Source organism: Nannobrachium achirus (assembly GCF_963921795.1).
Source record: "Nannobrachium achirus genome assembly, chromosome: 11".
NCBI classification, from domain to species: Eukaryota; Metazoa; Chordata; class Actinopteri; order Myctophiformes; family Myctophidae; genus Nannobrachium; species Nannobrachium achirus.
This window is the reverse complement of record NC_137820.1, coordinates 7935469-8045160: the sequence shown is the minus strand read 5'-3', so window position 1 is coordinate 8045160 and position 109692 is coordinate 7935469. Positions and strand designations below refer to the sequence as shown.

At 41.8% G+C, this 109692-nt stretch overlaps 4 protein-coding genes across 4 annotated transcripts; all 4 read left to right on the top strand.

Moving 5' to 3' along the window:
* Window positions 1–2944: 2944 nt before the first annotated feature.
* Window positions 2945–19633, top strand: LOC308293696 (mixed lineage kinase domain-like protein; the record flags this gene model as incomplete). The annotated part of the gene is made up of 9 exons (XM_080736291.1): window positions 2945–3004; window positions 8473–8931; window positions 10227–10404; window positions 11073–11173; window positions 11725–11845; window positions 15474–15558; window positions 15693–15819; window positions 16250–16396; window positions 19584–19633. Exons 2-9 carry the CDS (start codon window positions 8475–8477, stop codon window positions 19631–19633), a joined length of 1266 nt encoding a protein of 421 aa, XP_080592417.1. The 5' UTR covers window positions 2945–3004; window positions 8473–8474.
* Window positions 19634–25927: 6294 nt separating this feature from the next.
* On the top strand, window positions 25928–42723 carry LOC308293695 (mixed lineage kinase domain-like protein). Its single transcript, XM_080736290.1, has 11 exons — window positions 25928–25966; window positions 32408–32863; window positions 34584–34685; window positions 35973–36150; window positions 38423–38523; window positions 38975–39098; window positions 39204–39288; window positions 39517–39656; window positions 40424–40473; window positions 41059–41205; window positions 42530–42723. Exons 2-11 carry the CDS (start codon window positions 32410–32412, stop codon window positions 42577–42579), a joined length of 1431 nt encoding a protein of 476 aa, XP_080592416.1. The 5' UTR covers window positions 25928–25966; window positions 32408–32409; the 3' UTR covers window positions 42580–42723.
* Window positions 42724–54184: 11461 nt separating this feature from the next.
* Window positions 54185–64599, top strand: LOC308293694 (mixed lineage kinase domain-like protein; the record flags this gene model as incomplete). Its single annotated transcript, XM_080736289.1, has 11 exons — window positions 54185–54247; window positions 56860–57315; window positions 57525–57629; window positions 58612–58789; window positions 59256–59356; window positions 60104–60230; window positions 61246–61330; window positions 61558–61697; window positions 62603–62652; window positions 62759–62905; window positions 64550–64599. The coding sequence occupies exons 2-11, from the start codon at window positions 56862–56864 to the stop codon at window positions 64597–64599; spliced, it is 1437 nt and encodes a 478-aa protein (XP_080592415.1). The 5' UTR covers window positions 54185–54247; window positions 56860–56861.
* A 5145-nt stretch (window positions 64600–69744) lies between these two features.
* On the top strand, window positions 69745–108181 carry rfwd3 (ring finger and WD repeat domain 3). Its single transcript, XM_080736288.1, has 13 exons — window positions 69745–69859; window positions 70763–71064; window positions 73305–73624; window positions 78780–78829; window positions 79067–79312; window positions 85649–85740; window positions 88448–88562; window positions 90258–90498; window positions 92830–92980; window positions 97200–97376; window positions 100270–100484; window positions 101777–101994; window positions 107719–108181. Exons 2-13 carry the CDS (start codon window positions 70766–70768, stop codon window positions 107860–107862), a joined length of 2268 nt encoding a protein of 755 aa, XP_080592414.1. The 5' UTR covers window positions 69745–69859; window positions 70763–70765; the 3' UTR covers window positions 107863–108181.
* The last annotated feature ends 1511 nt before the right edge of the window (window positions 108182–109692 follow it).

Here is a 109692-nt window from a genome sequence, read left to right as displayed (position 1 = left end):
AACTTGCCTTCCCTGTGTATTGTTGGTTACTTCCTGAGAGCTGAAAGCCTCTGAGTCAAAAGGCCCAACTGAAAAACACTGAGTTAATGACGTCATAAAGTCAACCCCTCCCCTTTTACCATACACCCAACACTGTGGGTGTGGATAACTTCAGCTGGGTCACCACCCACCATGACAACCGGGCATACTTAATGATCTGATGGGTGTGGTCACATAAAAACATAATTTTAACACTTTCTGTACACCTTTTTGGAAAACAGTCTTCCTCCAATACCTGATCATCATGTTTTAGGGGGTAAAGCATGGCATGGCACCCCATCTTTAACGTTGGGTCCGTGTGGTCCACCTCACTGGGGGCAAGCATTTTGGGGGCGAGTGTGTTCTGGTTACCCATCAACGATTAACCACATGAACCCTAGCGTCCCCATTCTGGAATGAACATTCAGCAAACATATACAGATCTGCAAGCTCATGACGCGTTATGGTAGCCTCACTTAGCTACACCGTGTGGATATGAGTCTGGTACTTCTATATGGAAAAAATAATGGCTCTGGACACAATTGAGTCCCAGTAGTGCTGGTCTACAGCAGCTCCTGGACATAATTATGTTCTTAGTATAGTGTACATCATGACATAAAATACAATGCCAGCAAAAGTGCTGTTTTAATAAGTAGAACTAAAGAGGACAAGCGTCTTAATGTTCCTGTATTTAAATTATCAGACAATAATCTGGAAGTCTGGAATAGAATCAAATACCTATACCTTGGTCACTTTATTACTGATCAAATGACTGATGATGATGATATCTTCAGACAGTGTAGAAAATTGTATCCTCAAGCAAACACTATTGCTCGTAAGTTCAGTCAGTGTTCTGCTAAAGTGAAAGTGTCATTGCTTAAGACATATTGCACATTGCTCTATACTGCTCATCCATATGCTCAGTATGCATAGGCTGCAAGTTGCATATGATGATGCTATGAGAATACTCCTTAAAAACCCAGAGGGGGCAATGCTAGTGAGATGTTTGTCACTGCTGGAGTGAGGACTTTTAAAGCACTTTTAAGAAACTTAATGTTCAAATTCATGAAACGGTTGGATGTATCTACTAACGGCATCATTGTGGCGCTTTCGGAGCAGTTCACGCTATACATCCAGACTAAGGGTACACTGGCTAAAATGCCTGTGTGTGTTCCTGTGGGCTAAGTTATGTACTATTTATTTTACATTTTCTTATAGATTTGTATTGCCTGTCGTGTTTCTTTTATGTCTTGTACGCTGTTTTATGTCTTGTACCCTGTTTTATGGACCTGAGTCCGCTAATAAAGATTGATTGATTGATTGATTGATTGATTGAATTGGTTAGACCAGACCAATACTGATGATGATGATGATCTGTATAGGCAGCGACGAGCATTATATGCTCAAGCTAACATGTTGGGGAGGAAATTTCATTTCTGCTCTGTTAATGTGAAAGCTAACCTCTTTAGAGCATATTGTACTCCTTTGTATACCGCCCCCCTGTGGGTTAAGTTCAAGAAGGCAAGCATGCATAAACTTCAGGTTGCCTATAATGACTGTTTACGTATACTTCTGAGAAAACCTAGGTGGAGCAGTGCTAGTGAGCTGTTCTGTAACCTGGGTATAAGCACTTTTCAAGCTCTTCGGAGGAATTTAATGTATAGATTTATGTGTCGTTTGAATGAGTCGCAAAACTCTATTATTGGGTTGTTGATCAACCCCTGCCTCAGTACTACCAGGTACCAGTCTCCTTTCTGGGAACACTGGTACGATTGTCTTGTGTATAGATGATGTTTTATTTATGATTCTGTACAGTTTTTATTTTTATTTTATTTTATGTGTTTTTATGTGTCTTGTTATTAATGGACCCTGTGTCTTCTAAATAAAGTTGATTGATTGATTGATTGACTGGGCCCTGACTGGTCACCCGACTCTTCGGGGTGAGGAAATGGATTCACAATTGAGCGGGGCCAGACCCACATCTACCGAGGACAAAGTGTGTTGGTGTGGAAGGGTAAAAAGGAGCAGATCAAGTACAGGTTTAAGTGTTTTAAAGAGTATTTCAGAACACCTGCGCTGGTCCCTCTCTGTTCATTCATTATTTAATTGAACAAATCATAATAGTAAGTCAGCAATCTGTGCTTTATGGGTGTGTCAGACATGGAGCCATTGATTCCAACAGCAACAGTGGTGGGAAAAGTACTCCTTAGTAAAAGTATCAGTGCTGCAATGTAGAAATACTCTCTTGCAAGTCAAAGTCCGGAATTCAGAATGCACTTGACAGACGTATTGTCATCAAAAATGTGGTTAAAGTACGGAAAGTAGAAAGTACTCATTATGCAGAATGTCCCATTTAAAGTTTTCAAATGTATACAAATCTTGCAGATCAGCTATTTTCAAATGGGGAGGGCTGGACATAGGGCTGGTTAATGTATGTTTTGTAATAATAATCAACATGTAAAATTAACTACTAAAGTGTTCAAATAAATGTAGTGAAGTAAAAGTGGCACAACATTTGCCTTTGTAATTGTATTTGAGATGTAATGGAGTAGTATTAAAAGTACTGAAACTGGAAGTAGCCTACTCCAGCAAGGTAAAAAGTACCTCAAAATTGTACTTAAGTACAGTATGTACTTGAGTAAATGTACTTAGTTACTTTCCACCACTGAACAGCAGAGGCATGTCATGTCAGTCTTGTCAGACAGAGAGAGGAAGCAGAGAAAATAGGAGGAGCAGAGATTGCACAGAAAACCAGCTGTAGTTTGCTTTCACTTTTGCATCCACACACTGCAGGTAAATGAGCTCCTTATACGTTCTTTGTTGTGTTGTATTTAAATCACTTGTAGTTGCTGAACCGTTGTTGCTTAAGTTCACGTGTAATGCTACTGTATAATTTCCTTTTCTTACTTCCTGTTTATTGTGTCCACAGTTCTCTCTCCAGGACAGAGCAGACTGTAGGCCTGCTACAGAGCTGAGTCTGACTGAAGTAAGTATTAAACTGCTTTGTTTGTATCAATACAAATGAACTCAGATGATCCATTCTCAGTGTTCATTTAACAGGGAGAGAGGAGAGGATTTAGTTTTGTGTGATTGTCAGAGTTACGTTAACATTATGTTTCAGTCAGGGGTGGGTCATACATCTGTGTCTGTGTGGCATTCAACATCCATATCCAGAGTATTGCTGGTATAGTCATATGGATGAAAAGTGTAGTACTGTATACAGTAGACTGTTCAAATGACCTGCTTTACTACTAGAGGCACATGGACTTATGATCCAGTTTTCTTTTTGAGCGGTGGTCACAACGCTCCTATACGTGGCCGTGTGTGTGGGTCTGTCTGTCTGTCTGTCTGTCTGTCTGTCTGCGTGTCTGTCTGTCTGTCTGTCTGTAGCCTGCAGTAACCTTTTCTGACCACACATGTTAAGGGAGGGGCGCTGTTGTTCAGGCCAGGCCAGACCAGGCACACACACACACACACACACGCACGCACACACACACACACACACACACACACACACACACAGGGGGGAAGGGGGGGGAACCACCGCTCAGTTCACACGGGTGTGATTTTTTTTTCACTTTCGCTTCAACTGGAAAGGCACTTTGACATGATGATTTCGTCTAAGGTTGCACTGGAAAGGCTGATAAGGTTGAGCATGGATCTTGGCCCTTTAGTAGTGACAGTGACTTGAGGAACAATATGACACTGATTTCACCATAAGCTTTCAGTTCCTTTGTGTGTTTTTTTTTAAAGAAGTGAATTTTGAAATAGTTTGACATGCAGCAGGGAGACAGCTGACAACTGGACCAGTTTTTCTTGTCTAGATGTCTAAGGTTCATTTATGTTGTTACACTGCATGGCCCCGGGGTGCAGTCCCAAGAAGGAGAGAAAGAGAAGAAAACAAAAACAAAACACATTGTAGGACAACACAGACTTGTTGTGCTGAGTATGACCTATAAACCTATAACCCTTAAAGGGACAGATCAACCACAAAAGGACTTTTTTTCCTATCGATTACTCATCCCATGGAGACTTGAATTCATGGATATATATTTTTGTTTTTGTCACGTTCCTAAGCCAGAAATCTTTGTGTTTCCATAGGGAACAAAGCAGGCATGTTAGTGTCTCCATAGGGAACCACTGCTGGTCATCACATTTTTGGGCCTAGGAATGTGACAAAAAAAAAGAAAATAGCTCACAACACGTTGCAGCGTGCAATGTGTTGTGAGCTTGTCGCCACTGGTGCACAAGTAAACCAGCCTTCAGTGCTTGAATGTGAAATGGCTAAAGTAATGCACAACAGAATAGAGTCCTTTGAAAGTATGTTTGTCAAAAAAAAAGTGGACCCGCCCGTGTCAGGAGCTGTCGCATTAAACCAACGGTTTCACCATTTCATTGTTCTATACAACATTTCATTGCATGCATAGACATCAAAGGGGGCTTGAGCCCCTGTCCTTTTATCCGTATGTAAAAAGTACCCTCTCCAGACCATGAATGCAGTTTTTACTATGATGAATGAAATGCAAATGCCCCCTTTCCATGCCATACCTGAAGCATTCAAGAAGATGACCATTTCCAAACTCCTGTGTTGAAATAATTTCCCTCTCTGTGTAGATTCTGTAGAAATCCATGCCGTTAGCCACATTTCCAGTATTGACTTGATTATGCTTAATTCAGTGGTATCAAGCACTGAAAATAGCCGACCTCAAATCTCACAACTCGTCACTGTGATACATTGTGAGCTTGGAGATCTGCTATTTTCGATATTTTCACCAAATGGCCCCTTTAGAAAGTTCAGCCCCTGACTCTCTAACATTCTCTGCACATCCCTGAATGTTGTACATCTGCACACTCGTCTTCGGTCCTTGTCCTTTGAACACCACTACCACCACTACCACCACTACCACCACTACCACCACCACCACTACCACCACTACCACTACCACCAACACCACTACCAGTGACGTCCTTGTCCTTTGAACACCACTACCAGTGGTCCTTGTCCTTTGAACACCACTACCAGTGGTCCTTGTCCTTTGAACACCACTACCAGTGACGTTCTTGTCCTTTGAACACCACTACCAGTGGTCCTTGTCCTTTGAACACCACTACCAGTGACGTTCTTGTCCTTTGAACACCACTACCAGTGGTCCTTGTCCTTTGAACACCACTACCAGTGGTCCTTGTCCTTTGAACACCACTACCAGTGACGTTCTTGTCCTTTGAACACCACTACCAGTGGTCCTTGTCCTTTGAACACCACTACCAGTAACGTTCTTGTCCTTTGAACACCACTACCAGTAACGTTCTTGTCCTTTGAACACCACTACCAGTGGTCCTTGTCCTTTGAACACCACTACCAGTGGTCCTTGTCCTTTGAACACCACTACCAGTGGTCCTTGTCCTTTGAACACCACTACCAGTGACGTTCTTGTCCTTGTCCTTTGAACACCACTACCAGTGACGTTCTTGTCCTTGTCCTTTGAACACCACTACCAGTGACGTTCTTGTCCTTGTCCTTTGAACACCACTACCAGTGACGTTCTTGTCCTTGTCCTTTGAACACCACTACCAGTGACGTTCTTGTCCTTGTCCTTTGAACACCACTACCAGTGACGTTCTTGGAAGCCATAGATACCATATTGTACTGTCTGATGATGCCCATGCATTGCCTGGATTTGTTAGTGCGGCAGTTCTCAACCTTTTCAGGCCGTGACCCCCCAACATATTCGTATTTGAACTGGGGACCCACCCTGATAAGCAGTTGGAAAGGAGTTGAGGCCTGATATATATTGTGAAAATAGCCGATCTACAAGCACACTACGCCTCGCAACCGTGAGATGTTGTGATCTTGTAAATTGGCTATTTTCAAATTATTTGGGGGTCATGGCCCGAAAGGATTGAGAACCACTGCTGTCGATGACAATCATAGGCGATTCTAGCCTCTTCCAGCAGGGGGTGCACGACCTCTATTACCTCATGCACGAAAAAATTGCGGATATTAGCGGTTTTGTAATGTTGTTTTAGCGGAATTCTGCAGTTAATTTTGTACCCAAATGTAACACAATATAAACAAAAAAAAGTGTAAAACAGGTGCTTCTTTTTCTAGACACCATATGTCTATCTATAGGATTTATTTACTTATTTTGCAGACAGAGGCAGCACAGCCAGGACATATAAAGCCAAACATCAAGTTAATCATCATTCATCAAGCAATCAAGCAGTCATTTACAGTGTCAAATAAGTATTTCACAAAAACAAATAGTAGACACATCCTTATTACACAATGAACTGCAGCCTCCGGGTTTTGGCACTTGCAAACCTTTCAATTATTTTCTGCACTTTAATTTCGTGTATTTTCTCAATCTGTAAAATGCCTATATCTGACACTCTTTTATCAGTCATGGTTGTCCGTAAATACGTTTTTAGTTGTCTCAAAGTAGAGAAACTGCGCTCATAACATAATAGACTATGCACTTGGAGGGAGTACAACAGCATTGTGTAAACAGAGATGTGTCTTTATGTACCTGTCCTCCTGAAAGCTTGCTCGGCGTTCTCAGAACCAAAGGCCCGACATGGAAAGCAGAACGCCCGGTCATGGCGCACGCTATACTCCAGCCAGGCAAAATCTTTAAACCACTCCTTTCTGAATTTGCGTTGTTTTTCGCCAGCGGCCTTTAATGGACATTCTACATCTTCTGGCTGATATGGACCCAAAGCCAAAAACTGCTTGGCTTTATCCGGGCCATGGCAAGGGTCTCTTTCATGAACAAAGTTGGCTTCATTTGGCTCCTCTGGGTCTGGGCCTGGGGTAACAACAGTTGAGTCTGGAGTGGGGCTTGCTTGCTGTGGAGGAACCGGGGCCTCGGTCTCCGGCAACGGCGAGCCTTCCACAGTGATGTCGGTGGCTGGATCACTGCTGCTGCAAGCTCCGTCCACCTCCTCTGGTTCACGTTCATTAGCATTACTGTCAGTGTCGAGTGAACCCGTGTTCACATTTCCTGATGATGAATTATCGGTTGTGGCACTGGGTTTGCTCTTTTTTATAAAGAATTGGTCAATTGTCTTTGTATTTATAGTTCGTTTCGCCATTATTGCTGCTCTGCTGCTGTATCCATATTGTTTTAGGCGGGCGGAAACAGATAAGGAAATCACGGAATTGTGGGTCATCATATCAGAGAGTCACACAGCCGGCCAGCACAGGTGTCAATCTCACAGCCCACCCACAGTGCCTGCCAAGTCTGCCAACAGCGCCGTCGCCAAGCAAGCTGATAGGTCTTACATTGCAAACAAGCAAGCTGAAATACTTGCCCCTCCACCTCTATTTTTGCGCACATTTTACAAATCACGATCACTGTTTTATTTAATAATTATAAAATAAAGCTAATCAAAATGGCCGCCTGGCGGCCAGGGGGTGCACGTGCACCCTAGGACACCCCTTAAAATCGCCTATGATGACAATGTTTGTGACAGTTATGTTGTTGTGTACATATATATATATTTTTAAGATTTGCTTTTGGGCTTTTTATGATAGGATAGTAGACTGACAGGAAATGGGGAGAGAGATGGGGAATGACATGTGGCAAAGGTCGTCAGGATCGGGAATCGAACCGGCGACGTCAGCAGGCATCATAGTGTGGTATGCGCCTTGACCATTAGGCCAGCAGGCACCCCTATTGTGTACTTTTTGAATGACAATGATGTAAGTGTAGTGGCTACAATGCAGAACGTTATGGGGGGAAGTGACCTGTGGCTGTTTCCAATGTTTGACTGTTGGCTCATACTCAGTCCTGTGCTCAGCTAGAAGTGAAGGTATTTGCTATTGTAATTACTTACAGACTGTACACATGCAACAACGTGCATTTGATAATGGCATTGTTGTATTCATGCAGCAAATATGGTATTGTAGGGGATACAAGGCATTACATGGGGAAAAAAAACATGAGTAGTTTCCTGCATGTGTCCTCCTCTTCCCCTGTTGACTGTCTTCATTCACAGCAGAAGTGCACCTAGTTGTAATGTATGCATGCTTAATATTTGTTAAGTAGGCTACAACAACTGATGAAATCTGCACAATATGTTATGTGTGACAGTGGTGTCTTTGGATTCAGTGCGGTAAAGTATGTGTCATGACTCATGAGCACAATGCTTTACAGGGTTAATAGGATATAACATGTTCCATGCATAGTTACCTGTGTGTGGCCTGAGGCTCCTTGGACCTGGTGTGCCTCGAATTCTGTGGCAATCTTTGTCACAGCTGAGTTAGAAAAGTTAGATGGCATGTGTATCCTTAATAGTGTAGGCCAGTGATACTCTAACAGTTTTGACACTATGACATGATAATACTGTACATAGGCTACACGAAGACAATGTTTAAACATGGCAAAAATGTTGTTTGTGCCTGCAAAATCTTCATTCAGTCTATTGCCATCTTTCCCTCTTTCTCCCTCCCAGTCATGGAGGCATTAATAGGCCCCATCCTGCTCATAGCGAAAAAGCTCTACGCTCTCTGCAAAGAGGTGAAGGCCAACAAGAAACGATGGCAGCGTGTGGAGCACCGTGTGAAGGGCCTGGAGCAGCTGCTGAGGGCCACCCAGCAGAAGGGGGCCCCCCAGGACTCCCCCGAGGTGAACGCGGCCCTCGAGGAGCTCAAGCTCACGCTCGAGTCCGCCACGGATGTCATCGAGAAGTACACCTCCGACAGGGAGGACCTCATCAAGCGCTTCTTGAAAACCAACAACCACGGGGAAGAGTTCGAGAGCTTGAACGACCGCCTCAACGACGCCTTCCAGACGCTGTCGCTGAACCTGCAGGTGGAGATGGATCATAACCTGCGCAAGCTGTTCAAGGCGTCTTCTCAACGGGGGGAGGATGAGGCAGACAGCAGGGAGGATCGAGCAGAGATCACGAAAAGTGAGAATTGGGGGGGGGTCTTGTCTTTTCTGTGAGATGTCTATCATTGTTCTTTGAGACAGATGTATACAGGACTTTCTTTTTCTTTTTTTTAAGATTTTTCTGCCTTTTATTTATAGATGTATAGTAGACTGACAGGAAGCGGGGAGGGTGACACGCAGCAAAGGTCGTCAGCATTGGCACTCGAACCTGCAATGCTGCAAGGCTGGTCTGGATTGCCAGCCTAGGTGCCTGGACCACTACTCTGTGGCCCAGGCCCAGGACTTTCCTTGTCAATTTGCACAGGAGAGCGTATCATGTCAAACTCCAAAACCTGAAATCCAGCAATTTCATATAACATTGCTTATTTACCAAATGTACGTAGGCCAATATAGACTTCATATGGTTCCCAAACGTTTTAGCTCAAGAAATTAGACATTTGCCCGGGACCCAAATTAATGACAACAGTAGATCTACAAGGGCACAGTTGTGAGCTTGTAGATCTGCCAAGATCTACAAGGCACTTAACCCCTAATCCCCACCTAGACTCATCCAGTCAGTTTGAAATAGGTCTAGTTTTTATTACTAGAATTTCAGTTTGAAATAGGTCTAGTTTTTATTACTAGAATTTCAGTTTGAAATAGGTCTAGTTTTTATTACTAGAATTTCAGTTTGAAATAGGTCTAGTTTTTATTACTAGAATTTCAGTTTGAAATAGGTCTAGTTTTTATTACTAGAATTTCAGTTTGAAATAGGTCTAGTTTTTATTATTAGAATTTCTATTTGAAATAGGTCTAATTTATAATTAAGTGGAAAAGTGCATCGCATTTGTCTTATTATAAAAGCTGTACAGAGGCAAGCTTTATGAAGTTAATCTTGATTGTGTTATTGAGGCTTTAATATCAGATGTATTTCACAGTGCTAAATACTGTGATGGAGAAACTGGATGCTCTGAAATTGGACATGGATGCGATGAAAGTGGAACGAAATATTGAAATGCGTAAGTAAACAACTTTAAAGTCCCATCCAATACAGTGCATGGTTTGCACTTTAGACAGATGTTTCAACAAAACGTTATACTTGATGTTTAACACCTGAACCCCAAGTGGTTAAACATAATTGGTGAAGAGAGTCGGTGTAGATGAAATAAAAAATAAAAAACTCAGTGCAACTCAGTGCAGACTAACCCCTTTAGACTGTGCTATTTGTGTTTATTCAATGTTTTTTATTCCAGAAAGGGATTTAGTTCCACTGACAGTGAAACTAATGTTCTGATGTTTGTGTTTTCTTCTCATTGATGGTTTGGCCGTCACCAGTTCAGAAGTCTGAGAACATCCCCAAAGACATCCGACAGATCATCCCTGAGGACCTGATCTTCGATCACCCCAAAAAGCCCATCATAACGACCGACATCTCAGAGGTCTACAAGGGAGAATACAGGAAATACCCTGTGGCCATCAAAAAATACCGCTGCCAAAAGGGCGTCATATCAAGGTCTGTGGCACATGTTTTAATTGATCAAATGTGTATTCTCTAATAGACTAGGCTAGTACACTATTATACACCAGTGGTTCTCAAACATTTTTGTCTCAGGGCACCCCTGTAAATAACTTTTCCATCCACGGCACCCCTGACTTGCATTGTTACTTTACAGAACCTTACATTTATGTCAAATATGTAAATATTTCCCCTTAAAGGAGTAGTATTTCTTTTTTCTTTTTTTTAAGATACAGTTTATGTTATCGGTTTCCATTTAATAGCACAGATCGAAAATAACCAATTAAACCCCAGCATCCCTATTCTGGGGGGACATTCACCAAGGGGGTCCCCATGCAGCAAAAGTAGTTAACAGAGCATCACAACCACTTTACCCATTTATATGTTGGGCAGAATAGCAGATCTACAAAGGAAATAACGAAAAGGTTTGGAAAGGTTTGAGGTCTGGGGGTCCCTGGCCCAAAGTATTTGAGAACCACCTCTGTAATTGAACAATAGTTTAACATTTCAATAGGCAATCAGGTACAGTGTGGGGAGAGAGCGGGCCTGACTGGGTGCAGCATGTGGCCCCCGGGTCGCCAGTGGCCCATGTATGATTCTAGGGTACTGTGTTATTTCCCTAAGAGCTGAGTGTTAATCTATGAACTGTCTTGTTTCCCTAAAAGCGAGGTGGTGAAGGTGTTCGAAAAGGAGATCAAAGACATGATTTGTTATGAATCACCGTACATACTGAGGATGTTCGGCGTCTGTTTCCAGGGTGCTGAAGGTGAGTCCTTTTGTCTATAATTGTGCTTGTTTAGAAGCATTATTGAAATCACGATATCGTCTGCTTTCATCTTACTACTCTCTATGTCTCCAATCAGTGTTAATTCCGTAGACTAAAACTATGACGAAAATTATAATGTTGACTACCTTTTAGACTGACGAGAACTAAATAAAAACTCGATAAAGGCTAAGCTATGATGACTAAAATGTTAGATAGGGATCCAGTAGAACTAACGAATTAGTAATTTTATGTCAGGTGTGTCACTTTGAAAATAGCAGATCTGCAGCACATGCTCACAACATTGTGATCTGCTGCTCTCAGCATGCAACCAAGTATAAACTCTTACTCAGCCATTACGACGCCTTCAAGGCCTGCCAAAATTCATTTTGTAGATTTAGTCGACTAAAATCATATGATATTTAGTCAACAAAAACTAGACTAAAACTAAAACATTTCAGATGACTCAAATATGATAAAGACTATGACTATAACTACATCAAAGGTTGCTGTCAAAATGAAATAATATGAGATGTCCTTTTCGCTGCCAGCAGGACTCATCGTCATGGAGTACTGCGAGAAGGGAAGTCTGAGAGAGGTTTTGGACAACCCCAAACATCTGTCTTGGAGCAGGAAGGCTCGCATGTGCTTCGATGCTGCGCAGGGCATCTACAGGTGAGTTCCCAGTGGAGAGTCTTTGACAGAGAAAGACAAACCAATAAGATTCAAAATAAGTTCAACCAGTAAGAATCATGCTCTTCCTTTGATTGTCTACAGTATGTGTGTGTGTGTGTGTGTGTGTGTGTGTGTGTGTGTGTGTGTGTGTGTGTGTGTGTGTGTGTGTGTGTGTGTGTGTGTGTGTGTGTGTGTGTGTGTGTGTGTGTGTGTGTGTGTGTGTGTGTGTGTGTATATATATATATATATATATATATATATATACATATATTAAGGCTGGGGAAGTTAAAGCTATACTGTGTAAGTTGCTAAACTAGTGGTCAGCGGTATTGCTTTTTTCGGCCGTTTTCCGCCCAGAGTCGTCACGGACCACCGCCCCGGACCACCGGAGCGGCGCCGCAAACCACCGCGACTGATACAAATACGTGGAGGGGTAGAACGCATGGTAGAACGTAATTTTCTGGCCAGGATTTGGGGATTAAGAGGTTAAGAATCCTTCACCATGGTAAACCGTGGTAAACACTGTAGCTGAGCGAGGCTACTTCCTGAAGACACGGCAGATAAGCTGTGATTGGCCGGTAGTGTATCATGTGTGTATGATCCGCGATGTGATTGGCCAACGTATACACAACGTATACAGATGATGCAGATGACGTCATTTTGCCGCGAAATTCTCCCCCCCCCCCCCCCCACGGCTCATAGAAAACATATAAAGAGAAGGCTTTAGAAGCTGAAAATAACGGAGTGGGTGTTCTAAAACTTTAGCGATTTAACAGTTAGGACAATTTTAAGATTTGTTTTATAAAAAAAGTTACATGGTATAACTTTAACGCGATATTATCTAATTAATGCAAAATCCTTTTAACGGCACTGATTGGAGACTATTGGACTTCACTCAGTAATCACAGTTCCCTCGAGAACACAGCGCATTATTTTGACGGGGAGTGGAGGATTCTGTTGCATGCGCTGACTGTTATGAAGACGTTACGTAGCCTACTAGCCCTGGAACTGGTCTGTACCTGTCTGCACCAAAGCCTCTGCCATGCGTGTAGCCGGAGAGTGTATCATAGAAAATAAAGTCAGCAAACTGCTGACCACCGACAGTGCACACAACATGATCGCAGCGGCCAGGGAACTGGACGGGCATAATGCCTTGTGCCACACATCTTCAACGAGCTAGCCTACATTTAATCTCCTAGCGAAACCTCTGCAATTTGTGTCGTCGTCACGTTAATGTAAATGTATTGTTAATCTAAGGCTACCAATGAGCCATCACAGTGTCTACATCATAACATAACAGAAGGTTTTCCTTTTTTTTTTTTTTTTTTTTTTTTATCCCACGATTTTGCAACCCATTTTTCACCCAGTGCCAATTGCCTATGTAATCCTGGGCTCTGCTCTCCCTCTGCCGCACCTGGGGAGACAACGGACTGACCTTATGCTTCCTTCAATGCATGAGTAGTCCAAGTTGTTTCTTTTCACCTGACGGGGGATTTTCCCCAGGATGGACGTAGCGCGTGGGAGGAACACGTTATTCCAACCAGTTCCTTTCCCCTCCATCAAGCGCCCCTTTTTATATGAGATACTTCAATGGTTTCCAGTGGAAATAAGCTTAGTCTTTTCATGGATCTCCTTTTAGTAGACCTTGTACCAGTGAACTGTACCGTCATGAAACTGTACCTTTTCCTATGCAAACTTCTAATAAAGTCTTCAATCAATCAATCAATCTTCAATCAAAAAAACCCCGGCTGGCCAGGGGGAGGCATTATTGAGACCAGGATTACTGCATGTTTTGTGAGGGTATCAACCCTAGGAGACACGGGGAGAACATGGAAACTCCACACAGAAAGGCCCTATCGCCGACCCCACAGAAGATTTTCTCAAAGTGAACTAGCCGGGGTGTCATAATCGTAACACCAGTCCAGGGTGCCTCAGAATACTTTGATAATATTTCAAATGTAGCCCATCAATATTACTTCAGTTAAACCTAGAGCCTAGATGCTTTGTAAAACGCTGCACTGTACTTGAGTAATTTTTCCATACACAAACTCTTCACAAAATAAAAGATTACAAGCTCACAACGCATCTTATTGTGAGCTTGTAGATCGGCGATTTTTGGTGAATTCTCCCCCCAGAATAGGGATGCTGTGGTTGATTAAATGCCAAGTATAAAAGTTAATTTAAATCTGTCCTGATGGAAACACATATTTTCTCGAAGATTCTGGACAGTAAGCCTATTTGTCATATAGAATTTGAATAAATCAAGTATTTTTCTACCTCCCATGTTGATATGAGTATTACATATCTGTTTAAGGTAATTTTAGGACAGATACAAAATGTGCGATTAATTTGCGATTAATTGTGATTAACTATGGACAATCATGCGATGAATCAGATTAAATATTTTAATCGATCCCCAGCTCTAATATATATATATATATATATATATATATATATATATATATATATATATATATATATATATATATTAAGGCTGGGACTTTAACTGATTAATTGCGATTAATTAACTACAGAAAATTAACGCGATTAAAAAAATTAACGCATTTTAATCGCACTGAATCGGGCATACTGATCATAGCGATGCACCAACCAAGAAGAGACAACAAACGCAAAGGGAGAAGTAGCCAATCAGAGCGCTTTGCTTGGCCCAGTGGATGCGAAATTTACATTTAAAAAACTCACTCGTTGATTCACTCGTACAACAAAATGTGATTTACTTGAAAAAAAATGCTTCTCGGGTCAAAGATTGATGTGCGATTAAAATGCGATTAATTGTGATTAATTAATCACAGAGCCTGTAATTAATTAGATTAAAAATTTTAATCGCATCCCAGCCCTAATATATGTAAGCAATTTACCCCGAGTGAGAGGACATTATGCTCTCATAATGTCCTGAGTGCGGGTGTTATCGGACGAGGCGCAGCCGAGTCCGATAACACCCGCACTCAGGACATTATGAGAGCATAATGTCCGACCCCGAGTGGTAAATAACTTTTCTACCACTTTTTCCCGTATACATGAAAGAAAACACATAGTTGTAACTTGCAAGGATCTTAAGTTACAATCATTATTGCCTATAAAACCTCCGCGACGACAGCAAATAGTTCCACAAACATCTTCTACTCACCACCAGATGACGCCAACTCCATGCAGAGAAAGATGTCTAGCATACAGCTAAGCTAACGTCAGTTAGAAGGACCGTTCCGGCCGTAAATAGAGGCTGTTCGCTTCCAGAAAGGCATAGGTTCAGAGAAAAGGGGCTTTAAAGTTGGCGGATTGCATTGGATCCAAATAAATCGACGATAGTACGCACGTTAGTAAACATAGGACCGCTGCGACCTTCATTTGTTGGTTGGGGGAAAGTCCCCGGATGTACACTGAGGCGCATTGATCTCGGACACACAACTTTGCGGCAGTAGTCCTCTCATAACCTCCGGAATTTAGCCAATCAGAATCCAGTATTTGAACACGTGACTCGAAAAAGTGGTAGAAATATATATATATATATATATATATATATATATATATATATATATATATTTGATATATAGTTGATTTGGATAAGTAACACACTGACAACTAACTGCTGGTATTGTTTCCTCTATAGGCTACATCAGTCAGAGAAAAAATCCAAAGTCCATGCGGCCATCAGCAGCGACAAGTTCATGGTAGACGAAGGCTACAGAGTTAAGGTATGCAGGAGTTAAATATAAAGCATATTTTGTATATGAAATCATTAATTTGGTCTTTTAATTTTGTTCACATTTCACAGCTTCTGTATTTTTATACTGTATTATCCTTTATTGGCTGTCTTTTTTGTGACTAGCTGGGTGGTCTGGAGCTGGCACAAACAGAGACGTCCTTGAGAAGGAATTGCAAGGACCCAGAGTGCGCTCTGCGCTACCGCTCACCAGAGCAGCTGGATAGTGTCAACCATCCATACTGCAAGATCTGTGAGATGTACAGGTCAGTCCTCTACATTAATAGGTTGGCAGAGGGAGTTCAGCACCCAGGATTACATTAGTCAATTGACACCGGGTGGAAAAAAAGGGTTACAAAAAACGTGGGATAACGCCTAACGGTTTTAGATAAGAAAACAGAAAAAGATCTATATATTTTTTATAAACAAACAAATAAAATGCATAAAAACAGTAAGATTCAGAGGATAATCAATTAACTGAAACAAATGAATGAACCAAACCACACTGTATTTTTCTTTTCTTTTTCCCAGTCTTGGAATGGTCCTGTGGGAAATCGCAACCTGCCAGAAACCTCTCGACGGTGTGTATGTCCTGAAAACTGTGGTTAACGCACTTACTGTGCGTTTTCTTGCACACTTTATGTACGGTACGTATTATAATAACAATTTCTCTCACATAACAGATTGTACCACAGATGTCGACATCTTTCAGAGAGTGTGTGAGGAGAAGCGAGTGCTGGAACCCTTTCCTGACGACTGTCCTAAAAAGCTGGGGGAACTGATCAACACCTGTCGTGCTTTCGACGCCTTCCAAAGGCCAACAGCTGGAGGTAACGGTGTTTATCGTCTATAATTATATATATATATATTATATATATATATATATATATACTGTAGGTAAATATCTTACAATAAATGCGAGAAATCTCTGTGAGTGTGTATGTACAGTATGCAGACCTGCCAAACTGTACGCATTTTGCGTACAAAGCACGCATTTTAAGTGTCAATACCCAGATACGATATTTCCCCTCATTGCTACGCAACTTCGGGGGATGGGCGCGCCGTGGTATAACAACATGCTGCAGCACACTAGGCGAAACATTTTTTATCCCTGCCGTGTAGTTCCTCCCAGGCACCACTTGAATGGTATGCTCGTTTTTTCGGCAGAAGAAGAATTGAACCGGATGCCATGGAGGAGTTCGTTTGTTTTGGTTTTCACTTTTCAGAGTGTACACTCAACTCTATGTGTACACTACTCATCTCATAGCTATCGCCAGCTATCGCCGCTCGGTTTGTACAACGGCGATATTAATCTGATTAATTTATAAAGAAGATAAACGGAGAATGGCCGTGTTGTGCGAGTCGTCCGAGTCGCCCCCACAATGCTGCCGTGCAACGAGTAGTAGTCTTAACAGGTAATATATTAAGATAAACTTTTAAAACACTCCTCTGAAGTGAATTCACATGTCATAGCAGCCACGATGGTGAGAATGAAATGATTGTTATGTTGTTGTCGCTCCTCTCCACGACGCGACCGCGGTTTTAATCAAGTGAATCAATAATATTATACTATTATACTATTAAACTGCGGTCGCGAAAGCTTGTTTTGTATGAAGCCTGTGTTATACTTCGTCATACGACGGTGTTGCACGTGAGCAAAGTCGGGAAATGTCAAAACTTGTAACCAGGTCAATGAACTGAAGTATACATTGACCATGATTGGGCTTTAGAGTAAAGATCCAAAATAATGAAAATAAAATACTGGGCTGCCTGTTCCACTCTATCTCTAAATGAGTATGAATGAATTAGGAGGACTATGTGTATTGTCAAAAACATTAAAGGTGAACGAGTTATGTATCACCTGTGAATATATGAAGACATTAATGGTTTATTAACAATGAGTAGCCTGTAGCCTCTATGAATGAATACACAGACTAGACGGTATGTGATCTATACACAATGTAGGCCAATATATCAATTCATGAATGCAATAGAAACCTACATGAGTTGAATACTTTCAACTTCATGCAAATCATGCACAGAAAGGTGGTTTTATTTAGGCTGCTCAATTAACAATGTTTAACAAAGACACAGGTAAATATTTACAGGTAAATAGCCTACCTGACAATGTAAAGCTATTTTTCAATTTGAATAACATGATTATATTGATGTATGTTAATTCATAAAGTCACTGGTGATAGACTGTTTTGCTAGTCTATTGTTAATTAACTGTGAGCAAGTGCAGTTAGTATATTTTATTAAAGATTTGTCAACAATATTGCCAATGCAACATTACTGTATTGCCTGGTAATACTACCTTTTCTCCTGACCAAATGGCATTTTTATTTAACATTTATATAACATCTTGCCTCCATTATTAGTGTAAGTCAAGACATGCAATGTGCTACCTTTCTGGTGTGAATTTTTAACATAACTGTAAAGATCCCACCCAAAAAGGCGTGTGGGATCCCCCAAAATATACACTGTGCGTGTTTCGTGCACCTGCGGGGAAACAGCAAAATTTGCGGCACGGGCACTGGGCGGGCGCTGCGGGCGCGCGCCCGCGCATGAGTACTAAAAAATAAAATCCCAAGGTTGGCGAAAGGTTCGGAATCTCCGTATGCGGAACTGATGTCTGACATCAGGCTGTTAATAAAGTGGTATTTACTTGCGGCCCATAAGAACTGTCAAACTTCCCAAACTTGTTTGGGAAACATTGAAGTAGACAAAATGTGAAAAAAGAGACCTAGGTGCCTTTAATCCCAGGCATGATCTGAATGTGCTGCTACAAGCAGTCACTCATGCAACATTATGGCCAGTTGATTTGATTTTATAGTGAATTACTATGACTTGTTACTTTATATGATGTATTTTGATTATTGTTAGTTTTTTCTTTTCTTTAATGTATATGTATTTCTTTTACGGTATTATTATTATTACTATTGCATAACATTTTGTAACATATTTAGTTTTATAATATTTTTACTTTTATCATTGTATGATGGGGGCCGGACAAAATAAGCGTTTGCTTCTCCCTCCCTTCTTGAACACAATCGTTGTTTTTGAAATTGTGCTGATGTTGATGTATAGTTTTCTGTACTGTTTTATTTGTTCAAGATACATAAAGATCAAATCAAATCAAATGTGCACTTCTAACTCACCCCCATGGGCAAACTATTCCAACGGGGTCGAGACGAGAGCTAGACTGTTGCCTTCCACAATGAATGTAATTCATTGAGGACATTTTTATTTTTGCCTAATAAGTAGCTCCTCATGACACTGGCTACCCCTGTTAAAATATGGCCTCCTAATCTCCTAATTGAAAAGGATCATGCTGTTCCTGCCCCTTTAAGTATAATGGCGCATCTCTTGGCCAAAATAGGCAATTTGCTATTTTATCTTTGGCCTAAGACAGGCCTAAGTTTTGTGCCTTAGACAAAGAAAATGGCTGGGGGGTAAGTCAGTAAATATTTTGGCCTAAATCAGGTTTAATCCTATTTAATCACATTTAATCCGCCAATGTCACATAACTGACAGACAGTGTTATTGTTATGTCACTAGTCATATATTGTTATAAACCTTTTGGTTGAAATGATTAAGAAATATCCTATAGTTTGGTTTTGAATGTTTATTTCTTGTTCTGTTTTCTGAAAACAAAAAAGACTTCGGTCATTAGTTTAACTGGAATTAGTTTAACAGGAATAACTTGAGAAACTCGGGATATGGAAGTAATGAGTTAAGGTGACAAACTGCATTCGGAGATTGTGGAATATAGTTATCTGGCTACGATGATGGGACTACAGTCCCGGTAGAACTCATCCCGGCTTGTCTGTATTCTCTGTCTGTACTCACTGTCTGTACTGTCTATACTCACTCTAGGCCGGAAATGCAAGTGGCAAAATGCATTAAATGTCAATTTTCTTTATTGCTTCACCTCAATAACACAGTTGTTTACCTCTCTAACCCCATAACCATAAACATCCCCAAAAATAAATGCTATTTATCTCTATTCTACAGTGCTGGTGGACAAGCTGCGCATGTTGGTGGAGTATTTGGATGAGGAGTAAGCTGACGGGTGTTCTCAGAAGAATAGCATTTATGGATCTATGTTGTACCATGTGTTACGGTTCAGGACATAAAAGTCTTGTCACTGTTTGACCAACACTCAAATGCGTATGATTTAAATTAAAAAATATATATTACGGCTTAATGTTAGTGTAAGTTTACAATTCGTTTTTTGTTAACGGGAGATTTTTTCGACAGTTTCCTATGAAAAGAAATCAAGCCTTTTCTCTCAATGGATGCAGCCCATCAAAATAAATGCTTGGTTGTGGCTTAGCATCAATTTAATAATAGGATTTTAATGGAGAACAATGATTATGTTCAGGACATGATTATTGATTTGTTTGATTGAATACTTCAATTGTCAAAGCACAGCACAGTACAGTTACAGTTAAAGTCATTAAGGCTAAAAGGATAACACAAACAAAAGTCCTGGGGACTTGTTTCCATTGCGGTCCTATTCAGTTCATCAACACTAAATTCTTTTCATTAATAAAGTTGTTTATTTTGTTCCTTTTTTGCCCCATGTAAAGCGTCTTTGGGTACTCAGAAAAGCGCTATATAAATTTGAGATATTATTATTATTATTATTAAATTAACACAATAATACATATCATCCACAAATACAAAACATTATACTGAATGTACAAAGGAGATGGGAAATTACATGGACCTCCCGTTGTGGTCTCCTGTTAGTTTTGTTTGCCAGTTTTGAAAGAAACCAGTGTTACAACTCCTGGATGGGGTGCCATGATTCCCCCCGGCCGCGGGGAAAGATTTTTTTTCAAAAAAAGTGTTAAAATTATGTTTTTATGTGGCCACACCGACCTGTTCTGCCTGGTGGTCAGGTGGGTGGCCGACCCAGCTGAAGTTAGACACTCCTACAGATGTTGTTGGATGGTGAAAAGGGGAGAGGATGCTATTATGATGTCATTATATCTGTGTATTTCAATTGGGTGTTTTGACTCAGAGGCTTTCATCTTTCAAAGTAACCAAAAATACACAGGGAAGACAGGGAATATTATAACCACACCAGGGGGTCTATTAGGGTAATGTTAACTCCATACTAAACAGAAAAAGTACAAAACTATGGCACCACCTTTTTAATGGATGGGTCAGGGCATTCCACATGTTGGTGGCAGATTAGTAGAATGAGAAATGTCCCCATGTTTGTTCTGTTCTAAATGTGGGAGGTACCAAGAGTGTGGTTGCTCCCTCCAGTGTTGTGGCTGTGTGGGTGTCACTCACTTTAGAGATGTAGTTTGACAGGTATGAGGGGTATCTTAAATACCAATCCAATTGATATGCTTAACCCTGTCTTCTACCCTGAGCCATCGCAAACTAGCAAAGTGTGTTGGAATTGGGTGGATCATGAATTAGGTGGGTCATGGACTTAAAGGGGTAGTTCACTCCCAAAATAAAATAAAATATTTTCTATCAATTACACACCACAATGAAGCCTTGAATTCATGGAGATGTTTTAGTTTTTGTTGCATTCCAGAGCCAATAATTATATTAGATGACCGGTGGAGTTATGCCTCATTCACACTACAGATATATAGTTGAACGTTTTGCTTGGTAATTCAATGTAATCTCAATGGAAACCAGCTTTAAAGGCTGGGCGTGTCGGCTGTCCTTGGAATCCAGCCTTTAAAGCTGGTTTCCATTGAGATTACATTGAATTACCAAGCAAAACGTTCAACTATATATCTGTAGTGTGAATGAGGCATCAGAGACTCAAAATTTGTTTTAGGAATACGACAAAAACAAAAACATCACCATGACATTCCTAAATTGTTAATTTTGAGTAATCGATAGGGGGGAAAAGTCTTTTTGGGGGTGAACTATCTCTTTGAGGCTGAGAAGTATTGGTATCAGTTTGTTTTGTGAGGTACTGTATGAGTATACTGTATGATAATATGACTCTTCTCTGTATATCTGTTGTTATATCATTGTGTAAATAAAAGTGGTTATTAAACAATGGTGCCATCATGCCTGTGTACGAGTGATCTTTGACAGCTTTACCATTAAAAACATTTCTACCATCCCCACCTGGGTCTCAAATGGAACCAAATGGACCTGTACGGGTACATTTGGTTTCATGTGTACACCCTCAGAGTCAATTAGGCAATCTGGTACACTTCCCCTTCTTCAGAGTGTTCTCAAGAAGGGGAAGTGTACCAGATTGCCAGATTCAGCCATCATTATTAGGAAATGTGCCCATATAATCACCGCTTAACACTACATAAACTTGGGGTGGCTTACATAGCTGACAGAGTACAGCATCTTGCAATGGGCCTGTTGTACAAGACACACTACACCTCCAAGATACCCATGTACCTGACAAACTACTTCCTAAATGCCAAGGATGTCCACAATCACAACACCAGAGGCAGCTCCACTAATCATGTTCAACCCCGATTTAACACTATAAAAGGCTCTAATTCGTTCTCCAGCTATACCACCAACATGTGGAACGTGGAACGTCCTCCCGCAGGCCTTAAAGGTGTGCAAATCCCTAGCCTCCTTCAAAACCGGTCTGAAAGGTCACCCAGGTGGCTGCTACTAGTGATGTGTAAATAGACTAAGCCCCCATCTATTGTTTTTATCGCTTGTATTCGCTTTTGTAATTGATGTTATCCTATATGCAAAGTACTCTGTTCTATCCGTCTGTCTTTCAATGTTATATGAGATACAAGAAGTGGTTCCTGTGTAAATAAGCCGTAAAGCTTACTAGGATCTCCTTTTAGTTGACCTTGTACCAGTGATTTGTGCTGTCATGAAATGGTACTCTTTTCTATTGCAAACTGCTAATAAACTCTTCAATCAATCAATCAATCAATCAATCAATCAATCAATGTGTTACTCTATAAGATACAATCAGTTAACATGAGTGTAATGGAAGTAAGTTACTTTAAATTGGAATAATTATTGAAATTACTATAATGCTACAGAGCAATGCTTTGTGCAAAGAATAAAAACTCCCTACTCTGATTGTTTCAACACTGCTTACTTTGGCAATTTGAAACCACTAGAGGGCGGGCTAAACCCACAGCAGGGTAGAATATGATGTTGATGATGATGATGATGATGATGATGATGATGATGATGATGATGGTTGACATTCTTTATTAGTAACAAAAAAAATCTTGAGATGTAGCATCTCAATTTCGAGGGGTGCTGCTAACGATACAAAGCTAGGCATTTATAAAAAAAAAAAAAAAAAACAATATCAAACTTAAGTAAACAAACAAGAGAAATGATATAATAAAAACACATTAAAAAGTAGTGGTGTAAAGTAACTAAGTACATTTGCTCAACATTTCCTTCTTTTCCTTTTTTCTTTTATTAATGAGCCTACTGTACTTTCTACATTTTGCATTTGGTACTGTACTTTAAAGAGGTGGTGCCATAGTTTTGTACTTTTTCTGTTTTGTACAGTATGTGTCTATGAAGTTAACTTTACTCTAATAGACCACAGGGTGTGGTTACAATGAGCAAATTTGCCTTCCCTGTGTATTGTTGGTTACTTCCTGAGAGCTGAAAGCCTCTGAGTCAAAAGGCCCAACTGAAAAACACTGAGTTAATGACGTCATAAAGTCAACCCCTCCCCTTTTACCATACACCCAACACTGTGGGTGTGGATAACTTCTGGGTCACCACCCACCATGACAACCGGGCATACTTAATGATCTGGTGGGTGTGGTCGCATAAAAACATAATTTTAACTCTTTCTGTAGACCGTTTTGGAAAACAGTCTTCCTCCAATACCTGATCATCATGTTTTAGGGGGTAAAAAAAAGCATGGCACCCCATCTTTAACGTTGGGTCCGTGTGTTCCACCTCACTGGGGGCAAGCATTTTGGGGGCGAGTGTGTTCTGGTTACCCATCAACTGATTAACCACATGAACCCTAGTGTCCCCATTCTGGCATGAACATTCAGCAAACATACAGATCTGCAAGCTCATGACGAGTTATGGTAGCCTCGCTTAGCTACACTGCGTGTATATGAGTCTGGTACTTCTATATGGAAAATATAATGGCTCTGGACACAATTGAGTCCCAGTAGTGCTGGTTTACAGCAGCTCCTGGATACAGTATGTTCTCTGTATGGTGTACATCATGACATAAAATACAATGCCAGCAAAAGTGCTGTTGGACAAGCGTCTTAATTTTCCTGTATTTAAATTATCAGACAATAATCTGGAAGTCTGGAATAGAATCAAATACCTTGGTCACTTTATTACTGATCAAATGACTGATGATGATGATATCTTCAGACAGTGTAGAAAATTGTATGCTCAAGCAAACACTATTGCTTGTAAGTCAATGTTCTACTAAAGTGAAAGTGTCATTGTTTAAGACATATTCCACACCGCTCTATACTGCTCATCTATGGTCATCTTATAAGAAATCTAGTATGCATAGGCTGCAAGTTGCATATAATGATGCTATGAGAATACTCCTTAAAAAACCCAGAGGGGGCAGTGCTAGTGAGAGGTTTGTCACTGCTGGAGTGAGGACTTTTAAAGCACTTTTAAGGAACGTAATGTTCAAATTCATGAAACGTTTGGATGTATCTACTAACGGCATCATTGTGGCGCTCTCAAGACCCCTTATGAGCAGTTCACGCTATACATCTAAAATGCCTGTGTGTGTTCCTGTAGTTATGTACTATTTATTTTACATTTTCTTATAGATTTTTATTGCCTGTCGTGTTTCTTTTATGTCTTGTACTATGTTTTATGTCTTGTAGGCTACCCTCTTTTATGGACCTGAGTCCGCTAATAAAGATTGATTGATTGATTGAATTGGTCTGACTGGTCACCCAACTCTTCGGGGTGAGGAAATGGTTTCACAATTAACCCTAACCTAACCCTAACCCAAAACCTGATCAACCCCTACACCCCCACCCGTTCACTTAGATCAGCCAACACAGGGATGCTGACAGAACCCTCGCTAAAAACTCCAGGGCAAAAATCCACTCGTCCGAGACAGTTTGCCCTTCTGGCCCCCAAGTTGTGGAATGAACTCCCTGTCGCACTTAGAACAACGGACTCACTCGCTAGCTTTCGCCGTGGACTGAAGACTCACCTTTTCAGACTCCACCTAAACCCTTAGCACTACAGAAAAAATCAATGACCACACATGAAGCTAGTTAGCATTTGTTTTGTTTTTGTTTTTTTAGGTTTTTAGAACTTTGATTATATTGTGTTTTTTCTAGATAGATATCCATTTGTTATATTGTTGATGATGTACTGACATATTATCTTGTTTATTATTGTGATGTTATCTGCTTATTGTAAGTCGCTTTGGATTAAAAGCGTCTGCTAAATGCCTAAACTGTAAACTGTAAGAAGGAGCAGTCCAAGTACAGGGTTTGAGTGTTTTAAAGAGTATTTCAGAACACCTGCGCTGGTCCCTCTCTGTTCATTCATTATTTAATTGAACAAATCATAATAGTAAGTCAGCAATCTGTGCTTTATGGGTGTGTCAGACATGGAGCCATTGATTCCAACAGCAACAGTGGTGGGAAAAAGTACTCCTTAGTAAAAGTATCAGTACTTGCAAGTCCGGAATAAAGAATGCACTTGACAGACGTATTGTCATCAAAATGTGGTTAAAGTACGGAAAGTAGAAAGTACTCATTATGCAGAATGTCCCATTTAAAGTTTTCAAATGTATACAAATCTTGCAGATCAGCTATTTTCAAATGGGTAGGGCTGGATATAGGGCTGGTTAATGTATGTTTTGTAATAATAATCAAAATGTAAAATGAACTACTAAAGTGTTCAAATAAATGTAGTGAAGTAAAAGAGGCACAACATTTGCCTTTGTAATTGTATTTGAGATGTAATGGAGTAGTATTAAAAGTACTGAAACTGGAAGTAGCCTACAGTACTCCAGCAAGGTAAAAAGTACCTCAAAATTGTACTTAAGTACAGTAGTACTTGAGTCAATGTACTTAGTTACTTTCCACCACTGAACAGCAGAGGCATGTCATGTCAAACTTGTCTGACAGAGAGAGGAAGCAGAGAAAATAGGAGGAGCAGAGATTGCACAGAAAACCAGCTGTAGTTTGCTTTCACTTCAGTGTCCTGCGTGTGTCAACAGGCTGGAGTTCTGCATCCACACACACTGCAGGTAAATGAGCTCCTTATACGTTCTTTATTGTGTTTTATTGATATCACTTTTAGTCGCTGAACCGTAGTTGCTAAAGTTCACGTGTAATGCTACTGTATAATTTCCTTTTCTTACTTCCTGTTTATTGTGTTCACAGTTCTCTCTCCAGGACAGAGCAGACTGTAGGCCTGCTGCAGAGCTGAGTCTGACTGCAGTAAGTATTAAACTGTGTTTGTTTCAATACAAATGAACTCAGATGATCCATTCTCAGTGTTCATTTAACAGTGAGAGAGGAGAGGATTTAGTTTTGTGTGATTGTCAGAGTTACATTAACATTATGTTTCAGTCAGGGGTGGGTCATACATCTGTGTCTGTGTGGCATTCAACTATGCAAGATACCCAGAGCCGGTATTGCTGGTATAGTCATATGGATGAAAAGTGTAGTACTGTATACAGTAGACTGTTCAAATGACCTGCTTTACTACTAGAGGCACATGGACTTATGATCCAGTTTTCTTTTTATCTCTTTCGCTAGAAAGGCACTTTTACATGATGATTTCGTCTAAGGTTGCACTGGAAAGGCTGATAAGGTTGATTACCAAATTGTGTTGCATGGATCTGGCCTTTTAATAGTGACAGTGACTTGAGGAACAATATGACACTGATTTCACCATAAGCTTTCAGTTCCTTTGTGTTTTTTAAAGAAGTGAATTTTGAAATAGTTTGACAATCAGCAGGGAGACAGCTACTGGACCAGTTTTTCTCGTCTAGGTTTCTAAGGTTCATTTATGTAGGTATTTATGTAGGGCCGGTCTTTACACTGGCCCCGGGGTGTGCAGTCCCAAGAAGGAGAGAAAGAGTAGAAAACAAAAATAAAACATACTGCTGTAGTACTACTACTGTAACATGACAATAAATACTGTAATATTAAAGCAATCTCTTCTAGAAGTGTTCTCACAGTAAGCAATATTACTTACTCATGTGTCACAGACTTGTTGCGCTAATTATAAACTATAAAGCTATAACCCTTAAAGGGACGGATCTCCCCAAATCTTTATTTTGTCTTTTTATTACTTTGACTTGAATGTATAGATATCTTTGTCACATTCCTCAGCCAATATTTTGAGGAGACTCTTTGTGTCTCCAAAGGAAACAAAGCAGGCACTTTGTGTCTCCATAGGGAACCACTGCTGGTCATCAAATATTTGGAATGTGACAAAAAAAGAAAATAGCTCACAACACGTTGCAGCGTGCAATGTGTTGTGAGCTTGTCGTCACTGGTGCACAAGAACCAAGTAAAAAAACAGCCTTCATTGCTTGAATGTGAAATGGCTAAAGTAATGTGGACCTGTCGCTCTAAACCAAAGCTTTCAGAATTTCCTTGTTCTTTATGCACTAGGAATAAAACACCCTTCGGACTTGATGATAGAAACCAGGTAGCATTTGGTGTTAGAGTAGACCAGTGGTTCTCGATCAGTCTCGATTAGTCGGCTCTACGGTGCTGCCAAAATGTTGTGACCTCCCGACTTAATTTCGGTACTTAGCGGTGTCTTCTCATTCATTCAGCCCGGCTTCAAGTGCATATTCTCGGCTGTGAATCCAAGGAAACAGCGTTCGTTTCTGGGAGGGAGACACGCCGACTTCCAAATGATTGTGGACGCCGTGTATTGAGTGTTTCATAGCGAATACAGACAGCAGCTGGGTCTGAGTGATGGCAGGCAGGCGCGCGCGTGACACACACACACACACACACACACACACACACACACACACACACACACACACACACACACACACACACACAGAGCTTTGGTCGCTTAGTTCTCGCCGACCGTTTTAAAGAGAAAAGAAAAGCATAGACACAACTCTGCTAATGTTCCGTGTTGATAGGTTTTCCACGACGAGTTGTGACTGCGTGATGATATGTATGCAGCAAATGAGGCGGCCGCGGCACGTCTATAATGTGAGCTTGTAGATTAAATGTTGAGCGTTTGTGAGAGTGAGTGAGAGAGAGAGAAGAGACCCCGTGTCCCCGTCACTGGTGCTGCTGCCTGCTGGAGCTGCCTGCTACTTAATGGACTTCCAGTCATTCAGCTTGCACTGCAGCGCGAGGGTCAGTCAGATATATATATCCGCCCTGGCTGCAACGCTCATGTATCGGCCACAAACGTCGTCATGCCATGGACCTCCAATATTTACAAGCGACTATGCACTAGCCGTTAAGAAAGTATGGATGAACTCCCCCCGAACCTAAATAATTTCGGGTCGGGGAGCACTCCCGAACCGAAATTAGTTAGGCTCCTTATAACGGTATGAAACGACCCTAACTCAGATTTTGCTTCTGGGTGGTCCCTGGAACTAGATATTTTGAGATTGGGGTCCGTGGCCAAATACATATCATTTTGGGGGTCCTTCACATGAAAAGGTTTGAGAACCACTGACATAGTAGTCTCTCAAGAACAGACTAACTGAGCTCCAGTTAAGTGAAAAGTTCCTTTTCTTTGACAATGGCTAGCCAGATTGCTGACATAAAAACAAGGATTCAAAAGACACTATAGAATCGGGTCGAAATTCAAATTTTCAAGATAAAAAAATAAAATAGCAGATCTACAAGCTCGCAGCACGGCACTCGGTGCCGCGCTGTGAGCTTGTATATCTGCTATTTTTCAATAGTTAAAGCATAAAATAATGATACACAAAGTAGTGTACACGTTCTGAATGGGTTGATTTACGAGAAGTCTGCACAATTACAGATTGGAAGAATTGTTATTTTGATTGACCTGTTATCAGTCCTATGGCACCACATCAATAAAGTATGGTATTGTATTGTGGGTAAAATCCTATCCAACGATAACAAAACATTCTAGGTAATGGGTCTGAGAGGCTACTTCTCATCAAATGATGGTCCGTCGTGGCTCAAATACCAAATAAATGATGGACCTTCATATCAAAAGGGTTGAAAACCACTGGAGTAGCCGGTTTATTGTCATGTTGCAGAGGGAGTTATGTGGTACTGTACATCTGCTCACTCGTACTTTGAACTCCACCATTGACATTCTTAGAAGCCATATAAATACCATAATGGTATTGACACTAAGGCTTGCCCACCTGCCCCCGGCAGGTAAATAAAACTTTTGGGTAGGTGAAGTTTGCTTTCAGGTTGCCCGACTGGCAAGTGCTCATTTGAGAGGGAACGCAACCGTCTATAAATACAACACAAGATATCTGTCTAAACACCTGAACGTGGCCAGAGCGCTCTGTTTTCTGGTCTGTGGAATGTAAAATAAGAGCACTGTTTACCTATAATGTGCTGTTTCTACTGTTGCTACACGTAAACATATAACATAACAAGTGTGAATCCTAGACATATTCAATCATAGCTATGTAGGTATTTGGTATTTGGATTTGGAGGTATTGAGGTATGACATTTTCGCACAGCCCAGAAAGTAAAGAAAATGTTAAATTGAGCGATGATCAAAATCTTTACTATCCTTTTATAATGGACGATTTACTTTTCGGGCAAGTGGGCATGACATTTGGGCAAGTAGAAGATGACCTGTACTTGCCCGACTTGCAAGTGCCTCTGAGACCTTAGTGTCAACCCGTTTATGCCATTGTACTGATGATGTCCATGCATTGCCTGGATTTGTTAGCACGGCCGTTCTTAATCTTTTCAGGCCGCGACCCCCCAAATATTGTTGAGGCATTACGTATAGTTTGACTGATAAATATTGTGAATATAGCCAATTCTACAAGCTCACAACGCTGGCGCAGCAGACCCGCGACGTGTGGTGGTCTTGTAGATCGGCTATTTTCAAATTATTTTGGGGGTCACAGCAGTGGCGTCAGTTCAGAAAAGGCTAAGGTATGGCATACCTTATAGCAACAGGCATGATACATTTAGTTCAAGAAGTACATTCTATTTTCCCCCCGTTTCTACGTTTTTTTGGGCTGGATATGGCAGCCTGGAATGGTTGTTCAAGTGCAGCTAAACTTGGCATGTTAGTAAACATGCCACAATTAACAATAATGCATTGCACCTGTGCAGCTGACCTGCGGAACCTGGGAATATACCATTTTGTCAAGATGGGGAGAATATAATTATAATACCTTGTTAAAGTGACCATTTTGTAAAATTTTGCATTTGTAGTTATACTGTAATTTAACAACATAATAACAAACAAAGAGACATTCATGGATTTATATTTAAAAGTAACTTTTATTTTCCCCCCTGGACCCAGGGTATGGCAGCTGCTGCATACCCCTGCCATACCCAATTGACGCCCCTGGCTCACGGCCTGAAAAGGTTGAGAACCACTGCTGTCGATGACAATGTTTGTGACAGTTATGTTGTTGTGTACATGTTGAATGACAATGATGTAAGTGTAGTGGCTACAATGCAGAACAGGGTTATGGGGGAAGTGACCTGTGGCTGTTTCCAATGATTGCGTCTGACTGTTGGCTCATTCTCAGTCCTCCCTGTGCTCAGCTGAGAAGTGAAGGTCGTTTTTATTGTAATTAGTTACAGACTGCAACAACGTGCATTTGATAGTGGCCGGGTTTCCAAAAGCGATTTTAGCCCATCGTAGCTCACGCATGGTCGTAGAGACCAAGCCCCGACCGTCACGTTCCCGGGTTACATGGGTTCGGGCAGAGCGACATAATTAGCCCCTACACCATCATTCAGATCTCACAAACAAATGCTTAATAAAGTCTCACTCCTGTCTAAATACGGTACGGCATTCTATAATTACCCGTATCCTCCGTGTTCTTTAATAAGAAGCCTTTTTATCCGATCGATGTCTGTTTATCTCAATGGGGTTGGTGCGCATGGGGAACTGATTGATTGATTGATTGAAGAATTTATTAGAAGTTTGCAATAGAAAAAAGTACAGTTTCATGACAGTACAAATCACTGGTACAAGGTCAACTAAAAGGAGATCCTAGAAAGCTCTACGGCCTATTTCCGCAGGAACCACACTTTACGTATCTCATATAACATTGAAAGACAGACGGATAGAACATAGTACTTTATCTGGGATAACATCAATTTCAAAAGCAGAAAAAGCATAACATCAAATACAAAGGCAGAAAAAAGGAGGGGGTGGAACGCCAAGGAAATATTATTGGAAAACAGAAAGCGATTGGATAAAAAGGCTTCTTATTAAAGAACACGGAGGATACGGGTAATTATAGAATGCCGTACCGTATTTAGATAGGTGTGAGACTTTATTAAGAACTTTGTTTGTGAAATCTGAATGATGGTGTAGTTGTAGGGGGCTAATTAAGTCGCTCTGCCCCAACCCATGTAAACCCGGGAACATGACAGTCAGGGCTAGGTCTCTATGACCATGCGTGAGCTACGAAGGGCTAAAATCGCTTTGGGAATCCCGGCCAATGGCATTGTTGTAATCATGCAGCAAAACAAAGTATGGCATTGTAGGGGATACAAGGCATTACATGGGAAAACACGAGTAGTTACCTGCATGTGTCCTCCTCTTCCCCTGTTGGCTGTCTTCACAGCAGTATTAGCTGAGATTGAGAAGTGAAGATAGATGTAATGTACGCTTTATATTTGAATTCTAAGTACAACAACTGATGAAATCTGCACAATATACGTTATGTGTGACAGTGGTGTCTTTGTATTCAATGCGGTAAAGTAAAGTATGTGTCATGAGCACATTGCTTTACAGGGTTAATAGGATATTGTTCCGTGCATAGTTGCATACCTGTGGCCTGAGGCTCCTTGGACCTGGTGTGCCTCTGTGGCAATCCTTGTCACGGCTGTGTTCGAAAAGTTAGATGGATTTGTATCAGGGGCGTCAATTGGGTATGGCAGGGGTATGCAGCTGGGGGGGAATACAAGTTACTTTACAATATAAATCCATGAACGTCTCTTTGTCTATCTGTGCTGGTTATTATGTTGTTAAATTACAGTAAAATAACTACAAATGCAAAATTTAACAAGGTATTATAATTATATTCTCCACGCTTTTATTCTCCCCATCTTGACAGAATAGTATATTTCCAGGTTCCGCAGGTCAGCTGCACAGGTGCAATTCATTATTGTTAATTGTGGCACGTTTTTTGGCCTACTATATTATGCCCAGTTTAGCCGCACTTGAACAACTTTTCCATACTTTTGCCATATCCAGCCCAAGAAACCATAGACATTTTTGGGGAAAAAAATAGAATGTACTTCTTAAAATAAATGTATCATGCCTGTTGCTAAGGTATGGCAACATGACTGGTGTCTTGCGCGCGTGCAAGACACCAGTCATGTTGCCATACCTAACCTTTTTCTGAACTGACGCCACTGATTTGTATCCTTATTAGTGTCGGAAGTGATACTCAAACTCAGGCCCGCGGGCCACTTCCAGCCTGTGACGCAATTTTGACTGGCATACCAATCAATTAAACATATTTTCAAAACAGAATGAAGTTATTATCTGATCTTTAGCCTAATAATTACATGAATAATCATCCAGGAAGGGAAAACGGCATGCACTCATTCGGAGCAGCAGCAAAGATGAGCCTCAGCATAAGCGCCGAAAAGCTGATGCCGGGAACCGGCACCTTAACCCAAAATGGACGAATGCTTTCGCTTTGTTTGTGCATGCAACATTCTCATTCAGTCCCTCTTTCTCCCTCCCAGTCATGGAGATAATAGAGCCCATCCTGTGCATAGCGACTACCCTCTACACTCTCTGCGAGGAGGTGAAAGCCAACAAGAAACGATGCCAGCGCGTGAAGGACCGCGTGAGGGGCCTGGATCAGGTGCTGAGGGCCACCAAGCAGAAGGGGGCCCCCCAGGACTCCCCCCAGGTCAAAAGGGCCCTCAAGGAGCTCAAGCTCACGCTTGAGTCCGCCACGGAGGTCATCAAGAAGTACACCGCCGACAAGGAAAATGTCATCATGCGCATCGTGAACACCTACAACCACGGGGACGAGTTCGAGAGCTTGAACGACCGCCTCAACGACGCCTTCCAGACGCTGTCTCTGAACCTGCAGGTGGAGATGGATCGTAACCTTCACAAGCTGTTTGAATCGACTTCTCAGCGGGAGGAGGACGAGGCGGACAGGAAGGACGATTGTGCAGAGATCCAGAAAAGTGAGAATAGGGGAGGGGGGGCGTCTTGTCTTTTGTATGAAAGACGTTTGTGCAAGACGTCTATCATTGTTCTTTGAGCCAGATGTGTACAGAACTTTCTTTTGCAATTTGCACAGGAGAGCGTATCATGTCAAACTCCACAACCTGAAATCCAGCATAACTGTGCGGATTTACCAAATATACTGTAGGCCTACAGTATATGCTTCATATGGTTCCCATACTTTTTAGCTCAAGAAATTAGACTCTTGTCACCCAAACTAATGACAAGAGTAGATCTACAAGGGCACAGTTGTGAGCTTAAAAGAAGAAAAAAAATTGTGCATTTATATAGCGATTTTATCCAAAGCGCTTTACGATGTGCATTACATTTACCCATTCACGCACACATTCATACTCCGGTGGCGGTGGAAACCATGCAAGGCACCAACCAGCTCACTGGGGAGCTGGTTGTCTTGCCCAAGGACACTTTGACATGATGTTTCTGGTTGACATTGGCACATTTCACTCAGGTTTTTTCATCTCACTCATGTCACCTTGTCTGCTGACCTCACTCAGCAACGAAATAAAAAGAAAAAAAATATATAAATAAAACAATTCACAGGAGGTAGTGTAGTGATCACCCCTAGCCCCATAGTAGTGATCACCCCTAGCCCCATATAGAACCTCACCCGTCGCTGCATTCGAACAGACATTCGACCAGAGGGGCCGCTAATGCTGCCATTCCGGCTGCAACTTCCAGGCTTGTAAACATTACCGGATGACAAAACTAGCGATTTTAACGGATTGTTTCGTGCCCTGGTTCATGTTTTATTGACCCTGGTTAGGTTATCACAGTCTGGGAGCTCGGAACTACCTTTACTTTGTGGATACAATTTCGGGAAGAGTGTTTTCTACCTCAACGTTGGAGGCGTTCGACCCCCCCACGGGGAAACCTTTATAGGACCTCGTCTCGGAGCACAACGGTATGCAGCGACGGGTGAGGTTCTATATGGGGCTAGATCACCCCATGATGTGCACTGCAATGTAGTTTCAAATGCACTTCACTGCAGGTGCTTTTTGAGAGTAAAAAAATAAAAAAGAAGAAGAAGACGTGTGGCATGCATGATCTGGGCAGATTGCCCCATGAAATGTGCCAATGTGAACCAGAAACATCGGTAGACAGGAGGAGCCGGGATTTGAACCACCGACCCATGGATCATTGGCCAACTTGGCTCTACCTCTTGAGCTACAGCCGCCCTAGCCTCGGGTTGCCAGGCTTACTCATCTCCGAAGAGAAAAGCCTGGTGAAAATATAAGGCAGAGACCTTTCTAGGTGGTGGGGGGAATTTTCCCGGAAGTGTGGGTGTCCCTGCAAACGTATTCCCCGCTGGATAAAATCTGGTCTACGTCTCCTGAACCATATACAAACAAAAACATTGATTCATTTATTTGTAATATATATATATATATTTTTTTGTATTTCATTTTTACCATTTTCCCAAATAATTATAAAAAATAAATGAAAAAGGTTATGGTAAAAACACGGCCTGCTCACGTATTAGGATGGTATTATGAGTCACCAGAAAAGATAATGGGTGTTTTTAATGAATCTATCATGGTTAAAATGGAGTTTGAACCCTTCCACTGTTTCCCTGTTGAAAGTGAAATACCCCTTTAATGCATTTAATGGTTAATTTAATGATTGTGTGAGTGTGGCTTTAATATCAGATGTATTTCACAGTGCTACAACGTATCGTGGACCAAAATGATACCGTGGTGGAGAAACTGGAGGCTCTGGCATTGAACGTGGATGCCATGAAAGTGGGACGAAATATTGAATTGCGTAAGTAAACAACGTTAAAGTCCACATAGAATATAGTGCATTGTTATGGTTCGCAAACGAATAAACTACAGCACTTAAAACGGGTGTTTCACCCATAATATGTCGGGATGATATTTTGTCCCAGACTTAAGTGGAATGGTTCCTAATACAGCTGTGTATTTGTTAGACATTTTAGATAACTTTTTTTTTCAATTTGAATAAAACAATTAAGAAAGAAAATAAATCCCCAGTCACTGTGGTGACAAATATAGAATACAGTTTGAAAGTCATATGTTCACAGCCATATCCCTCAGTGCCTTTAGACCAGGGGTTTTCAAAGTGGGTGACGGGGCACCCTGGGTTGCCGCGACGGCAGTCCAGGGATGCCGCGAGATCATTTGATAATATTGGAATCTATTTGGAAACTTGAAAAAAAATGTAGTATCATTTTAAACTTGAAGTACTAAGTTATTTTCAGTCAGTTCTAACCAAAATGGCTATTATCTCAACGTTTTCCTCGCAACATAATCACTAAAATATCTTCACTGTCGGGCAGAAACCCCGTATCTCCAAGTTTCAAATGTGTACGTCTTTTGGTAAAGCAAGGCCCTGCTTCATCATACAAGACTGCCACACAAAACTAGTGAAAACAGCAGATCTACAAGCACACAATGCCTCGCATCTGTGCTTGTAGATCTGCTGTTTTCACTAGTTTAGTTAATTTTTTAGACGATAAATACAAAACGAACGGTTTTGGACATACAAGGTTTCCACCCGACAACGACGATATGCTATAAATATAAGGTGCTGGGAGTGAAAATTATAATGTAGGGATGCCTCGGATTAAAACAAATATTCATAGGGTGCAATGAGACATAAAAGTTTGGGAACCCCTGCTTTAGACCAGTGGTCCTCAGAATAGTTTTTCTCTCACGTCTGTAAATAAGGTTTTCACCACAGCACACCTGAATTACACTGTACATGTTTTAAATCTTATGCACATAACTATGCAAATCTTTCCCTCTATGTCACAGAGGTAAACTTGAGAGAATATCCGTTTCCATAGATTAGAACAAACTTATTGAATTCCAAATATTATCAAAGTATTCTGAGGCACCCCTGGACTTGTGTCAACGACACGGTATGACACCCACTTTAAAACACTGCTTTAGACTGTGCTATTTGTGGGTTTTCTTTTATTACAGAAAGGGATTTAGTTCCACAGACAGTGGAACTAATGCAGTGGAACTAATGTTCTGATGTCTGATGTTTGTGTTTTCTTCTCATTGATGGTTTTGCCGTCACCAGTTAAGAAGTCTGAGATCGTTCCCAAAGACATCCGACAGATCATCCCTGGGGACCTGTCCTTCGATATCCCCACAACACCCATCATGAAGACCGACATCTCAGAGGTCTACAAGGGAGAATACAAGAAATACCCTGTGGCCATCAAAAAATACCTCTGCCAAAAGGGCGTCATATCAAGGTTTGTGGCACATATCTTAACCTAGAATTATTGAATGCTTTAACCAGTGAAAAATAGCAGATATACAAGCTCGCAGCGCGGCACTCGAGCTTGTAGATCTGCTATTGTTGAAAAAAGGTCGTGAAAATGTGTGCAAATCTTTGAATATATGTATTTTCAAAGCGAACGTTTGTAACTCAAATTTTTTTAATCAAAAAACATAGAAGGATTCAAAAGACACTTCGGGTCAAAATTTTAATTTTCAAGATTTTTCAAAAATAGCAGATCTACAGTGCCGCGCTGTGAGCTTGTATATCTGCTATTTTTCAATAGTTAAAGGAGCTATAGTCAACTTTTTCTTGAAAAACGGATACTAAAATAAAAATAATGTTTCGAAAATATTTTATAAAAAAATAAGCTTCATATATGCGTTTCAATTAAAAAATGACCACAAAAAGCGGAAAAATAATGATAAAATAATCATTTTGGCCCTTTGTTTACATTTACGGGCCCTGTAAATGTAAACAAAGGACCAAAATGATTATTTTATCATTATTTTTCCGCTTTTTGTGGTCATTTTTTAATTGAAACACATATATGAAGCTTATTTTTTTATAAAATATTTTCGAAACATTATTTTTATTTTAGCATCCGTTTTTCAAGAAAAAGTTGACTATAGCTCCTTTAAAGCATAAAATAATGATACACAATAATGTGTACCCATTCTTAATCAAATGTTTATTCTCTAATAGCCTAGTACAATATAGATCAGAGGATCTCAATCATCACGTGTAAATAACTTTTTCGTCCGCGGCACCCCTGAATTGCATTGTTACTTTACAGTATCTTACATTTATGTCAAATATGTAAATCTTTCCCCTTAATAATTAGAACGGGTATTGAAAAATAGATCTGCTATTTTTGAAAAATTGTGAAACATTGAATTTTGACCCAATTCTATAAGTGTCTTTTGAATCCTTCTAAGATTTTTTGAAAAACCTGTGTTTCTATGTCAGCAAACTGGCCAGCCATCGTCAAAGAAAAGGTCCGTTTCACTTAAATGGAGCTCAGTTAGTCTGTTCTTGAGAGACTACTATGTCAGTGGTTCTCAAACCTTTTCATGTGAAGGACCCCCAAACTGATATTTATTTGGCCACGGACCCCCATCTCAAAATATCTTGTTCCAGGGACCACCCAGAAGCTACAAACGTTCGCTTTGAAAATACATATATTCAAAGATTTGCACACATTTTCACGACTTTTTTCAAAAATAGCAGATCTACAAGCTCGCAGTGCAGCACTCGGTGGCGCGCTGTGAGCTTGTATATCTGCTATTTTTCACTGGTTAAAGCATTCAATAATTCTAGGCCTAAATGGGTTAAGATACAGTTTATGTCAGAAGGAAAACTTCTGAGTTTAACTGTTTCCATTATGACAGATCGAAAATAACTTTTATACTTGGTGTTTAACCACTTGAACCCCAGCATCCCTATGGGGGGGACATTCACCAAACATATCCGATCTACGAGCTGTGACGCTTTGAGAGCTTGTAGATCTACTATTTTGGTGAAGAGGCTTGGTGTACTGTAGGCTTAAAAATAATGTACCAAGTACCAGGTCTGTTTTACTAAGTACTAGTAAGACAAGCGACCTCGCCCTAAAAGGCAACGTCGCGCCATGTCTTGGCCATCTGGCCAGTGATGTATATCGGACCAGTTACCCATATATGGAGACCCCTGGTACCCATATGGAGATCCATGTACTTACTGTATAATGTGATATGCTCGTTATGTGAAAGTCCTATGACGTCTATGACATTTGACATCATACATACAATCCCTTTTATGCCAATACATGGAGATCCCTGTCTGTAGAACCAGCCACACAGATATGGGCTGTCTTGGCCATTTATGGATTCTGTTAGTGCGGTATGTGGCTGATGTGGCCTCCATATACCATTCCCATATGAAGTCCTGTTAGATATGGGCTTAATATTGATGACACCAGAGAACTCCATATATGGGCATAAAAGGGATTCTGTCAGTGTGGTTCCCCTGACATCACAGTGAAGTCAGAGTGTGATGTCAGAGCGGCAAACCCATTCTGTTAGTGTGGTTCCCCTGACATCACAGTGAAGCCAGAGCATGATTTATTATAATGTATATATTATAATATATATATATCTGTAATTGAACAAATAGATTAACGTTACAATAGGCAATCAGGTACAGTGTGGGGAGAGAGCGGGCCTGCACTGGGTGTTAATCTATGTACTGTGTTATTTCCCTAAAAGCGAGGTGGTGAAGGTGTTCGAAAAGGAGATCCAAGACATGATGCGCTATGAATCACCAAACATACTGCGGATGTTCGGCGTCTGTTTCCAGGGTGCTGAAGGTGAGTCCTTTTTTGTTTAAATAATTGTGCTTGTTGAGAAACATTATTGAAACATCATCTGCTTCATCTCACTACTCTATTATGTCTAATTCCGTCGACTAAAACTATGGTGAAAAATATGATATTGTCGATGATGAAAAACTGGATAAAAGCTAATCGCTGTGATCTGCTGTTCTCCGCATGCAACATAAGTGTAAACTCAGCCATCACGACACCTTCAAGGCCTGGCAAAATACATTTTGTCGACTAAATCAACTGTAGATTTAGTCGACTAAAAATCATTATGATATTTAGTCAACAAAAACTAGACGTCATCAAAAACATTTCAGATGATTAAAATATGTCTAAAGCCAAATTGAATTGTATTCGAAAGACTAAAACTACATCAAAGGTTGGTGTCAAAATGAACTCTGTCTCCAGTGTAATATGAGATACTTTTCGCTGCCAGCAGGACTCATCGTCATGGAGTACTGCGAGAAGGGAAGTCTGAGAGAGGTTTTGGACAACCCCAAGCGTAAACTGCGTTGGGACAGGAAGGCTCGCATGTGCTTGGATGCTGCGCAGGGCATCTACAGGTGAGTCTTTGGCAGAGAAAGACAAACCAATGAGATTCAGGATAAGTTCAATCAACCAGTAAGAATGTGATCTGACAACTAACTACCGGTATTGTTTCCTCTTAGGCTACATCAGTCAGAGGAAAAATCCAAAGTCCATGGGGCCATCAACAGTGACAAGTTCATGGTAGACGAAGGCTACAGAGTTAAGGTATGCAGGAGTTCAAAATAAAGCATATTTTGTATATGAAATCATTAATTTGATCTTTTCATTTTGTTCGACAGCTCAATGCAATATGTGATCTTTAAATATTCCTTAATGGCTTTTGTTTTCTAGACATCAGTCACTGCTACCTACACCCTTTTCTGTATTTCCTAACGGTAGTTATTACATTGTATTGTTACCATTCATTGGCGGTCTGTTTTGTAACTACTGTAGCTGGGCGGTCTGGAGCTGGCTCAAACTGAGACGTCCTTGAGAAGGAATTGCAGGAACCCACAGAGCTCCCTGCGGAACCGCTCACCAGAGCAGCTGGAGAGTGTCAATCATCCATACTGCAAGATCTGTGAGATTTACAGGTCAGTTCTCTATAGCAGGGGTGGGAAACTTTAGTGATGGCGAGGGCCACTATATTTCCACCTTCACTCACATTGCATATTGCTACGTCCTACTTTGTCATATCTCATACAAAAGAAGCAAAAATAGCAGATCTACAATCTCAAAACGCATTGCAGTTGTAGATCGGCTATTTTTGCCTCTTTTGAATTGGAATCCTGAATTATTTTTTGTTATTTTTTAATTGGAATCCTGAAATGTAAACCTTTTGATTCAATTTCAAATACATTTAGTTATATACTCATGTTAACTTCATGAACCTAAATACAAATACATTGGACATAAGAAAATACATTTTAATACTACTATACTAGTCATTAAGCTACTAATATAGATAGGTCATGTTTGGAATTGTAACAGCTGTAATGTATTGACCTGGGGGCCGCATTAAGTGAAGGTGGGGGCCGCATGTGGCCCCCGGGCCGCCAGTTGCCCATACGTATGCTCTATAGTAATAACAATAAATAGTCTTCTTTTGGGGGGTGGGGATAAGGGGGCAGCGCTGTCGTCTCACAGCTAGCTAGGGAGTGTAGCGCCCAGGATTACATTAGATAACTGACACTGTGGGGGGGAGGGTTACAAAAAGGTTTTAGAGAAGAAAAAAAATGTATTTGTACATACAAACAAATAAAATGCATAAAAACAATAAGATTCAGAGGATAATGAATTAACTGAAACCAATGAATGAACCAAACCAAACCACACTGTATTTTTCTTTTCTTTTTCCCAGTCTCGGAATGGTCCTGTGGGAAATTGCAACCCGCAAGAATCCTCTCGACGGTGTGTATGCCTATGTCCTGAAAACAGTGGTTAACGCAGTTACTGTGCCTTTTCTTGCACACATTACACTTTATCGACGTTGTTGGGTGGAAACCTTGTATCTCCAAGTTTCAAATGTGTGCGTTCTTTCGCAAAGTAAAGCCCTGCTTCATCATACAAGGCCGTCGCACAAAAGTAGTGAAAACGGCATATCTGCAAGCACACAACGCCTCGCGGTGCGAGGCGTTGTGTGCTTGTAGATCGGCTGTTTTCACTAGTTTAAATCATTTTAAAAATGATAAATGCAAAATGAACGGTTTTGGACATACAAGGTTTCCACCCGACAACGACGTTAATATGTACGACACGTATTATAACAATCAGGGGCGAAAATATAGGGGGTGCCTGAGAGCTAAAGCACCCAGCTATGAAACCATTGATTTCTCACCAGACAACATTTTTAGCACTCGGCCGAATTCACACCTTTGCTTTGTCCCAAACAGCGTCAAAGCCCTCCCCCACATCCTGGGGGCGGGGTCAAAGACGGGCACCCATTTGAATATTGAAACGTCTCCGCCCCTGATAACAATTTCTCTCGTACAACAGATTGTACCACAGATGTCCAGATCTTTCAGAGAGTGTGCGAGGAGAAGCGGGTGCTGGAACCATTTCCTGACGACTGTCCTAAAAAGCTGAGAGAACTGATCGACGCCTGTCGTTCGTACGACCCCTTCCGAAGGCCAACAGCGGGAGGTAACTGCATGTGTTTATCGTCTTTCGGACGCAAGTTGAGTGTCATCCCAGGGATAACAGATCACATGACGTGATTCACAAACGTAGTGTGGCTCGAGACCCAAAAGAGACGTTTGATGATGTTTCCCCAGGGATCTAAACTAGTGAAAATAGTCCATCTACAACAGTGGTTCTCAACCTGTGGGTCGGGACCCCCAGGGGGGTCGCCAAATTATTTGGGGGGGGGTCCCCAGATGATTAAATTAATGTGCAACATTGTTTTCTCACTCAACAGTAAACAAACCAACATACAGTATAAGAGTATAGAGGGTATCTGCACATTTCTAAAGCGAAATGCCAAATTAATCATTGGACAAATTGTCAAATACTACAGACAGAAATTGTGAAAATAGCAGATCTACATGCTCACAACGCCTCGAAACGCGAGGCGTTGTGAGCATGTAGATCTGCTATTTTCACAACAGAGCCGTGTTATACAAAATGTAATGCCTCAACTCTTAGTGCTCGTCAGGGTGGGGGGGTCCCCAGTTAAAATATGATTATTTTGGGGGTCCCGGCCTGAAAAGGTTGAGAACCACTGATCTACAAGATGCAACATGTTAGATCAGCAATTTTCACTACTTCTTAAAAGTATTGTTTTCCCTCTAATTATATACATATATACTGTACTGTATGTATATATTTTTTTTCAATGAAAATACATTTTATTTTGGGGGATCTTTTTTGAAAATCTTTTGAAATAATAATAATGAAAAAACAATAAATAAAGTGGTATTTACTCGCGGCCCATAAGAATTGTCAAACTTCCCAAACTTGTCTTGTTAGGGAAACATTGGAGTAGAGACAATGTTAAAAGAAAGAGAGTAGAACCTGGGTGTGCCTGTAATCCCAGGCATGTTCTGAATGTGAAAACTCAACACTTCAAACTCACCTCTCTGGGCAAACTATTCCGGAGTGAAGAGTCTCTCAGCTCCACATATAAAAAAAAAAGAAAAAGACTTAGGCCATTAGTTAAGAAGGTGACGAACTGCTTTTGGAGATTGTGGAATATAGCTGTCTGGCTACGATGATGAGACTACACAGTCCCGGTAGAACTCATCCCAGCTTGTCTATACTCACTGTCTGTACTCTCTGGCTAAACTCACTCTAGGCAAAATGCATTAAATTACAGTTTTCGTTATTGTGTTATTCAACTCAATAACACCGTTGTCTAACCCTATAACCTCATTGGTCACTGTTGCTGTATCTATGGTCATTTAAACATAATGCCTTTTAGTGTTGTAAACATCCCCCAAAATAAATGATATTTATCTCTATTCTACAGTGCTGGTGGACAAGCTGCGCATGTTGGTGGAGTATTTGGATGAGGAGTAAGCTGACGGGTGTTCTCAGAAGAATAGCATGGTGTTTATGCATGGATCTACAGTATGTTGTACCATGTGTTACGGTTCAGGGCATAAAAGTCTAGTCACTGTTCGACCACTACTCATATGCATATGATTTGAATTAAAAAAATATTAAGGCTTAATGTTAGTGTACGTTTACAATTCCCTTTGTGTTAACGGGAGATTTTTCGAACATTAACACGTTTTCTATTAAAAAGAATTAAGCCTTTTCTCTCGATAGATACAGCCCATCAAAATAGACGCTTGGATGTGACTTATTATATTTTTTATGGAGAACCATTAACAGAGGATGATTATTTTCAGGACATGATTATTGATTGATTGATTGATTGATTGATTGAATACTTTATTAGTCAAAACAGCACGGTAAAGAAAGTCATTAAGGCTAAAAAGATAACACAAAGTCCTGGGGACTTGTTTCCATTACGGTCCATTTCAATGAACACAAAGTTAACACAATAATACATGTCATCAACAAATACAAAACACTATACTGTACAAATCTGCCATTGCAAAGAAAAATGGCCCTACGCAGTGATATTGTCTGTCTATGCGAGGCTATTATGTGCAAAGGAGATGGGAAATCCCCTTGTGGTCTCCTGATTGATGTGTTTGCCAGTTTTGAAAGAGACCAGTGTTACTCATCCTTTAATGGATGGTGTCAGGGCATTCCACATGTTGGTGTCAGTATAGTACAATGAGTATTTTACCATGTTTGTTCTAAATGTGGGTGGTACCAAGATCATGGTCACTCCCTCCAGTGTTGTGGCTGTGGTTGTGGCTGTCACTCACTTTGGAGATGTATGAGGGGTATTGAGGGCACTATCTTAAACACCAATCCAATTGATATGCTTAACCCTGTCTTCTACCCTGAGCCATCGCAAACTAGCAAAGTGTGTTGGAATTAGGTGGGGCATGGGCTTAAAGGGGTAGTCATCATAGTTCAACCCCAAAATAACATATTTTCTATCACACAACCCATGAAGCCTTGAATTCATGCCGTTTTTTTTTTTTTTTCTCTCATTCCTGAGCCAATAATTAGAAGACCGAGACAATAATTGGATGACCGGCGGAGTCGGAGGCCTGTGAATTCACGGGTCCATGTGGTGCTTGCTTATTGTAAATGCTGGATTAAGAGCGTCTGCTAAATGCCTAAATTGTAAATTGTGAGTAATCGATAGTGGAAAAATCATTTTGGGGTGAACTATCTCTTTGAGGCTGAGAAGTAGTGGTATCAGTTTGTTTTGGGAGCGATACTGTATGATAATATGACTGCTCTGTATATCTGTTGTTGATATTGTGTAAAAATGAACCTGCATGGTTATTAAACAATATCGTGCCATCATGCCCGCGTGAGTTGTGAGTGCTCTCTGACAGCTTTGCCATTCAGACCTAGCCTGGGGTTCCAGATCGCAACACCAACCCCTGTTGAAACGAAGTGTGTGAAAGAGGCTGGCAGCGCCAGGCTAATCCAGACCAGATTTGACAGGCAATAGGCTCTTGCACAGCAGCCATATTGGGAAGAAATTGGGCCTCTTCCTTACTTCTTTCACAGGTGTTACCAATGATTCTGATTAAGAGGGTACAAATACAGGTCCATTTGGTTCCATTTGTACACCCTCAGTGTCATCATTATTAGGAAATGTGCCCATATAATCGCATGTGTCACCCATACATAAGATACAAATCAATATATCAGTTAACATGAGTTTACTGGAAGTAGGTTACATTAAATTGGAAGAATTGTTGAAATTACTATAATGCTACAGAGCAATGCTTTGTGCAAAGAATAAAAACTCCCTACTCTGATTGTTTGAACACTGCTTACTTTGGCAATTTGAAACCACTAGAGGGCGGGCTAAACCCACAGCAGGGTAGAAGATGATGATGATGATGATGATGATGATGATGATGATTGACAGTATTTATCAGGAACAACAACCCCTTGAGGTTTAGCATCTCTAACGACACAATTTAAAAGCACACACTTTTATAAATAAATAAAAACATTAAGCAACAAAACAAATCAACCACAACAACCAATATCAAACGAGAAATGATATAATAAAAACACATTAAAAAGCGGTGGTGTAAAGTAACTAAGTAGGCTACATTTACTCAACATTTTTTATTTTATTTTTTTACTTATAATGAATAGCCTATTCTACATTTGGCATTTTCCATTTGGTACTGTAGCCTACTTTAAAGAGGTGGTGCCATAGTTTTGCACTATTTCTGTTTTGTATGTGTCTATGAAGTTAACATTACATTAATAGACCACGGGGTGGGGTTATAATCATATATATATATATATATAAATGGTAAATGGTGCATTTATATAGCGCTTTTATCCAAGGCACTTTACAGAGATTGTGCATTACATTCACCCATTCACACACACATTCAAACACTGGTGGCGGAGGAAACCATGCAAGGCACCAACCTGCTCACCGGGAGCAACTAGGGGTTCAGAGTCTTGCTCAAGGACCCTTCGACATTAACTCAGGGGGAGCCCGGATTCGAACTGGGAACCCTTCGTGCTCTAATAATGGTTTCTCTACCCCTGAGCTATGCCGCCCCTTTTATATATATAAGACAGGCTAGATGGCTGAAAACCCACGACCGCTCTTAACTGGTAAAAACAAACCTAACCCAGCTCCCCAGGCTGACCCTTCTTTGTATATATTTTTCACTGGTATTTTAGTTTTCCTTTTTTTATGAAAAATATAGGCTACTGCATAGCCTAGTAGGCCTGTGTTCTACTCTAAATGGTTTCCTGTGCAAATAATCAGAAATGCTAACTAGGATCAACTTTTAGTTTACCTTGTACCAGTGAACGGTACCATCATGATGAAACTGTACCTTTTCCTATGCAAACTTCTAATAAAGTCTTCAATCAGTCAATCAATCAATCAATCAGTCAGTCAGTCAGTCAGTCAGTCAGTCAGTTGGCAGCGTAGCTAACAGCGGCCATCTTGGGTCGGTGAACTGCTCTGTTATGGTCTATTCTAGTGGATGAACAACACAAACAAAAATAATCTTAGCTCGCAGTAACCTTGATGGATTTACTAATGGCTTGGTTTATTACAAACCTTATTAACGTGGCTATGATTCAGGATGTTTGCAGTGTTTGGACATATTGAATTGCAGCTTTTCTTGCAGCATAGTAGGCTACTTGTTTTTGATTGAAGAATTTATTAGAAGATTGCAATAGAAACAAGTACAGTTTCATGACAAATCACTGGTACAAGGTCAACTAAAAGGAGATCCTAGAAAGCCAAAGCTTATTTCCACAGGAACCACACTTTAAGTATCTCATATAACATTGAAAGACAGACGGATAGAACATAGTAGGCTACTTTATCTAGGATAATGTCAATTTCAAAAGCAGAAAAAGCATAACATCAAATACAAAGGCAGAAAAAAAGGGGTGGGGGGAGCATGGGGGCTTAGTCTATTTACAAGTCACGGGTAGCAGCCGTCTGAAGGTGACTTTTCATACCAATTTTGAAGGAGGCTAGGGATTTGCTCTCCTTTAAGGCTTTTGGGAGGGCGTTCCACATGTTGATGGTATAGCAGGAGAACGAGTTAGCGCCTTGTTTAGTGTTAAATCTACGTTGATGATGATTAGTGGAGCTGCCTCTGGTGTTGTGATCATGAACATCCTTGACCTTTAAGAAGTAGTTTGTCAGGTACATGGGTATCTTGGAGGTGTAGTGTATCTTGTAAACCAGGCCCATTGCAAGATGCTGTACTCTGTCAGCTACTTTGAGCCACCCCACGCTTTCGTGGTGATGATCGGTAAGGTGGGCCCGAGGAGGAAGACCAAGCACGACCCTAATTAGTTTGTTCTGGGCTGTTTGGAGCATTAACTTTAAGGCATTTATTATACAGGTTTTCCTGAGACCAATAATGATTTTATGATTGACAACCTAATCATTTTGTGGATGTGGTAGTATTCATTAAGAGACAGGAGAGGCTTTCGCCACTAGTAGACAAGGCAGAATTTCTGAAAATGTGCTTGTATAAAGTCCCGAAGGCATTTTGCGAATATTTATTATATACAACTGTTCTAGGGGTATTAAGGGGTGCTGAATCCAAATTTGCTGTATATAATGCTCAAACATGTTCCTAAATGGCTCAAAATTGAGAAATCCAACATGGCCGCCACTGCAAGGCTGAAATCTATTTAAGTGAAAATATTTTTTGACTAAACAAGGTAGAAACTTGAACTAAATGTGTTGTTCTAGGTTAGCCTACATGGGGAATTTGAAATTCTATCCTGATTTTAGATCAGACGTGAATAATTGGCTTGAAACTCATACATGTATAGCAGAAAAGGTTCGTTATTGATGCATAATTTGTCAAACAGAAACAAAAGCAGGATGAACCATGTTTTTATTCATCAAAACTCTTTCGATTTAGATTTTTCTATCAACAAGTCATATATGCAAATATGAAGCATTAATTTAGCCTAATTTGCAGTAATCAATATTTCGAGCAGATGTCATAGGTATCTTGCAGCTGCATGCATCCAATTCCACTTTTCCTGAATAGAATAGAATGGATTATAATATAATATAATAGTATTTTACCATATCAATAAAAGTAAATGTACATGGGAATACTTCTTACTGTAATCCTTACTGTGGCAGCTTATTCACAGTCTTCCTCAGTGTTCCGGCAAGTGTTGAGTTTTTTGCAGTTGCATGCTTCCATTTATTATGACTCTTTATGGATAGAATAGAAGAGAAGGGGATACAACGTTTATAGCCAGCACAAGTACATCAGGGTAGGGTTCATCAATCTGTCAACATCTAAGAGTCTAGAGTATGCAGTCTAGTAGGCTGATATTCTCTAAAATTACCAAATCCCATTAGTACAATCTATTATACATACCTGCAGCTGCAACGTTGGCTGAGGCACTCCTTTGTACACCCACATGAAGTGAACTCCCTGCAGGCTTTGGGCATAGGTGGCAGAGAGAGTAGCCGTGGCACTAACTGGCCTTCCTTGATCATTCAATCCCATTTCCTCCACTGGAGGAAGATCAGGGTGTGGCAGGTGAGCTTGATTCCATATAGTTGCTTGATAGTGTGCACGCATGATATGGAACCTCACAGCATCTGTGGTTGGTGGCAGAGTCTCTTGGGGACGACCTTTGCAGAATAACTTTACTCATACTTTGTTGCATGAATCAACTTCAGGCACACCATCTTACAAATGAATCTTTCTGATGATGTCACGATATCTTCTGTGAAAGGGCCCTTCCCAAGTCCAGCAAGATCAGTGTGATGTTGTTCGAACACCTGCCAGACTGTCTTCTTTCCGTGGCCGCTGAACTGAGACACACTGTCACATCCAGTAAGGGCATGGAAGGCAAGGAGTGTCCACGAGGAAGCTGATACACGACTGATTCTTCACTGTATCCATGCACTGCTGGAAACAGTAGTCGTGTCAGCACGTGACACAGACGTGCTTCTACTACTGCTTGCTCACTTTGACAAAATCAGATTTACCTATGTCTACATGAAAGCTGGGATATCAAAGGACCCAAAATTTTCCCAGTGCATGAAATTCACAGGATACTGTCTGAGGATCAACCGGACACACTCCTTGCCTTCCATGCCCTTACTGGATGTGACAGTGTGTCTCAGTTCAGCGGCCACGGAAAGAAGACAGCCTGGCAGGTGTTCGAACATCATCACACTGATCTTGCTGGCCTTGGGAAGGGCCCTTTCACAGAAGATATCGTGACATCATGATCAGAAAGATTCATTTGTAAGATCTATGGCGTGCCTGACGTTGATTCATGCAACAAAGCACAAGTAAAGTTATTCTGCAAAAGTCGTCCCCAAGAGACTCTGCCACCAACCACAGATGCTGTGAGGTTCCATATCATGCGTGCACACTATTAAGCAACTATATGGAATCAAGCTCACCTGCCACACCCTGATCTTCCTCCAGTGGAGGAAATGGGATGGATGATCAAGGAAGGCCAGTTAGTGCCACGGCTACTCTGTCTGCCACCTATGCCCAAAGCCTGCAGGGAGTTCACTTCATGTGGGTGTACAAAGGAGTGCCTCAGCCAACGCTGCAGCTGCAGGTATGTATGTATAATATATTGTACTAATGGGATTTGGTAATTTTAGAGAATATCAGCCTACTAGACTGCATACTCTCTAGACTCTTATATGTTGACAGATTGATGAACCCTACCCTGATGTACTTGTGCTGGCTATAAACGTTGTATCCCCTTCTCTTCTATTCTATCCATAAAGAGTCATATGGCATGTATGGAAGACACCCATTGTAACTTCAAACTTCATTTTAACCATGATAGATTCATTAAAAACACCCATTATTTTTTCTGGTGACTCATATTACCCTCCTAATATGTGAGCAGGTCGTGTTTTTTCCAATAACATTTTTCATTTATTTTTAATAATTATTTGTTTAATTCTTTTTTTTTCCTTTTTCCCAAATAATTAATACAAATAAATGAAAAATGTTATGGGAAAAAAAACACGGCCTGCTCACGTATTAGGAGGGTAGAATGAGTCACCACAAAAAATGAATGGTTAAAATGGAGTTTGAAGTTACAATGTGTGTGTGTGGGGAGAGAAGCCCTTCCCCTGTTTTCCTGTTGAAACTGGAATATCCCTTTAAGGACTATATATAATTTGCATATATGACTTGTTGATAGAAAAATCTAAATCAAAAGAGTTTTGATGAATAAAACCATGGTTCATCCTGCTTTTGTTTCTGCTTGACGAATTATGCATCAATAACGAACCTTTTCTGCTATACATGTATGAGTTTCAAGCCAATTATTCACATCTGATCTACAATTAGGATAGAATTTCAAATTCCCCATTTAGGCTAACCTAGAAAAACACATTTAGTTCAAGTTTCTACCTTGTTTAGTCAAAAAGATTTGCACTTAAATAGTTTCAGCCTTGTAGTGGCGGCCATGTTGGAATTCTCAATTTTGAGCCATTTAGGAACATTTTTGAGCATTATATACAGCAAATTTGGATTCAGCATCCCTTAATACCCCTAGAACAGTTGTATATAATAAATATTCGCAAAATGCCTTCGGGGTTCTGATTTTCTGAAAATTGATCCTGTCTATAGGGGGAGGGTGGTTGGAGAGGCAGAATTACTCTTTCGTTTCAACACAATATGTGCATGATTTCCAACCTATTTTATGTTTCCAACAGGTTTGGTTTGTTAAAAAAACAACATCTTACATTAAGATACTGATACAGGATATTGCTGGCTTTGTGTTTACAGAAATATTCCCTACAGAATGCACAGGGTCCAGTTGGTTTTATTTTTTATTTTTTTATTGCGACCGTCAGGGAGCAGTTTACTATGAAAACCTCCACCGGCCGTCCGTCCGTCGGTCACACGTCACACGTCACACCTTTGCCCTGCTCATATCTCCGCATCAGTATGACATCACACCACATGTGTACACAAACCTTTGTGTACGTTGCTGTGGCAACAGTCTGTTGTTGCTGGTCTGTTAGTGTACGTTAGCAACCACCTTAGCAACCATGGTTTTACCCTAGCAACCAACTGTTTACCCTAGCAACCAACTGTTTACCATAGCAACCATGTTTTTTTACCCTAGCAACCAACTGTTTACCATAGCAACCAGATACGCAGAGCAGGGATCTCCATATATGGGCATAAACAGGTGACATCACACTGATGTCAGATACTCAGAGCAGGGATTTCTCCATAATATATGGGCATAAAAGGGATTCTGTTAGGGATCTCCATATATGGGCATAAAAGGGATTCTGTTAGGGATCTCCATATATGGGCATACAAGGTATTCTGTTAGGGATCTCCATATATGGGCATAAAAGGGATTCTGTTAGGGATCTCCATATGGGCATAAAAGGGATTCTGTTAGGGATCTCCATATATGGGCATAAAAGGGATTCTGTTAGGGATCTCCATATATGGGCATAAAAGGGAATACTGTTAGCTGTTAGTGATCCCCATATATGGGCATAAAAGGGATGCTGTTAGGGATCTCCATATATGGGCATAAAAGGGATTCTGTTAGGGATCTCCATATATGGGCATGAAAGGGATTCTGTTAGGGATCTCCATATATGGGCATAAAAGGGATTGTATCCCAGATGATGCCCTGTTAGGAGATCCACACTAACAGAATCCATATATGGTCCTACCGACAGCTGCTATAAGCCAACCCTGGCGATAAGGTCTGAGTCGAAGAAATGCTTCTTTCCTGGCAAGAATTGCCCCTTTATACTGTAGGGCTCGTTTGTGTATTGTATGACATCACGCCACATCATCGGCTGAGGACTGTTGATGTCATCATATCTCCATATATGGAGACATAAGTTGCTCATGCCCAAATATGGGCTGGTGAGGTCAGACTTAGTGTGATGCGTAGGTTATCTCCATATATGGAGATTCAACTTCAATGAGTAACCATGGCAAACTGTCAACTGCCCGTATGTCTTGATAATTGGTAAAACAAACTTTTGGCCTATTTGTGGAGATAAGCGACCAACGGTCGCTTATCTCCCGATTAGGGAGTCTTACTGGTATTTACACATATTGTATTGTAATTCACCCTTTGCCAAGTCCCACCCGTTGTCCCTCTTCGCACCCATTGGATGCTGTGTCTTGGTGGGACAAAAGTCCTTTCTCTCCATCCACTATGAAATTCAGTTGCTTCTTATTGTTATTTTTGCGACCGTAGGTCGCATTTACTACCAAAACCTCCACAGGCTGTCCGTGGGTGAGTGAGTGAGTGAGTCAGTCAGTCAGTCAGTCAGTCCGTCCGTCACACTTTTGCCCTGCTCATATCTCCACAACCGTTGCCCCCATCCATGCCAAATTTTGCACACACACTCCTTGACTGCCAAACTACAACCTCCAAGGACCCCCGGAGCCCCAGGGACCCCCAGGTCCCTGGGGGACCCCCAGATGTAAAAAATGACCAAATGTGCTCACACGTCACACGTCACACTTTTTCCCTGCTTATATCTCCGCACCCGTTGACCCGATCCATGCCAGATTTTACACACACAAGGACCCCCGGAGCCCCAGGGACCCCCAGGTCCCTGGGGGACCCCCAGATGTAAAAAATGACCAAATGTGCAAAAATGACCACCCCAACGGGGCTGCTCACGGGGAATTCCCGGGGACCACCGACTCCTGGTGCTCCAGAACGGATGCAAAAGTGGTGGCGCCCCCAGTGGAGGACCCCCTGCCACTGCAGCGCACATAAAATGCCGTAACTCGGGCTAGGAGCGTCCGGGAGAGCCGGGCCCGGTACCTATTCGTCCGCCAAGGCAACACGGAGACCCCACCCCTCATTTCTCACATGGCCCTATTCTAGCGCCACCTTCAGGCCGATTTTTAAAACACATTTTTGGACACTGCTCCTACAGTTTTGGCCCTCAAATCACAAATATCACTACACAGCATGTCTACACTCATGTCATCAACATGGATCAGGAAGATTTTGGAAAAACAAATTTTTGCCCTATTTGTGGAGATAAGCCACCTACGGTCGCTTATCTCCCGATTAGGGAGTCTTACTGGTGTGTATTAGTAGACCTTGTAACTGTACCATCATGAAACTGTACCTTTTCCTATAAAAACTTCTAATAAAGTCTTCACAATCAATCAATCAATCAATTCAATTCTCATTTTAAACATGGTTTCAGTAAAAAGGAGCCTCTCAGGTGCAATATAGTGACTGGGTATGTTTTTAAAATGTCTTTATTTCTCCAAAAATGATGTTTTAGCAAATTGATTTATGAAATGTTTAATATATAAATATTGATTTAATATAAATACTTGTTTGTGTGTGTGTGTGTGTGTGTGTGCGTGTGCGTGTGCGTGTGCGTGTGCGTGTGCGTGTGCGTGTGCGCGTGCGCGTGTGCGTGTGCGTGTGTGTGTGTGTGTATGTATAGAGTTGCTTTAATATCTATCTACTTGTTGGGTTATTTTATTTACATATGAAATACATGGATACAATTATTCGTAAGTATGCAGTACAATAACTACATCTCTGACGTTTATAACAAACCAAACCTTTTGAAAATAGGTGGAATATCTAGCAAGCTATGTTGATTTAAATAATACATGCACTATAGACATTAAAGGACTACTTCACCTCTGGGACAACCAGATCATATTTTATTGTTGTTTGGGACACGATCAACACAATCCTGAGTTATTTTTTGTGTTCAATCTGTGTTTTTTAGATACTAGAAGCTCGGCCACCCTTCGGGCGGCCGAGCATCTAGTCGGCGGCCTGGCCAACTCCGGAACAATGTAAATAGGGAATGAATGCCCTGCCCTTTAATGCAAACACCATTATACCTGTTGTCATAGGATCCGTTTTGACCATCTAGCGTCCCCATTCTGGAATGAACATTCAGCCAACATAGCAGATCTACAAGCTCATGATGAGTTATGGTAGCTTCGCTTAGCCATGAGTCTGGTACTTCTATATGGAAGTTTTTTTTCCAAAACAGATTAAAAATAATAGCTCTGGACACAATTGGTTAGACCAGACCAATACTGGGCCCTGACTGGTCACCCAAGTCTTAGGGGTGAGGAAATGGATTCACAATTGAGCGGGGCCAGAACCAAATCTGCCAAGGACAAATTGTTTTTGCACCGGCGGATTGTACATCAGCTACTTACGTCAAAAGGATTTGGTGTGGAGGGGTAATAATGAGCAGACCAAGTACAGGGCCCTGGGGAACCACTATCAATGTATATAAATATATATACTGTAGCCTAATTATACAGGGTTTAAGGGTTTTTAAAAATATTTCAGAACACCTGCGCTGGTCCCTCTCTGTTCATTTATTTAAGTGAACAAATCATAATAGTAAGTCAGCAATCCCTGCTTTATGGGTGTGCCAGACATGGAGCCATTGGTTCCAACAGCAACACTGTCCGAAAGTAGAAAGTACTCATTATGCAGAATGTCCCATTTAAAGTTTTTAACTGTATAGAAATATTGTAGATTGTCTATTTTCAAATGTGGGGGCTGGATATAGGGCTGGTTAATGTGTGTATGTTTTGTAATAATAATCAAAGCGTTAAAGTAACTACCAACTAAAGTGTCCAAATACATGTAGTGGTGTATGGTAAAGTACAACATTTGACTCTGAGATGGAATGGAGTAGGATTGGAAGTCTGAAACTGGAAGTAGCCTACTCCAGCAAAGTAAAAAGTACCTCAAAATTGTACTTAAGTATACAGTAGTACTTAAGTAAAATTACTTAGTTACTTTTACACCACTGAACAGCAAGGCATGTCACGTCAGACAGAAAGAGGAAGCAGAGAAAATAGGAGGAGCAGAGATTGCACAGAAAACAAGCTGTAGATTGCTTTCACTTCAGTGTCCTGCATGTGTCAACAGGAGTTCTATATCCACACAGGTAAATGAGCTCCTTATACGTTCTTTAATGTGTTTTATTGAAAAAAGTTTTAGTTGCTGAACCGTAGTTGCTAAAGTTTACGTGTAATGCTATAATTTTCTGTTTATTCTGTCTGTCCACAGTTCTCTAAAGGAGCAGAGCAGACTGCATAGGCCTGACACAGGGCTGAGTCTGACTGCAGTAAGTATCACTGTGTTTGTATCAATACAAATGAACTCACATACACCCTCAGTGCTCATTTAACAGTGAGAGAGGAGAGGATTTAACGTTGTATGATTGTCACATTATATCAGAGTTACATTAACATGCTTTTTCAGTCAAGGTGGGGTCATACATCTGTGTCTGTGTGGCATTCAACAATGCAAGATACCCAGAGTATTGCTGGCATAGTCATATGGATGAAAAGTGTAGTGCTGGATAAAGTATTTTCAAATTACCAGCTTTATACTAGAGGCACATAGACTCATGATCCAGTTTATGGTTTTCTTTATTACACTTCCGCTTTAACTGGAAAGGCACGTTGACAAGTTGATTTCATCTAAGGTTGCACTGGAAAGGCTGATAAGGTTGATTACCAAATTGTGTTGCATGGATCTTGGCCCTTTAATAGCAATAGTGACTTGAGGAACAATATGATGCTTATTTGAAGCCTATGCTTTCACCATAAGCTTTCAGTTCCTTTTCTTTTTTTTGTTTTTTTTTAAAGAAGTGACTTTTGAAATAGTTTGACATGCAGCAGGGAGACAGCTGACAACTGGACCAGTTTTTCTTGTCCGGATTTCAAAGGTTCATTTATGTAGGTATTTATGTAGGGCCGGTTGTTACACTGGTCCAAAGAAAGAGAAAAAGTGAAGAAAACAAAAACAAAACATATAGCACAACACAGACTTGTTGTGCTAATTATGACCTGAGGAAACCTATAACCCTTAAAGGGACGGTTCAACTCCAAATTACTTTTTCTTTCCTATTGATTACTCACACCATGGAGACTTAAATTCATGAATATCTTTATGTTTTTCTCGCGTTCCAAAGCCAAAAATCTAAGGAGACTATTTGTGTCTCCATAGGGAACAATGCAGGCACTTTGTGTGTCTCCATAGGAAATCACTGCTGCTCGCTGGTCATCAAATATTTGGCCTAGGAATGTGACAAAAAAAGAAAATAGCTCACAACACGCTGCAGCGTGCAATGTGTTGGGAGCTTGTCGTCACTGTAGCACATAACTAAGTACAAACCACAACCAGCCTTCAGTGCTTGAATGTGAAATGGCTAAAGTAATGCACAACAGAGGCTTTTCAAAGAACATTTGCAAAAAAAAGTGTCTCTAAACCAAAGGTTTCCACTTGATGATCCCCATTTGACAATGTCATTGTTGTATTCATGCAGTAAATTAAAGTATGGCATTGTAGGGGATACAAGGCATTACATGGGAAAAAGCGAGTAGTTACCTGCATGTGTCCTCCTCTTCCCCTGTTGGCTGTCTTCACAGCAGTATTAGCTGAGATTGAGTGAAGATAGATTTAATGTATGCATGCTTAATATTGTCACACTATGTTATGTGTGACGGTGGTGTCTTTGGATTCAGTGCGGTAAAGTATGTGTCATGAGCACAATGCTTTACAGGGTTAATAGGATATTGTTCCATGCATAGTTACCTGTGGCCTGAGGCTCCTTGGACCTGTTGTGCCTCAAATTCTGTGGCAATCTTTGTCACGGCCGAGTTAGAACAGTTAGATGGCATGTGTATCCTTAATAGTGTAGGCCAGTGAAGTGATAGCCTACTCAAATTCAGGCCCGTGGGCCACTTGTGGCCTTTTGACTGGCCTACCAATCAATTACACTTTTTTTGAGCGGTGGTAGACCGCTCCATAGCATGGCCGTGTGTGTATCCGTGTATGTATCCGTGTATCCGTGTATGTATGTATGTATGTATGTGTGTATGTAGCCTGAACTACCACTCAGTGACCAGAGAGGGTGCTCTTGAGTCTAGTCTGAGCATCAACTGCAATACTCTCTCTCTCTCTCTCTCTCTCTCTCTCACACACACACACACACACACACACACACACACACACACACACACACACACACACACACACACACACACACACACACAGGGGGAGGGGAGGGGAGGGGAGGGGAGGGGAGGGGAGGGGAGGGGAGGGGGCAGTCACACACAGGCTGTGTTTTCTTCACACGCGCACACACACACACACACACACACACACACACACACACACACACACACACACACACACACACACACACACACACACACACACACACACACACACACCCACAATCACCGCTCAGTTCACACGGGTGTGATTTTAAAGACAGAATGAAGTTATTATCTTATCTTTAGCCTAATTACATTATAATTACATGAATAATCATCCAGGAAGGGAAAACTGCATGCACTCATTCAGAGCAGCAGAAACGGTGAACCTCAGCAAACGCCGAAAAGCTGATGCAGAGAACCTGCACTTTAACCCAAAATGGACGAATGCTTTCGGTCACATTTTACCAACTCATGCAAATTCAATATGACTATGTTTCATTTGCCAGGTGAACAGTGTCAGTTGTTGAGATTGACAATATAAGGCGCCAAAGAAAGACAGAAGTTAACAAGTAGGCTATCATTAACACTGTCATCATCAACTGGCCCCTTGCCATTTTGTAATGTGGCCCACAGGTTCAGCTATTTGAGTATCCCTTTAAACATGATTTTGTTTGTGCCTGCAAAATTCTCATTCAGTCTATTGGCATCTTTCCCTCTTTCTCCCTCCCAGTCATGGATTTAATAGAGCCCATCCTGAGCATAGCGACTACCCTCTACGCTCTCTGCGAGGAGGTGAAGGCCAACAAGAAACGATGCCAGCGTGTGAAGCACCGGGTGAAGGGCCTGGAGCAGCTGCTGAGGGCCACCCAGCGGAAGGGGAGCCCCCAGTTCTCCCCCGAGGTCAACACGGCCCTCCAGGAGCTCGAGGACACGCTCAAGTCCGCCGCGGGGGTCATCAAGAAGTACACCTCCGACAGGAAGGACCTCATCAAGCGCTTTGTGAAAACCTACAGCCACGGGGACGAGTTCGAGACCTTGAACGACCGCCTCAACGACGCCTTCCAGACGCTGTCCCTGAACCTGCAGGTGGAGATGGATCGTAACCTTCACAAGCTGTTCGAGGAGTCTTCCCAGCGGGAGGAGGATGAGGCGGACAGGAAGGAGGATTGTGCAGAGATCCAGAAAAGTGAGAAGATGGGGATCTTGCCTTCTTTTGTACAAAAGACAAGAAGTCTACCATTATTCATTGAGACAGATGTGTACAGGCCTTTCTTTTTTGCGTTGTATGAGAACTGAAAAATGTATTTCAATGTAATACTACTACTACTGCTACTAACTAGAAATACTGTTTCTTGATTGTGTGATTGTGGCTTTAATATCAGATGTATTTCACAGTGCTACAACACATCGTGGACCAAAATGATACTGTGGTGGAGAAACTGGACGCTCTGTCATTGAAAGTGGACGTTCTGCCAGACTTGAAACGAATCATTGACTTGCGTAAGTAAACACTAGTGTCAGTTTCCACATCTCATCCAATATAGGCCATGTTTGCAAACTACAGCACTTTAGTTTCAACAGTTTCACCCACCAGGATCATATTTTGTCCCAGACGTCAGTGTAACGGTTTCTATTACAGTTATTTAATTGTTAGACATTTCACATGACTTTATTGCGACCGAAGGTCGCAGTTTAGTATGTGAAACGGCACATGCTGATTCCGTCTGGACGTCTGAACATCTGGACGTCTGTATGTGTACACTTTTTTACAGTCTATGGGTTTGCCACTCTGACATCATGCTCTGACATCACTGTGATGTCAGGGGAACCACTCTAACAGAATGGGTTTGCCGCTCTGACATAACACTCTGGCTTCTCTGTGATGTCACACTAACATAATCCCTTTTATGCCCATATGGAGTTCCCTGATGTCATCAGTATTAAGCCCAGCATATCTAACAGGACTTCATATGCATGGGAATGCCCATATATGGAGGCCACATAGGCCACATACCACACTAACAGAATCCATTATGGTCAAGACAGATGGCCAAGACAACCCATATCTGTGTGGCTGGTTCTACAGACAGGGATCTCCATGTTTGGGCATAAAAGGGTATGATGTCAGATATCATAGACATCATAGGACTTTCACATAACTGAGTAAGCATGTTTGGGCTCTCACAGCATATCTCCATATACAGTACATGTATCTCCATATACCGTCACAGGCCAGATGGCCAAGACATGGCGCGACCTCGCCCTTTAAGGCGTCTTAATAGTATGTATTTGAATGCTGTGCGGGCTAATAAGTGTCAATAGGAGGTCTTTGACACTAAAATGTTCGAGAACCACTGCTTTAGACTGTGCTATTTGTATTTATTCAATTTATGTTCTATATTCCAGAAAGGGATTTAGTTCCACTGACAGCTGATGTCTGATGTTTTTGTTCTCTTCTCATTGATGGTTTTGCCGTCATCAGTTCAGAAGTCTAAGATCATTCCCAAAGATATCCGAAAGATCATCCCTGAGGATCTGATCTTCGATTTCCCCAGAACGCCCTTCATGACAACTGACATCTCAGAAGTCTACAGGGGGGAATACAAGAAATACCCTGTGGCCATCAAAAGATACCTCTGCCCAAAGGCCGCCATACCAAGGTTTGGGTTTGAATTGATCAAATGTGTATACTGCAATAGCCTCTTGTACTATATAGATTATTGTGCATTCGTTGGATGCCAAAAGCAGCGATAAAAGCTGGTGTTTTGAGAACTACCGCTGTAAATGGTGCTTTTATATAGCACTTTTATCCGATGCGCTTTACATAGATTGTGCATTACATTTGCCCATTCATACACTGATGGCAGAGGAAACCATGCAAGGCACCAACCTGCTAACCGGGAGCAACTAGGGGTTCGGAGTCTTGCTCAAGGACTCTTCGACATTAACTCAGGGGGAGCCCGGATTCGAACTGGGAACTCTTCGGGAGCCCTTTGTGTTCTAATGACGGTTTCTCTACCCCTGAGCTATGCCGACAAATAGATTAGTCAATCAGGTACAGTGAGCTAGGGGAGATAGCGGGCCTGGTTGGGTGTTAAACTATGCATTGTGTTATTTCCCTAACAGCGAAGTGTTCAAGATATTCGAAAAGGAGATCGAAACCATGACGCGCTATGAATCACCACACATACTGAGGATGTTTGGTGTCTGTTTCCAGGGTGCAGATGGTGAGTCATTTTTCACAAAGTAATTGTGCTTGTTGAGAATAGAGATGGGACGTTCGCGAACGAATCAAGTCTTTTGAACGGCTCTTTGAAATGAACGATGGGATCCGGTTCGCAGTATAGGGAGCCGTTCCTTTCTAATGAACATGTGGTGCACAAGTAGACGTTTGGAATGTTAATATACTTGAGTAAAAGTGGTATCAAAATGTAATTAAAGTAGCCTACAAAGTACCAACAGTAGAAAGTATTCATTATGCAGAATGTCCTGTTTCACAGGTTTTCCAAAGAATAAAATGTAGAAAAATCATTTGAAAATAGCAGATCTACAAGCTCACAATGCGTCGCGTTGCGACGCATTGTGAGCTTGTAGTTCGGCTATTTTCAAATGGCAGGTATGTACCTATGTATGTCCGAAATAAATGTATATAGGGTTGAAGTTATTTGTAATTATTATAATCAAAATCTACAAAGTAACTAGTAACTCAAATGAGCCAAGCTTTTGAACGGCTCTTTGAAAGGAACGGATCCCAGAGATCCAGCTCACTTCAAAGAGCCCTAAATCCCATCTCTAGTTGAGAAACATTATTGAAAGCACAACATCATCTGCTTGCATTTTACTACTCTACTATGTCTCCAATCAGTCTGTCTACTAAAACTATGACGAAAAATATAATATAATATAATGTCGAAAGTTGCTGTCAAAATGAACTATGTCTCCAATATGATATGAGATTTCCTTTTCCCTGCCAGCAGGACTCATCGTCATGGAGTACTGTGGGAAGGGAAGTCTGAGAGAGGTTTTGGACAACACCAAGCGTGAACTGTCTTGGAGCAGGAAGGCTCGGATGTGTTTGGATGCTGCGCAGGGCATCTACAGGTGAGTTCCCAGTGGAGAGTCTTTGGGCAGAGAAAGACAAACCAAGTAGATTCAGAATACGTTCAACCGGTAAGAATCTGACTTGACTTTTTGACATGATACATTTTTCAGTGGTTCTTCAGGATGGCTGTGGTGCCTCTCGTAGAAGTCATGTCTCAAATGGCACAAATCGTTGTCGTTGCTGTCGGGCAGAAAACGTATCTCCAGATTTAAACTGTTGTGTTTTTTTTCCTGTAAATTAACATGATCATACTAGAGCAGGGGTGGGCAACTTTGATGATGGCGAGGGCCACTATATTTCCACCTTCACTCCAGAGGGCCACGTTGCATATTGCTACGTCCTACTTTGTCATTCTAGTATCTCATACAAAAGAAGCAAAAATAGCAGATCTACAAGCTCAAAACGCATCGCGCTGCGATGCGTTTTGAGCTTGTAGATCAGCTATTTTTGCTTCTTTTGAATTGGAATCCTGAATAATTTTTTGTTGTTTTTGAATTGGAATCCTGAAATGTAACTTTTTATATAATTTCAAATGCATTTAGTTATATACTCATGTTAACTTTATGAACCAAAATACAAATACATTGGACATAAAAAAATACATTTTAATACTACTATACTAGTCGTTAAGCTACTGATATAGACTGACGGAATTAAAGCAGGTCATGTTTGGAATTGTAACAGCTGAAATCAGTAATATATCGGTATTCCGGTATTAACCTGCGGGCCGCATTAAGTGAAGGTGGGGGCCGCATGTGGCCCCCGGGCCGCCAGTTGCCCATGTATGTACTAGAGCATTACACAAAAGCATCAAAAGTAGCAGATCCAGTGGCAGATTTCGAGCTTGTCGATCGGCTACTTTTGCTCTTTTTGAATTTGAATCCTGAAAAGCAATAGACAAATGAGGTTTCCACCCGACATAGACGATAATGTCATTCTAATATGACAATAATAATAATACACAATTTCAAGGTGAAGTTACTCACTGACTGGTTAGGTCTTGTTTCCTCTTAGACTACATCAGACAGAGGAAAAGTCCAAAGTCCATGGGGGCATCAGCAGCGACAAGTTCATGGTGGCAGAAGGCTACAGAGTTAAGGTGTGCTGGAGTTCAATATAAAGAATATTTCGTATGAAGTTGATATGAAATAGTTTATTTGGTCTTGATTCATTTTGTTCACAGCTCAATGCAATATGTGATCGTGAGATATTCCTTAATGGCTTTTGTTTTCTAGACATCGGCCACTGCTACCTACACCCTTTTCTGTATTTCCTAATGGTAATTGTTATATTGTATTGTTATCGTTCTGTCTGTTTTGTGACTAGCTGGGTGGTCTGGAGCTGGCACAAACAGAGACTTCCTTGAGAAGGAATTGCAAGAACCCACAGAGCTCCCTGCGCTACCGCTCACCAGAGCAGCTGGAGGATGTCAACCATCGATACTGCAAGATCTGTGAGATTTACAGGTCAGTCCCATAGAGTTATAATAAGAATAGAGAGGACACAGATATCCCCGCCCGTCCACTTGCATTGAGTTGCTCACCCAGCGCATGAGGCGTTTTCACCCCTCCTTCCGGGGAGTAAAACCGTGACGTAGTGGGGCCACTGTGACGCATTTTGCGTCATAATTTGTGTTCATGGACGCGCTTCATGAACGAGCACTTCCGGTATGAACGCGCGTCAATACAAAGAAGCCTAGACGCGCGTTCATGTGAGTAGACCCAACTGCAGTACCTCAAAACGGCCAACATGTCCTTTTGGTTTCAGGGCGCCCCCAGGGTTCTGGGGGCTTGGTCAGTCCTCTAGTCCAGTGGTTCTCAACCTGTGGGTCGGGACCCCCAGGGGGGTCCCCAAATAATTTGGGTGGGTCCCAAGATGATTAACTTAATGTGCAACATTCTTTTCCCACTCAACAGTAAACAAACCAACATAAAGTTTAAGTGTATAGACTATAGAGGGTATCTGCACATTTCTAAAGTGACAATTTAAGGACTTTATAATACCTCTAAAATGACAACTTAACATTGGCCAAATTGTCAAATACCAGAGGCTGAAAATGTGAAAATAGCCGATCTACATGCTCACAACGCCTCGCAGCGCGAGGCGTTGTGAGCATGTAGATCTGCTATTTTCACTATAGAACCGTGTTATACAAAATGTAATTCCTCCACTGTTAGTGCTCGTCAGGGCGGGGGGGGTCCCCAGTTAAAATATGATTATTTTGAGGGTGACGGCCTGAAAAGGTTGAGAACCACTGCTCTAGTCTACACTCTACAGTAATAAGAATATATATCGTCAATGTTATTACATTTAAATATTAAATGAAACGAATGAATGAACCAAAACCACACTGTATTTTACTTTTTCCCAGTCTCGGAATGGTCCTGTGGGAAATCGCAACACGCCAGAAACCTCTCAACGGTGTGTATGTCCTGAAAACAGTGGTTAACGCAGTTACTGTGCCTTTTCTTGCACACTTTACACTTTATGTACGGTACGTATTATAACAATTTCTCTCACACAACAGATTGTGCCACAGATAATGACATCTTCCAGAGAGTGTGCGACGAGAAGCGAGTGCTGGAACCCCTTCCTGATGACTGCCCCAAAGAGCTGGGAGAACTGATCAACGCCTGTCGTGGGTACGACGCTTTCAAAAGGCCAACGGCTGGAGGTAACTGGGTTTATCATCGAATTCGGACGCAGGTTGATTGGGAACACAGAGTAGTGTAGACCACGTGGTTCCCAAACTTGTTAGCTCGAGGCTATAAAGAGAAGTTTGTGTCCCTGGGACCAGTGTTGCATTGCTGATTCAATGTTTGGGGGTACGCGATCTGACGCCTTGCACACGTCACTTAACACCTACTATACAGGTCTATTGATTTGCATACAGGCTCGTTTCTTTGTGACACTAAAGCGTCGGCGAGGTGTGAACTTGGGGGGTTTTGGCATCCATGCATGTCCGTTTGCGTGAGAGGCCTGATCCCTGCTCCGAAAATATATACCGTAGTTTTATGGAAATCCTTTGAAAATAAACCATTAGCATTTTTTTAATTACTTTGTGTGTATTTTTGGGGATTTCTTTTGAAAATCTTTTTAAATAATAATAAAAACAAAACGTATGTTTAATTTAAATCAATAAAGGGCCACTGATGCCTACCAGTTTCGACACTAGCTATCAGTACAAACAGATACATAATATGATTGGTCCCCTTGGTCACAGGGAAGTACAAGAGGACAGGAACTAGTGGTGACATCCCTTGAAGCCGCGCCCTAAGAAGACACAGCTAGCGTTGACTGGGACTGAGTTACTAGGGCCCACGGTGGAGGGGCCTTAATTATTTTATACTTTAGCTATTGAAAAATAGCAGGTATACAAGCACACAGCGTGGCTGTGAGCTTATATATCTGCTATTTTTCAATAGTTAAAGCACAAAACAATGCGTTCCCAGTCTAAATGGGTTAAACCCCCTCCCCCTATGAAGAACATTCATAGGGGGCCTGCAGTGAAAACTTGTACCCAGGGCCCAGCATTTGGTGTGACACCCCTGGTCCACGGGGCAGCATACCACTGAAACAGGAGCTATAAGAACCAGCAGCTCCACATTCAGACATGCATGTACAGCTGTGATGTAGACAGATAGGGGGGAAAGGAAAGCAGCCTATCCCATGATGGGATTCCCACTGTCAGATGACATGAATGACATCTTGCACCTACAACCCAACACGCCACCAGGCAAACACAACAAGCCAGCCAGCCACACTGATAGCCGGCTGTGGCTCCCTTTTATACCAGTAGCGTATTCAGGAATGAGACTCAGGGTAGGCGAAATGCCAGCCCCCGAAATATACAGTAACTGGCCCAAACCCCCCTCCCCTGACACCCCATGAAAACAATATCAAAAACATGTGCATCCCTATGAGCGAGTTGATTACCCGTGAATGGACAAGGAACTGGTTGAGCAACATTTTTTCTGGAGCTTCAATACTGTCCAGTCAGGACTTTACACAATGGAAATAGAGGTTTTCAGTCCATTTTTATTTTCTAATTTAGGCTAGATCAGATCACACGAGGTAGACGGCAGCCTACTCCGCCTACCACCGAATATGCAGCTGCTTTATACAGCTATGATTTTGGTTTCGTATCAAATGTTTGAGAACCGCTGATATAGAACATACGTTTTTCAGATTTTTTTTTCTAAATTGCATTTAAGAGACGTTTGTAGAATCGTGTCCTCAATTCTTAATGGATTAAATGTATGCTTTTTAGTGTTGTAAACGTCCCAAAAAACTAATGATATTTATCTCTATTCTACAGTGCTGGTGGACAAGCTGCGCAAGTTGGTGGAGCCTTTGGAGGAGGACTGAAGAGTAAGAAGACAGGGTGTTTAAGCATGGATGTATAGCCTATTGTACCATGCGTTACGGTTCAGGGCATAACAGTCTTGTCACTGTTCGACCACCACTCACATGCATATGATTTGAATTAAAAAAAAATAATAATTAAGGCTTAATGTTAGTGTAAGTTTACAATTCCTGCCTTTTTGTCATTGTGGGAGATTATTCTAACATTAACACGTTTCGTATTAAAGGAATTAAGCCTTTTCTCTCGGTGGATGCAGCCCATCAATATAGATGCTTAGATGTGGCTTACCATCAATTTAATAATATGATTTTTATTGGAGAACAATGAACAGGGGTTGATTATGTTCAGGACATAATTATTGATTAATTGATTGAATGCGTTATTAGTCAAAACAGCGTGACTTCTAAGTCATTAAGGCTAAAAGGATAACACATGGATGAATTCCTATTCAATTCATCAACACAAAATGAACAATAATACATATCATCCACAAATACAAAACACTATACTGAATGTATGGAGATGGGAATACATTGACCTCCCCTTGTGGTCTCCTGATAGATGTGTTTGCCAGTTTTGAAAGAAACCAGTATTACTCATCCTTTAATGGATGGTGTCAGGGCATTCCACATTTTGGTGACAGATTAGTACAATGAGTATTTTACCATGTTTGTTCTAAATGTGGGTGGTACCAAGATCATGGTGGCTCCCTCCAGTGTTGTGGCTGTCACTCACTTTGAAGATGTACCGTAGTTTGACATGTATGAAGGGTATTGAGAGCATTGTCCCTTTGACTATCTAATAAATACCAATCCAATTGATATTTGCTTAACCCTGTCTTCTACCCTGAACCATCGCAAACTAGCAAAATGTGTTAGAATTAGGTGGGTCATGGGCTTAAAGGGGTAGTTCACCCCAAAATAACTTATTTTCTATCAATTACACACCCCACGAAGCCTTGAATTTGTGGATATTTTTTAGGTTTTGAGAAAATTAGTCTTAGGAATGCGACAAAAAACTAAATTCACAGGTCCATGTGGTGCTTGCTTATTGTAAATCGCTCTGGGTTAAAAGTGTCTGCTAAATGCCTAAATTGTAAATTGTCATTTTGGGGGTGAACTATCCCTGTAAGGCCAAGAAGTAGTGGTATCAGTTTGTTTTGGGAGCTGTACTGTATGATAATATGAATATGACTGTTCTCTGCATATCTGTTGTTGATATCATCGTGTAAATTAACCTGGTTATTAAACAATGGTGCCATCATGTCTGCGTGAGTTGTGAGTTTTCTGTGACAGCTTTGCCATTATTGGCCTATTCCTGCATTACCAATGATTATGATAATTTAAGAGTGTACAAATGGAACCAAATGGACCCATCAATTAGGCAATCTGGTACGCTTCCCCTTCTTGAGAGTGTTCTCAAGAAGGGGAAGTGTACCAGATTGCCTGATTGAGTTCCCATTATTAGGAAATGTCCCCATAATCACATGTGTAACTCATACACAAAATCAATATATCAGTTAACATGAGTTTAATGGAAGTAAGTTACATTAAATTGGAAGAATACTGAAATTGCTATAATGCTATAGAGCAGTGCTTTGTGCAAATAATAATCTAAACTCCCTACTCTGATGACCCTGTTTGAACCTTTTTACAGTCTATGGTTTGTACACTGCTATTACTATGGCAATTTGAAACCACTAGAGGGCAGGCTAAACGCACAGCAGGGTAGAAGAATGGTTAGGACATGATGATGACGATGATGATGACATTCTCTCCCCCTGAAGATGTAGCATCTCGTTTTCGAGGGATTCTGCTATTAGGCTAACGACACAAAGCATACACATTTATATTAAGCAACAAAACAAATCAACCACAACAACCACCTCAACCAAACAATATCAAACATGTAAGCAAACAAGATAAATGATAGGCCTAATTATAATAAAAAAAAAAGATTAAAGTTAAAAAAAAAAAAAAATCAAATCACTTTGGGGCTTCTGATATCATATAACATACGTTTTTTTTCAGAAAACTGTTATAGGAAAACATTTGTAGCATCGCAGTGGAAGTGGTTTACTGTTCCCACTAAAAATCTCCCATTCATTTCCCCCATAGACTTTTACAAAAATATTTATAACAATTATATGTTAAGCCTAGAACCAAGCCATCCAGGATTGCAGTGAATCATGACGATAAAACCTTTGATCCTAAGTGAAAACATATTTTAATATTACATTATTTGATATAGGCTACTACATTTAATAAATACCCTTTGTTTAGCGATTTTCAAAATGTTCTTTTCATAGAAACAAAGGTTTTATGGTCATGATTCACTGCAATCCTGGATGGCTTGGTTCTAGGCTTACATAATTGTTATGAATATGTTCGTGAAAGTCTATGAGGAAAATGAACGGGAGATCTTTAAGTGGGACCAGTTAACCACGCCCACTGCGATGCTCAACATCATGTCAAGGACCCCCAAAATGATAGGTAGGCCTATTTGGCCGCCGACCACCATCTCAAAATATTTTGTTCCAGGGACCCCCAGAAGCAAAGGGTTGGGGTTTGAGCAACATACCTGAGCAAGGTGGCCGACCCAAAACAAAGAAAAATCTTGACTAGGTACAGACTCAGTCGAGCACAGTCTTGCAATCGAGAAAGGACGTCACAGGCATACCTGGCTCCCTAGAGAAGACAGACTTTGCACCCACTGCACACAAAATTAAGTGGAAACTGAGCTACACTTTCTAACCACCTGTCCGCTGTACCAAGACATCAGAGACACATACTTCCCACAGATCATAACCACCCAAGGAGAGTTTGAAAATATGACCAATGATGAAAAACTCCCATACCTGCTGGGTGAAGTAAAATAATGTGCAAAACACAGCAGGCAATATTCGTGAGCTGCTGTGATAAGAGAAGGATATCAAATGGAACCCAACCACCTTAAAAACCATTGTATTGATATATCCCTGCTCTGCCTGCACGTTACCGTGAAGCATGAAAACTGTTTTCACCTGTAGGCCTACATATTTTGTTCTGTATTGTATTGTGTACACTTCTGCTTTGGCAATGTAGACGTATGTTTTCTCATGCCAATAAAGCCCTTTGAATTGAAATTGAATTGAATTGTTTGAGTTGAACTCTGAATTTGGGTCTTGCCTCAAGCTAGATGCAGAATAGATACACGCAAACATTGCCCATGACCAGAGCCCTAGAATGAAGAGTTAGGCCAACTACGTTCACTTCATGGGGCGAGTCCAATGGCGGCTCGTGGGGAGCTTCTAAAGTGACAAATCGCGAGAATTGGTTAGAAAGCAATAGCAACTGACAGTCTCACGATAACAGAGTACATGCCTTTCATTGCCTTACTTTCAGTTGCCACACGGTGGTGCTATTGTGCATGTTAACAACGTTATGGCGACGCATTGATTAGCCAGTGACAGGGCAACAGCCCGACTTCAAGGATCTTAAACCACGTTATTTTACATCGTTTTTTGGCAATAGTGTAAAGTAAATATCAAAGAGACTTTGGTTATCCCTGTAAAATACTTTAAAATGGTTGTAATGTTGTATATTTACCTAAAAATGCCGATGTTTGCGACGCTTCTATTGAAACCAATGTTATTTAAATCTCCCGCTTGTCACTTTACAGCTGAAACATGGGTCACGTGACGCAGTTCATTTTCAGACCCCTCGGTGACACCACTCTCTGATTATACTGCTCTGCCCATGACATGCTCCAGATGCTAGACTTCGTTCACTGGTATGAAGTTGCTTTGCAAGTTACTGATCCGGTCCGGGTCTATACCGGATACTGGAACATAATTTGCGTATATGTGTGCGTGCAAATAACCGGATACAGTAGGCGGGCTTTAGACCGGATTACCCTGGTGCGTGATTATGGCTCCAACTGGGAAAGATGGATAACCACGCCCCGGACTCATTTTTGAAGCTTGTGATTGGCTGAACCGGACGTAGGGAGCGCTCCGTTGTAGTCACTTGGACCGCGCGAGGTGCACCAAAACCCAATTACCATGGCGTTTATCGTGCGCTTGCCCAGGCCTTACGGCCTGGGCATAAATATAACGATTGCATTCACCACGGCTTCGTAACTCGCGCGGCGCTCCGCCGGCCGCGCGGCCCTGGCCCGCTGGCCTTCGCGCCGCTTGCAATGTCGTGGACAATAACTGAAAACGAGCGCTCTATGCCGTTTCCATCCATCTTTCCCAGTTGGATCCATAATCACGCTACACTGGTTGATTTGCAATAGAAACCAGGCTTCCCACGGGTGCTGCGGAGCCTGCTGAACTGAAGCTATGTGGTGAAGCGAGCCTATAGGGGGCGGTAGTGGCCATAAAGTTGGTTGTTACAGTACGGCGAGAATAGAGATGGGATTTATGGCTCTCTGAAGTGAGCTGGATCTCTGGGATTCGTTCCCTTCATAGAGCCGTTCAAAAGACTGGCTCATTTGAGTTACTACTTTGTAGATTTTGATTATTATAATTACAAATAACTTCAATGTACTTCTGACATACATTAGGTACATACCTGCCATTTGAAAATAGCTGATCTACAAGCTCACAATGCGTCACGTCGCGACGCATTGTGAGCTTGTAGATCTGCTATTTTCAAAAGCTTTTTCTACATTTTATTCATTGGAAAAGCTGTGAAACGGGACATTCTGCATAATGAGTACTTTCTACTATATTTTGATACTAATACTTTTGTAATCCTACTTTGTCTTTTACTGAAGTACATTAACATTCCAAACTTCTAATGTGGCAGAGTATTTCCACATTGATTGCAGTATTAATATTTTGACTTATGTAAAGAAATTGCCTACTTTTCCCAGAAATTCCCACCACATGTTCACAGTTCATTAGAAAGGAACGGCTGCCTCCCTACTGCGAACCGGATCCCATCGTTAATTTCAAAGAGCCGTTCAAAAGACTCGATTCGTTCACGAACGTCCCATCGCTAAAGCGAGCCTAGGGGGCGGTAGTGGCCATAAAGTTGGTTGTTACAGTACGGCGAGAAGAAGAAGCGTGGCGCGGGGAGATTCGAGCATATTTTCAGCTCTCACATTTTCTATGTGATCAACTCTCTGTCCTCACATTAACCTCCATTAATAACACATTAAACCTATCAGAAAGCACCCCCCAGGACGGTGGCAGTGCTCCGCTAGCCGCCCACTGAGTCATGACGCCCGGGTTTAACCGCTACGGTTAAATAAACAAAGTCACTCAAACAGCAGGTAAGGTTTGTTGTTTCTGGGATCTGTTAGCCTGCTTAGCATGCTAAGCTAACGCCAGTTAGTTTGTTGTGATCTGGTTATTTATCACAATTTCAAACATTAAATAAGTTACAAATGACGTGTTGTCATCAGATGTGGTGATACTACTACTACTAAGTCGGCAGTCAAGTTAATCATGTTTTATTAGATCATACCAATGACGGTTGGGGGACCAGAAGGAGTGAGCTAACGTCAGGCTAGCAGCTAGTTAGCTTAGACTAGAGAGGCCCATGCCCATAGAAGAACAGATCTACAAGTTCTCAACGCGTCGTTGAGAGCTTGCAGATCTGTTCTTTTAGTTTGTTCCTCTTTTCTTTGGAGCAGTCCGTTTGTCTGTCCATGTTATCTAAAGACATGCTGGTGTTGCATAACTCGACTTCTCACGTAGGGGGGGGGGGGGGTGTTGACTAAACCAGTCAACCTCCTACCTTGATTAAACATGTTTAGTAGTCATCATCTAAAGTTTGGTTGATTGACAGTACAGTTTACTGGTACAAGGTCAACTAAAAGCATAAACCCCCCAAAAACCCGGTTTAGCCTATGGATTGTTTCAATTGAGATCCTTGTTTTGCTTTAGACTCGTATAACATTGAATGGCAGACAAAGCATCTTGTATATTGTGTTGTGTAGTATAATATTAACATCTATATATAATAACATTGATAGTGGAAATAGCCGATCTACAAGCTCTACAAGTTGTGAGTTTGTAGATCTGCTATTTCCACTATTTCTGTCATTTTTCAACATTCACGATTATGACGATTATGACAAAATAATTGCGATAATGTCAAATAATCACGATTAGACGATTATGTAATAATTGTGACAGCCCTACTGATGACATCATCATCTCCCTCTGACCAGCAGATGGAGGCCATGGAAGTGGACGTGGTCCACCAGCAGGATGGTCCCAGCGGCAGGGGTCCCCGGCCAGACGTCGGCGGGGCCGCCGGGGGCCGGTCGTCTCCGGTGGTGATCGACTCTGGCAGCAGCACGGACATAGACGACGAGGAGGAGGAGGAGGGGGAGGGCCCCTCGGTGGCCCCCCACGCCGCGCGCCTCCCCCCCACCTGGGCCTTCAGCCACAGAGCGGAGCGGGACGTTCCCATCAGAGCCGCCGCCAGGGCCGCCGCCACGCAGGTCACCACCAGGCGGAGGAGAGTCAGGCGAGTCGGCGAACGCGGCACCAGTGTTGATTTCGTTGACTAAAACTATGACGAAAAATGTTTGTCGACTGCGTTTTTTTCACTGACTAAAACTAAATAAAAACTAAATAAAAAGTAAGCTGTGATGACTAAAACTAAGACTAATTATATTGACAATTTCGTCAACAAAATAAAAACTAGACTAAAACGTTAGGGAAGGACTAGTGGAGAAGAGAGTAATTTTATGTTTGGTTGCTCTCAGGTTTTGCATGCTGAAAATAGCCGATCTACAAGCTCACAACGCGTCGCAGTTGTGAGCTTGTAGATCTGCTATTTTCAGCACACAACCAAGTGTAAAATCATTCATTACAATGCCATCAAGGCCTTCCTAAATACATTTCAGTTGACTAAATCAACTGTAGATTTAGTCGACTAAATTCTTATACTATTTAGTCGACTAAAATTAGACTAAAACTAAAACCTTTTAGGTGACTAAATTATGACTAAAACTAAAATACATTTTGTTCAAAAGACTATGACTAAAACTAAATCAAAATTTGGTGTAAAAAACAACACTGCGCGGCACTCAAAAACTATCCACGGCTTTCCAACGCCCCATAGTGCATTGCGCAGACGTTGTACCGAGCTTCCGGCGCCGCAGCCGAGTGTGATTTACAAGCTCACAACGGGCTGCATCTGCGACGCGACGTGAGCTTGTATGTCTGCTGTTAAACCGGAAGTGTGGTCCAAATAATCTCCAGTAAACTCCCGCGGAAACAGGTGGATGGGATTTTGGGTAGCGAGTAGCAACACCCATGGATAAAAATCTAGATACCTCACTGCAGTTCATGGAAGGCACTCTGCCACTCAAAGTGACTACTGGCCAGACACAGCGTGTCCGTACCTATGTTCCCCAGGTTCTATGTTCCCCACTTACCACCTAAACCTAACCTTAACCCTAACCTCAGTAAAACTAAAGCTGGTGAAAAAAAAAACTAAAACTAAAGCTGGCTCCTCCCGCGCAGCCTCTGACGTCTGCCGACGCTGGTGAAGGTTAACCTGGGAAGTGGGGACCATAGAACCTGGGGAACATAGGGAGGACCCCTCTTTTCCGGGACTTACATTCAATATTAGAAGGAGCTTTATTGGCATGAGGAGACAAACGTTTATGTTGCCAAAGTAAGTGCCTCTGGGAAAGAGGGAGTCCCGCATCTGATTGGCCTACCGAACGCCCCTTCTGTGACGCATGCGAAAGCGTTCTTCAGAATTCCGGAAGCTTGCCTTAAAGAAGAGCCGTAGGAGGCGTCTACCTTTCTATGTCCATGGCGACACCTAACTTGGATGCCAATTCAATCTCGGCGGTGAGCCGAGGCTAAAATGGTCTGCGAAATCGCTGGATTGTTTTTCATTGATTATAGAGCACATTGGTGCTTATTTAACTTTTTTGACAACATCAGTATCGGCAGTTATACACTTTCAACATTTCCATCCATATATTTTTGTGTTCAAAAGCTTCCAAAAAGTATTCAAAATTGAGCACATCTACACAGCTTGTGGATCGGCCATTTGGGGCTAAAGTGTTTAAATAAATTCAAGTTGGACATTCTCAAAAAGAACCTTGAAACAAATAACCTTTTTTTTTCTTTTTTTTTCTTCAAATTGATTAGACAATATTGCACACAATATCGAGATCGGCATCGGACAAAAAAATCTGTCACGTGTCAGCCTCTAATAGATTATTTCTTTAACATCTCACGTCTCACCTTTTTTTTAATCTGCCTGTGTGTTAGTCGGAGGCCTTAGGGATGTTTCGTGCTAACCAGTCTAAAAGCCCACAAAACTGTGAAAAGTGATCAAAAGTGATGACTCATCACTTTTCATCACTAAACCATAATTTTCTGGGGCCATTTGTAGCCCAAGGAATGTTTTTGGAGCAAAACAAATGCTTGCAATGGATTCAGCATCATGACATACACATAGTTAGACCCCTCACATCCTACTTAAATACCCAGGAAAATTGTTTTTCTGGGTATTTTCCTCCTGTATAGAGTCGATGGGAGCCCAACTTGGCCGCTGTGGTGACTGGTGACCCCGAAGGTCGCCGACTGGGGCGCCCTAGCCAAATCATTAGAGCATGCCCTGGGCTACATCTGTGCAAAATTTGGCGCTTTTAGACTGATTAGCAAGAAATGACCATGAAATGACCATTCTATCTCCCTAAGGCCTCTGACTTTGTGTTTTCCTGACGTTCCTCCTTCCAGGATGAGCCTGAGGGTGCACTATCCCAGCCAGACGGCCACCGCCAACCCCTCCAGGGGCTTCCTGGACTTCCTGCTGCGCGCCCCGGCCGCCCACGCCGCCGCCGCCGCCGAGGCGGAGTCGGGCGGCAGCACCACGGAGCCCATGTCCGGCAGCACCACCGAGGTCAGCGACTCTGAGGAGGAGGACACGCCCCGCCCCCACGCCGCCGCCCCCCCGGCGCCCGCCGCCGCTGACCTGGCCCTGCCCTCCGGCCTGCGCGTGAGCAGCGGCGCCCCCCCACCGCCCCCCCAAGCCCTCCCACGGGACCCCCATCCCACAGGTGGGGTTCTTAATTGTAAACGATTGCGATTGATTAAGGATTTTTTAACCCATGAATGCTTTAACCGGTGAAAAATAGCAGATATACAAGCTTGAAGCGCGGCACCGAGTGCCGCGCTGCGAGCTTGTAGATCTGCTATTTTTGAAAAAGTCGTGAAAATGTGTGCAAATCTTTGAATATATGTGTTTTCAAAGTGAACGTGTGTAACTCAAATTTTGCTTCTGGGTGGTCCCTGGAACTAAATATTTTGAGATGGGATACATATCATTTTGGGGTTCCTTCACATGAAAAGGTTTGAGAACCACTGACATAGTAGTCTCTCAAGAACAGACTAACTGAGCTCCAGCTAAGTGAAAAGGACCTTTTCTTTGACGATGGCTGGCCAGATTGCTGACATAGAAACACAGGTTTTTCAAAAAACCTTAGAAGGATTCAAAAGACACTTATAGAATCGGGTCAAAATTCAGATTTTCACGATTTTTCAAACATAGCAGATCTACAAGCTCGGCGCACCGAGTGCCGCGCTGTGAGCTTGTATATCTGCTATTTTTCAATAGTTAAAGCATAAAATAATGATACACAATAATGTTTACCCATTCTAAATGGGTTAATTGTGTCATTCAATGAACACTGGAACGTATGAATGAATTCAAATTATCTTGCTAGTTTGGCTTTTTAGGCTTTGAAATTTTACAGGGCAGAGATGTGACATAACCTACATATACAAAGAAATTACTGACATTTAATACCTTCATACAAGTTGTTATTTTGTTTTATGCTTCCTGATGTCGTTGTATAATTGTGTTCCCTTTGCTGGATTCTCTGTGTAAAGCAGTGGTTCTCAACCTGCGGGTAATTTTGGGGGTCCCCATATGACTTTAACCCATTTAGGCCTAGAATTATTGAATGCTTTAACCAGTGAAAAATAGCAGATATACAAGCTCACAGCACGGCACCGAGTGCCGCGCTGCGAGCTTGTAGATCTGCTATTTTTGAAAAAGTCGTGAAAATGTGTGCAAATCTTTGAATATATGTATTTTCAAAGCAAACGTTTGTAACTCAAATTTTGCTTCTGGGTGGTTCTGGAACTAGATATTTTGAGATGGGGGTCCGTGGCCAAATGCATATCATTTTGGGGGTCCTTCACATGAAAAGGTTTGAGAACCACTGACATAGTAGTCTCTCAAGAACAGACTAACTGAGCTCCAGTTAAGTGAAAAGGACCTTTTCTTTGACGATGGCTGGCCAGATTGCTGACAGAAACACAGGTTTTTCAAAAAACCTTAGAAGGATTCAAAAGACACTTAACACATATGGTGCCAACCCCAAGTTTCCCGAGTTTGTATTGGTACCAACGCTGTGCCAACCCCGAGTTTCCCGAGTTTGTATTGGTACCAACGCTGTGCCAACCCCGAGTTTCCCGAGTTTGGGCCATTTTTGAAGATTTTTTTTTCTTTTTTTTCAAAATGTTTTTTTTTTTTCAAAAATGTTTTTTTGAGTGGGCACACACGTGGTGCATCATCTAGGCATGGGCGTGCACGATCCGTGCACTATAAATTACATGGAAGTCTATGGAGACCATGGCATCGTGGGACATTGAAGAGAAAAAATCATGGCACCAAAAAAGTTAATAGAATCTGGTCAAAATTCTGATTTTCACGATTTTTCAAAAATAGCAGATCTACAAGCTCGGCGCACCGAGTGCCGCGCTGTGAGCTTGTATATCTGCTATTTTCCAATAGTTAAAGCATAAAATAATGATACACAATAATGTGTACCCGTTCTGAATTGGTTAATTGTGTCATTCAATGAACACTGGAACGTATGAATGAATTCAAATTATCTTGCTAGTTTGGCTTTTTAGGCTTTGAAATTTTACAGGGCAGAGATGTGACATAACCTACATATACAAAGAAATGAGTGACATTTAATACCTTCATACAAGTTGTTATTTTGTTTTATGCATCCTGATGTCGTCGTATAATTGTGTTTCCTTTCCTGGATTCTCTGTGTAAAGCAGTGGTTCTCAACCTGCGGGTAATTTTGGGGGTCCCCATATGACTTTAAAGGACCACTTCACCTCTGGGACAACCAGATCTTATTTTATTGTTGTTTGGGTCACGATCAACGCAATCCTGAGTTATCTTTTGTGTTCAATCTGTGTTTTTAGATATTTTAGTATTTCAGCATGCTACAACTGGTCATATGATGCATTTCGCAGACTTTGAAAAAAGAAAGAATATATATATTGCATCAAAAGTAATCATTAATCAACCAACTGTACAATTAAAAGAAGAATAAGAATATAAGTAAGAGGCAAACATTGTGAAAAACACCTCGCGTTAGATCTGCTATTTTCACAATATGTATCTGTGGAACAAAGTCAAACTGGATGTAAATGTAATAGTAGGGCAGGAGAGAGGGGTCTACCAGCACCCCAATGACATGTTTTCGAAACCTGTTTTTTTTGGACCGTTATGATGTCTAGTTATGATTTCTGCTTGTTGCCGTCGCCAACTAATACCCCATGGGGTTCATTTTTAACCTTTTCTCACAACTATTCCCAATCTGAACCATACAATGGTCATAACAGAAAATGCCATAACGCTTGATGTAAACAACCTACAGGGACAAATGAACACACTTTTCTATATGATTTTGACCCAGGGAATTCATTAAAGTGGTTATTTTTTACATTTAAGCACATCTTGACCCTATTTCAGGACAGAAACGGCGAAGAATAACCCAAAAATGTTCAAAACACGTCTATACTTCTCTTTGTACAGATGAATTAAGGTGTATTCTTTTGATACCACAGGTTTTTTAGGACCCTTATGATGTCTAATTATGATTTCTGCTTGTTGCCGTGGTCAACTAATGTCCCATGGGGTTAATTTTTAACCTTTTCTCACATATCCCCAATTAGTGTGGGGATTTAGGGGAGCAAATGCTAAATTCGTGCAATTTTGACTTAAAGCGCAAAATTTTGCACAGATGTATTGTAGCCCAGGGCTTGCTCTAATGATTTAGCTAGGGCGCCCGAGTCTGCGACCTTCGGGGTCTCCACAGCGGTCAAATCAAGTTGGGCTTCCATTGACTTTCTATACAGGAGGAAAATACCCAGAAAAATATTTTTTTTCTGGGTATTTAAGGAGGATCTGAGGGGTCTAACTAGGGGTTTGTCATGATGCTGAATCCATTGCAGGCATTTGTTTTGCACAAAAAACATTCAGTGGGCTAGAAATGGCCTTAGAAAACAATACACGTATGGGTGAGTATTCATGTTAGTCGGAGGCCTTAGGGTTTTTTTTTCTTGTGCTAATCAGTCTAAAAGTTCAAGATTTTGCACAGATGTAGCTCAGGGCATGCTCTAATGATTTAACTAGGGCGCCCGAGTCTGCGACATTCGGGGTTGCCACAGCGGCCAAATCAAGTTGGGCTCCCATCGACTTTAGTGATGAAAAGTGATGAGTCATCACTTTTCAGAGTTGTGTGGGTGCTGTGGCGACCCCGAAGGTCGCAGACTCGGGCGCCCTAGCTAAATCATTAGAACATGCCCTGAGCTACATCTGTGCAAAACTTTGAACTTTTAGACTGATTAGCACAAGAAAAAAAAAACCTAAGGCCTCCGACTAACATGAATACTCACCCATACGTGTATTGTTTTCTAAGGCCATTTCTAGCCCACTGAATGTTTTTTGTGCAAAACAAATGCCTGCAATGGATTCAGCATCATGACAAACCCCTAGTTAGACCCCTCAGATCCTCCTTAAATACCCAGAAAAAAAATCTTTTTCTGGGTATTTTCCTCCTGTATAGAAAGTCAATGGAAGGCCAACTTGATTTGACCGCTGTGGAGACCCCGAAGGTCGCAGACTCGGGCGCCCTAGCTAAATCATTAGAGCAAGCCCTGGGCTACATCTGTGCAAAATTTCGCGCTTTAAGTCAAAATTGCACGAATTTAGCATTTGCTCCCCTAAATCCCCACACTAATTGGGGATATGTGAGAAAAGGTTAAAAATTAACCCCATGGGACATTAGTTGACCACGGCAACAAGCAGAAATCATAATTAGACATCATAAGGGTCCTAAAAAACCTGTGGTATCAAAAGAATACACCTTAATTCATCTGTACAAAGAGAAGTATAGACGTGTTTTGAACATTTTTGGGTTATTCTTCGCCGTTTCTGTCCTGAAATAGGGTCAAGATGTGCTTAAATGTAAAAAATAACCACTTTAATGAATTCCCTGGGTCAAAATCATATAGAAAAGTGTGTTCATTTGTCCCTGTAGGTTGTTTACATCAAGCGTTATGGCATTTTCTGTTATGACCATTGTATGGTTCAGATTGGGAATAGTTGTGAGAAAAGGTTAAAAATGAACCCCATGGGGTATTAGTTGGCGACGGCAACAAGCAGAAATCATAACTAGACATCATAACGGTCCAAAAAAAACAGGTTTCGAAAACATGTCATTGGGGTGCTGGTAGACCCCTCTCTCCTGCCCTACTATAATGCCTCAACTCCTACAGTGCACTTCCAAGTGCATGTCACGGTGGGGGTCCCCAGGTCAAATATTATGATCATTTTGGGGGGTCCCGGCTTGAGAAGGTTGAGGACCACTGGTGTTGTTGAAATGTGCTTTACAAATACAACTTCTGTTCTGTGTATGGCTATGGATTTGACGATAATCGTTATTATCGATTATCGTGATGAAAAACATTCATGATAATCGTATCGTGGAGATTTTAATTTATCGTGAAATTGTCCTCCGTCATGCACTGGGATCAATAAACCTTTTAATTTGCCGTGCTGCATATCCGGTACCATTAAACCCTTTAAGATTGGTAAAAACGGACCTCTAAATAATGTACATGAGTCTTTTTTTCACTCTCGAGAAAATCTATTTCCCAAAAACTAGCCGATCTATAAGCTCACAACACGTCGTATTGCGACGCGTTGTGAGCTTGTAGATCTGCTATTTTTTGGCAAATGTTCCGCCCCAGGATTATGGATGTTGGGGGTATTTTGATTATCGCGATAATATCGTAAATAACGATTCTCTCGGTCACAATAATCGTGACATGAAATCTTCATATTGTCCCATCCTCCCCACTTCTGTGCCTTCTATTCTTCCATGTACCTTGTATACACAGCTCCCACTGCAGCCACTGTGCGGACAGAGGCTACAGAACAAAGTGTTCAGGTAAGAACCTTTTTTAATTTTGCATTTTTATAATTTTTTCAAAGAAATCTTAGAAGGATTCAAAAGACACTTATACAATCGGGTCAAAATTCTAATTTTCATGATTCTTCAAAAATAGCAGGCCTGAAAATATTGGGAACCACAGAATTTTTCTTTTGATAAAAATGTTTGCTTTTAGAATTCAAGCTATATTTCATTTAACCTCTGTGTCCTGTCTGTTGTCTCCTCCATCTCCAGTCATCGTCCTCTGCAGCCTCTGCAGCGGTTACGTCCGCCGCCGCTGCCTCCTCTGCAGTGTCGCTCCGCTCCTCCCAGAGGGAAGAGCCGGAGGGCGAGGGCGACAACAACTGCCCCATCTGCTTCGAGTCGTTCACCTCGGCGGGAGCGCACCGGCTGTCCGCGCTGCGCTGCGGCCACCTGTTCGGGTTCGCCTGCATCGACCGCTGGTTGAAGAGCCAGGGCCAGACGGCCAAGTGCCCACAGGTCAGTGTGTGTGTGTGGAAGTAGCCTGTTAGGATCTTCCATGTATGACGTCTTTCAAAATGAAGTTAAACTAGAACTGCACTCTGTTGAGGTGCCAACTTACCCCAAGTAGGCCATGTAGGCCTTGTATGGCCTACTTGTGCGAAAGCAGAGCGCGCCATGAGGTGTGCTCACCACTGGCATCACCACCTCCAAAAAACACATATATTATGACCAATGACATCACCACTTAACCTGACTGAGCCAGATGGTGGCAGTAGTGCGTAGGCTACCGCCCTACTTTACCATCTGAGATCTCTCGGGGGGGGAGTTGATAACGCTTGTAAAGTCCCGGGCTGGACCAATCAGTGGCAGCTACGGGCGGGCTCTGAGCGGCTCTGAGCCAATAGAGTCTGATTGCAGACCACGTGGATGCAGACAGGCCAATATGAGTGGTTGGAGTTGGCACTCCCAGACTGTGATAGAGAGACGGCCACATCCAATCACCTGCTAAAGAATTTGAAAAAATGGCCTGCCCCTTACATCGGGTCTGCCCGAGGGATCCCAGATGAAGGTAACTGCCATCATCGGGCGCAGTCAGGTTAATCACCACTGGCATCACCAGGAATACTTGTTCCTCATTGCCTGTTAACGAAAATGGACTTGAAAATGGACTCATGCTCACCGAGACTCAAAAAGTATGAGTCGAAAAATCGTTTTATTTTTATTTTTCTAAAGTTTTTCCCCAAAAAATGTTTTAATCGCATATTCAAAAACGTTATAAGCGTTAATGTTTTACAAGAAAGCGGTGTGTGTGTCTGTGTTGTGCATGCATGCATCGCAGATTCGCATGCATGCGGCGCTAGTCAGGTCCGCGGACTACTGTTTGAGAAACACTGCTGGACTGGTCTGATGCACATGTCATAGCAGTGCTGACTGGATGTTTTGTTTGCGTAACGCGTTTTGTTTACCTCCTGCCTTTGCATGCATGCTTGACACGAAAGCTTGCTTGTTAATGGCAGCGTTGCTTCATGTGCGGCGATTTTGTCAAGATTGACAATAAAACACAACATAAAATACTCTACTCGTCGTTAATGCGACACACCCGTGGACGCGGTCGGGGAGGGAGAGCGAGGCAGACCAAAGCTCCACATTTGATACACTAGCCTGGGGTGCCAGCCAGAGCACTCCCACAACGTTCTATGGACTTTGTCACTCCGCTTCTAGTCTCTAAAGAACAGACTCCATGCTAACGCAAGGAAGAGCAATTATTTATTATAATTATTATTAGGGCTTTGATGCAAGTTCTGATGGGTGCAGCTGCATAAGTTGTGTTGCTTAAAGTAATGCGCCGTTGTGCTCTCCTCTCAGCTGCTGCTTAGCTGATAAAAAGTGACAAAAGTCGATCGACGCGTCGATTCGCAAATAATGCGTCGATTAACATCCCTAACTGACATACATACATGTATGCATGCATACATACCAAGCCGATCGCAGTACTTGCACGCTCGGCTTGCGCAAGTAACTAAAAAGGTGTAATTCTGGGGAAATGCAAGTGTTGTTAGGGCTAGTGTGGTGACGCAAGTCATGAGGAATCCGCTGGGAAATGAATTCGGTCTTATCATTTATATTACATGTTGTGATAGCGAAGCATGACCAATCCTGTCTGATGCGTGGGGCAGCTTGATGTAGAAGTACACCCCCTGGGCATGATGCTAGTATGTCGCAGGGACTTGCCTCAATCCAATCCTTATATATATATTAATATCAAATAGGCTGTAACAATAACTATTAGGCCTAGCTGAGACATCTTGGCTCCAACAGGCTACCAAATATCATTGTCATAATGTATTGTACTAGAAATTCGCGGCCGCTCAATTCTAGACCTCACGTTGTTGTATAGACTGATTGATTGATTGAAGAGTTTAGCACTGTTTGCTATAGAAGACGCAGTTACAATACACACACACACACACACACACGCACGCACGCGCACACGCGCGCGCAGAGAGAGACGATGTGTTTTATGCAAAGAAATGCAATACAATAATTACCTTTTTTAGCTGAAGCAGCATTTAAGGTCGTCATTGCAGGATTGCAAAGGGAGTCCTCCCTCCTGTGTCTTGCTCGAGTTAGTTTGTTTGCTGGAGTTGTTTAATTTGAGTTGTTTTGTGTTCTCCTGTGTGTTCTTGCTGCCGGAGTTGTTTTAATTGTCGCGCAAATCTTTCTCGTGTGCATCAGCTGCCTCTGAGATTCAGTGGGCTGGCTGTGGGCTGGGTGGAGCGTAACCGTGACAACAGCTGCTTGCAGGCTTGTATGGGCTGGTGTAGGGTTACGGATCCATGGGCTGGGCGGACGTTAAGATCCCCTGGACTGGCCGTACCGTAACCGTGACAATAGGACGTTATAGCCAATTGGAGTGCTGCATTTGGTCGTGTCTACCAAATACCGCTGGCTGCAGTTCTAGAATGTAATGTAAAAAGAGATAATAATAAGTACTCAGGGTTCTTACGCAAGTATGGAGAGTGTGGAATTTAATTCTTCAGGTCTGGATAAGTATGGGGCAAAAATAGATTTTGAAAATATGTATGCTTCCAGACTATATAGCCCCTATTCTGAAATATTACAATTAGAATTTCTCAAAAGAAATTGATGTTAAAATACAAGCTGTGTCGTGTAGCCCCACTGTCTTCTATTGGAGAGGATCCAATCAACGCCACTAGAGTCAACACCAAAAGTAGTTTGCAGAGTTAGGCGGGGTTGAATAGTGTTGAAAGATGATGAAAGATCAACAAACGGCTTGGCAAAAGATGTTGAATAAAATATCACATAAGGTGACAGTAGCATCCGGTGTACACACTGCCACTCCTATGTATGCAAACAGAACATGAACAAATAAGGATCTTTTGAAACGACAATTTCACAGGGCTGATTTATCAAGCATGTCAGAGTAGGACGGCTACAACTAGCGATGGCCAAAGGGAGAATTTTTCTTAACCGATGACCGTAAGGCCTTATCGTAGGGATGGTCCGATCAGGTTTTTTGGAACCGATCACCGAGCACCGATCACAAAAGTTTGATCACCCGATACCGATCAATCACCGATCCGATCAAGTTATTATTTATATTTTCTAAATGTTAATGTTTTAACTTTAATTAATTAATTCACTCATGAATTCATTTATATATTTGCCTTATAGTTATTTACCAGCATTACTATGTATTTATTAGCATAGCAGTAACTAATTATTCCTTCAGCACTGTGGAAATCAATACCCCAAAATGGCCTCAAGTGGGCATACTGAACGGCTGGTTGATTGGATGCACCAATCCGATCGGATCGGTGAATTTACCTTTTGATCTAAACCACCGATTATCGCCGATCACGCTTTGATCGGCCCCGATCCGATCCATTGCCGATTGATCGGTAACATCTCTACCTTATCGGTTAATTAACCGTTAACCGTTAAAGGACCTACACCATGAATTTTCACTTTTTCTATTTTAAAACCTTTTTTTGGGGTCCCACTGGCACCTTCTATCCTCACAAAGTCCTATTTCTGTACATTGTGTCTTTCTCTGGTTTTGGGAAGACAGAGATGAAAAGCTTTCCACGGGTTCTCAGAACAGTGCTGTTCTGAGAGTTGACGCATGTGACGTCACACGCGTTAGTCAAAAAAAAAAGAATTAAAAAAAAAAAAAAATTCAATTTTTTTTTTTTCAAAACTTTTTTTCAAATTTTTTTTCCAAAAAACTTTTTTTTTCAAAAACTTTTTTTTTTCAAAAAACTTTTTTTTTCACAAAACTTTTTTTTTCTTTCAAAACACTTTTTTCAAAAAACATTTTTTTTCAAAAACCTTTTTTTTCAAAAACTTTTTTTTTTTCAAAAAACTTTATTTTTTTTCTGGAAAAACCCCACTAGATGCGCCCCTGAGCAAACAGAGGCCGTTTTGGTATTGGGTTAGGTTTTTTTTTCAAAACCTTTTTTCAAATTTTTTTTTCAAAAACCTTTTTTCACAAAACTTTTTTTTTTTCAAAAAACTTTTTTTTTCAAAAACTTATTTTTTTCTGGAAAAACCCCACTAGATGCGCCCCTGAGCAAACAGAGGCCGTTTTGGTATTGCAGCTGGAGAGCCTCATTATAGTAGAGCTAGAACAAACAAAAAGAATGGTCAGAGTGTTTGTTGAGGGTTAAAACCTGTCTAAAGGCCCATTCCCACTGGGCCAGATAACAGATATCTGGAGATATTTCTCCAGATATTTTTCCATTCAAAGTGGATGGTAGATACAGATAAAAAAAATATATACCACAGATATTTGCCACAGATACTTTTATCTGTGGCAAAACATTTTTTTTATCTGTATCTACCATCCACTTTGCATGGAGAAATATCTGGAGAAATATCTCCAGATATCTGTTATCTGGCCCAGTGGGAATGGGCCTTAAGACTCAATTTTGAGCATATATTTATACAAAAAATATAGTTTTAAAAGCATGGTGTTGGCCTATTTTAGCGATTTAAAAAAGGAAAATACACACGTTTTCCCCATAATAAAGTGCCATATTTATTATTTACACATAAGTTAGCGTGTGCGATTCCAAATCAAGCGTCGGAGACGCATGCATGCATGGATTTTACACAAAGATTGGTGTACAGAAATGTGTGACCACAGTGCGTATAGTTGCATGGTTGATGACTTGATGTTGCATAGATATTGGTGTTTTTGGTGTGACACATGGGTTGCTTTTCTTGTTTTTCTTTATCGGTCACCATTAACCGTTAGTGCTTACCGGTAACCAATTTCTTATCGGTTAAACGGTAACGGTTAACTGTTGGCCATCCATAGCTACAACCTTATCAACCTTATTACTTTTAATGAGAGGTAAAACAGGTCACAGGTCAGCGCAACACTAGGCGGACATTGGCCCAGGTCTGGGCTTTGATGCCTAGACTGGCCTTTAAAGACATTCATTCCTTTTTATCATCTGTTCTGTTGGTTACAGACAGTGTAATGTAAATCTGGCATGAACCTGCCATATACTAAGGAATCCATATACAAAAGGTCATGGAATTGCATAATAGTGTTCTGTATATAGTGCGCACACATACTTGGACCATGCAGCATTTATGCCTATATTCAGAATGGCTATGACGCTGTATTGTGTTAATTCATTAAATTATACAGGTCAGATATACTGCAAACAGCCATAATAAACCCTTTTGCAAATCCCGCCCCATTCTGCCCTGTTACTATGATGGGACATTAACCCTGGGCAGATTGTTTTTATAGTGGAAGTGGATGGGATTTTTTTTCCCCTTCATAGCCTCATTACAGCTATATAAAGTACCAAAGGAAAAACACCTAGGTGATATTAATAAAAAGGGAAGACAAAGGTACAGTAGTTACATTGCAAAACAGGGGATTTACCCGAAAATATATGTTTTAATTTGTTTAATCCCAGTGGGACAGAATCCTCTTTGCAGATTCTTTTATAGTGGTAGTGGATGGGATTTCTTTTTTCCCTTCATAGCCTCATTACAGCTATATAAAGTACCAAAGGAAAAACACCTAGGTGATATTAATAAAAAGGGAAGACAAAGGTACAGTAGTTACATTGCAAAACAGGGGATTTACCCGAAAATATATGTTTTAATTTGTTTAATCCCAGTGGGACAGAATCCTCTTTGCAGATTCTTTTATAGTGGTAGTGGATGGGATTTTTTTTCCCTTCATAGCCTCATTACAGCTATATAAAGTACCACAAAAAACACATCTACGTGATATTAATAAAAAGGGAAGAAAAAGGTACAGTAATTACATAGCAAAACAGTAGTTTTCCCCCGAAAAATAAATGTTTTAATTAGTTTAATCCTCTGGATCAGAGATAGAAAGAGAAGCGCATTGCATCTTGGGTACTAGGAAGAGGACAGAGAGAATGTTTCTCCTCACATAATAGGCTGGCTTTTCGTAATTCTGCCCATTTAAATTATATGTACCCAATCGTGACTCTTAGACCATTGATAAGGTACATGTGAACTAGTTTGTTGAAGCTTATTCGTTATGATGAGCGAGACCGCTTGACGCTTGCCGTCGCTATCACCGTACCGGCCGATCTCCGTGTCGCGCACTGCGGACAGTTGTTGAAAGCCACATTCAATATTCTCCACTGCACAAACTCCACCCCCGATAGCAAAAAGTGAATGTTTTTTTCTGGTTGGCCAGTCAGGGAGTCTCAGGGACCAATCAGAAGGCTGACAAACGGTCTATTACAATGCAGTAGAACGTATAGTTCTTCTACGTTGGTGAACGTGTCTTTCATTGACCTGATGGTTTTGTATTGTTGTCATCCGCAGTGCAATAAGAAAGCCAAGCGCTCTGATCTGGTGCTCCTGTACGCACGCAAGCTGAGAGCTCTGGACAACTCTGAGCAGGAGAGCATGAAGAAGTGAGTAGCACCGTAGAGAACAGTGGTTTTCAACCTTTTTCAGGTCAAGGTCATTATTTATTCAGCATTTGAGCCACAGCCCATCATTCAATGAGATTTAGCGCGGGGTATGTGACCGACCCCCAGATTTTGTCCACAATTCCATGTCTTATTGATGTTTTATCATAGTTCATAGGAGAGAGAAAACGTTGCAAACGTTGATCAAAATAACAATTCTTCTACATTCTCTAATAGTGTAGATGTCTTGTAAATAAAGACGAGTAATGCCAGATGTTTAACAATAACGTAAGGGTTCTACTTACAGGATGCATTACATAAGGACTGCACCTGCTTTCTGAGCCCTTATTTATCTGCATTGCAATGTCTTTAATGTTGATTATATTGCACTTTACTTAAACTTGCATTGTTTCTTTGTATACTTATGTTGTGATCATGGAAAAAAGATAGCTTGCTCTCAACGGTCTTCCCTGAATAAAATAAAGGTCAATACAAAGCAACAGAAGAGGGGAGATTCTACACTGGCCACGCTTAGGGCTGTCACGATTATGACATTTTACATGACGATTAATTGTCACTCAAATAATTACGATTAACGATTTAATTGTGTTTTTGTCGTTGACAATTACATTTCTGTTTTGCTTTTAGACTTTGAAGTTGCACATGGTAGATATGACACATAACCTAAATACACTGACATATTTGACAACTTTATACTTAAAAAAGAACATTGATAGTGGAAATAGCCGATATACAAGCTCACAACGCGTCACGATCCGACGCGTTGTGAGCTTGTACATCATATTGTACATCATATTTCCACTTTTTTTTTACTTTAAAAAATATATATGAACATTTTCAACATGGAAACGATTATGACGATTATGAAAAATAATCGCGATTATGTCAAATAATTGCAATTAGACGATTATGTAATAATTGTGACAGTCCTAGCCCTAGCTGCTGCTTGCAATCACATTTTAACAAATTGCTGGCTTCTGCAGACATGACAATCTCGACCCTGAACACTGCAAACACTGCAAACATCGTGCACTGTTGCAAGACGCATGTAATCAGGCTTGAAGTGCACAATCCCTGGTTACCACCACCACCACAGTAGCCTGATGAATGTTAAGAGGAAACCGTTGTGAAGGTGGTGGCAGTTTGCGCGAGGAGGAACACTTTATGAATGCTTGTAATGGTAATTAAATGTGCTCTCTATCCTGACCTAGCCAGCAATGTCCTGAGCGGACCTATAATTACCAATCAACTGATTATGAAACACTTTGAGCTCCGTTCTGTATAGGATGAACGCTTTATTTAGTTCAATAATGATAACCCTATTGTTTTTATTATTAATAGTCTCTTCAGCAGCAGAACTAATGGACCCACTGGTTCTTAGAGCAGTTTGGTCTTGAATTACGAGAGGGGGAGAGAGAGCGTAGGGCGTTTAGTTTGTCCCCAGAAAAAGACAATGCTAATTTTGCAGAATAGCAGATCTACAAGCTCACAGCACGTTGCCTTGTGAGCTTGTAGATCGGCTATTTTCAGCATGCAACCAAGTGTAAAATCAGCCATTACGACACCAACAAGGCCCGCCAAAATACTTATACCCTATTCACGGCCCGCCCACTCAGCATCCCCCTGGTGCTGAAGTCACGTTTTGAAGGGGAAACCCTTCTCAAAGCCCATAGAGTTAACACAGAAATCGTAAATTTAATGCAATTTCCGAATAGTAAAGTATAAAATACGGCTAGCATGATCAAGAACACAAGATGGTAAAAGGCACAAAGCATTATAAATTACTTTACCGTTGGAAATAATGATTTTTTTGGCTTTAAGTCCAGCTATTTCTGTTATAGTTTCCCCTTCTAAAATGACGTCAGCACCAGGAAGTTGCTGAGAAATTTGCTGAGTGGGCGGGCCGTGAATAGGGCTAATTTGTCGACAAAATCAACTGTACTGTACATTTGGTCGACTAAACTAAAACCTTTCAGATGACATGATGAAATATGACTAAAACTAAATGAAATTTTATTCAACAGACTGACTAAAAACAAATCAAAAGTTGCCTAACTCTGGCAGTGATGTTACTAGGTTTTCAATGTAATGGGTCCCGGGACCCACAGGTGGTCATTCAAATGGGTCCCAGAAATGTTTTATGAGTCCTCAATACAATGTTTTCCAGCGCTGTGAGCTTGTAGATCGGCTATTTTCAAAATGTTTGCCTATTTCTTATATTTATTTTACAATTTGGCTAATGCTTGAACTTAGAACTAGGATTTCTAAATACACTAGGCTACAGACACCCATTTAATTATATTTATATCACTGGGACCCCAATTTATATTAAATGTTTATTTGGTTCCTAACTATCATTTATCTGGGGACCCCCTGGAACTCCCTCAAGGACCCAGGACCACACTTTGAGAACCACTAGTGAATAGTTTTTAGCTGTTCCAGGTTTAACTGATAATAAATCTTTACAGTGTTTATCTTACACAATACATTAAAAAACGAATCAAACTATCTAAACTAATATAGCAACTTAAGTAGAAGAAGTAAATTATTTTAACATGGACTCCAATGGAGGCGCATCCACGGGACCCCAGGACCATGACATGAATGAGTCCCTGGGCGACTTGAATGAGTTTTTTGATGCGGGATGCGCACGTAATGACATCACTGCTCTGGTGTGTTTCTCCTCTAGGTCGCTGGAGGAGGAGCAGAGTCTGAGGAGGAGGGCGGAGCTAGAGTCTGCTCAGTGCCGGCTGCAGCTGCAGGTCGTGACGGAGGAATGTAGCAAACTGCGCAGGCAGCTGCAGGTACGCAATACCAACCAGTGCATTCACCAAATATTCAAATATCAAAATCACTATGCACCGTTGTTCACCGAAGTCGAATATTCGCATATTTTTATTTTCATGTAGATCGGCTATTTTCACAATGTTCGCCTCTTGCTTACTTAATATTTGACAGTTTGGCCAGTCCTGTCGACTATTCGAATACTTTGAGGTCGAATAATTTGAATACTAAAAATCACTATTCGTGAATGCCCTTATACCAACACAACTGTATTGCAGGCCGTTTGCACACGTTTGGCTGTGTCGCTCATTCCATGAATGCCCGATGCTTACAACTGTGCCTTGTTGTAATGGTGTCTAATCAACAATAACATTTATATAAAACACAATACCAATTGGTATTATTAAAGGGGAGATATAATGGACCAAATTTAAGTTTCAGAACTAAGCTTTGGGTATTTTATGTAAGCTGCAAGCCTTCCTTCAACACCTGCAAGCATCCAATTAACCACTTTCCTGACGCCAGACATATTATGAGGACTTAAGTTCTTAGACTGATTTCAGTCTCCTGGATTCCATAGAAACCAAGGTCTGGATTAAGGGTGTCTGCTAAATGCCTAAATTGTATAGAAGTGAAGTGAGCATGTCTTCCCAATGCTGACTTTAACCGTAAGACGGGCTAATCTACAACAGGGGTTCACAAACTTTTTTGTCTCAGGGCACCCCATAAATAACTTTTTAATCCGAGGCACCCCTACATTATAATTTTCACTCCCAGCACATATTTATAGCATATTGTCGTTGTCGGGTGGAAACCTTGTATGTCCAAAACCGTTTTGTATTTATCATCTATAAAATGTACTAAAACTAGTGACAACAGCCGATCTACAAGCACACAACGCCTCAGATCGGCTGTTTTCACTAGTTTTGTGCGACAGTCTTGTATGATGAAGCAGGGCTTTGCTTTACCAAAAGACGTACACGTTTGAAACTTGGGAGATACGAGGTTTCTGCCCGACCGTGATGATATTTTAGTGATTACGTTGTGAATAAAACGTTGAGATAATAGCCATTTTGGTTAGAACTGACTGAAAATAACTTTTCCTTCAAGTTTAAAATGATACTAAAATTTTTTTTCAAGTGTCCTAATAAATTCCAAATAATATTATCAAATGATCTCGCGGCACCCCAGGGTGCCCCGTCACCCACTTTGAAAACCCCTGATCTGCAGCAGTGGTTCTCAAACCTTTTCTTGTCAGTCAAGGACCCCCAAATGGATATGTATTTTGGGTTGTATGACTGTATTTTGTTGTAATTCCTCGTATGTAACCTCATAACACTTGGTTAATTGTCAAATATTAGAGGCAGAAATTGTGAAAATAGCCGATCTACATGCTCACAACGCGAGGCGTTGTGAGCATGTAGATCTGCTATTTTCACCATGAAACCGTGTTAAACAAAATTCCTCAACTCTTAGTGCTCGTCAGGGTGCTGGGGTCCCCAGTTAAAATATGATTATTTTGGGGGTCACAGCCTGAAAAGGTTGAGAACCACTGGCATACACTACCTGTCTTTGGGCATTGTGCATAGGAGTAAGCGACTCATTATTGAGCTGAATTCTTGTTATATAGTCGTGGAAATAGTGATAAATATTCTGGAAAAGTTTTGGAAATGAATTGTTAAAAATGTGTGGCAACCCTGTATGTGGTATTACAGGAGTTGAAGACGTTGATGAGCCAGTCGAGCAGTGGGTCCCACCAGTCCTCCTCCTCCTCTCTGGGTCAGTCCCAGAGAGCGGGGGACCCCTCCTCGTCCTCCAGGGGGGTCCCTGCTCAGTACCACTTCAACAGAGCAGTGCTGGTGTCCCAGACTGGAGGCTGCAGGGTGCTGTCGTACTGCGAGCCACTCAGCTGTCTGCTGGCCTCCCAGAACTCCCCGCACGCCACCCTGGTTCCTGGTAAGAACTCCCCACACGCCACCCTGGTTCCTGGTAAGAAGAACTTAAATGAAACGCTGCCGACTGCCAACTGATGCCTATTGTTTTAGTCTCCCAGGATTACTTTAGATAATTGACACCAGGCGAAAAATGGGTTCAGGCATAGGGCTGTCACGATTATGACATTTTACATGACGATTAATAGTCTCTCAAATAATTGCGACTAACGATTTAATTGTGTTTTTGTCGTTGACAATTACATTTCTCTTTGGCTTTTAGGAATTGAAGTTGCACATGGCAGATATGACACATAACCTACATTTACAAAGAAATGACATATTTCACAACTTTACACATTACAAAGAACATTGATAGTGGAAATAGCCGCTATGTGAGCTAGTGGAAATAGCTCACAACGCGAGCTTGTAGATCTGCTATTTCCACTATTTTTGTAAATGTTTGAACTTATATAAACATCTTTTAACGTGTAAACGATTATGACGAGTATCACAAAATAATTACGATTATGTCAAATAATTGCGATTAGACGATTATGTAATAATTGTGACAGCCCTAGTTACCAAATAAAAGAAAAAGAAAAAACTGCTTCATATGGATGACGACAAACTGTTGTATGCGATTAAACTTAATTCTTAAAGTATTTCTCTCCATGTGCCGAACACGGTTGGTGCTGAGAAGCGATCTCGGAGATCAAATGAATCTCTCATACTCTTATTTTATAGCCTCATTTGAATAAGCTTATTTAATGTAATGGTTTAGATACAAGCCCAGACTTGTCTGAAGAATGGACACTCATGGCTTCGAGCCATGTACTCATAGAGCTGTGATGGAACACTCTTTACCTCCACTTGAAACGTCCAATTATTAATTAAAACATCTATTCATTCACATTCAATGTTTTTTGTTTTGAAATAAAAGTAGTATTTTATCTGTTACACCACTAGTGTTTCTCAACCACTTCCTGGGGACCTTTGGTGTGCCCCTGAGAAGGGTCAAGTGTGCCCCTTGAAACTGCTTGAAAGTCAGTATTGTATTTATCATTTTAGAAATGATTTAAACTAAAACTAGAATCAAATTCTTTGATAGAGCGTTTTGGGTGCTTGTTGTTTTCTTAAAGTGTTAAGCCGCAGGGGGGTCCGGGGGGGTAATCTGCCTAAAATGTATATTTAAAACATTAATCCACTGTATTGCAACACACCATGACGCATTGCCAAATGGGAAATGTTAACTTCAGCATGTTTAAACCACTCACCGTTTTTTTGTGAGCTTAAATCCAAAAATGTCCAACTATTATTTGTTTATTATTATTTTCACCTGCTTTAACACTCAGGACGCCACCATTCACTTACGCTTTATTTTGAAGAGCCCCGGAAGCTCCGTGCGTGTGCACGTGGGTGTACACTGACGATCCAGGAAGGAGATCTGTTTGTTTACAAACGGTCGCGAAAACTAAAATCCTAACCGGGGCCGACCATCACGGCATAGTGTCGCCGTGAAGACAAGCTGATCTCGGCCTCCTCGGCGTTATTTGCACCTTATTTCGAGATAAAGCCGTTTTTATGTTTCAGTATAGAATATAGGAGTCAATGGCGGCCGGCACAAAACGAGGGAGCGCGACTTTTGCCGAGGAACACCGAGAGAGGGCTAGTGAGGCAGTGGTGCTCGTTTACACATATATGCTATGACGAGAGCACTGAAATACGCTAAAATACATGCAGACAGGCTGGCTCCGCCCGGCCAAATACCTTCCGACACAGATATCGCCCTTCCCAAACCAAAAGAGGGGGGCTACTTGGAGCGACTAAAAAGGAGGAGCACTCGATTCCACATGTTGGACGGCTGAGCGGCCGGCGCACTATATAGAATACATGGAGGCAGCCCGCGTGTCCTCATCAGGGGAAATGTATCCACTGTACCCTGCCCACGTGACTGCCAAAGCGACGTCCGACCCTAGTTATTGGTTTTGGGTTTCACCCAAAACAAAAACAGCCGATCTACAAGCCCACAACGCCTCGCACCGCGAGGCGTTTTGTGCTTGTAGATCTGCTGTTTTCACTACTGTTGTGCGACAGCCTTGTTTGATGAAGCAGGGCTTTACTTTGCGAAGAAACGTACAAATTTGAAACTTGGAGATACAAGGTTTCTTCCCGACAGTGATGATATTTACACCCCCGTATTATGTTGGTGTGACATGAAAAGTGTGCCCATGCAGGAAAAGAAGGTTGAGAAACACTGCACTACACTACGCCGTAAGCCACAAGACGTCTCTCAAAGTATGGCGCCACAGTTTCCCCTGATAACACATCTCATGCTCTGTATCTCTGCCTCCAGGCTGCGGGGTGAAGAAGATCAGTGCGGTGAACATGAAGGCCAGCCAGTACGTTCCCATCCACGCCAAGCAGATCAGAGGCCTGGCCTTCAACCGCCAGGCCGACAGCCTCATGCTGTCTGCAGCGCTGGACAACACCATCAAACTGACCAGGTAAACATATTCTATACGGCAGGGGTTTTCAAAGTGGGTGACGGGGGCACCCTGGGGTGAAGCGACGGCAGTCCAGGGGTGCCGCGAGATAATTTGATAATATTTGGAATGTATTTATTTTGGACACTTGAACAAATATTTAGTGTCATTTTAAACTTGAAGTACAAAGTTATTTTCGGTCAGTTCTAACCGAAATGGCTGTTATCTCAATGTTTTCCTCGCAACATAATTACTAACATATCGTCACTGTCGGGCAGAAACCTTGTATCTCCAAGTTTCAAATGTGTATGTCTTTTGCCCTGCTTCATCATACAAGTCTGTTGCACAAAACTAGTGAAAACAGCCGATCTACAAGCACACAACGCCTCGCATCGATCTGCTGTTTTCACTAGTTTAGTACATTTTTTAGATGATAAATACAAAACAAATGGTTTTGGACATACAAGGTTTCCACCCGACAACGACGATATGCTATAAATATAAGGTGCTGGGAGTGAAAATTATAATTTAGGGAGCCTCGGATTAAAACAATATTCTTGGGGTGCCCTGAGACAAAAAAGTTTGGGAACCCCTGCTATACGACAACACACAGACAACACACCAAACTCACCTGGTAAACAACACAACACGCAGACAACACCATCAAACTGACCAGGTAAGATACACTACACAACACACCACACCACACCACACGGGTGGAGTGTAGAACAGCGCATTGAGAATGGTAACCACCCTTTGCTTTCTTTGTCTCTGGTCACTACTTGATTGCTCACGAAAACAGCAGATCTACACGTCCACAAGTAGATTAGCTGTTTTCCGTCTTGCGTCCTGCGACAGAAACACAATTTAATCGTTGGTCGCAATTATTTAACTAGTTCACAGCCAAATCGCCTTCCATCGCCATTTTGAGGAAGCCCAGCCAGCCAGATCGCCAAACGTCGCCTTGGGGATCATTTTCTGTTTTTTTTGGTATTTTTTTGACATTTTTTGAGCTATAAATGACCATTCTAGGTTCATATAAGCTTAAGCTATAAAAATGCGCTGGAAATGACATCATCGATGACGTAACCCGGAAGTCGTTCGGCCATAACAAAGCATGGGCCTTTCCATAGCATTGAAAGCTGAGGTTTTTCTTATCAAACTTTACCATATTTAGACGGATTTTCATTCGGAAAAAAATGGCAGGCTGACAGAGTGGTCACTCAGGATCAAAAACGAGTGTATATGGCGTGTGCACGACGTGCACTCGCTCCAGGATGGCTCCCGTTCGGCGGACCGGGAGCCATAATGGCGGCTCCATAGGCGGCCATTATGGTCCACAATGCTGTCCAGGCTGAGTCCAGACTGCAAGACCTAATCGTTGGGCACACTCTAGTGGTATAGTATGTGTACTACAATCTGCAATTATATTATCCCTGCTGGGATAGGCTACTGATAACTTGGAAATTAATAATATTCCTGGCAGTATAGGCGCACAAGCATATTGTAAATGGCTGGGAGAGAGTTCTTAAGTGACAATTAATCGCCAAGTAAAATTGCATAATCGTGACACAGCCCTAATTGTGTGAGCTCTGCACATGGCTCTCTGCTGGACAAGATATATCATCACACTAGCAACGTCCACTGCTTCTACTGCTTTGTGCATACTTTATTTCATTGTTTTCATATCGGGCGGATATTTCACCGATATGATATGATCCGATTAGGCGTGGGGCGGTATCGACATTTTGTTACCGCGATTACCGTCTTCCCATTTACCGCCGGTATTGCGGTAATTACCGCACCCCCGTATCTATTAATTAAGGTTCGGCGATAAGCCAAAATATTGCAATCGTCTTCCCAAAAGTCGCCTCTCCACAGCCTGACTGCCCGAGTTATACTTCCCCGTACAGCACAGCAGGTTTGGCTTTGAAAGGAGCAGATCTACAAGCTCACAACACGTCGCATCCGCGACGCGTTCTGAGCTTTTAGATCTGCACTGTCGGGTTACCATAGTAACGGTAGCTACTTGGGCTTTTAAGACACAGACTGCTGTGTGTGAACAAACCAGAAGAGAGACGGAGACGGGTAATCAGATCGTGTACAGTGATTAACTCACGTCTGAAATCGCAGCGATTGAGTGCTGATATATACAGGTTTTAGTGACAAGATTTGACAGAAAAGGTTATAAAATCGGCGATGGGGCACAACGGGCGAGTCGGCGGCTCGGCGCGACGCGGTGGGAAAAGTAAAAGATCGTTTCATTTTCGCTTTTAGTCCATGCGGTCCGCGCTCCGCCTGTAATCCGTATGAATAAAAAACAAAATGCCACAAGGTAGGCCTACTACTGCCACAACACAAGGTATGTATTAACATACTTGTGTTGTGTGGATTACAGTCAGAGAAAGTTTACGCTTCTCCGTGCTCCCTACTACGAGGCTGCTGCTGTGTCTGTGTAGACTGTCTCCGAGTCGACTCAGTCGAGTGACGTATGTGGCTTCCAAACCATAGACGTTCCAAACCTGTGGTACGCGGCCCAGAGCAGAGCGGCATGGAGCGCATGCGGTCCTCGCCTCTCCCCCGTTTTAAAACTCGCTTGTTTTCAATAAAAAAATAGACTATTTTGACCGCGGTAAGGACCCTGACACCGCGGTAGGCCTCGGTATACCGCGGTACGGCGGTACGGCGGTTACCGCCCCCAACCCTAGATCCGATATGACCAAATAAGGCCATATCGTGCCCCGATATATCGGTGGCCGATATATGGGTCGGACACTAATTGCTTTGCAAGGGTATTTCTCGAAGGTTTATCTACTGTGACGATGTGATGTCATCCTTCTGTACCTATTACACTTGTCCTCATCTGTAACTTGTACTGCTGTGTTGGCTCTGGCGCCTTCATGTCCCCCTGTCTCCCCCACACAGGATCAATAAAGGTATCTTTATCTGTGTTGGCAGTAAGGGTGGCACTGGCTCAGGTTCCCAGTTCGATCCCGGGCTCCCCCAGAGTTAGTGTCGAAGTGTCCTTGAGCAAGATGCTGAACCCCTAATTGCTCCCCATGTGCAGTTTGGTATACCTTGCATGGTTTCCTCTGCCATCGGTGTATGAATGTGCATAAATGCACCATTTATTTTTTGTTTTTGTCTCCACCAGCCGAAGGCATAGGGGAGAGTATGTTTTCGTCTCTGTGCGTGCATGCGTGCGTCCTTGCGTCCTCGCAGTTTGTTACCATCTAATCTCAGTCGCCGTTGGCCTGGTCGCTGCCAAAATGAGCACACACACTCCCTGGATGCCAATTCAGAACCTCTGACCCACATTTTTCAAATGGGCCTGTTCTAGCCATGAGGCCGATGTTTGCAAAACACATACATTTCTGTACACTACTCTAACAGATTTTGTCCAAAAATCCTACAAATCGGTAGGCAGTATCTCGACAGTCATGTGATCGACATGGATCTGTCCGATTTTGCATATTCCATCCTGATTGGCTAAGATTGGCTTCCAAAGTTTGTAGGATTGAGCCGTTTTGAACAAAATGCCTCAAATCACAAACGCAAAGTGTAATTAACATGAAATCGGGCACACACGTTCCCACTAGGATGAGGAAGAAATGCCACTTACATTTTTTTAAATCAGCCTCATGGTGGCGCTATAACAGGCCGATTTGTGGTTTTACCTATAACTCCACTGATCAGTTTCAAACTTTGTAAGCGCACTCCCTAGAGGCCAAGGAAAAACCCTTTCCCTGCATTTTTCACATCAGCCTTTTATAGCACCACCAGGAGGCCGACTTATGTAAAACACAATTTTCCTATTATTCCTTGAGATTATTATTCCTAAGATTGTCGAAGAACACATGCCACCCTTTTTACATTGGCCTATTATAACACCACCAGGACGCCTGGCCTGGTGGAGACCTGTGCTCGGAAGAGCGATTCTTCTAGTTTATGTATTGATTATGAGGTGCATGTGTCTTGGCTGCAGTCTGATGTCCAACACGGTGGTGCAGACCTACAACACTGTATGATCTATGTATTGATTATGTGGTGCATGTGTCTGTGCTGCAGTCTGATGACCAACACGGTGGTGCAGACCTACAACATGTATGATCTATGTATTGATTATGTGGTGCATGTGTCTGTGCTGCAGTCTGATGACCAACACGGTGGTGCAGACCTACAACATGTATGATCTATGTATTGATTATGTGGTGCATGTGTCTGTGTGTCTTGGCTGCAGTCTGATGACCAACACGGTGGTGCAGACCTACAACACGGGGAAGCCGGTGTGGAGCTGCTGCTGGTCTCTGGACAACAACAACTATGTGTACGCTGGTCTGATGAACGGAGCTGTGCTGGTCTACGACACCAGAGACACCAGCACACATGTTCACCAGCTGGAGCCGCTGAGATCCAGGTATGTTCACCAGCTGGAGCCGCTGAGATCCAGGTTGGCTGGCCTCGCGTCTTATCGTTTAGAACACTGGTTTCTCAACCTTTTCTGGCCGCGACCTCCAAAATAATCATATTTTAACTGGGGACCCCCCCCCCCCCCCCCCCCACCCTGACGAGCACTAAGACTAAAGGCATTACATTTTGTATAACACAGTTATATTGTGAAAATAGTAGGGGTGTCTTCTAAAAATCGACGAATCGACGCGTCGTTTTAAGCCCCGGGAATCGACGCCAATTGTTTGAGTCGAAGCGAAAATATATATTTTTTTATATCACCAGTTAGCCTACTACTGCCAGTACTGCGGTGCACTGCTGGACTGGTGTGGTGTCATGTACTTCCAATGAGAAGTAGCAATTGGCGAACACGAACAGTTATTTATTGTCTCGCACCAGCGTCGGGTTGAAAGTGAGACGGAACGGCCAGAACGGTTCAGACCGCCGCTTCGTTAAAACATTCAGAGCCGGGACAGTGTTCCGTTAAGAGGAGGGAAGCACGCTGTCCCATACTAAATAACCTGCCACAGCACAAACGCGCGTCCACGAAGTAGTAAACAATCTTCTAAAGTCAAATTAACATACACAAGTGTAGGCTACAAGTTACATTTTCTAATTAAAGTGCTTCTGAATTGTTCCAATGTTGTAATCCATGATGAATGATTGTGTTTCGCTGTGTTTGCGTCCATGACATGTCCACACTGCTGGCTCTAACGTAGCCTCGGAAACCCAGACTTTTAGCTCTAACGGGAGCTGTGCCTCCCCCTTTTTATGATCCGTTTCTGAAATGAATCCGTTCTCGACACTGACTCATTACTCTGTCAGTGCTCTGTGTCCCGCGACTGCGGACTGGATCCCATCGTTCATTTAAAAGAGCCGTTCAAGAGAGCGGAATCGTTCGCGAATGTCTCATCTACTGCACGCTGCCGAGAGACGGGGCAGAGTTGAAACAGCGGAGATTTGTTTTAACGGTGTGTTATAACTCTATGGTTGTACACTGCTATGCAGATAACATTTGTGCTTGCGCACCGATATCACCGAAAACACGGTGTATTCAATTCATCTCTTAATGTATTATTCTATTAGGCCTATGTTGACGTGGTTTAAAGCAACACTTTTTTTTCTCTTTTTTTACACAAAGTAGACTATAAAACGATTCGTCGACGCGTCGGATTAACCCCCGCGACTCGAATCGACTTCATAAATCCTGTGTCGAAGACAGCCCTAGAAAATAGCAGATCTACATGCTCACAACACCTCGCGTTGTGAGCACAATTTCTGCCTCTAATATTAATTTGGCCAATGTGTAATTACTAACTTGTCATTTTAGAGGTATTAAAACATCCTTAAATTGTCACTCTAGAAATGTGCAGATTTATGTCGGTTTGAGTGTTGAGTGAGAAAACAATGGTGCACATTAAGTTAATCATCTGGGGACCCCTCCCACACACACACACACACACACACACACACACACAATAACCCTACCCCCCCCCCCCCCCCTGTTTTTTTTTGTTACAAGTGTATCTTTTCTTTTTTTTTAATGGCACCGGATGAGATGAGCATAACAAATGTTGATATTGATGATGATATTGCGTAATAGGAGAATAGAATACGTATTATTTTAACTAGAACAGTATAGATGGTGTAAAATGGGAAGAGTGCTCTTAAAGCACTTTTGCTTTCAGGTAAAACATTGAATGGAGCTTCGTATTGTGATTATGTTATCCCCTGTGGCCAGTAGAACAGCTACTGGTTGACTCTAATTGAACGGAGAGCGTAAAATCAAACCAAATGGATCTGTACGGGTCCATTTGGTTCCATTTTACACTCTCAAGAGGATGGGTTGAACCTGCAGTAATGATTATGTTTCGACCTGCAGTTATGACTCTAGCCTGGTTGGACCTGCAGTTATGACTCTAGTCTGGTTGGACATGCAGTAATAGATAGATAGATAGATAGATAGATAGATAGATAGATAGATAGATACCTTTATTATCCCAAGGGGGAAAATGTGTTGCCCAGAGACACAGGCAGCACAGCAGTATAAGGTTATTTACAAAGTTACAGAGAAGTATGAAAAAGATAAAAAGAAAAAACAAGAACAGAGTACAGTAAGTACAGTAAGAGCAAGGTACAACAGGAAAGGGAACATATACATAAAGTGTCTTAAAGCACGACTATCAAAATAATACTGTGCCCAAATCAAAGTGACCATAACAGTCAATGCTAGTTAGTGCAACAAGTATCTCTACATCATGTCAAACACAAGCAGAAATACAAAAATCAAACCTCGGTTCGAAGTGGAGCGGTGAATTTGAGCAGCTGTACCCTATGTATGTGAGTGAGTGAGTGAGTGTAAACTGTGCCTGTGAGTGAGTGGTGAGTGTGCCTGGCCTGCACAAAACAGCGCCCCTCCTTTAACTAGTGTGTTGTGTGTGGCCACTCAAGGTATTGCCAGGCTACGGACAGGGCCAGCCAGCCACCCAGCCAGCCACCCACATACCCACGGACATACCTGTCTATTGGGAGCGCTTTCACCGCTCCAAAAAAAAAAAAAAGAAAACTACTAACACAACCTAATAGTGCAGTGTCCAAAGGTCAGAGCGATAAAAACAACTAGCGGCAAGACGCACAAAAAACAATGACAATGACTCTAGTCTGGTTGGACCTGCAGTAATGACTCTAGTCTGGTTGGACCTGCAGTAATGACTCTAGTCTGGTTGGACCTGCAGTAATGACTCTAGTCTGGTTGGACCTGCAGTAATGACTCTAGTCTGGTTGGACCTGCAGTAATGACTCTAGTCTGGTTGGACCTGCAGTAATGCACAGCTCATGGTGTGGTGTTGTCCTCCTCCCAGATGCCCGGTGGCGTCCCTGTGCTACGTGCCCAGGGCGGCCTCCAGCTCCTTCCCGTGCGGGGGGCTGATCGTGGGCACCCTGGAGGGGGCCTACTTCTGGGAGCAGGTGGACGGGACCACCTACAAGCCCCACATGCTGCCCCTGGAGACCAGCGGCTGCACCGACATCCAGGTGGAGACGGAGAGCCGCCACTGTCTGGTCACCTACCGGCCAGGTGAGAGAGAACCACATTACACTGTCTGGTCACCTACCGGCCAGGTGAGAGAGAACCACATTACAACCACTGTCTGGTCACCTACCGGCCAGGTGAGAGAGAACCACATTACACTGTCTGGTCACCTACCGGCCAGGTGAGAGAGAACCACATTACACTGTCTGGTCACCTACCGGCCAGGTGAGAGAGAACCACATTACACTGTCTGGTCACCTACCGGCCAGGTGAGAGAGACCGACCAAAGAAATTGCAATATTATCGTGATAATAAAAATATCCCCCAACATCCATTATCCTGGGGCAGAACTTAAATAGAACCCACTTAAATAGAACCCAGTTAAATAGAACCCATAAATAGACATTTTTTGGCAAAGAGATTTGGTAGAAAGTGAAAAAAAGACAAGATCAAGTACGTTATTTCCCAGTCCGTTTGGCCAATTATATTATTATTATATAAGTGACTTTTGTGTGTCCGGATATGCAGGCTCCACAGAGAGATTCCAGACTAATATCTATGCTGTGATATTAGTGCTATATCCACAGTGCTCCACTTTTGCTTATTACTCTGAAGAGGCCACGAGACAGAGTATTGACTGAGTAGTGAGTCAGTGTCGCGAACAGATACAAAATCAACGGATCATCCACTTGGGTAGGCACAGCTCAGCTGAGCTCACGCAGTTCCAGCTAGTAGCAGTGTGAACATGGAAGCGTTGCGACTAGTCATCAACAGACAAACACAGACGGTGCATAAACGGCATGGATTACACTGACACAAACACACTGGAACAATTCAGAAGCACCTACGGTAATTAGAACATATAACTAGTACACTTGTGTATGTTAATCTGACATTAGTAGATTGTTTACTTCTTGGACATGCATTTGTGGCAGGTTATTTAATATGGGATTTTGACAGCTTGCTTCTTCTGGTTTGGACCTGAAGGGCGGAGAGGCAAATGCAAGTAGAGTGTCGGCAGCGACGGCAGCAATTCAAGACAGCCTGTTCTGAGAACCCGTGAAAAGTGATTACTGTAAATAGCAATAAAGAAACTGCTGGCTTATTGTGTCTAAAAAGACATATTTAGTCACTTGTACGCATGACCCCATGCGTACGCATGCCCCACATTTTTGCACGTTAAACACGATAAAAAACAATAGAACAAAGCAAATGAAAACATTTTCACACTCACTTTTTATTTTCTCTAATTACAATCTAAAATATGAACCCTAGTTCATATTTTAGATTGTCCTTTAATGCTCCTCTTCCAACTTCCGTCTCTCCCCTGCCCCCAGGACGCTCCAACCCCACCCTGCGCAGCGTGCTGATGGAGCTCCAGCGGACGCCCCAGCAGGACGCGGCCCAGGAGCCCTGCTGCTCCTGCAACCCCGTGCAGACCTTCAGCGGCGGATCCTCCTGCAAGCTGCTCACCAAGAACGCTGTGTTCAGCAGCCCTGCAGGGGACGGAGCCACGCTGGTGTGTGTGGGGGACGAGGCCTCCAACTCCACCATGGTGAGAACAACGCTGTGTGTGTGTGTGTGTGTGTGTGTGTGTGTGTGTGTGTGTGTGTGTGTCCTGAGCAGTGGTGTGAAGTAACTAAGTACATTTAGCCTTAAAGGAGTAGTTCACCCCCAAAATGACTTTTTTTCTATTGATTAGTCACGCCATGGAGACTTGAGTTTGCGTTTGTCGCATTTCTAAGACAAAGATTAGATTATAGTAAATGTACCTCCATTGATTCCAGATGGGGACCGAATGCATTTGGGTCCCCATCCGGAATGAATGGGTGTACATTTATTGTAATACATTTTTTAAATTAATTAAATGGTTGTCAAACTTGTCACTGGCGTATTAGACAGCCTCCAAAACTCGTCAAACTTGTCATATGGCAGTGGTTGAAATAAAATGGCGCTCATAAAATTGCTGTCTCAGGTGTTGACACTAAGGTCTCAGAGGCACTTGCCCGTCGGGCAAGTACAGGTTACGTTCCACTTGCCCAGCCAGAGTTTTCAGTGCTCAAAACCTGCGACGCAAAGGTGTTTATTGTTTATTCAATGGATCCCCATTAGCTGACACCTGGGCGACAGCTAGTCTTCCTGGAGTCCATATAAAAATACATACAAATATAAAAACATGAAAAAATAAAAAATAAAATAGATCATTGCAAAAACATTATACAAACATTATATACAACATAACATTGCAATTAAATACAACATAAGATCAATATCTCATTAGCTGCGACAAGTGTGTCTTTAAAGCTATCTTGAATGATCATTTATTTTGTGAGAGATTAATATGAGGTGGTAACAGATTCCAAAATGATAAAGATCTATAAATAACTCGGTGTTCTTGGAGCTGGAGGTTTTAAATGACCAAGGCTGGCATTTCTGGTGTCATAATTGTGTGTGATGGTTGATTTTAAGAACTGCTTGTAAAAATAGTCTGGTGTTTGATTTAAGATGATGTTTCTAAAGTGTGTGTGTGTGTGTGTGTGTGTGTGTGTGTGTGTGTGTGTGTGTGTGTGTGTGTGTGTGTGTGTGTGTGTGTGTGTGTGTGTGTGTGTGTGTTTATTCATACTCAAGTTTTCGTAAGGCATTTTGTCCCTAAACAGTGCGTGCGTGCGTGCACAGCACACCTACCTAGTGATAAGTGCAAGCTGGAAATGCTGTCTCTGTGTGCAGAGGCAGAATGTTTACGTAGTCTGGAAATGACTCTGCATGTTTTGTGCGAGAGGACGTATGAATGCTTGAATTGTTCTTGATTTGTCCTGTGGTTCTTGACGAAGGCCTAACTATACACACACACGTCATCCACAAACAGTGGCTGCTGGATAAAGAGCAGAACACACTTTAACCACTTTCAACCAGGCATCCATATGTTGGGCATGTAGTTGTGGGTGGAATCTTAATCAAAACAAATAATACAAATGCCATATCTTTCAAAAATAGCCGATTTTCAAAACGCGCCATGAACGTCTAGAAATTCTAGATCTTAACCCATTTAGGCCTGAATACATTATGACGCAATATTTTATGCTTTAACTATTGAAAAATAGCAGATATACAAGCTCACAGGCAGCGCGGCACCGAGTGCCGCGCTGCGAGCTTGTAGATCTGCTATTTTTGAAAAAGTCATGAAAATGTGTGCAAATATTTGAATATATGTATTTTTCAAAGCGAACGTTTGTAACTCACATTTTGCTTCTGGGTGGTCCCTGGAACTACATTTTCTGAGATGGGGGTCCGTGGCCAAATAAATATCATTTTGGGGGTCCTTCACATGAAAAGGTTTGAGCACCACTGACATAGTAGTCTCTCAAGAACAGACTAACTGAGCTCCAGTTAAGTGAAAAGGACCTTTTCTTTGACGATGGCCGGCCAGATTGTTGACATACAAACATCGGTTTTTCAAAAAATCTTAGAAGGATTCAAAAGACACTTATGTAATCGGGTCAAAAATCTAATTTTCACGATTTTTCAAAAATAGCAGATATACAAGCTCGCAGCGCGGCACTCGGTGCCGCGCTGTGAGCTTGTATATCTGCTATTTTTCAATAGTTAAAGCATAAAATATTGCGTCATAATGTGTTCAGGCCTAAATGGGTTAAAGGAGTAGAACTGTACTTTGCTGATTGGATTAATTTGGTATCTTGACCTGAAAATGTTTACTAAAGAGCTGGAGAGATGGACAGATCCCAGTTACTGAACAAACACTCTCTAGGCCAGCTGGAGAGATGGACAGATCCCAGTTACTGAACAAACACTCTCTAGGCCAGCTGGAGAGATGGACAGATCCCAGTTACTGAACAAACACTCTCTAGGCCAGCTGGAGAGATGGACAGATCCCAGTTACTGAACAAACACTCTCTAGGCCAGCTGGAGAGATGGACAGATCCCAGTTACTGAACAAACACTCTCTAGGCCAGGGTTCCCCAATTAGTTTTCCCCAAGGGCCGAATTATGTCTAGGGTACCAAGCCAAGGGCCACAACATTGAATCATGTCTAGGGTACCAAGCCGAGGGCCACAACATTGAATTATGTCTAGGGTACCAAGCCGAGGGCCACAACATTGAATTATGTCTAGGGTACCAAGCCGAGGGCCACAACATTGAATTATGTCTAGGGTACCAAGCCGAGGGCCACAACATTGAATTATGTCTAGGGTACCAAGCCGAGGGCCACAACATTGAATTATGTCTAGGGTACCAAGCCGAGGGCCACAACATTGAATTATGTCTAGGGTACCAAGCCGAGGGCCACAACATTGCAGGGGGCGACGGTGGCGTTCCCGCTACTCCAGCGACAGTTTTCGTCGTCGTCGGGTGAAAACCTTGTATGTCCAAAACCGTTCGTTTTGAATTTATCATTTTAAAAATGATTTGCGAAAGAACGTACACATTTGGAGATACGAGATTTCCACCCGACAATGACGATATACTGGTGTTGTTGCTGCTGTGTTATACCACCATTGTTACTGGGGTGGTGTGGGCCAGAGAGTAGCCCCCTGCGGGCCGCCTATTGGGGAACCCTGCTCTAGTCTATATATAGCAATGATTATGGGACTATAGAGCAATTTGGGAATAAAAGGAGGTCACGCACATCCACACACCCTTTAAAAGGCAGGTGCTGACCTCGAATGAAACATTGATCAAAAGCAAAAAGACATGTTCGCACGCTGTAGCTCCCTTCTATGACTTTAACTGTGGCAGCCACCTCGTAAAAGTGACGTTTTGAGCAAACTGCTTCTTCTGTCTTCTGACTCAAGTCTGAAGGAAAAACAGTGTGCTCGAAACATCACTTTTATGAGGTGGATGCCACAATAAAGTCATAGAAGGGTATATATAGAGCAATTTAAAGTACAAGAACACTTTGGTAGAGGTTTGGATTGTGTATTTACCTTGCCATGATGCAACTCCAAAAGTGGACAAGGAATGACAAATGTGTATTTAATGAAAAATGTCAATTGTCAACTTCCTGTTGATTTTACTATTTGAATATGCGCGTACGCGGATCCATTCCAGGTTTTCGGGAAGTTTACAATTTGTATTAATAAATAAAATAAACACTACAGGGTTTTATGATGATCTATATTGTCATAAACAGCTTTGTTTGTCTCGCCCTTTGACTACTTATTTTAACAAAGAAATAGCTTACAGACCTTTTTAAATAAAGAAGTCTAAACTGCAAACCATAGACGGCTTGTGTATTGGCTCTGTAAATTGAAGACGTCTGTATGTGTGGTGGCGGGGGGGGGGAGGTTTCATTGAAAGCTCGTGACAGTGAGGACATTGTGCCAGGCATTGATAGGAGTTCAATCTCAATTATGAGGTTGCAGCTGTGAAGAGTTTGTCCTTGCGGCAACAAGGAGCAAGGCTGTGCAATATCTCATAAATCAGAATCGCATTATTGAGAGGGATCTGTAGAGGCTGCAAATTCTATGGGAGAGAAATGTTCCCGAGTATTCTAGTGCTGGGGCAGAATGTTCAATGTTCAAGGTTGTACGTTATTGTTACATCTTTCGTACAGGTACATAAGAGTAAAATGTAGTTTTGTTTGGCTTCCTTCAGACAATGCAACGGTATACAGTATAATAACAGCTGAAAAAAAGGTAGTAGTAGTAGTAGTAGTAATAATGACGTAGAAAGATTTAGGGAAAAGAAAGGGAGTGCAAAAGGCAAAATAGCAAAGAGAATAAAAGAGCATCCTCAAATGTACATGAGTAACATGACTACATGTGCACACAGTTTGGTTTATTGTATACAACAAATACCATTGTTTCCAGTAGTTGCTACTGTACCTAACTTGTTTTGTGTAATCAACTTCACAGTATATTCTATGTGCAACAGGTTAGTATATTCAACTTCACAGTATCGTTTTATGTACAGTAGGTGCAGCTCAAGCATAATGGTACAAGGAGGGATGGATGGGGAGGGCTTTGCTTTAATAGCGACTTATCGAGAATTGTTTGTTTGTTTGAAAATCTAAAAAAGGTGCTGTACTGTGCTTTGGAAATGTTTTGGCAGTAGTGTAGCAGTGTGTTCTCAAACATTCTCATGTCCAGGACGCCCAGATTGATGGGTATTACACCACAGAACCCCATTTTAAAAGATTTTGACAGACCGACACGTTAAAATCAATGATATATTCAAAGATTTACGATTTCTCAAAAATAGATCTGTATAGCTGCAATTCTTTTGAGCGGTGCTAACCACTCCTATGTCTGGCTTTGTGTGTCCGTACGAGCATGTCATAGAAAGCACGCAGAGACCGACATCACCACAGCTGATGTCACAGACAGAACGGCCCATACAAGGAGATATGCATGTGTCATGTTTTCTTTATAGCCAAAGAAGTCTAAAATGACACCGATGCTTTTCCGGTTTCAATGGGTTATAAGAGAATATTTGTGGTTGGATTAGAATTGGTACAAAATTCAATCCTGTAGTGTAGGTGGAAAGAGTGAAACCAATAATCTGATCCTCATGTTCCTCGTTTGGTGGGGAACCCCTCGAACTCCCTCAAGGACCCCTGAGGGGTCCGTGGACCCTGTGTTTTAAGAGCCACTGAAGTAAAGTACGTATACATAGCTTCTAGTCAACAGGCTTAAACCGTTTCTATTGTCTGGACACACCCAGATGTTTTCTTCCGATGACCTCACAGTAGTTCTCTTACTCTGCATCTGTATCATAACTGTTGTTCTGCCTCTGCCGTAGGGTTGTCACAATTATTACATAATCGTCTAATCGTGATTTTTTTTTGACATAATCGTGATTATTTTTCATAATCGTCATAATCGTTTCCATGTTGCCATTTTTTCATATATTTAAAAAAAGTCAAAAATAGTGGAAATAGCCGATCTACAAGCTCACAACGCGCCGCAATGCAACGCGTTGTGAGCTTGTAGATCTGCTATTTCCACTATCAATGTTCTTTTTTAAGTATGGTTGTCAAATATGTTAGTAATTTCTTTGTATATTTAGGTTATGTGTCCTATCTACCATGTGCAACTTCAAAGCCTAAAAGCCAAACAGAAATGTAATTGTCAACGACAAAAACACAATTACATAGAATTTACATCGTTAATCGTTAATTATTTGAGTGACAAATAATCGTCATGTAAAATGTCATAATCGTGACAGCCCTACTCTGCCGCCTGCCTTTCCCCCTGCGTGATCATTAAAGAGCTCTGTTCTACTCTAGGTGTGATCATTAAAGAGCTCTGTTCTACTCTAGGTGTGGGACGCCGGGAGTGGCGCTCTCCTCCAGAAGCTCCCCGCTGACCTGCCGGTGTTGGACATCAGCCCCTTCACCGTCAACGGAGACCACTACCTCGCCTCCCTCACAGAGAAGATGCTCAAGGTCTATAAGTGGGAGTGAACGGATGGACGGGGCAAGTCGTCTTGGCGTTACCAGCACCACCGCATTAAAATGAATCAGAAATGCTGCAGATAAACTTGTTTGACCGCAGCAACTAGGGTTGCACATCAAAGCAATGAGTTGTGAACATGTGTCCACAGTCGTGAAAAGTGTGCCTATTCCCCTGAACGTTTACGTTTGCATTCATGAACATTTGTTTGACTTAAACCACATTATAACCCTGGCATCCTTATACATTTTTATTTTTAATGGCGAAAAGAGCAGATATACAAGCTCAGTGCGTTGCGGGGCGCGACAACGTTGGCTCGTGCATCGGCTATTTCCCGCCCGTTACAACGAAATATATAGGGCTGAAGTGGTTAATCGGGAGACACATCCACAAGGCTTGCAGCAGCCATCAAGAAGGCCAGCCATCGCAGCCACAGTAAAGAGGGCCGCTGTGACGGTGAGAAATGTACTCGAGTTTCAAGTCGGGTGAGATTTCACGGTGGTAGAATTTTTTTGTTGAGAAACACAAGCATACCTCCATGCAAACATTAAGAACACTTTGCCGTTCGCCTTTATCCTTCCAGAGGTGCCGGTCTACTGTATTCTTATCAACAGCCTCTGAATGGCTTTGACCATGGCCTCAGATGTGAATAACTGGCAAGCTCTGCGACTGAGGCGATTCAGCCTTGGACGAGCGGTGTATGTGCTGAAGGACATTTCCTCTTTGGTTGGAGCTTTGGGCACATTGAACGTCTCATTGCTGCTCATGGCAAGAGAGACACACCATTCACTTTCCCTTTAGCAACTTCTGTGTTTACTTTGAAATCATCTGGGGTGATGAGGACATAGTTAATCCACTAAGTGAATCCTCCCTCCTGCTTCTCAATCCACCTCTCATCATAGAACATATCGTCGTTGTCAGGCGGAAACCTCGTATCTCCAAGTTTCAAATGTGTACGTTCTTTCGCAAAGTAAAGCCCTGCTTCATCATACAAGGCCGTCGCGCAAAAGTAGTGAAAACAGCCGATCTACAAGCACACAACGCCTCGCGGTGCAAGGCGTTGTGTGCTTGTAGATCGGCTGTTTTCACTAGTTTAAAGCATTTTTAAAATGATAAATGCAAAAGGAACGGTTTTGGACATACAAGGTTTTCACCCATCAACGACGATATTCATGGCTGCAAATGGCATCGGGTGTCTTGGTATGACTGTTTCACAAGCATACTTCCAACTGCTCCCTGGGGACCTGCAGTCACCACCACTGTAGGCTTGGATCTCCTCTTCACTTTGTAGACAGGGATAAATCTGTAAAAACCTGATTAAAGGGTGTACCAAACGTTTCTCAATTGATTCTTATGTATTTTGACCTGTAGAATCCATTTCTGCAATATACATTTTTATATTGCGCATAATTAATTAGATAATTAACATAATGTGACTAATTATGCTAATTATCTCATGAATTATGCACAATACAACAATATACTTTGCAGAAATGGATTCTACAGGAAGAATTACACAAGTATCAACTGAGAAGAGTTTGGTAAACCCTTTTATATTTTTTTTAAATGGGGTTTGTCCTGTCATTTCCACCCATGTTACAAATAATTTGACACATGGGCAGAAAGAACAGGAAGAAATTCATCAAAAATTGTATATTCCAGAAATGGATTCTACAGGTCAAAATACATAAGAATCAATTGAGAAAAGTTTGGTACACCCTTTAATCAGGTTTTTACAGATTTATCCCTGTCTATTTGTAGACAGCCAGTGTGAAAGGGAAATTCAAAGCCTTTTCTTTAAGTTTTATGCCATGTTTGTGGTCTTAGATTGTTTGTGCTGT

Coding starts and splice junctions, on each gene's coding strand:
- LOC308293695 (XM_080736290.1), top strand. CDS start 32,410: ATGGAGATAATAGAGCCCATCCTGTGCATAGCGACTACCCTCTACACT. Junction 32,864..34,583: donor TTGTGCAGAGATCCAGAAAA/GTGAGAATAGGG, acceptor TGTATTTCACAG/TGCTACAACGTATCGTGGAC. Junction 39,289..39,516: donor ACGAAGGCTACAGAGTTAAG/GTATGCAGGAGT, acceptor TAACTACTGTAG/CTGGGCGGTCTGGAGCTGGC.
- rfwd3 (XM_080736288.1), top strand. CDS start 70,766: ATGGAGGCCATGGAAGTGGACGTGGTCCACCAGCAGGATGGTCCCAGC. Junction 78,830..79,066: donor CTACAGAACAAAGTGTTCAG/GTAAGAACCTTT, acceptor CTCCATCTCCAG/TCATCGTCCTCTGCAGCCTC. Junction 90,499..92,829: donor GCACGCCACCCTGGTTCCTG/GTAAGAACTCCC, acceptor CTCTGCCTCCAG/GCTGCGGGGTGAAGAAGATC.